The 144179-nt window shown below is 40.7% G+C and overlaps 4 protein-coding genes and 1 long non-coding RNA gene across 9 annotated transcripts in view; 2 read left to right on the forward strand and 3 right to left on the reverse strand.

Moving 5' to 3' along the window:
• The first annotated feature begins 329 nt into the window (after nucleotides 1-329).
• LOC117431834 (intraflagellar transport protein 140 homolog) lies at nucleotides 330-86233 on the forward strand. Its single transcript, XM_034053157.3, has 30 exons — nucleotides 330-473; nucleotides 1579-1749; nucleotides 4519-4740; nucleotides 17643-17764; nucleotides 18437-18579; nucleotides 19048-19223; nucleotides 23873-23964; nucleotides 24771-24877; nucleotides 25280-25419; nucleotides 30802-31005; nucleotides 31294-31366; nucleotides 32246-32337; nucleotides 32912-33039; nucleotides 36873-36990; nucleotides 43278-43396; nucleotides 43864-44008; nucleotides 44448-44579; nucleotides 45952-46151; nucleotides 73868-74045; nucleotides 74729-74919; nucleotides 75411-75506; nucleotides 75619-75751; nucleotides 75882-76025; nucleotides 78665-78793; nucleotides 82523-82705; nucleotides 82804-83010; nucleotides 83576-83788; nucleotides 84086-84252; nucleotides 84535-84676; nucleotides 84997-86233. The coding sequence occupies exons 2-30, from the start codon at nucleotides 1603-1605 to the stop codon at nucleotides 85207-85209; spliced, it is 4356 nt and encodes a 1451-aa protein (XP_033909048.3). The 5' UTR covers nucleotides 330-473; nucleotides 1579-1602; the 3' UTR covers nucleotides 85210-86233.
• On the reverse strand, nucleotides 8645-12352 carry LOC117967145 (uncharacterized). 2 transcript variants are annotated; one of them, XR_009308110.1, is made up of 6 exons: nucleotides 12215-12352; nucleotides 11418-11542; nucleotides 10661-11294; nucleotides 10134-10269; nucleotides 9727-9833; nucleotides 8645-9383 (listed from the first exon to the last, which is right to left on the reverse strand). It is a non-coding gene; the product is annotated as an uncharacterized LOC117967145 (long non-coding RNA). The 2 variants fall into 2 exon arrangements; XR_009308111.1 differs by lacking the exon at nucleotides 12215-12352 and having other exon boundaries at nucleotides 8648-9383; nucleotides 10661-10851; nucleotides 11056-11294; nucleotides 11418-11540.
• On the forward strand, nucleotides 12486-17171 carry LOC131699402 (uncharacterized). Of its 2 annotated transcripts, XM_058995970.1 has the most exons (3): nucleotides 12486-12905; nucleotides 13622-13828; nucleotides 14343-17149. In XM_058995970.1, exons 1-3 carry the CDS (start codon nucleotides 12486-12488, stop codon nucleotides 16263-16265), a joined length of 2550 nt encoding a protein of 849 aa, XP_058851953.1. In that variant the 3' UTR covers nucleotides 16266-17149. The 2 variants fall into 2 exon arrangements, with proteins under 2 accessions (XP_058851953.1, XP_058851954.1); XM_058995971.1 differs by lacking the exon at nucleotides 12486-12905 and having other exon boundaries at nucleotides 13494-13828; nucleotides 14343-17171.
• Nucleotides 55011-72701, reverse strand: tmem204 (transmembrane protein 204). Its single transcript, XM_034053158.3, has 3 exons — nucleotides 71149-72701; nucleotides 65553-65708; nucleotides 55011-56227 (listed from the first exon to the last, which is right to left on the reverse strand). Exons 1-3 carry the CDS (start codon nucleotides 71423-71425, stop codon nucleotides 55983-55985), a joined length of 678 nt encoding a protein of 225 aa, XP_033909049.1. The 5' UTR covers nucleotides 71426-72701; the 3' UTR covers nucleotides 55011-55982.
• A 9572-nt stretch (nucleotides 86234-95805) lies between the features above and the next one.
• LOC117431405 (rab11 family-interacting protein 3-like) overlaps nucleotides 95806-144179 on the reverse strand; it is a 54099-nt gene continuing 5725 nt past the window's right edge. Inside the window, exons 2-15 of one of the 3 annotated variants that reach the window (XM_034052279.3) lie at nucleotides 129008-129101; nucleotides 127883-127974; nucleotides 116444-116613; nucleotides 113605-113805; nucleotides 111680-111814; nucleotides 110761-110796; nucleotides 110480-110573; nucleotides 109792-109895; nucleotides 109453-109593; nucleotides 106220-106301; nucleotides 105593-105730; nucleotides 104511-104666; nucleotides 103984-104124; nucleotides 95806-103498 (exon numbers count right to left, since the gene is read on the reverse strand). In XM_034052279.3, the coding sequence (XP_033908170.2) occupies nucleotides 103385-103498; nucleotides 103984-104124; nucleotides 104511-104666; nucleotides 105593-105730; nucleotides 106220-106301; nucleotides 109453-109593; nucleotides 109792-109895; nucleotides 110480-110573; nucleotides 110761-110796; nucleotides 111680-111814; nucleotides 113605-113805; nucleotides 116444-116613; nucleotides 127883-127974; nucleotides 129008-129101 (1698 nt within the window). In that variant the 3' untranslated portion in view covers nucleotides 95806-103384. Of the gene's footprint in view, nucleotides 103499-103983; nucleotides 104125-104510; nucleotides 104667-105592; nucleotides 105731-106219; nucleotides 106302-109452; nucleotides 109594-109791; nucleotides 109896-110479; nucleotides 110574-110760; nucleotides 110797-111679; nucleotides 111815-113604; nucleotides 113806-116443; nucleotides 116617-127882; nucleotides 127975-129007; nucleotides 129102-144179 lie in introns of all 3 variants that reach the window. The other 2 variants (XM_034052278.3, XM_034052280.3) reach the window with 2 other exon arrangements.

The following is a 144179-nucleotide window of genomic DNA, read 5'->3' on the forward strand; positions in this document are numbered from 1 at the left end:
AGGAGACGAAAAATAGAAATGATAATAACTGAATATATTTGGGAAAGGAAAAGCAGGAATTTTAAAAAATAGACTAATGGCTATAGATGGAATGCGCCCCACCTAATGCATGGAGGCTGAGTTGGGACGGTAATTCCAGTTGTATGCTAAAGTGACAATGCACTTATTACAAGAGTAATGTAGAATTAATTAAGTTAACAAAAAACGAAGTTAATAAACAACGAGAAACTGTTAATATCTCGCTTTATCTTTGACCCAGGCTCAGAATGGCTCTTTGCTCGGCTCTGATTCGTGATTTTTCGTAACACCTCCCCTGACCGCAGCGGAGGCTGCTTTGTTGTCGGGGTAACAAGAAGAGACGCTGTGTTTCTCTCGACTGATACAGAGAGAAATAAATACCCAGGACCAGCTACTTACACTTGACACTGACACAGATACAGTTCCAACCATAGGAAAAACAGATACACTCACAGGTAAATTCAAATTTTAGAAAAAGCTTTTATTGAAATATGTCCCATATTGGAGAGATACCCCGGTTGCACCGTAGAGAAGGCCGCCTGCCCCGGGGATGGAGTGGTTAGCAGTGGTGCTGTGCAGTCAGCCGTTGACTGCATAATTTATTAATATGGGACGAAGCGTCTTTTTTGAGAAACGTTCGCAGTTCCGAGCTCCGAGCTCAATCAAGTTGTAAAATGTTGATTAGCTTAGTGCATCAACTTAACATTGTGCATATTAACCGGTAAACAGAAAAACTGGTGTATTTAAAAAAAAAAAATACACACTATTGTACGTAGAGATTTAATGCAGTTTGTTTTTAGATAAGTAATTACTGTTGTTGTTTTTTTTATTATTATTATTTTTAATAATGCTACTACCAGCGTTTAAAAACTGTCTAGCCCATACCCGTGTTTATAAATCTACTTACGGTTGCTAAATTGGTCAAATGGTTTTAGTTGTTTCTTCGGATTCTGGTTTTAAAGTGCAAATTGCAGAATATACCCCTCCTTAACGTAATGACAAAAAACGTTAGTACTGCTGTACTGCTAGTACATACATGTATACATACATAGGTTTAAAATACAGTTTTCCATTTAGCAATAACCAGCATGTTGATAAACACGCCATCAATCATGCATTATAAAGTACAATTAATAAGAACCTGTAGATTATATGACATACTGATATTTAGTACATGTTTAATTGAATGTTAACAATCATTATAAAATAGAATGTACAAAACAAAAAATAAAAAAGTAATCCATGGCAATGCATCATTTTAAATACAAAACAGCGAACATGGATTTATTTTTTATTTTTCATGTTCCATTATTTTTTGAAAATCCAGGTTATTCAGAATTCTTATATTCACTTGCAAATTTAAATAAATGTGGAAGTCCATTTAACAACAAAGAGGATATTTTTTGAAAATACTAACATTTAGTCAAATGTTATTTAAAATGTATTTGGCAGTGTTAATAAATCATCCACACGCCAGTAAATGATTAGGAATACAATCCATTGTTGTTTTTTGTGCTGGTCTGGATGTAAAAAGGTACATAATGTTTATTCATTTAACAGAGGTGTACCAGCCCCACTGTGATTATGGCGGTGTATTTCGATCACCGTATCGAGTCTCCTGATTCTGCTGGCTCTCCCAGTCAGATTACCTGGCACTCTTCCCAGCCAGTGCTGGCGGTAGCTTCTATCAGTCCATCCACAGGGGGCAGCATTGATCTCTACCTCCAGCAGGTGGGTTTCTGGTTTGCTGGTCATTTAAATACATATTATTTATGATTTGTCTTAACTGAATTATAACAGTAGTTTAGGAATTGATATCCTTGTGGTATATTCTAGATGGAGAAGGAAAAGGCCATATTCATAACACACTAGAAGCTTTTGTATTTCAGTTTCTGTTTTGATAATGGCATCAGATGGTACCTTAACACAGAGGTGTTTTTAAGCTATAGTCAGGGGTTCACATAACTTGTATCATTAGGCTCTCACATGCAGCAGAAATGGTTTGGTACTCACCAAAATTAGGGGTCGTCATCCAAGTTGCTGTCGAGCTCCACCTCCTCCTCCGACAGTTTAAACAATTGGTATTTCAAGTATCAGGGGTTTAAATTTGGAGCTAGATTCTAGCGCCAGGGTACCTCATATAGTGTGAACGACATAAAATTCTGGTGCCAGTAGACATGGACTACTCAAATGACCCACCCACACTCATCCACATACACAGGAGAGAAGGTTTGTGTCGTGTAAGAAGTTGTAAAGGGAGCTTGATTAGGGCAGTATTTAATAATTTAGCACCAGTAGGCTCTCTGGTGCTAAACTGTCAAACAGTTTAGAACCAATTTTTAAAATGATTTGCATCCCTGTCAAGGATGCTGGGTTCAGGATCAAAGGTTTCAGTGGTCATCTTTCAAACATGAATATGCATCAGGGCAGAAAGGCGTGAGGCTGGATTGATACTTGTTTTAAAATGCTGACATGTGAAAACCCACGCTCACAAGCAGCACTGCTTAATGGCAGTGTCAGAGAGAACAACAATAGTTTCTGAATGTTTAAGTAGGAGTCCGGATTGCTGGTTATTACAATGTTTAACAAATCATCTCACATTCTCTGTTTATTTCAATAGCCTACCGTAAAATTCCAGCCCTGGGGATTCAAAAGCAAAAAACAAAACACTTCTTCACTTTATTAGTGTTGTTGAACACATTAGCCTGACAGCACAGCGATATTTATAGAAGGATATAACTGAGGGAATTTTTATTTTATTTTAAGTAAAATGCTTAAGTAAATGCATTTTTTTAAACTCGCGTTTAAGTAATGGCTCTCAAACATCGACACCTCATCTCATCCGCGCTCAGTTTGGGAGGCGAACCATCAGTGAGCTTTCACAATGCCACTCCCCGTAACTACTTCTCTGAATAGACAGCTAAATCGAGATCCCTGCTATCATTGGTTGCTTCAGTGTTCATTAAAATAAAATGATTGATGTTATGAACTGGAGTGATTCCACCTATCGCTCTCCATTTAGTTTTTTTCATAAAACCTTGAAGCGGCCAATGATAGCGCTAGCAGGGATGGACATTTTAGGAATTGGAACCCTCTGGCCTTAAGTGAAATATGGGGACTGGTATTTAGTTGTGGTCAGCGATAATAAGCTAAGTTACCAGGAGATCGTTGACATATCCCAGAGACCTTGAGACTCAATAGAAAACCGGGAGGTTAGGCAGGTATGGGTCACAGCCTCATAATATGCACCCTCGCTGCCTATATGAAAAATGCTTTCCTGTTAAAAATGACCGTAAGCATTTGTGTCGTAAAAATAATGCGGACGTCTGCATTTTCTTTTGTTTTTATTGGTGCGCATGCGTACCAGTTATGTGAACCCCTGGTTATAGTACATTAAAAAAACTCACAATATTAAAAGGTTCAGTAACTATTGAATCCACAAGGTAAATAATACTGTACATAGCCCCCAGGCTGGGATTAATTAATTAATAATGGTAATGATAACAAGAACAATAACCATAAAATAGTTACAAGTATTTCAAATAAAACAGTAAAATAATGCTTAATAGCTAAATATGCCCTCTAGAGACAAGAGAATATCATTTTTGATAACTGGATACGCCAGGCTATAAAAATGTGTTTTTAATCGATATTTAAAAACATCAACTGAGGGAGCTTCCCTAACAGTACTTGGCAGGTCATTCTGTAATTTCAGTGCAATATAGCTGAAACATCTACCACCTGAGTTTTTTTCTGAATAATGGGTATAGAAAGTAACCTGGCATCCTCAGATCAGAGTGACCAATTGGGGATGTATGGTGTTAAAAGATTTTTAAGATAACGAGGAGCAAGGCCATTTAGAGCCTTATAGGTTAATAACAACACCTTAAAATCTATCCTAAATCAGACAGGAAACAAGTGTAGGAATGCCAGCACAGGAGTGATATGATCTCGTCTCTTAGTCCCAGTTAAAACTCTTGCAGCAGCATTTTGTACAAATTGCAGACGAGATATCACGTTGCTACCAATACCAATTAAAATACCATTACAATAATCAATTCTTGACAATATAAAAGCATGGATCAATCTCTCAGCATCCTATTTGGAAAAAATGCCTCTCAATCTGGCAATGTTTCTTAAATGAAAAAATAAATGTTTGTAACATTTTAATGACCGTCAAGTACAAAATCAGACGAGTGTATATTATTGTTTCTGAGGTCCCAACATCATCACTTCTGTTTTGTCTGAATTTAGCATTAGGAAGTTTTTAAACATCCAATTTTTGATGTCAGCAAGACATGTATTCAAAATATCAGCAGCAGATCCACCACCCTGCTTGAGGGACAAGTAAAGCTGAGTATCATCAGCGTAACAGTGAAAATTAACTCTATGTCTACGAATATTATTACCCAAGGGTAGCATATAAAGAGAAAATAGAATTGGGCCAAGAATGGAACCCTGATTAATGATTGTGTCCTTATCATTTCCACTCTGTTGCAGGGAGAACATGTTGGTAATTCCCATCTAGAGCGTCCTTTCAAGCCCACAGTGCTCCACTGGCACCCGAGCAAGCAAGTCCTGGCAGTGGGCTGGGAGACTGGTGAGGTGCTGCTGCTGAGCCAGTCTGATGGAGAGCAGACCTCCCTGCCAGCCACCCACAGTGCAGACATCTCCCTGCTAGAGTGGAGCAGCAATGGCAGTCGTCTTCTCACTGGGGACAGGGCAAGTGTGGGACAGAGCGGACCTGCGTTAATCATGCACATGAATATACCTTTTTCTTTCTACACATGACTGTGTCTAAAAGCTGGGTCAGTCTTGCAACCACCGGGAGACAGTCAGACTGTCGCATGACTAGAGAGACTAGAAAATGCCCTCAGTGACAGTTGCACAATTGTTGTATAAACCAGCCTTAAAGTGATTGTAACTAACAAAATAATTCCATCAATCTTACCTGTTCTGTACTCCATTAGCTACATAGGTCTCAAATATGATATCTGGTACTGCATTAGGTTAAGAAAGTTCTTAGTTTCCATTCCTTGCTCTCAAGAAATCTGTTACACTTGCTCTTCCTAGGTCATGTCACCTCAGCAAAGCATGTTACTGGTTTAAGAAGGTCTTAATATCTATTGAGACCCTGAGAGTAAAAATTACCAGACTTGACAAACAATTTCAAATCACAGTAATCAGGTTTTATGAGGTACAGGATAAGGTGTGCTACTTCGTCTACCTTTTGGGACAAGACCCCCCCCCCCCCAGACCAACATCCAAAGTGTCAGTGTGGAGGATGAATTATTTGTTACAATCTGATGTAATAAGGGTAGGGGCCTGGCAAAGTCTCTGCTTAATAGTATCAAACGTCCCCTGACATGCTCCTGACCATTTAATTAAATTTGTTGTGCACTTTCTAGTGAGGTTTACTAAGGGGTTGACCATTGTGGCATACTCGGGGATAAATCTTCGGTAATAACCGGCCAACCCCAATAGAGACCTCACCTGGGACTTGGTTTTGGGGATTGCTGTGTTCATCAAAGCCTGGACTTTGGTGGCTACGGGTTTCACCCGCTCATTTCCCATAATAAATCCCAAATATTGAGTCTCTACTTTGGCAAATGCACATTTACTCAAGTTGGCTGTCAGCCGGGCTACCATTAGAGACTGTAGGACGGCCGTGATCCTAGCCAGATGCTATCGCCAGGTGGAGCTGTAGATAACCACATTGTAACCACGCTGCTGCATACCCTCTCTATGTGCGTAAGTCCTGGTCCATCAGTCTCTGAAAGGCAGTGAGCGCACCATGTAGACCAAACAGCATGGTTATGAAATGGAACAGACCATCAGAGAATGATTGGATAATTTTAATGATTGAAACATCTCATTTAGAGAAACCCCTTTATCATATTCTACATACAACAAAACCATGGTTACCAACATTCTAATTGAAATAACGTTTGGTCACAGCGAAGCTATACCTTAGATATAGATCCTACACAAATTAAAACAATGTCTCTAATAAACTGTAGAAAACGCATACATTTACAAGTGAAAACAATATACACAGACAGAACAAAACATTAGATAGTTGAACAGAACTAACTTGCACTTATTCCGAGCTGCGCCCCTCACCTTAAGCACAGCTGGACGCACTGGAGGCTGCTTCGTCCTGCCGCAGAGACTTCTGCCGTCGATCAGGGTATTGTGCACAATACTCATTAAGTGTTTTCCTCTTGCGCCCCATTTTCAAATCAAACTAGTAACTGTCACCGTATATACCTATAATAGCAAACGCTTACCTACACCTTAACCAGCTAATTTCAAAGTAGGCGCTTTGAGTGACAGGTTACAGCTAGCAAATGAAAGTGGACAGCCGGTCTAATGATTGACAGTCATTAAACAAATGAGAGCATTCTAGCGCTTTCAGCCAATGATATCTGTCAGGACAGAATGAAATGACTGACGGTGAAAGTACACTAGCCTGTTAAGGAACCACTGATTTGACTGACAGCGACACCTAGCCATTCAGAGCGGAACGGAGACGGGACAGAAAAGTATAAAAACAACACAGATGATTTCTTAAATAATTATTTTTGGTAAGAAAAAAAAGTAGTGAGTGGTTACCGACGTTTATCCAATATAAATTTATTTCAGTCAAACTCATATTTTTTGAGAATTCAACGTTTAACGAGCTTTACCGATTACAATCAAAAAGTAGAAAGCCTATTTATAATGCAAAGTCCCTTGACAACTGTAAATAGTAATCACTGGCAATACACAACTATGTGTACTGCTCAGTAAAACCCACAGGATTCAGTCCCAAAATAATAATCACAGTAAATCACAGTGAGTGCTTTTTAAGTGCGAGTGGTGAAATACAATACTTTGTGAACAGTAGTACAGTGTTGTTTGTGCTGGCCTTTAGTGACAGCTCCTAGTACGTTTTAGCCGTCTAACAAGAACAAACGTTTACGATTACTACGACAAACAAACAAACACTAAACACTCACAGTTATGTCACAGTCCTTCAGCGGTTCTTTCGTAACCATAAAAGGAGCAGTTAGCTCGGCCACATGCTCTTTTGTACCTTCAGCCACGCCCCCTTGGTTAGCGAGTGCAATCGCTTTTCCTCCAATCCGCGATTGCCACATCGCTTCCCATCTGGGGCGATGACTTGGTGTACTGTGGCTCCGCCCCCTTCTTGGATGGCCGACTTCCGACTGACTCTGGAATGAACTGCCAAACCATCCAGCCCGGGGCACACTGTTCTCTTTACATAACGCCCTCACAGGTTGGGAGGGAGATTTATAACCAAGATTCATTCTTTCTCTGTCACAGTAACATACAGGTACAATTATACAGAGAAATTCACTACTACTAGAGTTTATGAATTACCCCATTATACAGAGTAACAGATAATGTAAAATACTTAGCTATTAGCTCTGGACAATGGGCGATGTCATGGCTCTCCTGCTTTTTCCAACTGTGAGTGAGTTTAACATTGTAGCAATACATAAAGCCTCCAAAACCCATCCCAGCCCACACATTCCTTGACAAGCACCCTCTCCTTATCAGCAACCCTTCTGTCACATGTCGCGGTGCCTCTCACAGCTCCTACACTGCCAAAAGTCATTTCTTATCACAAGAGGTTTTTTTCTTCTGTTAAGACAAAATTTCTTCCCTGAAGATCCGTGGGCCAAGAAATTTTTTCTTGGTGAATTTCTCTTGCCTCAAGAAATGTATTCTCATCCCATGGTTATGTCAATTCAAGACAAAATTTACTTGAAACAAGAAGTTATTTCTTGTGTTAAGTAATTGTTCTAATGAAACAAATTACCTGATTTCTTGAAACAAGAGATTGTTTTCTTCTCTCAAGAGAACAATTTCTTGAAACAAGAAGTTATTTCTTGTGTTAAGTAATTGTTCTAATGAAACAAATTACCTGATTTCTTGAAACAAGAGATTGTTTTCTTCTCTCAAGAGAACAATTTCTTGAAACAAGAAGTTATTTCTTGTGTTAAGTAATTGTTCTAATGAAACAAAATACCTGATTTCTTGAAACAAGAGATTGTTTTCTTCTCTCAAGAGAACAATTTCTTGAAACAAGAAGTTATTTCTTGTGTTAAGTAATTGTTCTAATGAAACAAAATACCTGATTTCTTGAAACAAGAGATTGTTTTCTTCTCTCAAGAGAACAATTTCTTGAAACAAGAAGTTATTTCTTGTGTTAAGTAATTGTTCTAATGAAACACATTACCTGATTTCTTGAAACAAGAGATTTGTTTTCTTCTCTCAAGAGAACAATTTCTTGAAAAAAGGGTTTTTTTCTGAAAAAGAATGCCCTCTTAACTCAAGAATGTATTCTTATTTTTAAAAGACTTTCTTAACTAAATGGAAAAGACTAAAATCAAAGTAAGATATTTATTAATATGGATAAAAGCAAAACAAAATAAACCAAAAATAACAACAATGGGGTATTGTATTAAATTTAAGTTTCCATTTATTGATCCATCAAAATAAACATTTTCGATGTTTTTAATAAATATAAACATAACTATTTTTTACTAATTTAAAATACACATTTTGTTTTAATAGCTTTAATAAATACAAACAAATCATGCAATATGCAAAACCTGCATAAATATTTTGTACCTTACATACAATTAAATTAAAACCTCATTTGTAAAAATACTACAATCTACATGCTAATATATTATAATCAAACTGATTTAACATATTTTTCTACTCTTTTAAACCCAATATAAAAATAATACATTTGAACATACAGTAAAAAACATGCAGTGAAACATGCAATTATGTTGGACAGATATGTTTTTGTGATGTCCATTAGCCATTGTCTGAAAATCTCTCTATGCGGGCTCTTACATTTGACAGATGGCCTTGTCTTTCGTTAGCGCCCTCGCCTTTGGATCAGGACGCATAACTCCAGTCGTGGTCACCTATCAAACGTTAAAGACTGCGTCAGAGGGCTGTATCGCTTAAGTATAATTATAAATGATACTGTATAACCCCCCTTACCAGAAACTGCAACATGGACTTGTGAGCTTTTCCTTGAAATCTAAATAACTTTGAATTGACTTCTTGCATGAGGTCATGTCCTTGGTGTTTACCCTCTCATCTCCAAGGAATGCTGACTCCAACCACATCATTGCTGGTCCTACACACTCATGGTAGCAGACTGAAAATGTGTAGCTGGCACTAAGCAAAGTGAAAAATGCCTCTACCATTGAATTTAGTTCACAAAGGGGCTGCCCTTTAATTAAAACAAAACATTTTCTGTGTGATGGCACACCCAACAGCCAGACTTCCCTCTTTTTGCTTTTCTGCATGGCCTCTTCCTTTTTTTCCAGGTCCTAAATAAATAAATAATAATTCACCATATTAAAACAACAACAAAACACAAGTTGGAAAGTGACGTGTTTTAAACTAATTTCAGCCTAAATCTATACTCTGTATAGGATGTGGGTCCTAAAATTTTAGTATTGCTCTAAGAACCTTAGGGACCAGTCTTCCATTCTGTGAAGCACTAACAGGTGCTGATGGTCTCTGGTGATTTCTTCTATATAAGACTCAAAACTTTTCAAATTACTTTTGTAGTTTACTTTTTGGAAGTGGTTTAATTGGATAAACAATTATTCTGCATTATGACACAATACTTTCTTCCACGTGTAATATAAGGAACCTGTATGTACATACGTCCACAAACTGCAGTAGCATCTCACTCTTTTTTAAGCCAGTTGGTGCAGATTTTCCTGCAGCAAAGAGATCTGGCAGGATTTGTAGAGCCTCACTTGTCTTCTTCTCTAAAGTAAAGAACAAAAATATCTTTATTGAAATAACCTAAGTTAATATTTTATATTTGGGGTGTACAGTATAAGATATGTCTTCTCATGCAGTTTGTGTGAGCAGACCGCAAAGTTAAATCATCTTAAGGCTTATTTTATGCAATAAGAGACGCAACATATTATCTATATCCTTAATACTATTGAATCTATAATAGGACTAATAACAATACGTTTTAAATGTGGTATTAATTTTTCTCCAAGAATGTATAGTAATGTATATAGTAATGTATAGTATAGTAAAGTGCTTACTGCACTCACCAAGTGACCATGCAAGGCTAATGTTCAAAAGCTTTTTCTCTTCTCCGTACTTCAAGATAATGTTGACCTCAAGTTCCCATTTTGCTTTTAACCCTTCCAATGATTTTTGCAGATGTCTGCTCATCTCATCCTGCAACTGGAAGAATGCATATTGATGTTATTACATATTCTAACCATTTATTAAGTTAACCAGCTGTTATACATTTCCAAGTAACTCTTAAAAAAGCATTATTGCCTAAATATTGTTATGTCCCTATCTAGGGCACCTTACTGTTACAGTCACAAGATATATATTACAATAAGCATAGTACAATAAAAGCAAGTACAATATACAATACCTTTAGTCCTATAAGAGCAAATTTAACTAAAATCAAGTGCAAAATCCAGCACACGATACACAGTCAGAGTAGGAGTAGATTATATATATATATATATATATATATATATATATATATATATATATATATATATATATATATATACTATGTATCTTTTAAAATGCAATCTTGTTGTGTTTTCATACTTACATGATTAGGCTGATGAAAGCAGCTATACTTTTCCAATATGAGCCTAACATCTCCTTTGACAGTCTTTATAAAGTGTTTCCATTCAGGAAAGTCAAGGTCAAGAAGTTGCTTAACAACCTCATAACGGGGACTTTTCCTTAACAGCTCATCTTTAAGCTTTTTCTGAAGCTGTGCTGCGGTTGTTTGTGTTACTGGTAAGACAAATACAGTTGCAAACAAAATATAATCAATAATATTAACATGCAACAACAGTATATGAAGAGTTAAAACACATCAATATCAGTACAAACTACTCTATATAAATTATGCAATAATTTTAATAATAGTTTGATGGGGTATTCTTCAGATTGATGGCTCTTGCAATGTGAAACATGTTTGCAACTTGTTGCACACACCCATAAACAATGTCTTTTTCTCTTATTAGTTCCCTTTGCTTTTCTTCCAGTGCAGGTAACCATAGAACGGGATAATAAGGTTGAACTGCAGTCTGTGCAAAACACTGTGGCTTCTTAACTTTTTCAGCCACTGTGATTTCAGTCAAGGTGTACGCAGCTGATGATAAGCAGGGCCCATCTTTGGTTATTTCTTGTTTCTTTGATGTTGATCCTAAAGGTGTGTTATTTTGAGTGGGATTCTTAAAAAACAAAAACAAACAAACAAAAAAACACTTATATTCAATAAACATACCTTTAATTTATTATATTTTAAAACATAATATCATGTTGCATAAATTAGCATTTTTACAAATATATCTTACCAAGTAATTCAGTAGTGTACGCAGATATTTTCTGAGGTGGAAGAATCTTGGAGTTTTAACTGGAATTAAATCTGCTATTTCAGGTTCATTTAGTGATACAAAATCTGACCCATCAATCTCAGCAGCTGAAACAAAGGATTTCAATGCATTATAAAATAAACAATCATTATTTTTAAACTTGAGTACAGTACTAAACAAAGCTTAAGATGCATATTAATCCTAAAATGTATGCCTACCACATATATGTCAGTTGTAAAGTATTAAGTTTCAGTAAGTGTTGTAAAGTAATAAGTTTAAGTATTAAGTATTGTAAAGAGTACTGTGTAGACCTTACATGTCGTTATGGAATTCTGAGTTTGAACTGGATGTTCCAATATGTACCCTGTGTAATGACACAGCACCCAAATACACTATTTGTAAGTATATTTAGTTAACTCACAACAATAATAACGCTCGTACTGTTTTCACGAAATAGGTTTATTATAGTGTTAATGTGTCAGTCCAAATGCCCTCAGATAGCTTATGCCTGTCACATACAGGCTTCTTGTCAGTAAGGATCTCCCCGCTTCTCATTATTATTATTATTATTATTATTATTATTTAGTAGTAGTAATAGTATTTATTTTCTTTGCAGATGCCCTTACCCCTTCTCATTAACGCTTAAATAACATAAATAACATAATATCTAAACCCAACTATGCCTAAGGGTGATCTTCAAGTGTATGTGCTAACGTTAATTATCTGTGTGCAGTAAATTTTTCGAAAGCTAATTCAAGCATGCGTTGGAAGTTACTTACCCCCAATAAGGTCTGCAATTACCCTAGGGTCGTCTTCGTTTTTTGGGAGAGAAATATTGACAGCAGTTTGAGTAACCCAGTTTTGAAGAGTATCAGTCGACATTCTCTTAACCGCTGATCGTGGGTCAACCATCTTCGTTGGTTACCTTTGCTTTTGTCAAAAAAAACTAAACGTCTCCTCTTCAGAATTCTTGCTCGTGCTTGGCGCGCTTAGAAGTATGCGCGTGAACCTGTCCCGAGCATCCCTCACGACACTTCTTCAAGAGGCAAAATGGAAAACCATCGACTGACTTGGCGATGTTTAATTTGTCATATTTTCATTGCTTTGACACTGAAAGTGCTATTGGGTCATATAAATAATATACACTCAAATGAACCAAATTTTCATATTACCTGTAATATAAACCAATGCCCCAAAACGTACGATAAGTATGACAGCTTTTACAGGCATGTAACTAAATGTCATGCCCAGTTGTACCGAACAGGGGGACCACCACCGACTACTGATTGCCAAGGCACAAGTACAGAGGGAGATAGGGAAATTACGACCACGGCCGATGAGTACGTTAATATCAATGCTACTATTAGTGGTCCAGTCGTAGTCGATGATCCCACGACAAGAAATGGACGAAGAAAGGAGTCTGCAGCTTTGTATGTGCTCTCGTTAAAGGAACAGAATTTACTAACACAGGTAAGACTTTTCATTGTTATTGTTTTGTTTGTTTTGACTGTTAGCTACTTACACAAACTTATGAATGAAATGCATTTCCTTGCAATGATATATTGCGTCAGCTGTAATATCAGTGAACCCTTTGCCAAAGTTTTTAAAAAAGTTACATACTAGCCGATTACTGATCTGATGTCGGTAAATGTTACACCTACTGATACACTGTCTAATGTAGTGTATCACCCTTATGCTTTGTGATACTTGGAAGATCTGTTTGTAGTTTAACCGTATTATTATTATTATTATTATTATTATTATTATTATTATTATTATTATTATTATTATTATTATTATTTAATGTAGGCCTATGCATTCTTTGTTTGGCAAAACTCATGAATGATATCCATCAGAAGATTATATTTTGAATGCTTTTTTTTCTGGCCAATTTATAAAGCAGAGCTAGTTAAAACTGCATATTATTATTATTATTATTATTATTATTATTATTATTATTATTATTATTATTATTATTATTATTATGCATTGTAGAGGGAATTATATAACAAAAGGTAATTGTTTATTTGTTTGTTTATTTAAAGAGTTTATGTTTATTGTCGAATTCGATATACACCCCAAATTATCTAATTTAGAGTGTGAAGCTGAGCGAAAGTTGTGGAAATGTAATACAGTACCTGGTTAAATAAACTGTAATTATACAATGTAACGCTTGTGTTATTTAGAAAACTGTGGATTCCGTTGTCCATGCAACAGAAGGGCTGATGGAAAACTACCGTAGAAGAATTTTAGAAGGTGTACGCAATCAACTTCAGGAGCAGGACATAGATCCCAGTTTCATTGGTGACGATCTAATGAAGGAAGACGTTTTTGATGGCATTAATACACGATTTAAGCTTGACAGATATGCTAGAAACCACTTCAGTTATGTTGTAAGTAAAGTACAGATCTTTCTTAAAATGCATGCATCATTTTAAAAGTTTAATCAATTGGTAGTGCATTTTAGTACAACAAAAATATTTATTTATCTAAAATATTTATTTTCCACATTTGAAAGTTTATTCTTTAAAAAAAATGTATTTGTGTTCTTTAACACTAATAAAGTATATTTTAAATGCAATGTTAGTCTGTTATTATTTCAAATACAATTAAAACTTGTGTTACTTACATAATGTTGTAACAGCTGGCAAAAAGTATGGTATTTTTATTTACCAGTAACCATTTACAAATAAATATTTAACTAATTGTGAATTCTCTACAAATATGTAACATTTAGTTAAATATTTAAGGTTAAATCTGGAAAAAAGTTAAAATATGAACTTTTTTTTTTTTTTTTTTACACATGGCACCCCATACAAATGCAGTCACACACACACACACACACACATATATACATATACATATAATACAATAGTGATTTGGTTTCTTTGTATTTTGCATTTGAAGGAACCCAAAGAAGTAGTTCTAGGGCACAGAATTGGACATAAGAAGAAAAACCACAAAAGGCAGATGACCATGGTGGATGACACATTCATTTACATTTCACTGTTGGACAGTTTAAAACAACTTTTATCTAGTAAGCCAATCTGCGACATGATTTTGTCCCCTCCACTATATGCTGATCCGTCTGTGCTTAGTAATATGTGTGATGGGCATATATTCAGATCTCATCCCCTTTTTGTGGAACATCAAACAGGTTTACAAATATTGCTATATTATGATGAAGCTGAAGTTGACAATCCAATTGGAAATAAAGCTGGTAAGCACAAGCTCGGAATGTTTTATTACACTCTAGGAAACATTAATGTAAGATACAGATCTAAATTGGAGGCAATACGATTATTGGCTATTATAAAATCACAAGATAAAAAGAAATATGGCATTGACAGAGTTTTAAAAGAAATCCAAGCAAATCTGACAGAACTTTCAAATGGAGTTGAAATGCATGGTAGAGTTGTCCATGGTGCAGCTATTTCCTTTAGTGGAGATACGTTGGCTGCTCATGAAGTGGGTGGATTTAAGGAAGGAGTTGGCTTTGCATTTCAGAAATGCAGGCACTGTGAATGTACTTTTGATAGGATGCAAAACCACTTTATAGATTCTGATTTTGTTACATATTGCCGTGAAATGCATGAAGTTAGAATAGCTGAGATAGAACGTGCAGCAACAGATGATCTGAGAAATGTTTTGCGTACAGTATATGGCATCAATCGAAGAAGTGAATTAACAAATTTCCCTTATTTTAATGTTACATCAATGCTTCCTGAAGATATCATGCATGTTATTCTTGAGGGTGTTGCACAATATGAAGTAAAAGAATGTTTAAAGTTTTGGATACATAATGCTGCAAAATTTAGGTTAGATGAGTTTAATTTAAAAGTTAAACATTTTGATTATGGTTACGCATGCATGAAAAGCAAACCACAAATGCTTCAATCAAATTGCTTAGACAGTGAGGATAACAAGCTTAAACAAAATGCAGATGAAATGTGGACTTTACTGAAACATTTATTACTTATATTAAACGAGCTTTGTATTTCTGATGATCCACACTATACATTCATAAAGGAACTTGTGGAAATAACCCATATTGCTTTCAGTCCATGTGTGTGTGTCACAACATTAGCATGTCTTCGTGTGTTAATTAAAGAGCATCTTAAACATTTTAAACAGCTGTTCCCTCATCTAAGTATTATACCAAAACAACATTATCTTCTTCATATTCCAAAGCTGATATCTGAATTTGGTCCTCTAGTTCATGTTTGGTGTATGCGATTTGAAGGCAAACATTCTTACTTTAAACGTCTTGCAAAACAACAAAATCATATTAATATATGTAAATCTTTGGCAGAACGTAACCAGAAGAAAGAGCTGCGTGAAAGTCTTTCAAAACAGCACCCCTTATTTTCAAATGAAAGAGAAGTTGGTAGTTGCAAAGTGGTAAATGGCGAAGAAAGAAATTTGGCAGAAGAAAGAATGACAGCATTTAACATTGAAAACAGTGACACAATTTATACTGCTAATTGGGTTAAAATTAATGGGGTTAAGTATTGTTGTGAAAAGGCTATTGTAACTAGTGGCACGTCACCAGAATGTAATTTTCTACCTTTGTTTGGAAAGATAAGGTATATTTGGATTACAAATTCACATATATATTTTGCATTACAGTTGTATGACACAGTTTCATTTGATGAAGAAAGGCAATGCTATGTTGTAGAGAATCCTGACCTTCCAAGTGCGTTTGAGGTTGTTTCTGCAAATCAGTTATTGGACCACAGTGTGTACAACATATGCTGTGTTAAAAATGAAATGCTAATTCCCATACATTACGATTTGATAGGCAAAATAACTGAATGGGCGTTAAAGTAAAACTGTGTTCCATTATGTTCCATTAGCATGTGTTGGTACTACAGTATATCAGACATTTTTATGTATTTTTTAATTTACATACGTTTATTTCTTCCATGCAAGACGATGCAAACACTCTGTTTCAAAAAACTATAAAACTATAAAATGTCTTTATATAATCCAATGATAGAGTACGATATACCTTTAAATGTACCGATCGTCAAACAGTTGAAGTGCTTGGGGGTAGCATCTGGCCATCTCTGCGTTCTATTACAATAACATTTACCCATTCCCCTTTGTGTGAGCTGTGTCCCTAGGGTTTCATGGGCACCTTTCTACATGTGTTATGGGAGTGTCCTGAGGCTATATTTTGGAGCAGGTTTCTGCTACTTTTTCTACTATTCTTGATAGAGAAATCCCTTTCTCTCTCAGTGTTATTGTTAGATGATGACTCATCTATACAAAAGAAACGGATTTGTTCGGCAGGTCTCACGGCGGCCAAATGAATGGTGGCGCTCTGTTGGTAGCCTCCATATTCCTTTCCCTGGCCTCATTGGATAGGTGCCTTTCTTATACATGTGGAGCTCTCCAGATCCATGGTGCCAGGGAGGGGGCAAGGACAATGGCCGTAGACTCTGTTAAAACATTGATCTGATTTGTTTTGCTTTAAACATTTGTCTGCTTTAGGGGGATTTCTCACATTTATGTACCTTTAAACTTCTTATTTGTATGTTTTGCTCTGTGCACATGGCTATTTGTTGTGTTTTAAAAGTTAAAAATAAATGGTTTTTGAACCAGTGTTTATCTGTTTTTTTCTGTTTCACTTAACTAACTCACTAACTTAACTAAAATGCATTCCTTTAATTTTTAACGCCTCGACATTTGCACATAAAATTATTCAGTTTGATGTATAACCTGGAAATGAAGGTACTGTTTTCCAGCTTTATTTAATGTTAAGTTAAATGTTTCTTGTTGTAAGAAATGACTGCTGTAATTAAGTTCAGTTTCTTACAACAAGAAAAAAATGTGTTAACTGGCAAAAATAGGTATTTTTTTCTTGTTACAAGAGAATTCTTCTTCTTACAAGAATCTCAAGAAATCACTTTTGGTAGAATTCTTACACCAAGAGAAATCAAGATTTTTTTTATTGTGCAGTTGGTATAACTCAGCATTTTTTCTTGTTACAAGAGAATTCTTCTTCTTATAAGAATCTCAAGAAATCACTTTTAGTAGAATTCTTACACCAAGAGAAATTAAGATTTTTTTTATTGTGCAGCTGGTATAACTCAGCATTTTTTCTTGTTACAAGAGAATTCTTCTTCTTACAAGAATCTCAAGAAATCACTTTTGGTAGTGTACATGTTATACCTTTGTGTACATTTTTGTATATTCATGCAGCTGGGAGCGCTGGCAGTGTGGGAAGTTGATCCTCGAGGCCAGCTGCAGGGAGCTCCACTTCTAAGACATGATTATGGAAAGCACTTGACTCACTGTGTGTTTAGACCTGCACCGCCTGGAGAGTGAGTACCAGAGTCAGATGGAAACAGGGTATATCGGTGACGGTCTGGGTCTATTTTAAATATCTAATGCTATGGAACTAAATACAGCCACCCTTTGACTATTAGTCCCACTAGTGTTACAGGTTAACTTAATGTCTTATTAACATCACTAAATACAACAAAAAAAGTTGAGGAAGGCTGGTTCATTCTTCAGTCTTATGACCACTGAGAAGCAGTCATGCAGTGCGACTAACCAGAGTTGAGAAAAATGAAACCCTGGCTCCCACTCTGCCTTGGATCGGCAGACAGCTGCATGACTAGAGACACTAGGAAAGGGCCTCTGCGACGGGCTCACCATTGAAGTATGAACCAGCTTTTAGGGTGGTGGTATTTATATATGACACGGTTTAGCTCATTAACTCCAAAGGAACTATTTCCAAATCTTTTTTTTATGTTTATTTAAGTGTATTGCTAGGCCATAGAACTGTAGCTGTTATTCTATTCTGTGGAGAAATGTCTCGGCAGAACAGAATAACATGACCCAAATGGTTCCAATCCACTGTAAGGAAATTTCTTGAGCAAAAGGCCCTGCTATTTGAGATGTTCTTCCTTTACAGTGGAGGTAGTTGGCATTTAGTTTATGTTTAGCAGATTGAAACAGACCCCAGTGTTTCTGTGTCCCTCTCTGTGCAGTGACCTGGTGCAGCTGGCTCGCACTGCGGTGAGTGGGGATGAGAATGCTCTGGACATGTTCAACTGGAGGAAGGCTGTGAAGGGAAGGCCGCTCAAGCTGGGACCCCAGGAGGGCACAACCTTCTTCATCAGCACTGCAGATGGTAGGGCAGAGGAGAGGCCCACAGCTCTTTCTTTAGCCTAATGTAGTGACACCTCTATGCTAAAAAGCCATAGTACATTTTTTAAATATAACTACATGTAGATTCTTACAGTACAAATATAGCAAAAATATGCATTTTATAGCGAAAGCTGTGTCTTTTAAACATATTTGTGAATGGAAAGCAAACGTTAAGGGTATATAACTACAGTTTCTAGCCCTTAAGTTAGTTTCCGGATTGTTTGTTCTTACAAAAAATTGTGGAAATTGCATTTAGGTGAATAGACCATAAAGATTGGGCCTATAGTATTCTTTATCTGAAAATTCAAAATGCAGTACTTACTTCTACCAGCTGCAATGCTCTAGCCATTACATTAGGTCTGATTGTGGTTGTTTTGTGCACTGTAAGGTGTTTGTATGTGAACCCTGCTCCTCAGTCACTATCTGTGTCTCTCCTCTCTCCCCTCTTCAGGCAGTGTGCACTATGTGGATGAGAAGGGGAAGAGCTCCCAGGTGCTCCTTGCTGACAGTCCTGTTCAGAAGCTCTTGTACCTGCAGGGGCGGGAGGTGCTGGTGGTGATCACAGAGACCCTGCTGCTGTCCCAGTACAGTGTGGGGCCAGGAGGGGCCACACAAGAACTCGTCAAGGTGGGAACTCCTCAATCCCTATCACCCTTCTCTCTCTATTATTACAGCTACTTAATATTGATTTTAGTTTTGAAATCATGTTGTATAGGACAGATAACCCATACATTATTATTGTTATTGTTGTTCTAGAGATCTTTCAGCTTTTAAGTAAATATAAGTTTAATACAGTAGTACATTTTCTGTAAACAGTCATTTAACCAGTCACGTGTTCTATACAAATTAGTGCTGGGATGAACATGAGTGTTTCATGTTTGAGTCTTTCAGAATTTAAATAAATATTTAAATATTCTTTCATTTTTAATTTGCTGGAAAACCAAAGATCATTTGTAGTGTTGTGCCATATTTTACAGGATCAAATGACCTATTACAGAAGAAGAGAAACACTGTTTAATTCAGTAGAATGTGCGTTATTCATTGTAGATGTCATTAATGCATTGGCTTCCTTTCCATGATATATTTTTCATACCGCGATTTGTAAATTATATTATATGAATGAATACATACATAGACATTTTTGCCACCAACTACATTTCAGTCGTTTTGCACTAGCACTAATACAAGTCCACAGTTTACTTTTTTGTGATCACATATTCATTGTGTTTTTATACAAAGCAAAAACTACATACATTGATGAACATATTTTGCACCCCCCCCCCCCCCCCCTTCCTCATCCCCCCTCCCCCCGACGGCCCCTCTCATCACTCCCCAGACCCCATGAGAGTAATTTGACACAGAAAATAGGTAACAGGTATACAGCGAACCCCAACAATCCCCACATTTCCTAACCATCCCAATGACAATTAGGCAGCCGTCAATAGTTTGGCTATCTCAGCCGCTGCTCCACTCCAAGTCTCTAAAGTGGCAATTTTTGCCATATTTATCCTGGAGGTAGATAGCTCCAACATAACTATGTCATTAAAATATGACAACCACTGCCGCACAGGCAGTCTATGGGGATGGAGCCAGTGCTGTACTATCAGTTTCTTTGCTGCTGTCAATCCAGCAACCCACATGTTCCTCTGGCGCTCAAGCATTTAAAGTTTTGAATCATCATTAAGTAGGAGCAACATTGAATCTAATGGCAAGTCTCTCCCAATTATGGTTGACAGTATAGATGTGATTTGGCCCCAAAAAGAATTGACCTCTGGACATTTCCAGAGCATGTTCATTAAGGTGCCAGGTGTTTTAACAGAACAGAGGTTACAAAGTGAGCCTGATGTGATTCCCACGCGTTATCTCTTAAGAGGCGTCGAATATGTCCTGTGGGACAGTTTGAAATGAATTAGCTGATGATTAGGACTTTTTGGCGCATTAAATATATTATGCCAGATCGTATTCCAATCAATTGGCCCATCCTCTGAGGTTAGATCGTTTTCACATATTTTGATAATAGCCAGCTGCTGATATGAAGCTTTTAGCAGATGTGAGTATATCGCAGAGACTAGCCCCCTAGAGGCAGTTCCTGAGACCCAGTCTATTAAGCCCTGGACACATTGCCTGATGCGATTAATAGCAACGTGATTTTTCAGTCGCATTGCGATGCGATTTTACAGGATCGGCCAATCGATTGCAAAGCTTAAACATGTTTAATATTTTGCGATGCGATTCCCTCGCATTGGGTAGTGTGTTATATCCACTTGCAAGTATCAAAGTCAGCAACCAATGAGTTCTCCGTGTTCAGTGATATGATTGGAGACAGACATCCTTGTTTTCTCTCTCTAATATATATATATACACACACACACACAAGGTATTTCATTGATTTGTATATAGATACTGTCATATCCTTATGTTTTCATCTATTGTCATTAATTTGCCCCATTGCCGCTGTACTTAATGCATCCAGGGCTGGTCAAACATCATAAAAATACCACAAATTGTGCGTCCCTTCCCACGATTTCAATCGGACAGTGTGTGATGCCTGCTCGCGAAGATTTTTTTGCTACGCAACCTCCTCCATTGAAATGCGACGGTCGCATCGAACACTGTGTTCCGGCCTTTATAGGATGCGCTTTAAATTCCGACTCCCAGGGAACCCCATAAGCACTCAAAGCAGAGTGCAGTTAAAGATATAAGAAAAAACATGATCCTGCTAAATTGAAAAGAGAGGTAACAATAAGCCGGTCCTTATCGTATATGTCACTCAGTGTGTTAATGCCTTTTTAGAGGTTTGAAAACAAAGGGTTGATTGCCTGACATGAGCGCTCTATTATACCAGATAGGCGAGTGTTGGTGCCATTTCATTTTTTGCCCCATATGCTTTATTATCACCCTCCAGTTCTCTATTGTATTTGCAACGATAGGACCAAAGTGTAGTGCACATTTTCTGTTCTTGAGACCTTCAAATAAAATATCTTGTAGTCTAATGGGAGAAACTAATGCTTCCTCGATTTCTCTCCAGGGAACTGCAGACAGTGGATTTATCCATATTTTTTGTGAACGTAATTGAAAAGCCCAATAGTACAGCTTAAAGTGTGGGATTGCTAGGCCACCGTCCATTTTGGTGTGCTACAGTGTATTCAGTTTGATTTGTGGGTGCGCTGTACTGTATTCAGTTTGATTTGTGGGTGCTTGCTATTCCACAGAAATCCCAGAATTAAAGAATCAATCTTAGACCAGTAGCCCATGGGGGGGATGCCGTCAAGTCCTGGGGTTTTACCCTTTTTAGCACTCTCCCGTGCTGTTTTTAACTCATCCAGAGAGATGGGTTTGCCTAATTCTGCTGACTCTGCCTCAGATAGGTTTGGAAGGGTCAGAGTCAGGAACATGCCACCTCACCCAACGTGGAGTTAGAGTTATACAAAGCAGAAAACAGAACGGAAAGTTGCACTAACTTTTCGGGTCACAAATTAGTCCCTTTGAGGATGAATGGGTAGTTTCAATGGATGCACGAGATTTACTTTGCTTCAATTTTGGCTGGGTTTACTGCCATAAAAGTAATATTTTTTGTCTAACTCTATGCATAAGAAATTCTACAATAGATCATTAAGCTCTGCCCTGGTGGCTCGCAGTTTTTCTTCATCAGCTCGGGTGTAGTTACTCTTTTGTGCACACTCCAACAATTGACAGTGGTTTTTTTACATGAGAGGCGAAAGAAGAAGCGAAAGAAGAGCTCCTGTTAATTTCTAAAAATTCCACTAGCTTCATTTTTAACTGGGCGACAAACTCTGGGCTTTGTAGTATAGTTACATTGAATTGCTAGCGTGTTGTTTTTTGCGCTGTAGGGTGGAATTGAAATTCACACTGTATGGGGTTGTGATTGGAGAGAATCGCAGGAAGGACTGTTATTGTATTGGCAAACATAACTAAATCAGGTGAAGACAAATATAGTCAATTCTTGAATGCGTTTTATGACTCGGGTCCTGTGTTAATTGATGTACTGCTTGGGACGCTGATTGCTGTGAACCAGAGAAGGCACCGTTTGATCTGTCTTGTTGCAAATCAAAAACAGTGTTCATATCTTCTCCAATTATCAGAGAATACTCAGATAATGACAGTAATTATTTTGTCAGAAGAGGGAAAAAGTTTGGGTCAAAAAACAGTGGGGGCGTATACACTGATAAAAGCTGCTTTTTCCCCCTGTAATGTTGTACAGATATAAGCCAGTCTTCCCAACCTTGTCATTACTAACCTTTTCTATATTCAAATGGAGACTGCATCTGAAGAGAATGATAACACCCTTTGTTTTCGAACCATCACTAGATGTAGCAGCAACTTTATAAAATGTATTTTTTAATTTGAGAAGATCTGATGCACTCAAATGCGATTCTTCTAAAAATGCCAAATCCACATTTGTCCTGCGTAAAAAATCTAGAAAAATCTACTTAGGGGTACTAAAGTGCAGAATAGCCTGCATCTCTTTGTACCAGATAACCTTAAAGATCATGGTCCGTTTTACTTCAAAACCATTCGAGTTGCCATTGTAGATTCTGTGTGCATGTTCGATCGGTATCAGAAAGCCGACAGGGATTATCTCCCTCCCGGTTCGGTGCCAGCCCACAGATTCTGACCTTCTTGCGTCTGGATCTGCCTTTGAGATCAGCTATTTTGAGATTCAATTTGTCTAGCTCAGAAGTGCAGTTCCCAATATCACGCTTCATTGCCCTCGTCTCTGATTGTAGACCGTCCACACTAGTAATTAGCCCTCGAACTACTGTCACATGTGAATCCATGTCTGTTCTGAGAGATTGTACTGCTTCTCTGGTCTACCAAAGCGAAACTTTCACTCCTTCCATCGCACCATTTCCAGCCTGAGAGACCACTGCCTTGAGGGATTCGTGTTGCCTAGTCAACGCTTGGGAAATGGCATCAGCGATACAGGCTTCTGAACGATTTTGTGAAGATGGTCCGAAACGTTTCCCAGCGGGGGTTGAAGCCAGCGAAGCTGTGTCATTTTGCTCCGACATTGTCACCGCGTGGAAAATAGAAGTATAACCTTGAAATTCACCAAAAAGAAGAGGTTGGGGTTGGAGCTCTAGTTCTCTTCGACCATTGAGTGTGTAGGTCACAGGACCACACCCGCGATTTTTGAAGTGCACTGTTGACTTGTATTTTATTTGTTATACAAGTAATTATAATTGTTGACACTTTTTAAGAGACCTGTGAGAATTAAGATGTGATAGTGTTATTTGTGTTTGGTGGGTTTGCAGGTGAAGCTGAGTGGGAAGAGTGGCCAGAGCGCTGACATGGCCTGGGCAGAGAAGGGGCTGTTGATCACTGCAACAGGGGAGAAAGTGGTCAGGTATGAGTTCAGTAACTTCTGTTATCAATAACCATCTGAAAAATATTGTAATTATCACCCGATTTACTTAAATAAGTTCAGTTACAAAAACATTTGTAATTTACTAAGTACAACCTAGAAATATATTTACTTTCACAGCATGCACATTTACTGAAAGTATAACCAGACACAGCATTGCATGGCATTTTTAAATTCAAGGCAGTGGGTTATGGCTTGTATTAACTGAATCATAAATAACCATTTAACATGTATTATAATGAATTATCTGCCAATATGCCAATACATTTTTTTTTTTCATAAGGCGATAAGTAATTGTTACTAAAAATATGTTGATATCAATATAGTGATTTAGTCGCAAGTGCAATCCAGTTGGCGACTGGTCAATTTAGGTTACTCTCAATTGAATGTTTTGTTTGTATTCTCTTTTAAAGTAGTTGTTTTTTGGCGTGCAGGTAAGCTATAATAGAAGTTGACATCTTGGATGAGCCCAGATTGATCTGGGTAAAGCTGTTATTATTATTATTATTATTATTATTATTATTATTATTAGTTTATTTAGCAGATGCCTTTATCCTAGGCGACTTACATAGACTAGGGTGTGTGAACTATGCATCAGCTGCAGAGTCACTTACAACAACGTCTCACCCGAAAGATAGATCACAAGGACGTTAAGTGACTTACTCAGGGTCACACAATGAGTCAGTGGCTGAGCCGGGATTTCAACCAGGAACATCCTGGTTACAAGCCCTTTTCTTTAACCACTGGACCACACAGCCTCCTGATCTGAATGTCCTGGTATGTTTTAGACTTTGGGACCTGGAGAGAGATGATAACTACGTTCTGTCTCTGGATGAACACCTGGGCTTTGAGGCGGGGGAGACTTTAAACTGCGTCTCCTACAGCACTGTTAAAGGTAAGTGCAATACTATTTCACTGCAATCTGGGGGATATATTTTATTATCCCCTGCATTTTTCACATGGTCAAAAAGGCTACAGTTTTGATAAATTAAGTGATGAAACATCATCACTGTATAAACTATACAAAAATATATCTTAATATTTATCTGTCCACTACGTAATTCACGTTGCAACTAATATCTCTGCTATGTGTTAAACCAGTATTGCTCTCTCTCCCTCTAAATACATAACAAAGTTACCATCTATGATTCTCTATGTTAAATTAAACTTGATTGTGGTATACTGCGTCTTTAAAGTAACTGTAAACAACTGGTGTTACAGACGGACAGGGTGAGGGTGACTTCTTGGCTTCAGCAGTATAAATTGAGCAACACTGTTTTCGAATTGGTCTCCCCAGGTATCCTAGCAGCAGGGACTAGCCGAGGGCGAATCGCCTTGTGGCGGAAGGTGGCTGTGTCCAATGAGAAAATGGAAGGAAGGGACCAGTGGAAACTGCAGACTCCTGCAGATCTGGAAGGGAACGTCATTCAGCTTCAGGTACAATCACCATGACTGATGGGGTGCTTTCAGACGATCAGACAGGATTCCCAGACTATACCTGTTGCTGTATACAGGGTTGCTTTAATTTAAACACAGCTGTGCAGAAATGCGACTTTGAACGCAAGCAAGTACAATTGTTGGGTACTGATAAACAGTAGCATCAAAATTATTCTGCTACTCTGTGTTTCAATATAGTTTTATGTTTTTGATTCAATTGTGTACAAAGAAGTCCATAGCAAAGTGCCTAACTTTAATTCCTGTAAAGAAACACCAGTGTTCTTCGGAACATTAATATAACAGTAAAAACTTTTTCCACATGACTGAAACAAACTAAACTATTTTAACTAAAATATATTGTTACAGTTTAAACTGGTGTTCTGTAAAGTAATTAGTGTCAATTGAAAAAGCTGTGCAGCTAGTTGGTTGACAACATCTATTCTGTGCTGTCCTGCCACAAACCCAGTTTACTACTTGACCACCTTGACTTGCCTCCGGTTGCCCCTCCTGCTTTCTCCTCCTCTCTCCTCTCTCCATTACTGATGTCTCCGGATCTCCTGTTGAAATCGACTACTGCCACGTTGTCACGTTTCCACGTACTCTTTTTATTCATATATCTGCTCTGCACACACTCTTAAACTCAGGGGAGACGTCTAGGAGGACAGAGATGTTTAAAACTCTTAGTGGTTTATGTTTGAGCACTGGACGAGCTGCATGTCCATACAACCTTCATTTAATCAAGAAAATCACGCAGACTCACTTATTTTGAAGTTTTTGCGAATCAGAGCGACTTCAGTGCTCCTTCGGTTTATTAAAATGCTTTTAATATTGGATTGGTAGATTGCGCATATCACCAGAATCCCATCAGGTAATAACAACTAGTCTAGAGGTATTACAAGCTTAGCATTAATACTTCAATACAATAATACAGTTATATGTATTATGTGCAGCCCTCAGGCTGGCTGAGCGAACAGCTGACAGCACCCACTGCTATATTTTAGCACATTCAATACATCACCCTCTTAATACTAAAATATAGTTTCCATACCTTATAGCAATGCATTCAATACATGTGAGATATAATAATCGAATATAACCTTACCTTCCAGCACAAGGAAGTGTATTCTGCACAAAAAGAAAAATAACTGTCTTCAAAAGGCAGATAATTCTGAGTTTTGATCAAACAGCAATTAGCTCTATATGGAGGTCTGCAGAGGAAGGGCCACGTCACCTAGCCAGGCTGAGAAGTGGTGGTGTTAGTATGATCTGCCTTGGGTTTTTATATGATTTTCTCCTCATTGGAATATATGAGAAGCCCCAATTAAATCCAATCATCAATCTATGTAGACAACTCTTATCTTTTTGGCAAATAGTAATCTCTAAAAAATCCGGCTAACTTTTCAGACTTAATTTGAGTCATATGCCAACAATTTAAAGGTATAACACCTGTCCAAAACACTGGCCCATGATCTCATCCACTCATTTCTCGACCCCCTCCTTCATCTGAAATGTTAGGTGAAGCAGAGTTCACAAGATCCTTGCTACCTTGTCTCACTACTTTTTATATGTGCTTTACAAAGAAATTTAGTGCTGGCTTCTAAAAATATATTCCCTCATATCATATCATCTTTTCAAATTAGTTTCCTTTTTCCTTTTACAGGTGTGTGTGTGTTTAACAGGTATTATAGGGAGTTCCCGTCCTGTGGTTTGTATAGGGTTACTACCAGTGGAAAGTCTAACTGTTTTCATTTGAGTTAAAGGGCTACAGTATTTCTTTAACAGCCTTGCTTCAATTTGAACTGAACTTGTCCTCTTATTTTTTAGTTGTACACAATCCAGCTGAAACCAGCTTGTTTGAGACATCTCTTCCTTTGCCAATTTCAGTGTTGATAAATGTTTTTAGTAACATTCCCTATCTCTACACCTGTACTTTGCGTGCTTCTTTCTGCCAGGGAACTAATTATTTTTAATATATATTGGAATAGATCCATTTCTATCCTAACCTCCCTTCTTCTAAGACGAGAAGCTATTTCTCCTCGTTAATTCTGGCCTTGACGCCATAAGTTTATTGATATTGGATTTCCGCTTTTCATGCCAAAAATACCTCTTTGTACCAAGCAATGATCTTTCCAAAGACAGATTTATAAAAAGTTCAGGAATACAGGTTACATAGAGTTTACCTTTCTAAAACCTATTTTTTGCTTTCAAAGTTACTTTTCATTGTTAATATAACATCTTATTTTCTGCATTATTTTCAGCTCGGGGCTAGATTAAGTATTCTTTATTCTTTATCAACTAAGACTTCCTAACCATATTCTTTTCATCATTTAAAAGGCAGTGTACTGCCTTTTTATTATCGCAACAGTTTATACTATTTAAAGCAAACATATTAACACACATCTATTTAGTACAGCAACATTCTACATTCAAACTGAAATTTTGAGATTTGGCACTCAATTCTGGGAGCTGTGCCTATCTTGATAAGAGACTGCTTGAGGCCAGCTAGTGTATCAGACAGTACTAGTTTCTACTATATGGTTTTACATGGAAAGTATACATAGTATTTTCACAATATTTCTTACAGACTAAAGATTATTAAGCACAACTTCTAGTTACATTACATATCATTTTATCAATACATGTCCATGTCCAGCAGATCCGCACTTGCCCAGCAGGTTTCAGAGTCTGTGTCAGGTTCAGCTCGAGTGGGTTCGGCAAATACCACCACAGGCCCTTTAATCCAGTGTCTCGCGTCACAGGTGTGGGCTTCCATGGTCCTGACTTCATACCTACAAGACACTTGTACATGCTTAATAGGGACACCTTCCTCACATTCCAATTTGCCCAGATGTGCCCATTTTACTAGGTGACCGCCTTCACAGTCCATGCATTCAACTCTTTTTACATCCCTTGGATTTACATTCAAGTGAGAGAAAGATATCCCTTCAGAATCTTTACACTCAAACAAGATTCGACAGTGTCTGACGAGGTGACTGCAAGCTGGACAAGGTTTGAACCTGGTCATTGGTGATTTACCTCTGCACTTGTCACATGCACACATAACAAAGGGATTACCCTCTTTTTCACAGGTCAGGGTTAGCTCTTTACCATCAACAATAGTTTTAGATCTGTACATATTTCCTTCATACATTCCATATTGTTCACATAAGGTCACTTTATGAGGTATGCCCTCCATCCAGAATACTGGAGTAGGCCAAAACTCACTGTTGTTCATATCAGCAAGCCCCCAGCATCGCCCTTACAGCACATAATAACTTGGTCATAGTCATCCATGACAACATGCCCCTTGGACCCCTGGCAGACTAATCTTGTCCGTCTCTGTGTTTCTGATCTTGCTCCTTCCATTATGCACACTCTCAACCTGTCCCTGGATTCAGGCACGGTTCCTGCTGCCCTCAAGTTTGCCCGAGGTACGCCGGTACTCAAAAAACCCTCCCTTGACCTGGCTGTCTTATCTAATTTCCGTCCTATCTCCAATCTCCCTTTTCTTTCCAAAACTATTGAAAGGACTGTCAGCTGATGAAACATCTCATGGATAACAATCTGCTTGAATCTGCAGTATGGCTTCCAGCCGCATCACAGTACTGAAACTGCTCGGCTCCAGATTGTAAATTATCTTCTTCTTAATGCTGATGCTGCTGCTCCCTCTGTGCTTGTCCTCCTTGACCTAATAGCTGCTTTTGACACTGTAGATCATAGCATTCTTCTTGACCGTCTTCAGAAGTATGCTGGGATCTCTGGAACCTCTTTCCTGGATGTCCTCTTACCTGTCTGGACACATGCAGTCTGTCTTCTATGCTGGATGCAGTGGTGTCGCAAACCCAGTCACTTGCGGTGTCCCTCAAGGGTCTGTTCTTGGGCCCCTTCTCTTCAACATCTACATGCTTCCCTTGGGTCACCTCATCAGCCAACACAGCCTCATGTTTCACTCCTATGCAGATGACACCCAGCTCTACTTAAAACTCGACCCTGGATGTCCCTCTGCTATGGTCCGACTCTCGGCTTGCATTCAAGACATCGAGACATGGATGTCTGCCAATTTTCTTCAGCTCAACACTCGCAAATCTGAACTCCTTTTAGTAGGATCTAAAACCCAACTTAAGAATCTCAATATAGCTGCCCTGAACCTCAGAAATTGTCTGCTGCTGCTTTCCCCCACTGTACGAAGCCTTGGTGTATTTCTGGACAGCAACCTCTCCTTTGATGCCCACATCTCCTCTGTGGTCAAATCTTCCTTCTACCACCTTCGAAACATCTCCAGTCCATCCCTACCTTTCCCTCTGGGATGCGGAGATACTCTGACATGCATTTGTCTCCTCTCGACTCGACTACTGCAACTCTCTCTATTGGGTCTTCTGGCACGCGCCATCAACCGACTGCAGCTAGTTCAGAATGACGCCGCCAGGATCCTTAACAGATGTAAACAACTTGAGCACATTACCCCCCGTCTTGCCCAGCTGCACTTGCTACCTGTAAAGTTCAGGATTACTTTCAGAATTCTCCTGCTCACCTACAATACCCTTAATCACACAGGTCCTGAGTACCTCTTCAACCCGCTATGTCCCTGCCCGCAAGCTGAGGTCCTCCGACTCTAGCCTGCTTGTTATCCCCAAGCAAAAGTGCACCACATTTGAAGAATGCTCGTTTAACTTCATGGCTCCAACTCTTTGGAATTCTCTCCCAGCTTTGGTGCGTGATGCTCCCACCGTCACTCGCTTTAAATCAACCCACTTGTTCTCTCTTGCTTTCCATGCTCTTTAGCCTGATATCTGTTATTAGCTGTTGTGTCTTTGCTACTTCTCATTTTTCACTGTATCTTATTCTCATGATTCTATATGACATACGCATACTGTTGTGTCTCTGCTACTTATGATTCTATATGACATGCGCATCCACAATGTTTTAGAATGTATCTTGTAAAGAATGTATCACTGTATCTTGTAAAGCACTATGTGATGGTGGTCCACTATGAAAGGCGCTATATAAAATAAAGGTTGATTGATTGATAGTTATGTCACTACTAGCAATGCCTGAGAAAAACCCTGGCATTGCTTATACTAGTATACTGCAGCTAAAAGAAAACACGAAAGAAGGCTACAGCTTTTACTCAAACTAAAATAAATCCACTTGTGTCCAGAAATGACCATGTCAAAACAATCACAAAAGGAGAGTGCAGCAATGTGCAGAGCACAGTGCTACAGAAAGTAATGAGACTTTAGCTTCCACTGTTGCTCCAGTATTGAGTTCTATTCAGTTTTTGTCCTAAAGCTTGTCAGATTCACCTGTTGTATTGCATCTTGAGTATAGGTGAGCATGGAGTTTTGTACTATGTGACTCAATCCCAGCTCTCTCTCTCTTCAGTGGGGCTCCAGTATGAACCTGCTGGCTGTGATCACCGTCAGCACAGTGCTGATCCTCTGCGAACACGTCATGTCTTCCCACTTCAGCCAACAGGTGGCAGCAGTGCAGCTCAACCCCAACCAGCTGTGCCTGAGCTACTTCAGCACAGGAACTCAGCTCAGCCTGCGCACTGACATGCACATCAAGGGAGTCTGTGTCACCAAGGTAACCCCCGGATACCGGCTCTGTCTACACTTGAAGAAGTGTGGGTGGATATGATTCCTAATAATATTATTATTGCAATAATAAAAGCAAATCCAAAAGTTGTTCATAAGATTCACAAACTTCACATGTAATTACAATAGTCAATGGAAGGCGAATGGTTTTGTGTGGTGCATGCAGTATTTTGGGAATATTTCAGGGACCACACATTGGAACTTGTGCCTTTGTGAGTAATAATGGTAATAATAACTACAATGAATTGAATGGTGTTTATGGCTCCCCTCTTTGTAGGACACAGTAACCGTGTGGAATGGGAAGCAGGTCACTGTGTTTGAGCTGTCTGGAGCAATACTACGCAACACAGGTGAGCACAGACACATCACAAACCAAATCCAGGGCACAAGCCAAGTCAGCAAATCCAACTTTACTATACACGGATTACTCTTATTACACAGATTATAGTTTAGCCTCTGAATTTTAAATGGTTTATGGATACATTTTTATCAAATATACTGTAGTATCCACTGGGTGGAGGTGCTGCTTTATATTCTGTTTGGATGGTTAGCACAGTTGATCCTGTCTTGTCTTCCACTTTTAGGTGGGCTAGAGGACATTTACTAAGAAGATATATGTAATGGATGTCTTAGATTTAATGCTCATTATAAAAGAATAAAAAAGCAATGGTGAAGCTTGCATGGCTTAGAGCAGGGGTCTCCAACCCTGGTCCTGGAGAGCTACAAGGTCTTCTGGTTTTCGTTTCAACCGAACTCTCAGTTACTTAATTTCACCAATTATTGGCCAGATAATTAGTCCAGATTAACATCTGTTCCAGATTGATGATGCAAAAACACCTATAAAACCTGCAGGATTGGGGCTCTCCAGGACCAGGGTTGGAGACCCCCTGGCTTAGTCATCTAAATCCCACAAAAACATAGGCTTTTTATTCACACAGTTGTAAAAACACACACAACAGGCAACAGACAAAGGTATTGTGCATCAGCCAAAAATTCAAATACAGGTTTGAGTTGATAATCTGGTAGAAAAGATCACATGAAATGAGATATTGATTCTTTTTTTTTTTTTTTTAATGAAGAAAAGGTATAATGGCAGAAAGCTTTAATTTTGATAAATAATGAACTCATTCAGACAAATGTAAATGTTGTTTTCGGAGTGGTATGATCTCTGCACTGGATTGAATGCCCTGTCCTCTGTATCTGAGCTGTGGTTTCTGCTCTGCACACAGGCTCGTTCCCCTGTGAGTCACAAGCTGTTGCTGTGCATGAAGAGAGTATCTACACTGTGGAGCCCAACAGGGTGCAGGTCCGCACCTTGCAGGTAAGTCTCACTCCAGCTAGATCCTTGCCTGTTGGGTTAAAAACACATGTCTGTAGTGGATGTTGCTAAACACTTCATTATCATCCCTGCTGTAGATTAAATCCTCAGCAAGGGGGATATAGTGTGGTGCTGTACAACTGTCACACTTTGAAAAAACACACTGAGGAACTGTGATTCAACCTGTGACACTGCCTAACTTCATGGATACTGTTATGGCAAACAAGTATTTGTTTTGAGATGCTATTTCACATAATATTAGATTCGATTGCAGCTCTCTAGAATTTTTATTAAACTTTGCATGCATCTTCGACATGAGATTATATACCACACCCTAATTTAATTCCACATAGTAGTGACAGTGTAATTTGGTGTTTTCATCCTTTGGCGGGAAAGTATGTCAGATCGGCTCTCTTTGGTTTGAGTTCAGTTCCAGAAGTGCCATGCTGGTGATTTTGTTTCTCTGCTAATGCTCTCTATCTTCGTTCACTCTCCCGGCCCCCTTCACTCTGTATTTCCATGCATGTGTTGTACATTCCAGCCTCTCTGACTGTACCTCCCCACTCTCACTCTCCAGGGCACAGTGAAGCAGCTGCTGGTGTTCCTAGAGGCGGAGGGCACCCCCCAGCTCCTGAGTGTCTGTAATACCTTCCTGGTGGTGGGGACCGACGCTGCACACATCAAGGTGTTCGACCTGTCCCGCAGGTACAGATACACTGGAGACCACTGCGCTGAATTCACATTCTGCACAGCCGTATACATATTGCACTTCAGCAGCCAGGCTGCCTCTCCGTTCCATAGAGATATACATAATGTGACAGTCTGACTTTGGAGATGCAATATCTATACTCCATGTTAGATAAGACCACCAAAGAAATGTGACTGTGCATTTAAACAAAACAAACCGCATTTATTCAGGGGGATTGTTTTGTAATTTTATTAGTGCTTTGTGGCAATGTGCCCCGCCCCTGTGTGCATATTATGTGTTGTATGTTGTGTGCGTGTGTTAATGTTGGTGTATAGATTGGTACACGGGATATAAACGGGTCTGTGTTTCACATGTATTTAAAAAGTGTAGATTTGTATTTAAGCACAGGGTTGCACAGAATTAATTCACGTGCTGGGATTCAAGTGAATAAATAATTAGTAATTGAATCCCAGCACAACAGTATATATAGATGCACATTTCATTCAGTCGGGGTTGTTGGGTGTTCGGTGAGTGGAGAACGGGAGAGAGAGAAGGAGAAAATAAAACAAAGTAATAATAGGAAGTGTTTTCACTCACCGTGTTTGTTCATCTGTCTGTTTAAGTGTAGTACGTTTTGTTTGTCTTTTTGTTTTGGCTCGAGTGCCGTGTCCTGTGTTTTTGTTTCAAACCTTTTATTTTCTGTGCTGTTAATTATTAAATGCTGAGCGCGATCACGCGCTCAGCTTAACCAAAACTCCAAGTCTCTGTGTGTTACTTCCTGGCTCTGGTCTGACGCCACCCACTCCGGCCGTCTTTGTGACACGTGGTGTCCTGCGTGGGATCTACAGCGCCTCCAGGACTCAGGCCAGAGCAGGAACAGCATTTTTGGATTAAAAAAAAAAAGAGGGAAAAAAAAAAAAAAAATGGCAGAAGACGCCATCAAAGTGCGGGACTGGATCCTGGAGAATGCTGGGCTGGAGGCCCAGTCAATACCAGTAGCCGTCCGGTTCCTGCGGTTTATGGACAGAGAGCGATGGGAGGCGTATGAGAGGGAACAGACCGTAAGCACCTGGGAGGAAGGTGTGGGGTTGGTCCTCAGCTACCTGGAGGCAGTTATAAGTGGAACAGCAGCCCAGGTAGCAGGTCCACCAGCAGAGGAAGAATGCCTGCTGTCCCCGTCTCCACCAGCAGAGGAAGAATGCCTGCTGGTTTTGCCTCCACAGCCCAAGCGGGAGGAGCCTGAGCGTCCACAGCCCAAGCGGGAGGAGCCTGAGCATCCACAGCCCAAGCGGGAGGAGCCTGAGCGTCCACAGCCCAAGCGGGAGGAGCCCGAACGTCCGACGCCTGAGCGGGGGGAGCCCGAACGTCCTACGCCTGAGCGGGGGGAGCCCGAACGTCCACAGCCCAAGAGGGGGGAGTCGGTGCGTCCACAGCCCAAAAGGGAGGAGTCGGTGCGTCCACAGCCCGAAGAGAGGGAAGTAGGGGCTTCCACAGCCCTAGGACCCAAGCTGCCAGCAGATGGAGAATTCCTGCTGGTTCCACCTCCACCAGCAGAAGAACAATGCTTGCTGTCCCCATCTACACCAGCAGAGGAAGCATGCTGTTGGTGCACCTGCTGCTGCCATCCCGAGAGCTAAAGGGGGAGGAGCCATCGCTGCCGTCCCAAGAGCCAGAAGGGGAGGAATTGCAGGCTCAACCCCCTGAATTTTTCTGGGGGGGAGAAGGGCAGGATGCTGGTGTCCCCCAGCAGCCTCTATTTATGCTGCTGAAGGGAGCACGGCGCACACCAGCCCAGCCGCCACAGCAGAGGGAGCCAGCACCGCCACAGCCTCCCTCTGAGTGGCCAGCATCAGCCCCATGGCCTCTGCCTCCACCGCAAGGAGCAGAGCAGCAGGAGCTGCCTCTGCCTCCGCCACCTCCACCGCTTCCTCCACTAGGAGCAGAGGAGCAGGAGCTGCCTCTGCCTCCACCACCGCCAGGAGCAGAGGAGCAGGAGCTGCCTCTGCCTCCACCACCGCCAGGAGCAGAGGAGCAGGAGCTGCCTCTGCCTCCGCCACCACCACCGCCAGGAGCAGAGGAGCAGGAGCTGCCTCTGCCACTTCCAGGAGCAGAGGAGCAGGAGCTGCCTCTGCCTCCACCACCGCCAGAAGCAGAACAGCAGGAGCTGTCTCTGCTTCCCGTACCTCCACCACAGAGAGTACGGTGGCCGGAGCCCCAGAAAGGGGAGCTGTCGGCCACGAAGAAGGGGGAGGAGGTCTGGAGACCACCAACCCCAGCAGCAGTTTCGCTGCCAGAGATCGTGGGGGAGGTCCGGAGACCTGCTCCCACTGCAGCAGTTTCGCTGCCGGAGATCGTGGGGGAGGTCAGGAGACCTGCTCCCACTGCAGCTTCTTTGCTGCTGGAAGTACTGTGGTCGGAGCCCCACCAAAGGGAGCTACCGGCTACAAAGACAGGGGGAGAGGTCAGGAGACCACTTTCTCCAGCAGCAGTTTCGCTGCAGGAATGGACCAGCATGCTGGCAGCCGTGCCACTACCGGCAGGGGTGCTGACAGCATGGCCAGCCATGGGCCCACTGAAGCCTCCCTTCCCAGCCCGAGACTTTGTCCTGGACTGCTGGATTTTTAAGGGGGGAGGTGGCCGTTGAGGCCATGTGTGCTTTGCACAGGGGGGGGTATATGTGGCAATGTGCCCCGCCCCTGTGTGCATATTATGTGTTGTATGTTGCGTGCGTGTGTTAATGTTGGTGTATAGATTGGTACACGGGATATAAACGGGTCTGTGTTTCACGTGTATTTAAAAAGTGTAGATTTGTATTTAGGCACGAGGAGGGCACAAATCACTTCACGTGCTGGTTAAATGTAATATGTGAGCACGGGGTTGCACAGAATTAATTCACGTGCTGGGATTCAAGTGAATAATTAATTAGTAATTGAATCCCAGCACAACAGTATATATAGATGCACATTTCATTCAGTCGGGGTTGTTGGGTGTTCGGTGAGTGGAGAATGGGAGAGAGAGAAGGAGAAAATAAAACAAAGTAATAATAGGAAGTGTTTTCACTCACCGTGTTTGTTCGTCTGTATGTTTAAGTGTAGTACGTTTTGTTTGTCTTTTTGTTTTGGCTCGAGTGCCGTGTCCTGTGTTTTTGTTTCAAACCTTTTATTTTCTGTGCTGTTAATTATTAAATGCTGAGCGCGATCACTCGCTCAGCTTAACCAAAACTCCAAGTCTCTGTGTGTTACTTCCTGGCTCTGGTCTGACGCCACCCACTCCGGCCGTCTTTGTGACAGCTTGGAGAAATATTCAAATATTCAAACAAACACTGCTATTCAATGGCAAAACTGTTCGTATTTGTTGAAATAAAATAATTCATATGAAATATATCATTCTACTGTACAGAAGGTAATTTTATGGTTCACCGGGTTTATTTTACTTGAGATTTTGTTATTGTAATAATATGGTATGAATTACAGTTTTGTTTTCCAGCGAATTAAAAATGAAAGAATATTCAAATATTCGTGTACATTTTGAAAGAATATTCAAACATGAAAACCTCATGTTCATCCTGCACTCAATTTTACCCAAATCAGGTGAATTTCTGTCATACTCTCCTATTAAGCAAGTGACAAAATATATGACAAAATCTAAATAAGATGCCAAGACTAGGTAAGAAATCATTTCCATAATGAGTTTGAATAATTTCACAATGCGAGTGACTATGTGACAATGTTCTTCATTTCAAAGCTGCACAATACTTTCACAGTGCCTCACTGCACAAGAGAGTAAACATTTCTAAGGGGTTGCCTTATGATCCTGTGTGTCCAGACTATGCCATGCTGTGTCTCTACAGGGAAGCAAAACCCCACTGTAATGCCAAGAGCCTGGCAGAGCTCATTCCCAACCTGGGGGCCATCACCTCTGTGAAGAGCAACGCCAACGGCAGCCAAGTCAGCATGCTTGTCGCACGGGTGAGTGGGGGCCCTCGGGGGGGTGTTGGGTTCCTGCAAGGGGTCTAGTTTCTACACTACACTATGTTTTAATATGGAATTGATATCATATGTGCCTACCGGGACTCAGAATTAAATGCACTTTCCCTTTGATCCCAGAATAAGTTTCAATTCTGGCTGATTTTCTATTTATATATATATATATATACAGTGCCTTGCGAAAGTATTCGGCCCCCTTGAACTTTGCGACCTTTTGCCACATTTCAGGCTTCAAACATAAAGATATGAAACTGTAATTTTTTGTGAAGAATCAACAACAAGTGGGACACAATCATGAAGTGGAACGAAATTTATTGGATATTTCAAACTTTTTTAACAAATAAAAAACTGAAAAATTGGGCGTGCAAAATTATTCAGCCCCTTTACTTTCAGTGCAGCAAACTCTCTCCAGAAGTTCAGTGAGGATCTCTGAATGATCCAATGTTGACCTAAATGACTAATGATGATAAATAGAATCCACCTGTGTGTAATCAAGTCTCCGTATAAATGCACCTGCACTGTGATAGTCTCAGAGGTCCGTTTAAAGCACAGAGAGCATCATGAAGAACAAGGAACACACCAGGCAGGTCCGAGATACTGTTGTGGAGAAGTTTAAAGCCGGATTTGGATACAAAAAGATTTCCCAAGCTTTAAACATCCCAAGGAGCACTGTGCAAGCGATAATATTGAAATGGAAGGAGCATCAGACCACTGCAAATCTACCAAGACCTGGCCGTCCCTCTAAACTTTCAGCTCATACAAGGAGAAGACTGATCAGAGATGCAGCCAAGAGGCCCATGATCACTCTGGATGAACTGCAGAGATCTACAGCTGAGGTGGGAGACTCTGTCCATAGGACAACAATCAGTCGTATACTGCACAAATCTGGCCTTTATGGAAGAGTGGCAAGAAGAAAGCCATTTCTTAAAGATATCCATAAAAAGTGTCGTTTACAGTTTGCCACAAGCCACCTGGGAGACACACCAAACATGTTGAAGAAGGTGCTCTGGTCAGATGAAACCAAAATCGAACTTTTTGGCAACAATGCAAAACGTTATGTTTGGCGTAAAAGCAACACAGCTCATCACCCTGAACACACCATCCCCACTGTCAAACATGGTGGTGGCAGCATCATGGTTTGGGCCTGCTTTTCTTCAGCAGGGACAGGGAAGATGGTTAAAATTGATGGGAAGATGGATGGAGCCAAATACAGGACCATTCTGGAAGAAAACCTGATGGAGTCTGCAAAAGACCTGAGACTGGGACGGAGATTTGTCTTCCAACAAGACAATGATCCAAAACATAAAGCAAAATCTACAATGGAATGGTTCACAAATAAACATATCCAGGTGTTAGAATGGCCAAGTCAAAGTCCAGACCTGAATCCAATCGAGAATCTGTGGAAAGAACTGAAAACTGCTGTTCACAAATGCTCTCCATCCAACCTCACTGAGCTCGAGCTGTTTTGCAAGGAGGAATGGGCAAAAATTTCAGTCTCTCGATGTGCAAAACTGATAGAGACATACCCCAAGCGACTTACAGCTGTAATCGCAGCAAAAGGTGGCGCTACAAAGTATTAACTTAAGGGGGCTGAATAATTTAGCACGCCCAATTTTTCTGTTTTTTATTTGTTAAAAAAGTTTGAAATATCCAATAAATTTCGTTCCACTTCATGATTGTGTCCCACTTGTTGTTGATTCTTCACAAAAAATTACAGTTTCATATCTTTATGTTTGAAGCCTGAAATGTGGCAAAAGGTCGCAAAGTTCAAGGGGGCCGAATACTTTCGCAAGGCACTGTATATATATATATATATATATATATATATATATATATATATATATAGTGCCTTGCATAAGTATTCACCCCCCTTCAACTTTTCCACATTTTGTAGTGTTACAACCTGGAATTAAAATGGATTTTTTGTCACTGATCTACACAAAATAGTCCATAATGTCGAAGTGGGGAAAAAAATCTACATATTTTTCAAAATTATTTACAAATAAAAAACTGAAATGTCTTGATTGCATAAGTATTCACCCCCTTTGCTGTGACACCCCTAAATAAGCTCTGGTGCAACCAATTGTCTTCAGAAGTCACATAATTAGTTGAATGGAGTCCACCTGTGTGCAATTAAAGTGTCACATGATCTCAGATTAAATACACCTGTTTCTGGAAGGCCCCAGAGTTTGTTAGAGAGCATATCTAAACAAACAGCATCATGAAGACCAAGGAGCTATCAAAACAAGTCCGGGATAAAGTTCTGGAGAAGCACCAGTCAGGGTTGGGTTATAAAAAAATATCCCAAACTTTGAACATCCCCCGGAGCACCGTTAAATCCATTATTAAAAAATGGAAAGAATATGGCACAACTGCGACTGCGTAGAGAAGGCCGTCCACCAAAACTCAGTGATCAGGTAAAGAGGGCATTAGTCAGAGAAGCAACCAAGAGGGAGACGAGATGGGAGAAACCGTCCATGGGACAACTATAACCCGGACGCTCCACAAAGCTGGGCTTTATGGAAGAGTGGCGAGAAGAAAGCCATTGCTGAAAAAAAACCATATCAAATCCCGTTTGGATTTTGCCAAAAGGCATGTGGGAGACACAGCAAACATGTGGAAAAAGGTTCTCTGGTCTGATGAGACCAAAATTGAACTTTTTGGCCTTAGCGCAAAACGCTATGTGTGGCGCAAAGCCAACACTGCTCATCACCCTGAGAACACCATCCCCGCGGTGAAGCATGGTGGTGGCAGCATCATGTTATGGGGATGCTTTTCATCGGCAGGGACTGGGAAACTGGTCAGGATTGAGGGCAAGATGGATGGAGCCAAATACAGGGAAATTCTAGAGGAAAACCTGTTTCAGTCTGCAAGAGACCTGGGACTGGGGCGGAGGTTCATCTTCCAGCAGGACAATGACCCTAAACACACAGCCAAGCTACACTGGAGTGGTTTAAAAACAAGAACCTGAATGTCTTAGAATGGCCCAGTCAAAGCCCAGACCTCAATCCGATTGAGAATCTGTGGCAAGACTTGAAAATTGCTGTTCACCAACGGTCCCCATCCAACTTGACAGAGCTTGAGCAACTTTGCCAAGAAGAATGGGCAAAAATTGCAGGATCCAGATGTGCAAAGCTGGTAGAGACTTACCTAAAAAGACTCACAGCTGTAATTGCTGCCAAAGGTGCTTCTACCAAGTATTGACTCGGGGGTGAATACTTATGCAACCAACAAACCCCCTCTCCCTGCTCCTCCTACCCCCACTGTCACCTCTCGCCGTAACCTCCGCACTCTCTCCCCCTCTGTCCTTGCCTCCACTGCTCTCTCTCACCTCCCTCCTATCGACTCCTTTTCACAACTCTCCGTAGACTCTGCTACCTCCACCCTCTTCTCCTCACTCACCTCCTCCCTCGACTCCCTCTGTCCCCTCACCTCCCGACCTGCTCGCCCCTCCCCTCCCCATCCCTGGCTCTCCTCTGTGCTCCGCTGGCAAGAATCACACTGCGATCTGCTGAAAAGAAATGGAAGAGAACCAAACTCCCTGCTGCCCTAGACCTTTACCGCACTCTCCTCTCCTCCTTCTCCTCTACTCTCTCCTCTGCTAAATGTGCTTATTTCCAATCTGTAATCCAAGCCTCCACTAACAACCCACGTAAACTATTCTCTACCTTCTCCTCCCTCCTAAACCCTCCCCCCTCCTCCCTCCTCTATCTCCCCTGACGACTTTGCCTCCTTCTTCTCTTCTAAAATCTCAGATATCCGCAAACTCTTTAACACCTCTCCCTCCCCCGCACCCCCTCCTGCTCCAACCCCTACACCCACTACATCCCCTACTAACTCGCCCTCCCTCTCCACCTTCTTGCCCCTCTCAGACTCTGACCTCTCCTCCCTGCTCCAGGGTCACAAACCCACCACATGTGCCTTGGACCCCCTCCCCACTCACCTCTTTCAAGCTGCTGCTCCTGCCCTACTCCCCTTCATCTCCTCCCTCCTCAACACCTCTCTACTTTCTGGCATCTTTCCCTCTGCCTTCAAAAAAGCCTCTATCACTCCCCTCCTCAAAAAACCTACCCTCGACCCCACATCCCTCCAGAGCTACCGTCCTGTCTCCCTCCTACCCTTCCTCTCCAAAACCCTCGAGCGGACTGTACACCGCCAGCTCTCTGCTTTCCTGTCCAACCACTCTCTGCTTGACCCTCTCCAATCTGGCTTCCGCTCTGCTCACTCCACTGAAACCGCCCTCCTGTCTGTCACCAACTCACTTAAGTGTGCCCGAGCTGCCTCTCTCTCCTCTGTCCTAATTCTCCTCGACCTCTCTGCTGCCTTTGACACTGTTGATCACTCTATTCTACTATCATCTCTTGCTGACCTGGGGATCTCTGGCACTGCTCTGGCCTGGTTCTCCTCCTACCTCTCCAACCGCACTTACCAGGTAACCTGGCGTGGAGCAACCTCCACACCTCACCCTCTCTTAACTGGAGTCCCCCAAGGGTCAGTCTTGGGTCCTCTCCTGTTCTCTCTCTACACCCGCTCCCTGGGCCCCCTCATCGCATCCTATGGTTTCTCATACCATTTCTATGCTGATAATGCTCAGATTTTCCTCTCCTTCCCCACCTCTGACTCCACCATCTCCTCCCTTATCTCTACCTGTCTGTCTGCTATTTCCTCCTGGATGCACTCGCATCACCTCAAACTCAACCTCTCTAAATCTGACCTCCTTTTCTTTCCCTCCTCCTCCCCCTCCTCTGATCTCTCTATCTCTGTTCCTCTGGAATCTACCACACTCTCTCCCTCTTCCTCCGCTAAGAACCTTGGAGTCACCCTGGACCCCTGCCTCTCTTATTCCCAGCACATCTCCACTCTGGCACGCACTTGCCGATTCTTCCTGAGCAACATCCGAAGAATCCGACCCTTCCTCACCAACTATGCTACCCAGCTCCTGGTCCAGGCCCTGGTACTCTCCCGCCTAGACTACTGCAACTCCCTCCTGGCTGGCCTCCCTGCGTCCGCCACCCGTCCGCTCCAGCTCATCCAGAACTCTGCTGCCCGCCTGGTGTTCTCTCTGCCTCGCTTCGCCCACGCTACTCCACTACTCCGCTCACTCCACTGGCTCCCGATCACCGCTCGCATCCAGTTCAAGACTCTTGTACTAGCCTACAGATGCCTTGACCAGACTGCACCCAGCTACCTCCAGACCCTCATCTCTCCCTACACCCCCACTCGACCTCTCCGCTCCGCCTGCACTAGAAGACTGGCTCTACCTCCGCTACGCTCCCCTGCCTCCCGAGCCCGCTCCTTCTCCACCCTTGCTCCGCAGTGGTGGAACGACCTTCCTACAGATGTCAGGACTGCCCAGTCCCTGACCACATTCCGGCGCCTCCTTAAGACTCACCTCTTCAAACAGCACCTGTAGAACTCCTCTGTTGTATCCTGGGACACTATCACCCTTCATTTAAATATGCTTTATTTTGCTCTTATCTGCCCCCTATTTTACTACATTTAATCCTGTACTTCAGAATATTGTAATCTGCCAAGTGTTTAACCTGTAGTATTTTGTACTTAATCATATCCTGATGTAACTATCACTATTTAATCATATCCTGATGTAACTTTCACTATTATCTGCTGTATTATTGAATTGTGGTTTGTCACACTTGAAAAAAATTATTGTATTTCTTGCTCTAATTGTATGACTTGTATTGTAACACTTGAATGTATTTACTTGCGATTGTAAGTTGCCCTGGATAAGGGCGTCTGCTAAGAAATAAATAATAATAATAATAATAATAATAAAATGTCTTTTTTTTTGTTTAATTAACTTTTGTGTGACAATAAAAAATATTTTGCACCTTCAAAGTGTTAAGTATGTTGTGTAAATCAAATGGTAAAAATCCCAATTAAATCCATTTTAATTCCAGGTTGTAACACTACAAAATGTGGAAAAGTCCAAGGGGGGTGAATACTTATGCAAGGCACTGTGTATGTGTATATATATATATATATATATATATATATATATATATATATATATATAATATATATATATATATATATATATATATATATCTAAGGATTTTATAACCAGGTTGCATTCAAATGTTGACATTACTTATTAAAAAAAAATCTCCATAACTTTCAACAGTCATCATAATATGTAGAACATAATATATAGAACAATAAATGTAGAACAATCAATAGTGCTAAAATTAGAAATACTAAAAGAAACATTTGGACTAGAAGTCTTTTTCAATGTCTTCCTTTCCTCCCAGACTGATGGGAGCATTGACTCCAAGGTTTACTTCTATGACGTGGAGATGGACACTCTCACCCACTTTGACTTCTTTACTGGCCGATCCAGTGAGGGCTTCCAAGGAGAGGAGCCAGAGAGGTGAGCAACTGGGAGGGGGGGCAGAGGTGTGATTATGTTCCTTCCATACAGCACAGGAATTTAAACCATGAGCTACCATCCACAACCATTTGATGTTAGTTTTCTCTATGGAAGACCCTCATTCAATCTAATCTTCTTAGGGTTAAACGATTATCTCTATAATTGTACATATTTTAAAAGTCTCCTTTTGGCCAGTATCTGTACCACTCCATATGAAGACTCTGATATTTCCAAGTTATCTAAGAAAATACTTAGTTCTGTCTGTAGGCTAGTTGGTGGATTATGCAAATACTTAGCAGGTAGAACATTTTATTTTAAATTCAGGATGGCAAAACAGCTTTATGTATAAGGTCAATAATGATATATGCATGAATTTTATTTTGAGTGGGATGGTTATCAGCTAAAGCCTTGTCACACAAAAATAGTCCATCTGTAGATGAAGATGTGTCACTGTATTTGTCCTGCAGGGGGCACTTGGAGACAAGCGAGCTGTGTGGCCGCTGCCCGGTCAGTCAGTTCTGGGATGAGAGTGAGCCGCGGCTGTTTGTGTGTGAGACAGTGCTGACCATACCAGCCTCACCCCACACACATACTACTGACAGCACAGAGCAGGTAGGGAACACGCCTGGCTGTGTTGGAACCACACCACACTGCTGTGCTTCACTGTACTGCACTTATACAGCTGTCTTTTCGTACTTTATTATTATTATTATTATTATTATTATTATTATTATTATTATTATTATTATTATTATTTATTTCTTAGCAGACGCCCTTATCCAGGGCGACTTACAGTCGTAAACAAATACATTTCAAGAATCACAGTACAAGTAATAATACAATTAAGAGCAAGATAAATACAATGACTTTGGTTCAAGCAAGTACAAGTGAGGGTATTTCCTTCAGAGGGTATTTCCACTGTTCCACTGATGGAAACAGTTACTGGTCTCAAAAGCTGAGAACTGCAACATTAGGCAGTGGAAAGGTAGCTATAGTTTCCTGTCATTCCCCACCAATGCCCCCTGTTTCTCCATCTGTCTCCCTCCTGCAGGGAGATGTGCTTGTAGTTTCCTTCTTCAGCACTCAGGAACACAGACTGCTTCTCCAGGACTCGTACCCACGGCCAGCCGGCATGCAGGCCCTGCTTGCCCTCCGCGTTCCCTACTACTATTTCAACCGCAAGGTTATTTCCCTGCTCTTCTTGACTCCTGAGAGCTATGTTTGTGTGTGTCCTAAATGTAAATGTATGACTGCCTCCTTAAAGGTTTACCATAGTAAAAACATAGCAAAGTGTAGTCAGCACAGTGCAATCATGATAACAGCTAGGAAAACGGTAAGTCAGACGTGCATTGTGAAATACATGGTATAGGCATTGAGAAATACTAAAAGAAACTAAATGGATTCAATGCCAAACTAGAAGTCTTCTAGACAAAACATTTGTCATAGTTTATTTTAGTATTTTTAAACTTGCTGGTGTAAGTATGGCAAAAGCATAGTAAACTTCAAAAGTACTATGGCAAACTTTTAGAAGGACTTTGCTATAATTTTTGGTTGAAGTTTGATTGTATAACATGATAGAACAGGGAAACACAGTTCTTTAAGTTTGTCTGTGTTAACTGAACCTACCGCCGTACCCATGCATTTGTTTCACTTCATTTTCATGACTTTCTCTGTATTATTTTTTCTTCCTTTCCTTGGCTCACTGTTTGTTTTTATGTTTTCATCAGCTGATGTTTTGTCTCTTTCAGCCTGTGGTGAGTATCTGTCTTCTTCACATCCCAGTCTACTTCACAGTGCTCCAACAGTGTCTGTCACCTGTGCTGCTCAGCCTGATCCTCAACTGCATACTCAGTCTTTTCTATTTCTATTTTCTATTTTATCTTACATGCCTTTTCCAATGTTTGCTCAATCTCTCACTCTTCAAATTGCTTTGTGCTTTCCATTCTCAGCTAATGCTAAATTTTCCTTGCATAAATAAATATATATTTCATCTGGTGTTTTTAGGATAATGCTGTGGAAATTATGGTAGTACTCAGACAAAAAACCTTCAACTTTGTTCTTAATCATCGAAAACTTTCAGCTTCAACTGATCAGAGAATATCTCCATTAATCCGGCAGCAAACTGTGATAATTTCATTGTCTGCGGTTGATTTTATCTGCAAAGATAGGCTTTAACAATCATTTGATTTGGAACATCTGGAGCCAGTTTGCGTATCACCAGTTATGGTATTTGTTGTAACCTGATTGGAGATGGATGGATAAAGGAATAAACACTGGGGTCTATTTTAATGATCTAAATACCACTGCCCTAAAACCTTGGTCTGTGTACTAAAAACGAATATCTAGTTTTAAATGAACAGTGAACTTTATCATTATCATCTGTAATAAAAAGACCTGACCGAATTGATTGTAAAAACCATTACAAATGTACGGTTTGGGGCCTGACTCAGGAACTGGGCAAGCAAGCTTCAGGAAACCGCTTTAGAAGCTTTCACTTGCAGTTGTTAGTGTTCCTGTAGGGGTGTGTCTGTACTGACTGTCACCTCTGTGCACAGCCTGGAGAAGGGCAGGTGGAAAACGAAGGGACCCCAGGACCCTCCTCCATCCCCCAGATGGTGTCTCGTCGGGCACTGAGGGACTTTGTGGGGCTGGAGGATTGCGACAAGCCCACCCGCGACGCCATGCTCAACTTCAGCTTCTACCTGACCATCGGAGACATGGACGAGGCCTTCAAATCCATCAAACTCATAAAGAGGTAGGGACTCCTCCAAAAATACAGACAATGTGATTGATATAATGTCATTATTATTCTCCTGAAAATAATGCAATAAATATTGGTTGCTTTTAAAGCTAGGATGGAAAAATCCAGTTCTGAATCCAATCAAGCATTGCTGGATGTTAAACAGCTGAAACTGATTTCTTAACAGTAGTCAAAGGTATCCCCATTGCAAATAACTTGTACATACCAAGACAGAAGTTATTTAGTAGTTGTGATGAAGTCAAAAGGGGTCATACCAAAGTGGAAACACTGAATGGGTATCTGCTCTTCCTAGCCAGTAGACCAAGAAAGCTAAGGACAGAGGCAACTTGAATGAACAACCACGAATGTTCAGTCTTTTTGGTGACCTTGTAATTCAGGTTTCATTGTGTTTCTATGTTTACCTTTTACAAAATCTGTTACTGAATATGGCTCATTGGCCCTCTGGGGTGCAGTCATAATTTTGTTGTAAAACAGTAATGCTACAAAACAAATAAGAAATAACAACTTATATGGACTTCTAAAATAATAATAGCAAGCAACCCAGAAAGTTAAGATAAAAGTGTGCCTAAATGGTTTACTAGTTTTGTACTTTCCTTTGAAAAACAAAAAGTGCAAATTACGTTTTCAAGTAAAGACCTTGATCAGTCATGCCCATTGTGTTTCAAGTCTTGAGGAAATTGGACACATACCACATCTCAAAGGGTTTTTTACAATGGGAAACCACAGCAATACAGTTTTAGATGGGACGTGTTCAATAGAGCGTGCCTAATTTAGCAGAGGCTGGCACAATGCCACAAAGTCTGCCCACTTTTTGTCTGTCTCTGAGATCTCACCCTCTTGAGCGTGTAGTTTATTTTCTGCATCAGTGATAGCAAATCAGGTTGTTTTTAAGACAATTTAAGGAAATAGTAGTCTTTTCATTGCTGTATTCTGTTCAAAGCAGGAGGAAATGTAATTCATTCTCACTGTAGCCCATGTCACGTTGTGCATCTCTTTGGATTTCCAGTCTGTGTAGATCTCATTGTATTTGTGGTCACCGAGACAGTGCTTTTGTCCTGTTTGAGGTCTGTGTAGATTATCAAATCAACCCAAAACATCATAACCACGCCCAGAAATGTATATTTTTTTATCTCTAATTTCTGTAATATTTTAAACATTATCATCATTAACATTTAAACTATTCTATGATCTGTATGTCACACAATAACGTAACATCGTTAGAAAGCCTGAATTCTGCATATCACGTTAGCTTGTCAAAAGTAGTCTCTTCACTTTTGAGATATGTTGCCATTTGTAAGTGATGATTCTTAGCAAAGGGTGTACATTAGCTTGGAATCCAAGGTGGTAAACCATTTTTAATATTTATATATATATATATATATATATATATATATATATGTTCTTCAATCATGAACTGTAACACTGATTACAAATGACAGATCTTCAGCACTTTACAGTATAAGGCATCACTGCCAAACCATAGTCACAATCTTCATTGACATATAATAAGCCATCTGTAGCAATTTGATGGCTTAGGACCAGCTTTACGTTATTGCAAGTGGACATTTGTTCCAGTAAGTTATGCCACATGGTTACCTACTTTTCCTCCACACATACAGCTGCTATTGAAGTTGTATCTTGGGAACCCCTTGACGGAACTTTGTATTGTATTTGTAGTTGGAAACTATTCCACATACTGTTAATATTACAATATGACCTATGTTTCTTTTTTTACTGTAGTTTAATAACGGTTCTGGGACCTATTTGACTGACCTATTTTAGGGGTGTGCAATTCATATCGCCTGACACCCAGGATAACAAGATTTGTGCATAGCGACAACAAGTTTTATCGTTATACATTGCCCGTTGGACAAGTACTTCATACAAATGAACATTTAAAAAGAAATGGGTAACTAAACCTCAAAGCAAAAATACAGTGCCTTGCGAAAGTATTCGGCCCCCTTGAACTTTGCGACCTTTTGCCACATTTCAGGCTTCAAACATAAAGATATGAAACTGTAATTTTTTGTGAAGAATCAACAACAAGTGGGACACAATCATGAAGTGGAACGAAATTTATTGGATATTTCAAACTTTTTTAACAAATAAAAAACTGAAAAATTGGGCGTGCAAAATTATTCAGCCCCTTTACTTTCAGTGCAGCAAACTCTCTCCAGAAGTTCAGTGAGGATCTCTGAATGATCCAATGTTGACCTAAATGACTAATGATGATAAATAGAATCCACCTGTGTGTAATCAAGTCTCCGTATAAATGCACCTGCACTGTGATAGTCTCAGAGGTCCGTTTAAAGCGCAGAGAGCATCATGAAGAACAAGGAACACACCAGGCAGGTCCGAGATACTGTTGTGGAGAAGTTTAAAGCCGGATTTGGATACAAAAAGATTTCCCAAGCTTTAAACATCCCAAGGAGCACTGTGCAAGCGATAATATTGAAATGGAAGGAGTATCAGACCACTGCAAATCTACCAAGACCTGGCCGTCCCTCTAAACTTTCAGCTCATACAAGGAGAAGACTGATCAGAGATGCAGCCAAGAGGCCCATGATCACTCTGGATGAACTGCAGAGATCTACAGCTGAGGTGGGAGACTCTGTCCATAGGACAACAATCAGTCGTATACTGCACAAATCTGGCCTTTATGGAAGAGTGGCAAGAAGAAAGCCATTTCTTAAAGATATCCATAAAAAGTGTCGTTTACAGTTTGCCACAAGCCACCTGGGAGACACACCAAACATGTGGAAGAAGGTGCTCTGGTCAGATGAAACCAAAATCGAACTTTTTGGCAACAATGCAAAACGTTATGTTTGGCGTAAAAGCAACACAGCTCATCACCCTGAACACACCATCCCCACTGTCAAACATGGTGGTGGCAGCATCATGGTTTGGGCCTGCTTTTCTTCAGCAGGGACAGGGAAGATGGTTAAAATTGATGGGAAGATGGATGGAGCCAAATACAGGACCATTCTGGAAGAAAACCTGATGGAGTCTGCAAAAGACCTGAGACTGGGACGGAGATTTGTCTTCAACAAGACAATGATCCAAAACATAAAGCAAAATCTACAATGGAATGGTTCACAAATAAACATATCCAGGTGTTAGAATGGCCAAGTCAAAGTCCAGACCTGAATCCAATCGAGAATCTGTGGAAAGAACTGAAAACTGCTGTTCACAAATGCTCTCCATCCAAACTCACTGAGCTCGAGCTGTTTTGCAAGGAGGAATGGGCAAAAATTTCAGTCTCTCGATGTGCAAAACTGATAGAGACATACCCCAAGCGACTTACAGCTGTAATCGCAGCAAAAGGTGGCGCTACGAAGTATTAACTTAAGGGGGCTGAATAATTTTGCACGCCCAATTTTTCAGTTTTTTATTTGTTAAAAAAGTTTGAAATATCCAATAAATTTCGTTCCACTTCATGATTGTGTCCCACTTGTTGTTGATTCTTCACAAAAAATTACAGTTTCATATCTTTATGTTTTAAGCCTGAAATGTGGCAAAAGGTCGCAAAGTTCAAGGGGGCCGAATACTTTCGCAAGGCACTGTATATACAGAGAATACAAATCAACATATCCTTTTAATTCACAAACCCTCAGTCACAAACAGTAAAAAACAGATGAACCCGTTTTATATCACCTCGCTTAATATCATACCCAGTTTATTACCACTTGCCATGCACCATAGGTTCTTTTGAGAAATGACCTCTGTTAATATCATCTCACAAACCCGCTTATTGTCACATTTTGTGCAGCCTGTCAAATGTTGCGTGGCTTGGCTTTACTAATTAATCACAGGATATAATTAATTTCCAGCGCAGCTAACAACCAATAATCATCTTGACTGATAAACTGACATTTTGTGCAGCCTGTCAAAGGCTGCGTGGGCGGTCTTAACAGGATAGAGTTCAGTTATAAAACACCAACGTCGACAATTCATGCCTTTTTTTAGATAATGACACAAACTGTTTAATTCCAGTTAATGATACAAAACGTATTTGTACTATAATAAACTATATGCATTTGTTTAAATGTAAAGAACGACTAAATGTACAGTATTAAAACACTTGCTCTTTAATTCACTGTTAGTTTTCTTCCTTTTTGTCTTGCACTCGTAATGTGTCGTTATAGGTAAAAATGAAACCGGGTTAATATCATGCCCCACTTTATATCCTGAATTATGTCTGCACGGCAATCGTGATATAAATCGGGTTCATCTCTATTTAAATTAATGCAACAATGCTATTAAATTGCCTTTGTCTGCAGTAGGAGCCCAGTAAAGTTTGACCATCAGCTCTAGGAAGATATTTTATTTATTTATTTGCATTTTTAAAACACATTTTATACAGTAGTATCTCAAAGCAATGTACAGTACATATTAGAAAATCAAACCACAATACATTTGTATAACATAATACACATCTAATACAATCATACCATTTAAATAGCAAGAGAATCAGTCATTGGAAATCCTGGCCTGTGATTTGGTTAAAACCTCATCATAGGAGGAAAAATAGATTTAACTCTTGCCTTCACATCCTTACACCAGCTGTCAATATTCTCCATCTGTCATCATGTGATTGGTTCACATCACTCAGTCCCGCCCCTTTTCAAAGGAACGCCTTTCTCCCCTGCACTCTTCACAAGAGAAAATGGCTGAACACCGATTTACACTGAACACTCAATTGTAAAACATACTACAAAAGAAAGATGCTCCAAACACTAAAATGATTAAAACGTCGCTGTCACTGTTTTCTGACTTTCTGAAATTCAACTCGACGAAAACAGATATGACGGGCGGGATATAAACTGGATTATGCAGCAGTCTGCAAACCTGACGGAGAAAAACTTTGCTAACTATACGATATGAACTTCAAAAACATGTTCTGATATTTATTTCTGTTATTATTTACTTATGATGTATCAGCTATATTTAAACAAAATATATAAGTCAATATGTATTTACGTATGCTGTATCAGCTATATTTAAACAAAATATATAAAGTTATATTTAAACAAAATATATAAAGTTATATTTACTATCCAACCTTGCTATGTGAAGACCTTAGGCAGAACATTTATTTATTGTCATAAAGCTGGAGAAGGATACAAGAAGATTTCAAAGCATTTGAGTATCCCAATTTCAACTATTCTTTCTATTATCAAGAAGTACAAGACTCATGGTACTGTCACAGAAGAAAGAAGGTTCTTTCACCAAGAACAAGGTGGACTGGAGTTTTCATTTCAACCATAGGTTGAGTATTGCATAGTGAAGGTCTCAATGGTCACAGGCCAAGGAAAAAGCCACTCTTAGGAAAATGTCACAAGGACAATCGCTTAAAGTTTGTAAAACTGCATCTGAATGATGGATATGAGTTCTGGTCAAAGGTTTTGTGCAGTGATGAAACAAAAATCGAGCTTTTTGGTCTTGACTGATTCATATATTAAATATGTGCTGCAGACTCAGCCATATATATATATACAGTATATATATACACACACACACACACATATAATTACATTCATACATAATAATAGTAATAAAAATGCAGCAATATGAATGTTACATTAAAGCCCACTAAGACAAGAAAACATTTTTATAAAAGAAAGTTTTCAGTCTTGAGTTTAAAACTGTAACGGTCCCAGCTTCCCTGACAGATGCAGGCAGAGCATTCCACAATTAAGGAGCTTTACAAGAAAAAGCCCTACCTCCCATGGTGATTTTATTGACCCTAGGAATAACCAGTAGCCCCGCATCATGTGATCTTAGAGTGCGATTTGGAAGATACAGGTTCAGTAACTCCTGCAAATGACTGGGTGCTAATCCATTCAGGGCAACACAATCTTAAAATCAATTCTATACTCCACAGTGAGCCAGTGCAAAGAGGCGAAAACTGGGGTAATGTTACATATTTAACATAAGCGGTTGTTACATATTTAACATAATAAAAATTACAAAAACCTTTATATGTCATGGTTTAGCTTTTTTTTTTTTTTTTTTTTTAAAGCTACCTAAATCGGGTGGTTGGCAGTAGGTTTGTAAAGCTATAGATTGACTTAATTATTTAATATGAAATAACTCCATAGCATTGCACTCTTACTAAACTGCTACCTTCTCCGGATTCTGCTTGACTCTCCGCTGAGTACCCTCGGTCTCCCACTGAAACGCCTGCAAAACCAAATTATTTCTCTTTATGGCCATATAGGAAACCTAAATGTATTAAACAAGCATCATTGCCGTTCTTCGGGGTAATGTAGTTTAGAAACCAATCCTTTAACCCTTCCTCTCTGGTGAACATTCTGCCTGTTTGAGGTCTGACTGACATAACGTGACTTTCGGCTTGTGTATCAGGATAGATATCCACCGAAAGTATACGGTATTATACCTTTCTAAACAGCTGAGAATCTGAAGATTATTAAGATAATAACGCTTTTCCCTCTATGATGATTTCCATTACACGAGAGTAGATGTTAAAACTTCATGCTGATTTGAACTCGGCTCTCGCCAAGATAAGCACCAACTAAGACGTAGCTTTACAGTAAACTAATGTGATCCATATGTGTCTCCATCCATTTACGTTTCCTTCCATATGATGATGTAGATATCCTTCTGTGTGTGTTAATGGCTGAAGTGTAATGCTGGCTCCAGGGATCAGCTCATTTGCCTCCCTGGTGCATCAGCACACACAACGGCTGTGAAATATGAAATGAAATATACCCTAGGATTACCTAGTTTGAATGTAAAAGTTGAAAATGTACTTAAATGTAATTTAGTGATCTTCTACCTAAAAGTCTGACGTAGTTTGAATATTTTTAGTTTAATTCATATTTTTGTTTGTGTCATGCACACAAATGAGACAGGCTCAGTTTGGTTTGGACTGAAATACATTTTATCTTATTTGATTTCCTAACAAAAATCATTATTAATCACTAATTGATTGTGTCTATTCTTTAATAAAAGTAAAATCCTAAAAGTGATATTCTATATGTGTGTGTGTGTGTGTGTTTTGTAGGATGGATATAAGGACTAGTAGATTTTTCTAGCATTTTGTGCCATGGTCAAGAATTTTTTTTAAATTGCACACTCCTGCCTATTTATTGAAGCCCATAGGAACCACTTCTCAAAAAACAAAGAATTTTAGGAAAAATCTTTTGTAGCAAAAGTTTTGCTTTTGTGGATGAGGAAAAAAAGTTACAAGAAATAGATGTCTACAATTATTTATTTCAGCAATCTTTTTTGCAAAACTCCAAAAATGCTAAGTCAAAAGTATTCATACCCTTTGATGCTTTGATAGTATTGTCTACAAGGGGCTAGAAATGTCAATATGATAATGCAGAACCTAATTCTAGAAAGGTCTAGAAAATGCTGGATTGTAGGTGAACATTCTTGGAGAGTATAAAAGGGTTGATTGCTGTCATTACCAATAAGTCAATATGGGGAAAAGTAAAGAGCTATGTGAAGACCTTAGGCAGAACATTTATTTATTGTCATAAAGCTATGATCAAGAAGTACAAGACTCATGGTACTGTCACAACGCTCCCTTGGTCTGGAAGAAAGAAGGTTCTTTCACCAAGAACAAGTAGAAGAATTGTGAGGAAGGTTAATAACAATCCGAGATTGACTGACAAAGATATTCAAAGTGAATTGGCTGCAAGTGGGACTGGAGTTTTCATTTCAACCATAGGTTGAGTATTGCATAGTGAAGGTCTCAATGGTCACAGGCCAAGGAAAAAGCCACTCTTAGGAAAATGTCACAAGGACAATCGCTTAAAGTTTGTGAAACTGCATCTGAATGATGGATATGAGTTCTGGTCAAAGGTTTTGTGCAGTGATGAAACAAAAATCGAGCTTTTTGGTCACACTGATAGTCGTTACGTTTGGAGAAAGTCTGGTGAGGCGTACAAAGAAAAGAACACCATACCTACTGTCAAGCATGGAGGTGGTAATATCCTTCTATGGGGCTTTTTCCTCTAATGGCATAGGAAATTTAGTTCCAATACATGGTCAAATTGATTCCATAGCATACCAAAAGTTATTGGCCAATCATCTGAAACCCTCCGCTACAAAACTTGGTTTAAAGCTCAATTGGACGTTCCAACATGACAATGATCCAAAGCACACATCAAAATCTACTTCAGAATGGTTAAAGAAGAATAAAATCAAGGTTTTGGATTGGCTAGTCCCCCGATCTAAATCCGATTGAGAATCTTTGGTATGAGTTGAAGGCGTAGTTCACTTTTCCATGCTGAAAGCACTTGTTTTGTATTAACACCTGTCGCGGGGGATACACGTTAGTAACTTATTTGTTGCCCCTGTCTTTCTCACATACACACACATATATGCTCTCTATCTGAGTCTAGCAGAGCCCATCTCTGTACAGTGTACTCCCTGCTGAGAGTATTTATCCTGCTTCCCTTGTACGTGTGCAAATGTTATTGTTGAAGAAACTGGAACATCCGATTTACAGGAAATCTCAGAATGTTAATAGCTTGATGACAGCTTTATAGAAGTTCTTCATTGACAGCTATTTTTACAGTATTTTGTGAACTGGTCCGGAGGCATTGTATTGGATTCCCGCAAGCCCCTGCCTGCTGGCTGACGCTCTTCCTGCACAGGGAATTTGCCGGCCATGCTGCAGTTTCTCTGTGTGGTTTGGTTACTGGGGAAGCAAGGCACAAACAGTAAACAAATGGAGAAAAGTGCTAAAGCTCTGTCCGAGGCATGGCCAGTGTCTCAATGGAGAGTAGTTGGTGTACCTTGGACAATAGCATTAAAATCTCCACATAATTCTGCACACCACACTGTTCAGTACTTTAAGATCACAAAGAAAGAAAAAAATATTCAAAACAGGTGTCATGGAAATGCACATTATTTAATAATTATAAATAATTATAAATCCAGTAACAAAGCATTTTACTTAAGCATTTAACAGCTCTCAATATTAAAGTACATTATTATATGGATTTTGCAATATTAGCGCTCATTACATAATGTATTAAATATTTTGAAAAGCAGCATTGTATTCATTTAACAAAGGGGTAGCACATTATTCAACCCCCTGGTATGCATATGGAATTTGCCAACATTTCATGTGGAAAAGTCAATTTTGATCAACTCAGGCTAAACTGACACTTTTGGAACACATACAAATATAAAGTATGCCACTTTAAATAAACAAATGATTCTGACATGCTGTTGTCAGACCAGTCTGTTACACTTAGAAACTACTTGATCTTGAAGCTTATAGAAAGAATGTTCTGAGCTAAAAAAAAAAAAAAAAAAAAAGTCAAGAGCCAGCTTGATCCCTGCTCGTGAAAAAAGGGTTGTATGTTGCAATGTCCGGGTCAGCTGAGCTGATCCGGAGAGAAACAGCAAAAAGCACATTGGGTTGGGTCAATGCATGAACAGCCTGGTGGCCTAAAACAAGCATCCTAGGTAGGAAGGGATCATTGTGGGTGTCAGAAGAAATCGGCAGTACATCCTGTACAGTTTGTAAATCCTGCCTGACTCCAGGGGTGAGGAGGTCAGGCCATGACTGCATTTGGGTTCCCCAGCAGTCTCAAGGCCTTTTTCTTGTGTCTTTTTAAAATTCCTAAATCCATAGGACTGGAAACCCAGTCTGGTTAGTAAGTGTCTCTGTTTGTAAGCATTTTAAAATGATTTCAGGAAGCGATGTCCATCTCCAACCCCAACACCCCCCCCCAGGCAATAACAGAAACTGTTAGTCTGACATAGGGCTGGCTGGGTTAATTAAAGCCACCTCTACTAGAGTTTCTCCAATCCTCCCAATGAAATGCAGTTTGTATGGACTCAGAAGGGTGATTCAACATAGTCGTTGTCAAGGCGTTGGCGGAAAGGCGCGGCCAGCGAGCGGCTGATGACGATGACCCGTGGTGTGAGGCAGTCCTCACGCCGGTGCAGGATGTTCCAGATCAGCATGGCGGCTGCCAGCGTGGCCAGGAGGCAGGCAGCGATATCCACGTAGCAGGACCATGAGAGGTGTGTGTAGGGACCGATGCGATAGAATGTGACCAGCCCGATCACCAGAACAAAGCCTGCAGGTAGACAAGACCACAGCGGATATTTTATTAGAAGGCAGAGGGAACAGCAAATACATATTTACTTAGGGCTTTGTAATTTTATCAGATTAAAAAAAAAAAGAAAAGGTTCTGGGTAAAACATCAGGTGGACGTACAAAATAATATTTGCATTTATTTTAATAATTATACCACAACATACCAGTGTTTTTGGGATATAATAAAATAGTATATAAATATATTATTTAGGTCTAATTTTATATTTACCTAATATTACTTTTCTAAAGTGGTTCCATTTCAAGTGCGAAATGTAACTAATACCGAATGGGTATTTACCTCCTAGCCTGTGACGCAGTCATGCCTGCCCCCGAGGGTATAAATGACTGCGCACACAGATCTCTGTGCTATTTTTCCTTTCAAGCACTGACCTGACAGATGAGCCTATTCAGATAAGTACTTGTTACTTTTTCTGCTATAGATTTTTGCACTTGTTGTGTTTTTACACAAATTATATGTGATATTAAAAACAATCACAATATGTGATATTAAAAACAATTAGTTTTACTAATTACGCATATTTGTGCACTACGGCCTGTTGTTTATGTCACGCTGCAGCCTTGTGCACCACGTGAAGCCAGCGGCTTGAGTCGCTCCTTCCCAGGGATCAAGCAACGTAAGTCAGCTGACTTTGAGCTCTCCTCCCAGGCTGCAATAGCTCCGGCTGGTTATTTTATTCTCGTTTTGTCTTCTGCCAGGGAACCAGGGTTATGATAATAACCTAACATTCCCTTTTAAGTACAAAATGCAACCATTACCGAATGGGTCAGTATACCCAAGCCGTTGCAAGTAAGCAAGCCGCTTTTGGAGCAATAAACATTTTAATGATTTAAGTTGGTAAAAACATCATTATAACTTCATTTAAATATTTCAGTAGAACTCAGTAGAAACAGAACATTACATTTACTGTATGAAACGTATACAAACTCCATTAGCTCACAATGTGCCTGCAATGTTACCGGTAAAGGCACTCCACGTGGAGTGCAGGATGCGCCCTATAGCCTGGACGTCCAGGCTATTCCACTGCCGACCGTGGATGGGAGTTCCCAGGGGGCGCTGCTCGGCCCGGGGGAGGGGGTTTAGGTCGGCCAGGGTGTCCTCGGTTCACTGCGCACCAGCGACCCCTGTAGTCTGGCCTGGCACCTGCGGGCTTGCCTGTAAGCTGCTCGGAGCTGCGTTGTCCTCCGACACTGTAGCTCCGAGGTGGCTGCACGGCGAGTCTGCACTGTGAAAAGAAGCAGTCAGCTGATGGCACACTCTTCACGCAGGGGTGGTAGCAGTGAGCCGAGCTTAAATAATAAATGGATATTCTAAATTGGGAGAAAATAATAAAAAATAATTGGCGACCTACTAAAATGTATTAAAAAATAATAATAAAAAAGTAATTGCACTAAACTTTTTTTTACAAAAAGGGGTTTCAATTGAATTTTGGAGTAAAGACCTTGACACATCTGGACTGTTGTATATTCTGCAAGTTTGTTCAACAATGTGAATTAACAGAGAACAGAATTTACATTTACAGTAAATGGAACTGCATGAAGTGTCTCAAGGAAATTCAATCTGACTAAGTGACGAGGAAATGTGTTTTACAATTGACAAGGGGAAAAGCGCCTACATAAATATTAATGGTAGCAAGCCTTCATAAGTGATTTTTCTTTTTTTAAACTCATGAAATTCCATTTATTGTATGTAAATCCAGACAGAGATAATTCCATAGCTATGGAAAGAGAAAAGCAATTCATTTAAACAGTCAACATCCACTTAAGGATTTGTTGTATGAAGAATTTTCTTCATGCAAGTTTGTTGTTAGAAATAAACTAAATAAAAGTGAATGCAGTAAAGAGCAGCTACATTTTGTGTTGCACTGATTGAAGAAGACCCTCTTTAAAATTAGATTGAATTTAAAATTAGATTGAACTGGATACAAGTCTAGGAAAGACCACATAACTACTGACCAGTGTAGAAAAGAGAAGAAGGCTTGTATCTTTATTGCGTATGTCCCCAAATATTTATGTCATTATATATTTTTTTTCAGTATAAGATGCCGAAATTAGGTAACAAGTCATCCTTGGGTGAACTATCTGTACTTTCCTTAGCGCTGAAAGAGTTAAATACAAAACCATATCAATTTGAAAGCGCCTGGCTGATACAGACTGGTGTCTGAATTGCATTTTAACCCATGTGTGACAGGGACAGGCTTTATCACTGGCTTCTCAGCGCATGCGAGGCTCTTCAGGAGCAGCTCGGATGGTCCAGGAGAGCCGGACTGTCAGTCAATTGCTTGAACAGGGTGCTCGGCCAGTGTGACTGTGAATCCCTGCATTATTACTTTACGCTGAGGAGAGCAGGCCAAAAGATGTAAGAGAAAAATACCGTCGGTGTGTGTGAAACTGGCACTCGGCCGTGCCATAGAGAGATGGGTTAGTTTAGGGGGATCAAGATCGATCCCCATGCAGTATAGACCCCTTATAGCAGAGGTAGCGCTTGGCCCCTGTATTGGCCACCTTTTATTTTATAGCATTGTTTTGAAAAGTGTTTTTGTTTTTGCAATTTTGTATTGCCCTTTTTCCCCACTCTTGTTTACACTCCTGTTTGTGTATGTGCCCGGAGCCCTACCATTGCTGGTACGGTCACATGGTTTACCCTGCTTTATTTCACTCTGCCCTAGGCACTACCTTTGTTGGTACCTTTGTTGGTACCCTAGTGGCGGCACCGTGCAATAGCACCTGCATAATTGTGAAATGAATAAATCACCGAGGCTGAGCGGCGTTTCTAAGAAAATATTCTGTGTCCTCATCACTGCAGTGAACACCCACACCTGTCGCAACCCCCTGTCCACTCATTTCTACTGAATGTATTACCTTGAAAAGTCACATTCTGGAAGGCAGCTTATTCTAAAACACTGTTGCCATTTGCAGATAATTTCTAAATGCAAAATAGAAAACAAACACAAAAAACATCTTCACTTCTGTGTAAAGGCGTTAGTTGGCCGGGTAAAAACTAAATAGAACTTTGCCTGCGTTGTGTCTTTACTTTCAGAAACGGACAAATCCTGAATTCTTACAAATAACAAATAATATTGCAATGAAGATTATTTCTAAAATGTGTATTAAATGTTTATAAGGGGTTTTACTGTCAAATGGGACCCCACGTGACCCTGAAACTTAGCAGTGCTTTTTTATTTTTTTATTTGTAGCTTAGATGGCTAGGATTTTAATTTTTTTTTGGTCTCTATCTATGCTATGTTAAACGCTCTTGTCATTGTTACATTGGAAGCCAGTATAAAAAGACAAGGTTAAGTTTGGGAAAGCAATCTTGAATGAATCTCCCTGTGAGTAAGCAAGTGCTTGGAGGAGCTGTCCTGAAAAAGTCTTGCCTATTCGGAGACTGCTACCATCACTCACCGTCCAACAGAAGGAAACAGGAACGCAACTTCCTCCCGCTGCCCAAAATAAACTGATTTATTTCAGCAAAGTAATTTCCCTTCACAGGCCCTCTGCCTGAACCTTTGTGGGGAGAGACAGCCAGTGGCACGGAATCCTTCAGCACGCAGAGATTCTCCAATTGAGTTTATTTATTATTAGAATGCTTCCACCGACAAAACTTGCAGGAGCCTCATTTGTATCACAACTAGCCAGGGATTATCCAGTTAATATTACCTGACAATTATTATCCACAGGGATATAGTGAAGGTATATGTACAATAGCAACACAATGCATTCAGACATTTAGACAGTTTCAGTGTGTGGTATAGTTAGTTAAATTGTGTATAAAAAAGTACTCAGTAACGTTAATACCTGTGGATTACGTTTTGTCGTTTATAGTCATTTATTTTACCTTTAACACCAGTTAAGTTTCTCAGAATCAAGCTTGTTTCATACACTGTTTTATTGTTTTGCATTATTGAACTGTTCTCTGTTATACTATGGGCTAAGTTCCAGTGAAACTCATTGCACATTTTCTCTTTCAACAAGTTGGAGACATAGTAGGTCCCCTAATAGTTTGTGTGAACGGTCTCGCTCTTTAGTTTGTTGCTTTGATTGCTTTTAACTGGTTTCATTTACAGAGCCTGTTTAATCAAGGGCAGGTTGTGCAGTTAGCAAGTTGTGCAAAAGGCCCTGATTGGCAGCAAGGGAATCCAATCCTTCCTTCCTTCCTTCCTTCCTTCCTTCCTTCCTTCCTTCCCTACTTCCCACTAGAGGTGGATTGTGTGGTTGAATCCCTGTCAGTTGACCACACAGCTGGACAGCACCACACCCAAGACTTCCTGGCCCATCAACAGGTGGGCACAGGTGCACACCAACATCACAACCCCATTGGGTACTACCGTAAGTAATTACCCACATATCAGGAAGAGACTGGTCCTGTTCTATTTCACATTGGTTTCAAAATGTAACTAGCAGAACAGGTCTATAATCCATTTGCACATTCCATCTGTCTGTAACTCAGTAATCCTGTTCTGTCATCTATTGGTTCCATTCTATAACTGGGGTTACTGATTTTCCACTATCTTTTTCTCTTTGCAACTTCATTTTTCTGGGTTTTTTTTGCATTACACCCAGCTAAGTCGATTTAATTCATCATGTGACTACACTCCTGTGTCTCTGCTGAAACTTAAAATGGTGGCTGCACCAACAAAGAAAAAGAAATGCAGTGCTTCAGCAAAAGACAAATGAAATGCAGTGCTTCAGCAAAAGACAAATGAAATGCAGTGCTTAAACAGTTTCTGATCATCTATATGATGATGGTGGGATACTATTCTGCAAATTTTGCTGTCATTCGATATACAAGTCAGTACTCTTAAAGATCATATTGCCAGTTGTAAACACGTAGATAACAAGAAAGAAAAAAAGGCAACAAAAAATGTCAAAGCGCTGCATTCTTCTATGCTGAAAAACTCAGACCTAAGGTACTGCGCTCAAGGCGAGGCTTTCCCGAGGTAAGTAAGCTAAATGAATTGCGCATTTAATTATTGTTTAGTTTATTTTTTTCCGCTTTACCTGCATTTAATAAAGCTATAATTATCAATGTTAAACCATGACTATTTCCTAATTTAATTAAATTATCTAACGATGAAGAAACTATTTGAAAGCTATTTTTCTAGCTATACATTCCTTAAAAGAAAGTGTTCGCTTTACTGTGTAAAAGATGTAGTCACTACACTACACACCGTTTGTTTCATAAAGACATTCTGTCTGGAGACACACCTCTTGTTAAATTTTGCAAACAACAAGGCAGAATTAGCAAAGAAACAATTGGGAGGATTCATAATGTTTACATTAAAAGGGGCGCTATTTAAATCACAATGGGGTAATACACAGCCGAGAACCTGTGTAACAAGAAGTCGGTCAACGCGCCTTTTTATCAAAATGTTTCATTTTTTATCCTGATTATTGTAATGTCAGTAAAATGCTAAACTTCATTTGTGGAGTACTGTACATAGGATTACTCTCATATGACTGTTACTAAACTGTTTCATATTTTTTATTGTTATTGTAATGCCAGCAAAAAGCTAAACAGGTCTTTTCAAAACATCTTTATTTGTAGACTGAACGTCTACAAATAGAAATGTAACTATTACCGAATGGGTATTTACCTCCTATAGACCTGAATCCTGAAAATGGTATACCAAAACTGCTCTTTGAGCCTCCGACACAGTCGTGGCCCCGCCCCCGAGGGCACACAAAGACTGTGCTCACAAATCTCGATGTAATGTTTTCCTTCAAGCCTGCTGCAATCATGGACGCAGTGACCTTAAAGGTTTATGTTTACATTTCTATTTCAGGGAACCAAGGTTATGATAATAACCTAACATTCCCTTTCAAGTACGAAATGTAACCATTACCAAATGGGTGAGTGTACCAAAGCCGCCACGAGGGCAACATTGCAGAGAACTAGAATGCTACAAGGCTAAACCGAACTCCAGTAACAAGTAGCTGGGGTGAACAAATTTAGGGAGAGTTTCACCTCTATGCCTGTGTTGTAAGGGTTGACTGGGAAGCCGTCCTTAACACTCTAGTTCCAAAACCAGGGTTTTGAGGATCCACGACATTAGGTCTGTAGAACCTAGTGAAGGTATGGGGAGTAGCCCACACTGCTGCATTGCAAATGTATTTGACAGATGCACCCTGGAATAAAGCCCACGAAGTTGACATGCCCCTGGTGGAATGGGCAGTGAGCTTTTCTGGAGGGGGCAAGTTGGCCAGCTCATAGTCAGTTTTGACCATGTCTGCTATCCACTTGGACAGCCGCGGCTTAGACAGGGCTTGACCACGGGACTTCACCCCATAGCAGACAAAAAATTGATCGGACTGCCTCCAACTTTTTGTCTTATCAACGTAGTACGCCAGGCCATGAACTGAGCGTATGGAGCTGATGCGAGATAGTCTTCGGCAAAAGGAAGTATTGGTATGGAGTGTGACCTTTGTCCTGGCCTTTGTAAAAATTAAGCAGGATTTTGCAATGGAGAATGCCTGCATCTCACTCACCTGCTTTGCGGAGGTGATAGCAAGCAAGAAAGCCGCTTTGAAAAATAAATATTTCAGCTCAGCTGAATGCAGGGGCTCAAATGGAGGATTCATGAGTGCATTAAGCACCACGTTTAGGTTTAAGTGAGGAACAATGTCCTTCATAGGCGGCCGAAGCTGCCGAGCCCCTTTCAAAAATTGCCCAATCCGGAAGTGAGCTCCTGGGGAGACTGAGTCAATCTTAACATGACAAGCTGAAATAGCTGCCGGATTTCCCCTCGTCAAATAGGTCCTGCAAAAATGGCAGTATTACTGCTATTGGAAAAGTCAAGGAGGGTCCCAGCGCCTCAAAGTAGAGGTGAACCCTGAGGTGGTAGCCTCATTGGGAGAGGTTTGGGAGAGCAGAGGTGTTTTCTTTGCCTGCCAGGAATCAACACACTGTCCCCTCTGACTCTCCATGATAGTAAGGGGGAGAGACCCGCTGGCAGTAGATGCCATGGCACATCAGTGGCCAAGGCAACTTGCCTTCCCACCGCTCACGATGCTCCCGCTGTGTCTGGAGAAAATCAGACGGGACTGGGCCAGGGTGCTATTAGTAGCCCTGTATTGGCCCAGGAGACCCTTGTTTTCAGCCCTGATACAGCTCCTGAGCGGCCAACCGTGGAGACTGCCCAAGTGCTGCAACCTACTCAGTCAGGCGCGGGAGACCTTATGGCATAGACCCATTCAGCCTACAGCTCTGGGTTTGGCCCCTGAATGACTGCATTTAAGCCGCCTGGGTCTACACCCTGGACGGGACACGAGTCCATCGCAGGGCAACTAAGGGGCAATTTAGGGAGGCCAATCCATCTAGCCAGCATGACTTTGGACTGTGGGAGGAAACCCACACAAACACAGGGAGAACATGCAAACTCCACACAGACAGACCCCTGAGGCCGGAATCGAACCCAGGACCCTGGAGCTGTGAGACAGCAGCGCTAACCACCGCGTCCCTTTTAAAGTAAGATAGCTTTCATTTCTCTTCAGACAGGATCATCTTCAGTTTCATACAATATTAATACATAAATAAATAAATCGGATGGTTTGATAATTGTATTTAAAAGCGTGAAATATACTTATTTCCGCATTCACTTTTTTTTATTCTTCATGGTGTCAGACTATTTGAAAACAACAAAAGCAACATTAATGCGGTAGCCTAATAAGTACATTACCAACCTATGTGTTTAAATAAAATGATCAAACCATCAAATTTATTTATTTATTTATTTATTTATTTATTTATTTATTTATTTACATTTCAAAAGTACAAAAACAGATCTACTTCTTCAGATTGGCTTTGGGTAAAGTGCATTTTCTGCATCTTGATGGGGTTGTATTTCGACTTGGGGTCCTAGATAGATAGATAGATAGATAGATAAAGAAAAAAAAAACACCCTTGTCACTACCTCAGCTTTATTGGGGCATTCTCTTCTTCTCTGATCAGAGAGAGAGGACACACCTCTGATCTCAAACCCCATCCACTAAGCAGACATATTGAAAATACCTTTGAGAGAGAGTTTAAATTTATAAGTGTAAAAACTTGTAACGGTGTTAACAACGAAAAGAAAAATTACAGGTATGTTGTTTAAATAGTTGTAGCAACACATGGGGATGTATAACGATATATTTTTTGGAGCTCCGCTAATTACTCTTTAACCACGCAGTCACACAGCCTCCCTTGCAGTCCCTCAACTCTAACCACGAGGCCACATTGCTCACCTCCCAAGAACAACAGCAGCAGTTTTTTAGGAGCTATATGCTCATACTCGTTGCCAGTGCGGAGACGGGGTTTCTTTGAAAGTCAGGATGCACATTTAAAGAACTGCTGTGTATAAAACTAATAAAAACACCAATGGGAAAAGAGAATCCCACAATCTAAGGTCCGCAACTCTCTTGCCCAGCCTTCTAAAATGTGCTGAGGAAATGCGGTGTGTGTCTGTTTAGCTTGTTGTTTGCATTGCTCCATCGCTATTATGCCACCAGGAGCTGTTTGCTAATTTTAGCCACGCTGCCTGTATGTATGTGCAGGCCGGCGGCCCAGAGCTGCTCCAAACACAGAGCGACTGTTGGACGCCAGGATATCCCGGCTCAGGACGAGGAAATGCCTGTTACTACCTGTTATGCAAACCCGAGAGGGGGGGGCGGTGGGAGAAGTTAGACAAATCTCAGCAAACAGATCATTGTTTGGGGAAGAACTGGTGTCCAGATAAGCAGGGCAGTCGTTCATAGTTTTTATGAGAAATTGAAACCACACCGTCGTTGCTTCATTGGGGCGTATCTCTTCAGGAATACGGGTAGGACATTTTCTTCGCCTGGCAGTGATCAGAGAGAGGACACACCTCTCAAACCCCGTCCACTAAGCAGACATATTGAAAATACCTTTGAGAGAGAGTTTAAATTTATAAGTGTAAAAACTTGTCACGGTGTTAACAACGAAAAGAAAAATTACAGGTATGTTGTTTAAATAGTTGTAGCAACACATGGGGATGTATAACGCTGTATTTTTTGGAGCCCCACTACTTACTCTTTAAAGTTGTGGGAATAGTTCATAAGCATTGCAGCCTCATTCCAACTGAGGGACTGTGAGTTTGTCATTGTGGGTAACTGAACTTGTTAAATCTAGTAATTAAATGGTAAGTTATGTAGGAGGTACTGTTTAGCTTGGAATAATTGATTGCCTTTCTCTCTCCTACACAGTATTGCAAGATGTCTAGAGTCTGCTGTCCTGCTCTTGTGATTAGTAAAGTTATGTGTATATTGATAAAGAGGTCTGTACTCACTGGCTAGCTGGAAGAGGGCGGCTATGACCTCTTCCCACCACTGGGAGTCTTGGGTGATGAGGGGCAGCTCCACCAGTCCCAGCAGGTAGATGAGCTGTCCAGCCGTCAGGGCCACGGTGGCTATCATGTTACAGGCGCGCATCATGTCGAACTGCACTGGGGGATGAACAGCAGGGCATTAGAGCAGCAGGCTAGCCACAGGGGCACCACAGGCAGACAACAGCATCTAGAGGTGTTAGCTATTAATGTACCAGCTATACCTAGTATTACATTTATTGCGACTTATAGCAACAAATTACTAAAAAACAAAACAAACAACTGTGATAGATAACGTTGGGTTATTTTATGCAGTGTTGACATTAAATAATGTCTTTATCATAGTTTTTTTTTGTGATTTTGAACTTTTTAAAACCCGCTATAAGGACAACAGCTCCATCGTGGCGTTAGGTGTATGGTACTTGGTTATACTTAAGAATTGTTGTAGTTTTGTAACTTTGCAAGTTTTGACAACAATGGTGAGTTGCTCACTGGCTGATATTTCTAGTGCGTTATCAGCAAGTACAATATTTATCAGTTCTATCACATTACTCGGGCCATATTTATTAAGGTCTTTATTCCAACGTGCAATATCCACCTGCTATAGGAAAACTTTCAAGAAATACTTCTAGTCAAAATGTTTGGCAAATCATTTTATAAGTTTCTTTTAACATTACTAAACCTAATAAACTCTTGAGTTGAGTCCTTGAATTAAATGTGCTTGTTAATGTAGTTCTCTGTTTTTAAAGCAATATTTTATGCTGCAGAACAGGTTATAAGGTTGTGTGGTCATGGCTCCCATTAGCCCCATTAGGCTGCTCGGGCCTAAATTCAAAACCCGACCTGACTCACTTAAAATTAAAAACGCCATAATCCACTCACTGATAAACACACTTCCCTGACCTGAGCCAGAACTATATGCCTCTTTTCTACTGTACAAACGATCCACGCCGGGGCTGTACTGAGCCATCTAATACCTCGTTTCCACGATTACTATTTCCATACCATGTCAGCACTGTACTTAAACAGCGCAGTAATGGAAGCATGCCAGGTTGTTCCCACCAAATATATAAATCTGTGTAGATAACAGAAATGACGCAATACGTACAATGGTAACCATGGTAAGACATGGTATCGAAGATGCATCAAGATGGATATGTTAAATCGTTTTTTTGTAGTTGTTGTTTTTGTTGTTTTTTTAACGATGGTTTAGAAGCTATAGAAGATTTACATTATCACTCAGAGCAATATATAAAGTTATTGTGTAAGTTCACATTGGTTTAGACACTCTTTGACAATAACGTTTTGTGTACATTTAATTCAATTATTGATCTTACAGAAAATTTATGAATTACTGAACTATTGAACTTCATGAACAAAAAAATGAAAATGACTGAAAGCAGAATAAAAATATCAATAAACTATTTACATAGACGGCAGCAGTCTAACGGACAGTACAGCCTGACAGCAAACCTTTCTGCTATTATTAAAACAAGCAAATCTACAAATAATCGCTGGTTTTCAGGTGCTGCAAATCTGTAACTTTCCCTCTATCTCATTTCCATGTCAATATAAGCCTTGTGAATGGCCAACATGTTTTTATTTTTTCTTGTTCACAACACGGGGAAACATTTAATTCTGTTCCGGTAGGCTAGTGAGATAAAGTGACACTTGTATGTTCCTAACGGCAGTATTCAGTTGCTTTTGGATGTTATATGCTCAACATGTTTTTATCAACATTTTAATTTTAAAATCCTCCCACGGAGTTCTTTGTTTGTTTACCAACATTTTTTCCCTTTTCATTACACGTTCTCGCATACACCCACCTGCCTCTGGGCAGCTACCATGCCAGTATCAGGTATGAAAGGATGCTGGCACAGTATGGGTTTTTACAAAAATTGTGGAAACAATATGGCACGCTTTCATAACAGTGACAGCACCATGGCAGCATGGTGCTACAGCGTCGTGGAAACGAGGTAACAGTGTGGTTAAGGAGTGCCAGGGTTGTTTTTCCACTGCAGAGCCGAGCCGTGCTACTGACGTCACATGCAACGAAGGACAGTTGTTATTAATTATTGTTATTAATTAACTCAGTTTGCCAAAAGATGCGCAAACAAAAGGTGTTCAAAAATTAATAGACCAACAGTACAGCTGTATCTTGTATCACTATATTTTGTAAATATATTTAGGAATTTATTTATAATTAAAGCTACCTTTAATAATTTTGTTCGCGCCACGGAGCTTCTAAACAACAGCCACTGCCTGCGAGCTGACTGACACTGTCAGTCAGGAAACAGAAGAATGCAGGGCGTCATGGTGACAAGCGCTAATTAAGCAAAAGGTGCATTTTATTTTCCGCATTTTTTTCTTTATATTAGTATAATAAAGATCAAGGATGAGAAATGTGGTTGAATTTTGTGTTTTTGAATTAAATGTACCGTACCTGCGATTTTATGTCAATTTGCTTCAAATTGTCAGAAATTCAGGCATAAACGTTCTAATTTCTGACGCACGACTCCAGATTTTCCTGAACACTTCAGCGTCCCGAGGCTGTACTTTTATTGCTCGCTGCCCACCATGTTGTTTGTTGTTTGTCTTTCTGGAGTGTACTGACTGATGCAACATAATGATGAAAATCCTTAACCCTGGCCCGGCTTGGCTGCGAGCCAGATTCAGAAGTCTAGTGAAGCCAGAGTTTCACAGTTTGGTTCTCGCTTGGCTCGACAAATAGTCAGTGGAGAACCACCCGTACCCGTAACATACCGAGCCCTCACGGGTCGGATGTGCCAGTGGAGAAGGGGTATAATATACAAACTACACCCGACCCGACCCAAGTCCGACACTTTAGCAAGGCTCAAAATGTCATTACACTAGCACTAATATTCTTATTATAACTAGGCGGAACACAGATACCACAGTGTTATAACAGTGGCTCCTGACTACAGCGTCATAAAGTCAAAGCACTGTAGTAGGGGTGTGCCGATTCACGCTGTGAACGCAGATATTTTTCTTGACGATACAATTATATTTATATTATTATATTTAATTATATATTTAATTTAAGTAAAATGTAATCTATTGACATAAACATGCACTAATTGGTGTCTACAATGATAATTAGAGAATATTATTTAGCATGCACTCTAGCAGTCTCAGCTACCAATCGCTGTGTTCAGGGTGTTTCTGTCAAACCCGCTTGCAGCTGAGTGAAAATGAATCTGAGCGGAGGCAGGTTATGAATGTTGATAATCTCATCAGGGGGATGGCGAAATTCAATCTGCTCTGGACAGTTTAAAATCCAGTGGATTTTTGTGAACCAGAACGTAGATCACTTAGTGTTCCACAAGAAAAAACTCAAAATATAAAATGCATTTAGAACTGTTTTTTTCTTTTTTGTCAGACCCCGAACTTTTGAAAAACTTTTGTTTCCAAGAACTGTGCACATTATTATTATTATTATTATTATTATTATTATTATTATTATTATTATTATTATTTACAGGGCTCCAGACTGCAAATTAAGCAAAATAAATAAATTATAAACAGTTTTTTCAGGGTTAGACACATTGGTGCCTGTAACTCAGAAAGGCTGCCTCTCCCTTGAAAAGCATGTGTCAATATTTATGAATGTACTGTGACAATGGTCTGTTAGGGGGAAAAACGCATATCACATGTTTTAATAAACTGAAGCGCGAGAAGGATGGTAAAATAATAATAATAATAATAATAATAATAATAATAATAATAATAATAATAATAATAATAATAATAATAATGACAATTTCATCGAATACAAATGCTTTAAGCACAGATAGGTGCTGTATTAACACCAAAGGAATACGGTAACCGCAGTTTCATGCAACAGTTGTGATGGTGACCAAACGTAAGTGAGTGTTGTGTAAAACTTTAATATTTAATATCTTGTTTTTACTGAAAAATAAACAGTGACATGTAATCATAAGAGCTGTCAGTGTTACATGCTGTCAGACTTCACACTGAGCATGGGAGCTGCAGCATGCTATTTCACGTTACACTGTACACAGTCAGAGGTGCAGTCACCAATTCCAGACACAACACTTTTAAATATTTAAACTATAAACATGCTGCATTAATTGCAGTCATCAGCTGCATAGATTATTATGCATGTATCACTTTAGTGTCTTGGCAAGTTGTTGTATTTTAAGCGGTTGAATATGATAGCAACCATCTTGCTCCTGAAGTGGCACCCATCCAGCAATTGGATTTGGCGACCTTTTTTTTTTATTTGGCCTATGAGCCATTGGCTCCCAAGGCAAAAACTTTGCCTGGAGCCCTGATTTTGTAATTTTGTTTTAAATAAATGTATTTTAAAGAATAAACAGGTTGTGAAGCTTATTTGACCAAAAGTGCTTTACCGGTGTTATTGCAAACACTTGCACAAGCAAATGAGACAATTGTGTGATTTTTATGTTTCATGCTTCATTTACCGTATCGTATTGTGACCCTCGTATTGCGATATGTATCATATCACTAAGACACTGCAGATACCCAGCCCTGCACTGTAGTCTTGAAACCTGCTTTCCTTTCACAAATAGCACTTTGGAGTGAAGACCTTGATATATCTGGATAATGTGATTTGGAAGGGTACCCCTGTTTTAAAAGAGCTGACGCAGTACTGCATCTATGCGTTTTAATAGGGCATATCAGAATTTACAGATTTTAAATGGTCATTTCAGTTTCTAACAGTGCATTTGCTTTATTCGGAACAGCCAATTTAATTCCTATACAATCCACAAAAAAAACTGCTGCTGTATGCCCAACCAAACTAGTGTATAGCTTCTGAGGATACAAGATGGAAGTATAGTATCACTTTCATGTGATATACAATTAACCCCATTACCCAAGAAGAGTGGATCCTTATGTTTGACTGTACAGTATGCGGCTCTATTACAGTAGGTAGGTCAGGATTTTATTTGACAGTTCAATTCATTTTCCACAGTTGCAGGGTTACGACTATTTAACTTTTCTCCTGATTTGATTCTTTTTTTTCTTTTTTGATTTAAAACATTTCTGTAGCCCCCTAAGAGCAGTATGTTCTTGCACAGGTACAGTAGGTAAGTTTTATCTTGCAGCAATTGTCTTATCTTTGTTTATAGTAACACATTTATAAACACATTTTGTCAAATCGTTGTAGGACTGGTTGCCATGGTGTTGTAAATGTATTTAGGAAAGGCTAGATGATACACCTTTGATCACAGTCTAATCTTTGTACAGTACAATAAAATGATCTGCTTTGATTCTAGGCTTGTTTATGCATACATTTGCTTTTGCTATTTCAAAATACTTTTTTTATCCCATTTTTATCTCTCAACCTCCATTCTACATGTCTGTCTGTTACACTGAGAAGTACTCCATATCAGAACAATGGCAAGTCCGTGATTTTTGTGGGTCTATCCTAATACACATAAATAGTCTTGGGCTTAATGACTTGTCCAATAGAACAAACGCTACAGTTTCACGTTTTGGCTTAAGGTTATGAGTGTTTTTTTTTCTTTTCCCCCTCCCAGCCCCTCTCACTCACACTTGACTGTGCTGCGGGACTCCTGAAAGCCAGCGTACTCTGCCCCCCAGCCCAGAGTCTGGCACTGCCGCTCTCCTGCCTGGCCCTGGCGTGCTGCTCCCCCTGCCTCCCGGCCCCGCTCCGCCATAAAGCACATCTTCCACAGCCCCACGCTGCGCTTGCGCCCGTCCTCCAGCGCCTGGAACACCCAGCTGGGCGTGAAAGCTGCCACGTTGTTGAGGATCAGGGACAGCAGGGCCACAGCCACCGCTGCGGCCACCAGCTTCTGAACAGCCATCCACTGACCGAGAGTCTCCTCTACCACTTTCTCCTGCTCCTCTCGAGTGAGCTGCTTATCAGCTGCGGTGCATCCGAAACAACAAAATCACCTGTGCAAATGAAACCCCTTTAATCACAGCTAGAGGACATCTCCGTTCATTCTCAGCTCAACTGTCTCTCATGTATCCCTTTGGGTGGTAGAAATCCCTTTTTATCCTTCCTCTTCAGATTTTGGTACTGACGGTAGTTCTGCGATTAACCGACAGACAGGCAGGTCCATTCCACAAACTGGTACTGCCTGGCTCCTGCTTTGAGTCCCCTCTCTTCTTTTTACTATTTTTCTTTCTCTTCTTTCTCTCTGAGCCCAGGAGGGAGGCTGGTTTTCAAGCAAACAGCAGAAAGGCGTCTCTTTTTCAAACTCTCCTCGGACTTGGAGGGGGGAGGGTGGGGGGGGGTGGGGGATAACAAAAATAACAGGAGAAAGGAAAACCAGATGCCTGAATTCTTGAGGTTGTAGCACACAGCTTTGCAACTGTAAATTATTTTCTCAGCATCTCATTTTCAGAGGTGGTAGAAAGCTCCAGCTTGGATTTCCCTCCTTCTTCTGTCAGTACTCTCCACGCTACAAGTCTGAAAAGCGATTCACAGGCAGTGGGGAGGCTCACACAGACGTGTCTCTTGAGTGCTGCTGTTGTCCAAGAGGAAGGGGTTTCACTGTGCTGTTTTGGTGAGCTTCAGGGCGTACTCAGTCTCTCTCTCACTGCGACAAACACTCAGCACTGCCACTTCACAGCTAAACAGCAACAGGATGTGTTTCCTGAGAGGAAAAGGAATGGGATGAAAATCCCCCCCTCCCTCCTTCTCTGTCTCCTCTGCCTCCTCTGCCTCTCTAATGCCCACTAACACGTTCTATTAATCTCCCCCTCGGTCTCAACCCCTCTCTCTTTTACCCACCTCTTTCATCTCTCTACTGCTTCAGTCATTAGAACTAACATTGATATTGGGTTAGAAGAGCAGGATCTCGCTTGGCTTGCTGGTTGGATTCATAGTCAAATGGAGCTGCTGCTGCCCCGGCAGTCTGAACTCCTGCAGCAGTGTGTTTTTGTGCAGTACGAGGGTCCCCATAGAATCCTAGAATTTCCTGTTTAATAAACAGCACACATCTGTATCTCATTGAAAGGGGAAGGGGGCTGGAACTGGAATAGAGAACAGATGCAAGAGGAATCCACAGGGCAGCTACACAGGAGCCAGCTAGGCGGCCGGGCGCAATACTTTCAAATCACTCGCGCTATCTTATCCGTGCTAAACAAAATTCAATTATCTTCAGACATCTGTTACCAGTCATGCCTGACAACACGTAGGCCTATCATCAGGTGTCTTCTGGCAAATTTGCTATTCACTAGAGGCAGTGGATCTACAGCCTGGGATTCAGATTGCTGGCACTCGTTCCTCTTTCCTTTTTAGGATTCAATCTGTGTGCCATCTTAAGTAATACAGAACCACAATCATGATACACTATGCAGTTTGAATGTCCAGTTCACATGGTTTTCATAGATTTGTATAGACTGAAAAATTGTAATCATTGTTTTTTTGTGTGTTTTTTATATCTTAAAAGGATAGCATTTATTATTTTTGATACCAAGCAACCAAGTAAACTCATTGTGGCAGCAGAGATTACTTCAGCGAGTCCCCTTATGACCTTGATAACCAATAGCAATAATAAATTAAGTAAAACCATGAAGTCAGTGAATTCAGTAATGGTAAATGATAGCAATTTGGCCAAGGGGAATGACAACTGGGTTGGATATTAAGTAAGCAATTGGTTTGTGTGAGGAAGTCTACAAATGCCCCACTCCGGAGCCCAGGATGTTCTTTCTATTATTATTTCTTTCTTTCTTTCTTTCTTTCTTTCTTTCTTTCTTAGCAGACACCCTTATCCACGGTGACTTACAATCGTTACAAAATATCACAGTACAAAGTATTGCATTATAAAATATCACATTACAAGTTATCAAATTATAAAATATCACATTACAGAATATCATAATACAGATAAGATCAGTTATGAAAGTACAATAAGATCACATTTAAGTAAGAGCAAAATAAAGAATACAGGAAGGTATAAGTAAGAGCAGGTTTGACTAAGAGCAGATATAACTTATAGTAAATATTTGCTTATATGAGTAAAGTCCAGTAAGAACATGTAGTAAGTATGATAAATGGATGAGAATGATTTCCCAATAAGAGCAAATACAAAAAACATGAGTACGGTTACCTATAAGAGTAAAATCAACTACCAGATACAGTTATAGTTGAAGCAAGAACTGGTACAATTGGGTGCCATATAGTCCTGTACAGTTAAGAGTTGAGGTTTTCTATCAGTGACTGTACCTTTACTCAGCAAGTTGGCTGGAATTCGATACGTATAGTTGTGGATATAAGTCTCTCTCTCTCACAACAGTGAGGCGGTGTGGGAGAACATGGCACGCATGTGTGTAAAGACAAGGCGGCTGGACGTGGCGCGGGTCTGCCTGGGGAACATGGGACATGCACGGGGAGCCCGGGCACTGAGGGAGGCTGAGGCAGAGCCAGAACTGGATGCCAGGGTCGCTGTCCTCGCTACGCAGCTTGGGATGCTGGTAAAAACTTTCATTCTGCAGGCTTGTATTGACTCACAGTAAAAGTAGATGTCTGATGTCTGATGATTCTAATCAATGGCATAACTAGGGGTTTTCTGTAAATGTTTCTGTGCTTGCAACGATGCTTAGAACGCTGTTAGGGATGCACAGATACCAAAGCACATGCCCATTCAAAGGCAAAAGCCACTCAGCTATTTGCATCACCTAGAATTTTAGGATTGAGAATAATAATAATAATAATAATAATAATAATAATAATAATAATAATAATAATAATAATTTTCATATATGGAAAGCTACAAAGCTGCCTGTAATTCAATATGGTAACGTAACATTATTCAGCTGGTTTTGACTTTATGAAGCAAAATGAGTTAATTCTATAGGGTGATGCAAAACTTTTGGCCATAGCCTTAGTTATAATACATCCAGCCAAACCCTGCACACATTGGAAAGTAAAGAATTGTATTTGATCTGTAATTGGATCCAGGATAAGTATCAAAAGCCACTCATAGCAGGTTTGTAGTGTGCCTAGCTTGGATTGTTACATCAGTGTGGTAGCTTGAGAGCCAGAAAAAAAAATAGAAATATGCAGGTTTGATTTATTCTATGCCGGAACACAAATAAGTAGACTTGCTTAATAGATAATTCCTTATTTTTATCTTCTGTCTCTCTTGTCTCCACAGGAGGATGCAGAGCGGCTCTACAAGAGCTGCCATCGCTATGATCTCCTCAACAAATTCTATCAGGCCTCGGGACAGTGGCAGAAAGCCGTGGAGACAGCCGACAGTCAGGACCGCATCCACCTGCGCACCACCTACTACAGCTATGCCAAGCACATGGAGGCCATGGGAGACCGCAAGATGGCACTGGTGCAGTACGTACCACTGCACTCCTCTCTCCATCCCACTGTACCTCACTACTCAGTGCACCCAGTTATCTACTATTCACACTATTCCACTCCACTGAACATCACCCATTTCTAAAGTGGTCTCCAAGGTATCATCATGGGATATTTAGGAATATTCCCATCCACCGCTATTGGATGAAACACACACTGTACATATTTATAATACACTACTGTATGTATTGTTAAGAGAAAATTAAACTGCAACAGTTTTAGGAGTGATTCATTCTAGCTTGATAAGTATTTATAAACTGATAAATAAATATTATTTGCTGTGTTCTGTGAAGTGTTGTAAATTTAGTGTTTGAGTGAATTGTATATGTACTTATCTAACTGAGGATTTGCATATGCAAATTAAGAATTTAGTCAAGGACCAGCTTGGGAACCTCTGCTGTGTTGGGATGTAGTGCATGTCTGCTGTATCCATCTCTGTTCTGAAATGTTCTTCCTTCCATCTACAGCTACGAGAAATCGGACACCAACAGGTTTGAGGTTCCCAGGATGCTCCTGGATGATCTACATGCTCTGGAGATTTATGTCAACAAGATGAAGGACAAGTGAGTGAGGAGTGTGTGTGTGATGAGCAACGCCTTTCTTTCAGTATATACAACGTGTGTGTGTCTTTCTGTGTGATGTAGAATTTCCTGATTTATTTGTGTGTATGTGCAGGAGCCTGTATAAGTGGTGGGCTCAGTACCTGGAGAGCCAGTCCGATATGGAGTCAGCACTGAGGTATTACAAGTGTGCACAGGATTACCTGTCTCTGGTCCGAGTTCACTGCTACCTCGACAATATTCAGAAGGTGAGGCAAGGGTGTGCTCTTGCTTTGATGATGAATTTCCTGTACTTCCTTGTTGGATGTTAGAATGGCATTATGTGGTTTATAGCTGAAGAATTGTTTTCATCAGTGTATGATGGCTTGTTGCTTGCAGGCAGCAGAGATTGCTAATGAAACTGGTAACCGTGCGGCGTCCTATCACCTGGCGCGGCAGTACGAGAGTCAGGACGAGATCAAGCAATCTGTGCACTTCTACACACAAGCACAGGCCTACAACAACGCCATCCGCCTGTGCAAGGTAAAGAGGGCCCCCCTGCTCACCTGCATTCAGATGTGTGTGATTTGGTATAAGAAGAGCACCCTGGATGCTCTTTACTTTTATGGAATGTTATGTATCATCAGCCTTGAACAGAACCCTCAACAACCATTTTATATGAACCAAAGGATAGCCGGATGAGAAAGTGAATTTCCAAGGTTCACGTAGTGTGTCTTGCAATAAATCCACTTAATGACTGTTTCTGTTGTGTAAATGGTTTGGATTTACAGAGCAATGCACCGCTCTGAACTCTAATTTACCACTTCACTTTGGACGGACAATTCCCCTTTCTGACCCTGCTTATGTTTAAACTAAATCACTATTCCAGAACATGGGTATAAAGGACTAAAATCTAAACCATTTAATTTAGCAAACATTACATTAAATGCAGTGCTGTTTGCTATACCAGTTCAAGGTTAGGAAAGAATCACACTTGGGGCTATTGAATGCACAAGCAAGAGGTCATGAGTAAGCCCCATATCATAAGATGGAATGTATTGATCATATTTTAAAAGTGGTCAATTTGGTAGTATGTAAAATAAATGTACATATTTAAACCATAAAATATCAATATGGACCATACAACATAACATTAGGTTATTATCAATACCCTGGTTCCCTGAAATAGAAATGTAACTATTACCTAATGGGTATTTATCTCCTAAAGACCCTGAAACCTGAATAGATATATCAAAGCTGCTCGTCAGAGCCTGTGACGCAGTTATGCCCGGCCCCGATGGCATATATGGACTGCACACACATCATTTCTCCTTCAACACTGCTGCAATCATGGACACAGCGACTTTGAAGGTTAATGGTTACATTTCTATTTCAGGGAACCAGGGTTATGATAATCAAGTATTCCCTATCAAGTATGAAATGTAGCCATTACCTCATGGGTATGAATACCAAAGCTGTCTCAAGGCAATATTGCAGACCAGCTGGAATGCCACAAGGCTAAGCCAAAAGCTACCTTGCGCGTTACCTTTAGAAACCCCAGTAACAAGTAGCTAGGGCTAACAACTAAGGGAGAAACTCACCTCTCTGTCTATTTGTACGGGTTGACCTGAAAGCCGCCCTTAATACTCTAGTATCAAAGCCAGGGTTTTGTGGATCCACAACCTAAGTCTGTAGAATCTAGTAAAGGTGCTGCCCTCAAGCCCAGAGGTTCTGGAACATGAGCACCTTGTTGAGCTGAATAGCTCTAAACAGGCGGCTATTTACTGCATTCTGCCGCTGACAGAGTGGACAGGATGGACCCAGAGTCCAAGCACACTCCTAGATTGAAGGCTGTCCGAGAAAGCGTGAGCTGGCTCTTCACATGATTCACCGTAAGCCCCAACCGTTGAAGGTGGCTGATGAACAGTTACGTGTGAGAGTATGCCTGAGCTGGAGACTGTGCACAATGAGCCAGTTGCGCAAATAATAGAGTACTCTGATACCTTTGAGTCTCAATGGAGCCAGTATAGCTTCCCTGCGCTTCAAAAAGGCATGGGGAGCTAGAGAGGCTAAACAGCAAGACCCTGAACTCGTACACTGTTCCCTGAAAGGCGAACCGCAGGTACTTAAGTGCACTGGTTTTTATGGGGATATGGAAATAGGCATCTTTTGAGGTCCACCGTGGTGAACCAGTCGCCTGGCCTGAATTACTGCAACAGCTGTTGCGTCGTCAACATTTTGAACCTCCTCCAGCTCAGATACAGGTTATACAGGTACTGCAGAAGCAGTATATAGAGATGCCCACCTATATAGCTTCTGGCAAACCAACACAGTCTGAAGACTGAGGGAAGCCTGCTGTTAGAGCCCTGACATCCTTCACAATGGTGCTGCAAGCAGGCAACATGATGGCAACGAGACACTGTGGTAGGGACTGCAAGCAGTTTGACCCGACAGAGCTACTGAGCCCAGCAGCTGCGTAGTGTATCAGTGTGGTAACCTCGTTCACTGTTCAGTACGTATACTAGGCGGGAACGGGATAGGCCTGTGACCCACAGTTACCACAGAAGCAATATATAGGGATGCCCACCTATATCGCTTCTGGCAAACCCAAACAGTCCAAACGTATACAAGATTGATACCGCCATGGTTTGGTACCAGTTCAGCAGGCACCAAGACGGCAACTGTGGGAGAAATTGCAAGCATCATAACCCAGAGCATGCATCTCAGTCAACAGTGAGAGGGCACAAGTCAGCCGACCTTAGGTTGCTTGATCCTTGGGAAGGGGAGACTGGAGCAACCGGCTTCACATGGGGTACAATGCTGCTGTGGGACGTAACAAGCAACAGGCTGAGTGCACATATTACGTGTAAATAGTAAACACTAATACCACGCTAATAATAATATTGCATCAAAGTATAATTACACAAAAGCGAAATAAGCAGATAGAAGTAACGTAGCTCTCCCATCAGGTTCAGATGAAAGGACAAATGATGACCAGAGCTGTGTGTACCGTCCGGGCATGACTGCGTCACAGTCTCTGACGAGTAGCTTTTATATATCTATTCAGGTTTCAGGGTCTTTAGGAGATAAACACCCATTAGGTAAGGGTTACATTTCATACTTGATAGGGAACTATAATGTTTGCCTTGTGATACATTTTAAATACACAATTGTTCCTGCAGGAAAATGGACTGGATGACCAGCTAATGAACCTGGCCCTACTGAGCAATCCAGTGGACATGATGGAGGCAGCCTGTAATTACGAGGAGAAGGGAGTCCACATGGACAGGGCAGTGATGCTGTATCACAAGGTACTGGTCACATGAACTCATACTCTATGAGATTATATATATACAGTGCCTTGCGAAAGTATTCGGCCCCCTTGAACTTTGCGACCTTTTGCCACATTTCAGGCTTCAAACATAAAGATATGAAACTGTAATTTTTTGTGAAGAATCAACAACAAGTGGGACACAATCATGAAGTGGAACGAAATTTATTGGATATTTCAAACTTTTTTAACAAATAAAAAACTGAAAAATTGGGCGTGCAAAATTATTCAGCCCCTTTACTTTCAGTGCAGCAAACTCTCTCCAGAAGTTCAGTGAGGATCTCTGAATGATCCAATGTTGACCTAAATGACTAATGATGATAAATAGAATCCACCTGTGTGTAATCAAGTCTCCGTATAAATGCACCTGCACTGTGATAGTCTCAGAGGTCCGTTTAAAGCGCAGAGAGCATCATGAAGAACAAGGAACACACCAGGCAGGTCCGAGATACTGTTGTGGAGAAGTTTAAAGGCGGATTTGGATACAAAAAGATTTCCCAAGCTTTAAACATCCCAAGGAGCACTGTGCAAGCGATAATATTGAAATGGAAGGAGTATCAGACCACTGCAAATCTACCAAGACCTGGCCGTCCCTCTAAACTTTCAGCTCATACAAGGAGAAGACTGATCAGAGATGCAGCCAAGAGGCCCATAATCACTCTGGATGAACTGCAGAGATCTACAGCTGAGGTGGGAGACTCTGTCCATAGGACAACAATCAGTCGTATACTGCACAAATCTGGCCTTTATGGGAGAGTGGCAAGAAGAAAGCCATTTCTTAAAGATATCCATAAAAAGTGTCGTTTACAGTTTGCCACAAGCCACCTGGGAGACACACCAAACATGTGGAAGAAGGTGCTCTGGTCAGATGAAACCAAAATCGAACTTTTTGGCAACAATGCAAAACGTTATGTTTGGCGTAAAAGCAACACAGCTCATCACCCTGAACACACCATCCCCAATGTCAAACATGGTGGTGGCAGCATCATGGTTTGGGCCTGCTTTTCTTCAGCAGGGACAGGGAAGATGGTTAAAATTGATGGGAAGATGGATGGAGCCAAATACAGGACCATTCTGGAAGAAAACCTGATGGAGTCTGCAAAAGACCTGAGACTGGGACGGAGATTTGTCTTCAACAAGACAATGATCCAAAACATAAAGCAAAATCTACAATGGAATGGTTCACAAATAAACATATCCAGGTGTTAGAATGGCCAAGTCAAAGTCCAGACCTGAATCCAATCGAGAATCTGTGGAAAGAACTGAAAACTGCTGTTCACAAATGCTCTCCATCCAAACTCACTGAGCTCGAGCTGTTTTGCAAGGAGGAATGGGCAAAAATTTCAGTCTCTCGATGTGCAAAACTGATAGAGACATACCCCAAGCGACTTACAGCTGTAATCGCAGCAAAAGGTGGCGCTACAAAGTATTAACTTAAGGGGGCTGAATAATTTTGCACGCCCAATTTTTCAGTTTTTTATTTGTTAAAAAAGTTTGAAATATCCAATAAATTTCGTTCCACCTCATGATTGTGTCCCACTTGTTGTTGATTCTTCACAAAAAATTACAGTTTCATATCTTTATGTTTGAAGCCTGAAATGTGGCAAAAGGTCGCAAAGTTCAAGGGGGCCGAATACTTTCGCAAGGCACTGTATATATATATATATATATATATATATATATATATATATATATATATATATACACACACAGTATATATATATATATATATATATATATATATATATATATATATACAGTACTGTGCAAAAGTTTTAGGCAGGTGTGAAAAAATGCTGTAAAGTAAGAATGCTTTCAAAAATAGACATGTTAATAGATTATATTTATCAATTAACTAAATGCAAAGTGAGTGAACAGAAGTAAAATCTAAATCAAATCCATATTTGGTGTGACCACCCTTTGCCTTCAAAACAGCATCAATTCTTCTAGGTACACTTGCACAAAGTCAGGGATTTTGTAGGCATATAGTCAGGTGTATGATTAAACAATTACACCAAACAGGTGCTAATGATCATCAATTCAATATGTAGGTTGAAACACAATCATTAACTGAAACAGAAACAGCTGTGTAGGAGGAATAAAACTGGGTGAGGAACAGCCAAACTCAGCTAACAAGGTGAGGTTGCTGAAGACAGTTTACTGTCAAAAGTCATACACCATGGCAAGACTGAGCACAGCAACAAGACACAAGGTATTTATACTGCATCAGCAAGGTCTCTCCCAGGCAGAAATTTCAAGGCAGACAGGGGTTTCCAGATGTGCTGTCCAAGCTCTTTTGAAGAAGCACAAAGAAAGGGGCAACGTTGAGGACCGTAGACGCAGTGGTCGGCCAAGGAAACTTACTGCAGCAGATGAAAGACACATCATGCTTAGTTCCCTTCGCAATCGGAAGATGTCCAGCAGTGCCATCAGCTCAGAATTGGCAGAAAACAGTGGGACCCTGGTACACCCATCTACTGTCCGGAGAAGTCTGGTCAGAAGTGGCTTTCATGGAAGACTTGCGGCCAAAAAGCCATACCTCCGACGTGGAAACAAGGCCAAGCGACTCAACTATGCACGAAAACACAGGAACTGGGGTGCAGAAAAATGGCAGCAGGTGCTCTGGACTGATGGGTCAAAATTTGAAATATTTGGCTGTAGCAGAAGGCAGTTTGTTCGCCGAAGGGCTGGAGAGCGGTACACGAATGAGTGTCTGCAGGCAACAGTGAAGCATGGTGGAGGTTCCTTGCAAGTTTGGGGCTGCATTTCTGCAAATGGAGTTGGGGATTTGGTCAGAATTAATGGTCTCCTCAATGCTGAGAAGTACAGGCAGATACTTATCCATCATGCAATACCATCAGGGAGGCATCTGATTGGCCCCAAATTTATTCTGCAGCATGACAACGACCCCAAACATACAGCGAAAGTCATTAAGAACCATCTTCAGCGTAAAGAAGAACAAGGAGTCCTGGAAGTGATGGTATGGCCCCCACAGAGCCCTGATCTCAACATCATTGAGTCTGTCTGGGATTACATGAAGAGAGAGAAGCAACTGAACAGAAGAACTGTGGTTAGTTCTCCAAGATGTTTGGGCCAACCTACCTGCCGAGTTCCTTCAAAAACTGTGTGCAAGTGTACCTAGAAGAATTGATGCTGTTTTGAAGGCAAAGAGTGGTCACACCAAATATTGATTTGATGTAGATTTTTCTTCTGTTCACTCACTTTGCATTTTGTTAATTGATAAATATAAACTATTAACATGTCTATTTTTGAAAGCATTCTTACTTTACAGCATTTTTTCACACCTGCCTAAAACTTTTGCACAGTACTGTATATATATATATACATACATACAAGACCTGTGCACTCATTTAAACTGTTTTTAAGAACCAAAGAACCAAGCCGTCTGCATGGAGACACTAGTTGTGAATAATAATGAATTCTAGAGGACCTTTGTAAATGCTTCAAATGTGTTGTGCAGTGAGCTTCCATGTGCATCATGATCATTTCCGATTCAGAAATAGGCAGGGGTAACCCACAGATCGCCATGAAAAAAAAAATGTTTTGCACATTAACTCTGCAGATATCAGTGAGATTTCAGTTCATTTTCAGTAGGAGTGTGCACAATATATATTCAGAAACAGAGACAGGTGATGAACAGAATAAGCGGATGTAATAAAGTGGTAAATGACTGGTTTTGTTTTGGCAGGCTGGACATTTCTCCAAGGCTCTGGAGCTGGCCTTCGCGACTCAGCAGTTTGGAGCCCTGCAGCTGATTGCAGAGGAGCTGGATGAGGACTCAGAACCAGCACTGCTCGCCCGCTGCTCAGACTTCTTCATCGAGCACAGTCAGTATGAGAAGGCAGTAGAGCTCCTGGTGGCAGCCAAGAAGGTAACGCATTGACAAAATAATGCAGTGATAAAAAACAATGATTTGGCTCCCTGTGTACCTGACAAATGGAGATGAGCGGTCTGCTGGATCTCCCCCAGTACCAGGAGGCCCTGCAGCTGTGTCTGGATCAGAGCCTGACGATCACAGAGGAGCTAGCTGAGAGGATGACAGTGTCTCGGGGCTCGAAGGACCTGCCAGAGGAAGCACGCAGGGAGCTGCTGGAGAGCATAGCAGACTGCTGCATGAGGCAGGGCAACTACCACCTGGCCACCAAGAAATACACACAGGCCGGAAACAAGCTCAAGGTGAGAGACACACCCAGACATGTTATTCCTAAATTATTCCGCAAGCTCTCAAACACAGTGTTTCTTAAACTAGGGGTCGAGATACCTGTATGTTTCACAAACTGCTGAGCAGTTTTCTGATTTCAAAATCACTAATACATGGCTTTTTACAAATTACAATATGCTTTTTTTGTTGGATCTTGGTTTATTCTTCAGTGTCTCAGTGATTGTGAGTCCCTGGTAATTTTCTGGCTCATCAGGTCGTAAGTTGGGAAAGTTTGGGAACCCCCTTTTTTTTTTAGCCATTTAAAATGCATTTTAAAAGTGCCATCCAGTTCCGCTGACCTTTCTGATGCCCATTGAGCTGTTTGATAAGCAGAATGTAGCGATTCTGCATATACATTTGTCAATGTTGCACTTGAAATTCTACAGTATCTGCAGTAGACCATCATCAGAGATGGTGACAAACTGCACTTTCCTTGCTGTTTAATTTTGTATGCTGCACAGGCACTGCATAAATGTAAATATTTAAATAAGTTGGGTGATCCCTGTCTCTCAGTTCTGTTGCTGTGTGAAACTCTTACAGGCAATGAGGGCGCTCCTCAAGTCAGGAAACACAGACAAGATTGTTTTCTTTGCCGGAGTTTCTCGGCAGAAGGAGATTTACATCATGGCAGCCAATTACCTGCAGTCTCTGGACTGGCGCAAGAACCCCTTGATCATGAAGAACATCATCAGTTTCTACACCAAGGGGCAGGCTCTCGACCTCCTAGCAGGCTTCTACAATGCCTGTGCACAGGTCAGGACAGGGACCCACTATATGTAAAGAAAAACCTATCTGACCACTGACTATTGTTTCAGGCAATAATGAGTGTACCACAGAAGCCTGTATAACGTATCTGATAATAGAAATGTTTGTGATGCAACTCCCAAACATAGAAATCTGTCAACATTGCATTGGACATTGGTAGAAAAAAATGTATATGGTTCCTCCCAAAGCAGCAGTCTGGCTCTGGGGTGCAATATCAATCAACCTGAAAGAAATACTGGTCTGTTAAACCCTTCCTAATGTTTAATAAGCCTTGTTTGCTCCCAGGTGGAGATAGACGAGTACCAGAACTATGAGAAGGCTCTGGGGGCACTGACAGAGGCTTACCAGTGCCTGAGCAAGGCGAAGGCTCATAGCGCAGAGGAACAGGAGTGCAGGCTGGCTGAGCTGCAGCACAAACTCACCCTGGTCAAGAAATTTGTCCAGGCACGCAGGTAAACACCTGCTTTCAGTCCCCAATGCAGGAGGAGGGATACCTTATTCATGTCTTTAGCAAAATTCCACATCTGGTATATTGGAAAGCTTTAAAAAATTATAATTCTACTAGTTATTTAGTATTCTGTGGGTAGCCCTTGCCAGGAAAGTGTATTGTAGTATTTACTTTGTTGTATTTCTGTTTCTGTGGTGTTTCTGCTCACCCACAGTGGGTTTTCTTTAGACTTGCTTTGGTACAGATGTTCTTGTGCAGCTCTTCCTCAGATATCTGTCCCGTGCAGGCTGTATGAGGAGGACCCTGGTGAAGCGGTGCGGCTGTGTGAAGTTCTGCAGCAGGAACCCAACCTTGACCCCGCCGTCCGCATCGGAGACGTATACGGCTTCCTGGTGGAGCATCACTGCCAGCAAGGCAGCTTCCAGGTGGTGAGTGTGCCATTTATCCACCTTACCACTAGGGGGAGTACTAGGGTTTGTCATGACCACACTTGACCACTAGGGGTGCTGTTGTGATAAATGCACCTGAACAATTGGGGGATTAGTGAGGAGGGAGGGTGCTGTAATGAACACGGTTGGGGTCAGTTCCTATTTTTCAATTCAATTCAATTACCAATTCCTTTTTAAAATAAATTCCCAATTCCTATTTCCTTTTAATTAATTCCAATTCCTTCCTTTCGTTGTAATTGTCGTACTGTCGAAAAATTGTTTCATCCCTAGTCTGAGATACTCTGTGCTCTTCTCTCCAGGCCTATCGCACTCTGGAGGAGATGAGGAAGCGGCTGCCCTCCCTCAATGTGAACTACTACGTGAGCCAGCGCAGCCTGGAGGCCATGCAGCACGCTGTGGGGGTGCCCCTGAGCAGAGGAGGGGGCGTGGGACGAGGGCACAAAGACAGAGAGGGGGAGGGGGAGGTGGTGGAGGAGGAGGAGGAAGCCGTGGAGACACACCTGGGGGATTAAACTGTACTGGCACTGTGTCTCAGCAGCACAGACGTGTAGAGTGCACCATAAACCACAACAGCTTTAAATACAAAGGGCTTCGGACAGTTTCTGATTCATGAAGTGCCTGAGTCTGTTTGTTAGAACAGATAAACAGGTGTACAGTAGAATTCAGTCCAAAGCAGATAGTCTGGGTTACTTCCAAAGAGTTGTGAAGTACCAGGCACTGGCAAATCGCACTGAAACAAAGGTGCAGGATAACAACATTCAAGAACCGGGCCTGAAACAGAAACCATAAATACACATCAGGGGTCCACAAAAAACTAAATATAAAGTATGATTTCTGTCTGGGGGATAACCAAGTGCAGTACTTTTAGATTTTACCATGTCGTCCTTTTTTTTCTTTTTTTTTTTTAATTTAGTAATCGCCAATTATTTTATTATTTTCTCACAATTTGGCATATCCAGTTATTTTTGACCAGGTCTTTTAACAAAAGCTAACATTTTATATAATGAAGACATCAGGAATTACACAAACCACCGCAGAAAGACTTATATCAATGGCTGTACACATGTTTTCTATTCAGGACCATAATAAAATAAAAACTGCTCAGGTCCAAAAGTCCACCAAAAGGTTCTTGCCCTGAACTTGTGCAATTAAAACACAAAGGAACTCAATGCATGCACCTATCATTAGGTAACAGATAACCTGAGGTAACAGATCTCAGGAAAAACAGCTTCCTACCACAGCTTCAGTAGCAACAGTACCAAATCACTGCTGTAAATAAACTGATTCAAAGACTTATTTATATCCCCTTTACAAAAGACATTGTGTTTACATTGTTAAAGGTTGAAACCGTGTTTATATTCTTTTTAAAGAATTCGATGTTGTTATATATTGATATCTTATTTATTGATGTACTTTTTATATGTTCCCTAATTTTATGTTTATTCATCTGTTTTCGTAAGACTTTATATTACCATTTTTCATAAAACTTCCAGAAAAAAATTGGTTACTTTTATAAATTAAATCCTGTAGAAATGTTGACTATTTTGACAAAAAATAAATATTGTTGAATTGTTAGTCTGTAGTTCTTTTTTCAACAGAACCCTTCTATCTTTCAAGATATATCCTTAATTAGCTTAACCAATCAGGAGCCCAAACTATGTTGTTCAGGACCTTGTTCTGATAACTAGTATACAAAACCTTCACGTTTGACATACAAATGGGTGGTAACCACAGCTGAATCCTCTGCCTGTGTTGATGTGAAAGCATCCACTTAAGAGTTATGGGAAAAAATATATACATTAATGTAGCCTTACATTATTATACAACTTCCCCAAATACACCTGCAACAACCTAAGTACAAAGCTGGAAGGGCAGGAAAACAATTGGATCTAAAACAAAGAAACAAAACGGGTTTAAAAAAGAACCCCCTTCCCTGTGAAATTCCAAAGGCTTTTTTGGAAACTCCTTGCATTCGCCAAGTCTATAAATATTTCATCCATTTAGCGTGTGTAGCAAGGATGGCAGCCCACCTTCTTCCCCTGCTTGCACAAGGTGTTCCGGATGTGACATCCTGCCAGTGCAACCTGGCAGCTCTTCACAGGACTCTGTCTCTCTCACTTCCTCACTTGATCCTTCTCGTGCGGCCAGTTCACTGGCTGGGTCCCCTGGCTTGGCACGGCTCCTCAAAACTGCAGGGCCTGGACTTTGGGTCCAAAACAAGAAGGGCTCTCTACGCTCTTCTTCAGGATCTTCTCCAGCAGCACCCCGGCAGTCTGCAGCAGGATCTGCCTCTGCTACATCTGACAGAGGGAAACATTTAAACAACAAATCATGCATTTTTATGAAGGGACTGACGTCCCCATCAGTAGTAGCCCATACAGAAAGGCCTAGGTTCTTATAGAAGACGACTCTCATACTAGAGATGGAAGAGGTAGCCCCGAGCGGGTACAGGTGTCCACAAAAGCTCTTTATAACCCTTGATTATTTTTTAGCAAGTGATTATGTTTCAAATCTACTAAAAATAAAAATCCACATTGGGGTGTAGCCAGACATAGGTTTCTCTTACACATCCTTCTCCCAAGTTCTGTGTTGTATTTAAACAAATTCTTCAGGAGAGTTTCTGTTGCATATTCCAGGCAGTCACAGCCTTGACCCTGGATTTCCTGGCAGGAGTATGTCAGCTCCTGGGAGCAAATCGACCAGGCACAGGACTGACTCATCATTTGAGTTCCCTTCCACCGCCAACCATGTGTGACACTTAATTATTCCAGGTAGAAAAACATGGTGTAAACTTTGCACTGGAGTAAATGCTTACTAAATCAACACTACTTAAGAAATGAGGACCATCATAGATCTAACTGAACTACCATCTTGTAAACTAATGTAAGTGGTTATGACGATATTGCTTTCATTAGCCTAAATAACCAGAGGCCTGCCTCCTGCTATTATAAGTAAGTAATCACCACCTAGTCCTTCTGCTGCTTTGGTGTAATTTATTCAAACAAACAAACCATAAACGTCACCTACAATTCTATTTGTCAGAATACAGAGTCTTAAAATTAGATGGAAATGACATAACTGTATTAGACCCTAGAAAATTTAAATAGCATTCTCTACCTGCTTACAATCACTATAGGTTTTGAACATACTGAGGCTTCTCAACCTCCTAGTTAGTGTCACTGAGTCAGCATGGAGGAGGATATCCTGATACTGGCTATCCGCTCACATCCTCGATCAGTTTCACAAAGCTTCCTCTCAATTCACACTCCCCACAAGTGTCCTGTCATTGCAGCTGCAGCACCCCCCTTTCCAGACTGAAAACCCCCTCACTGTCACGTACATAATGGACAGTGATTGGAAAAAAAATATTCTGGGGTAAAATAGGAACAAAACGTCCCTCCCCAAGGTAGCACAGACCATGTCAGCTGGAATTGGAAACATAACCCTTTTTCTAAACACGCTCACAATTCAGTGCACAATAAACTACATTTCCACACAAGAGCTCTTAAAATAGCACTCACTCCATTCATTTTAAAAGAACACCAGTGTGTTTGTCTTTACTTGCTGTCTTCCTTCCTATGTTTGAACTATTTTGATAATTAACCTAAATGTGCTTGTTATTATAATAGTAATAGTGTGATTTCCCAAACAAACCAAAGTCTATGCCAAACATATTCAATTATACAGTGCCTTGCGAAAGTATTCGGCCCCCTTGAACTTTGCGACCTTTTGCCACATTTCAGGCTTCAAACATAAAGATATGAAACTGTAATTTTTTGTGAAGAATCAACAACAAGTGGGACACAATCATGAAGTGGAACGAAATTTATTGGATATTTCAAACTTTTTTAACAAATAAAAAACTGAAAAATTGGGCGTGCAAAATTATTCAGCCCCTTTACTTTCAGTGCAGCAAACTCTCTCCAGAAGTTCAGTGAGGATCTCTGAATGATCCAATGTTGACCTAAATGACTAATGATGATAAATAGAATCCACCTGTGTGTAATCAAGTCTCCGTATAAATGCACCTGCACTGTGATAGTCTCAGAGGTCCGTTTAAAGCGCAGAGAGCATCATGAAGAACAAGGAACACACCAGGCAGGTCCGAGATACTGTTGTGGAGAAGTTTAAAGCCGGATTTGGATACAAAAAGATTTCCCAAGCTTTAAACATCCCAAGGAGCACTGTGCAAGCGATAATATTGAAATGGAAGGAGTATCAGACCACTGCAAATCTACCAAGACCTGGCCGTCCCTCTAAACTTTCAGCTCATGCAAGGAGAAGACTGATCAGAGATGCAGCTAAGAGGCCCATGATCACTCTGGATGAACTGCAGAGATCTACAGCTGAGGTTGGAGACTCTGTCCATAGGACAACAATCAGTCGTATACTGCACAAATCTGGCCTTTATGGAAGAGCGGCAAGAAGAAAGCCATTTCTTAAAGATATCCATAAAAAGTGTCGTTTACAGTTTGCCACAAGCCACCTGGGAGACACACCAAACATGTGGAAGAAGGTGCTCTGGTCAGATGAAACCAAAATCGAACTTTTTGGCAACAATGCAAAACGTTATGTTTGGCGTAAAAGCAACACAGCTCATCACCCTGAACACACCATCCCCACTGTCAAACATGGTGGTGGCAGCATCATGGTTTGGGCCTGCTTTTCTTCAGCAGGGACAGGGAATATGGTTAAAATTGATGGGAAGATGGATGGAGCCAAATACAGGACCATTCTGGAAGAAAACCTGATGGAGTCTGCAAAAGACCTGAGACTGGGACGGAGATTTGTCTTCCAACAAGACAATGATCCAAAACATAAAGCAAAATCTACAATGGAATGGTTCACAAATAAACATATCCAGGTGTTAGAATGGCCAAGTCAAAGTCCAGACCTGAATCCAATCGAGAATCTGTGGAAAGAACTGAAAACTGCTGTTCACAAATGCTCTCCATCCAACCTCGCTGAGCTCGAGCTGTTTTGCAAGGAGGAATGGGCAAAAATTTCAGTCTCTCGATGTGCAAAACTGATAGAGACATACCCCAAGCGACTTACAGCTGTAATCGCAGCAAAAGGTGGCGCTACAAAGTATTAACTTAAGGGGGCTGAATAATTTTGCACGCCCAATTTTTCAGTTTTTTATTTGTTAAAAAAGTTTGAAATATCCAATAAATTTCGTTCCACTTCATGATTGTGTCCCACTTGTTGTTGATTCTTCACAAAAAATTACAGTTTCATATCTTTATGTTTGAAGCCTGAAATGTGGCAAAAGGTCGCAAAGTTCAAGGGGGCCGAATACTTTCGCAAGGCACTGTATTTCTAATACAATTACTGTCAGTGCCAAACAAGAGGTTTCGTTTATTTTTGTTGTTTAGACTAGTACTACCAAACCGTACGTACATTGGAGCCACACTGGAAAGGACAGCTTCCTCGGGAACTACATAATCAGACAGGAATAAACAAACAAGTTATTTTTTGTGTTCTTGCGGGAAAACGACAGCATGAGAAACGATTACTGGAAATGTCCTCTTCAGGGGGCTGGCGACAGAGACGGAGCAGGAAGTGAGGATCTCAAAGAAGCTGTGCCTTCCTCTGCCTAACTGCTGGAACAAAGACATGGGATCAAATCCTGCTTAGCTCCCAGCTCTAACCACTAGACCACACTGCCTCCCTCCCAGTCCTTCAGCTCGAACTAATATACCACACTGCCTTCCTCCCAGTCTCTCAGATCTAACCACTAGACCTCAATGCCTCTCTGCCACTCTCTCAGCTCTAACTACTATACTACACTGCCTCCCTCCCAGTCCTTCAGCTCAAACTAATATACCACACTGCCTTCCTCCCATTCTCTCAGCTCTAACTACTAGACCTCACTGCCTCTCTGCCTGTCCCTCAGCTCTAACCGTTAGACCTCACTGCCTCTCTGCCTGTCTCTCAGCTCTAACCGCTAAACCACACTGCCTCCTTCACAGTCCTTCACCTCTAACCACTAGACCACACTACTTCCCTTAATCCCTCAGATCTGACTACTTGGTCGCATAAATGATTAGGAAGTCATAGCCTACCAGGTGAAGTGGAAGCATACAAAAATAAATACATAAATAAACAATTCAATTCAGTGCTATTACAGTAGTACAGGCAAAAAGTGTGCAAGCCTAACAAGCCTTGATGGGCTGGACAGCCTCTTCTTGTTCCCAAACTTATCTTATGTTATACATCCAAATGTATTATACACTTATTTTCATACAATATATATTTTTTATGTATTTACCAAAAATGGATTGTGCATCTCAGGTGAAACTGCACACACTCCAGCATTCCATCACTCACCTCCTAGCCACGCCCTGGCCTCCAGCATTCCATCACTCACTTCCTAGCCACGCCCTGGCCTCCAGCATTTCATCACTCACCTCCTAGCCACGCCCTGGCCTCCAGCATTTCATCACTCACCTCCTAGCCACACCCTGGTCTCCAGCATTTCATCACTCACCTCCTAGCCACGCCCTGGCCTCCAGCATTTCATCACTCACCTCCTAGCCACACCCTGGTCTCCAGCATTCCATCACTCACCTCCTAGCCACGCCCTGGTCTCCAGCATTCCATCACTCACCTCCTAGCCACACCCTGGTCTCCAGCATTCCATCACTCACCTCCTAGCCACACCCTGGTCTCCAGCATTCCATCACTCACCTCCTAGCCACGCCCTGGTCTCCAGCATTCCATCACTCACCTCCTAGCCACACCCTGGTCTCCAGCATTCCATCACTCACCTCCTAGCCACGCCCTGGTCTCCAGCATTCCATCACTCACCTCCTAGCCACGCCCTGGTCTCCAGCATTCCATCACTCACCTCCTAGCCACACCCTGGTCTCCAGCATTCCATCACTCACCTCCTAGCCACGCCCTGGCCTCCAGCATTCCATCACTCACCTCCTAGCCACGCCCTGGTCTCCAGCATTCCATCACTCACCTCCTAGCCACGCCCTGGCCTCCAGCATTCCATCACTCACCTCCTAGCCACACCCTGGTCTCCAGCATTCCATCACTCACCTCCTAGCCACGCCCTGGTCTCCAGCATTCCATCACTCACCTCCTAGCCACGCCCTGGTCTCCAGCATTCCATCACTCACCTCCTAGCCACGCCCTGGTCTCCAGCATTCCATCACTCACCTCCTAGCCACACCCTGGTCTCCAGCATTCCATCACTCACCTCCTAGCCACACCCTGGTCTCCAGCATTCCATCACTCACCTCCTAGCCACGCCCTGGTCTCCAGCATTCCATCACTCACCTCCTAGCCACGCCCTGGTCTCCAGCATTCCATCACTCACCTCCTAGCCACGCCCTGGTCTCCAGCATTCCATCACTCAGCTCCAAAAACATTTGCTCATTGAGCACTCTCTCAGCAGCACAGCAGAGACAGCGAAAAGGACCCCTTGCCAAACCACCCTGAGAGACAGTCAGTCTGACATTGTTTAAATCCCAGTTACCCCACATGCATTAATGCTTAAAAATAACCATATACATGTAAAATTTTGTAAATATGTCTTGTTCGCTCAGTAGGGTAATAACTCGTCGAAGACGTCTCCTACTTGCCGAAATCCTTTCCACAGTTCTTTGGAACAAAAGTAGTGCCAATACTACAGGCATTCTAACAAACTACAATCTGACAACAAAAGATTGCATAGCTTCTTGCTCAGTCAAAGGTAAAGGCGCTGAATGATGATGCTGAAGTGCGTCCCATTTAACGTGTTTAGCTCCACCCTATACCATACTCCCTCGCTCACCCAAGTGCACGCTCTGTGACGTCAGTAAAACGTCACACGAAGTGTACACTTGTCAAAGGGTGTAGGGCGCAAGGGAATGGTTTGGGACGCAGCCTCAGTTTGTTTTTCAGCATATTTTGCAACGAAATTACATATAAACAATACAAACATTGTAGTCACATTAAAAGTTGCGGCAACTATAAAAAGTTGTGGTCTGTGTTAAAAGTTGCAGTTTGCGCAACAAATTTAAGGCCCGCGATTTTCTTACAGCCTTACAAATGACATCACACAGGATTCATCAATCAGGTCCACAATGTTTTGGTTATATTCAATTGCTTGCCTTATGTGCTGCGTTTACTATATTACCGTTACATTTCATATTTTTATTTTGTAACATGCAACATTTTATTGTGTATAATAAACACACACACATATAGCGATCTCAGTTAACGCAGGTAGGCGCATCACACAGGACGAAGCAACCCACACACTGGGAGAGGGCGAGGGCGAACCCGGGACCTCTCGCTCTAAAGCATAGCGCCGATACCACTATACAAAAAAGGCGGCTTCTTTGCAAGGAGTGTATATCGGGCTATGTCTTTGTGTGTGATTACGTCACCTACCAACCCTGCTGCTGCCTTCCCCCGTGCACGCTACTCTCTCTCTCTCTCTCTCTCTCTCTCTCTCTCTCTCTCTCTCTCTCTCTCTCTCTCTCTCTCTCTCTCTCTCTCTCTCTCTCTCTCTCTCTCTCTATATATATATATATAAATAAATAAAGCAGCTTTTTTTGTTGTTTAGCCTCTAGCTGTGGCGCAGACGGTTTTTGAGATCCGCGCAGCCTCACCGGGCACGCCCGCCAGCGGTTCAGGACCTTCCAATAATGTCAGTGATCACTTACTGGGAATTCCTCGTTCAAGGGAATTAATTGCAACACCCAATCCCGATCACACATGGGGTGGAGTCTCATCTATTATTGTAATTAATTAAAATGTATAGCTCAAAAATATTAAAAGGGAGTTTATTGCTGTTTTCGATTATTCTAGTAGTTTTACTGTACGTAGAGTTAATTTGGGGATGTTTTACTGTATAGCTTTGGAAATAAACACCTTTAAAACAGCCATGTCACATTTGTCAAATGTGAAAATCCAATATGGAGAGAGAGAAAAGGAACAACCATGTGTATACCAGGGTTCCAGTGGGAATTTAAATCCCACAAAAAATATATTTAGTTTGTGTGCAATCAGGGGGCTGAACAGAGCTCATCAATTCCAATAAAATGCTATGTTGTGGTGACATCCAGTGATCTGATGTCATTACTGGAGATCATCACAAGTCAGGTTTGTGATGTCACTAGCAGGCTGTGTTCTACTGCCACTCTGGAACGTCTCCAGGTAAATGTTCCAATCTCTCAAGTTTTTCACTCTGCACTGCTCATTTATCTTTGATCCCTGTCAGTCAGAGAGTCGCGTCGCAGCTTCACTCCACCAGAATGTCTTATTTTGTATTGGCAGGGCAGAGATCGACCCCCCCAGGAATGGTTGTTTCTGATCAAGGTAAGAGACCAGGGAGGAGAGTGAAACTGGCCCCGGGAATTTATCAATATTCTAGTTAATGACTTCTCTTATTAGACAGAACTCCTAAAATAGGTTCAAACAATAGTTATAAGTAAAGAATGATCTGGGGAGTAGACGATGGAAAAACAGAATTACTGCAGCCTCAAATTTTTGAGGTAAAACTTGTAGGTGAAGTACTATATCTTATTCACTGTCTTCATGAAGTTTGTGGACTTGAACCGTTCCTATAGACTGAGAGTGAGTTGTCAGTGTTTGTCTTCTGTTTAGGAGACCAGCAGCCTCAAGTGCAGCTGGGGTTAAATCCTGCTGTTTATCTGTACCCCCCTGAGTCCCCCACTCCTCTCTCTGTTGGAGGCAGCAGCAGCACTAGGCGAGGACAGAGAGATAGAGGCAGGCACTCGACTCTAATCCACACCGGGGCTCCGGCCCACCTCTACCAGGGCAGCATGGGACAGCTTCCCTCTGATTGGTCAGTATCTACATACCGGCCACACCCCAACCAGACTGAGCCATTCCTGTACCATGGCAACCAGGTCCCCGGAGGAGCCAGCACACCCTGGAGCCAATACAGCGCCGGCTACTCCCTGTACCCTGAGCATCTGTACCCGCAGTGCCCCTACAGCGCCTCCCAGTGGGTCTGCTGCCCGGGGGACACAGGCAGTGCGGAGAGCAGTCAGAGGCAGTGGCTGGGCAGGGACACTCCTCAAGACCCTCCCGTATGCAGGGCCCAGCCCAGGGGCTCAGGCCCTTCTGTAGTGGCCACTGGGTGCCAGCAGGGGGCAGTCTGCCTGGTAGCCCTGGCCATGGCAGTAGCAGGCATCCCCACAGTGCCCGTGCCTGGGGTGTCCAGAGCCAGCGTGATGGCGGCCACACACCAGTTCCTGTCGCAGAACCCCGATCTTGACGCACTGTGGGAGGAGCAATTCGGGGGAGGTCAGAGGTCAGACTGCAGGGGCGAGAAGAGTAGAGAATGGGACGACTGGGGTTTGCTGGCAGGATGGGAGACCCTCACTGCGAACCCAACCAGCCTCTGATACGACAGCTGCTGGAGCCACACTTGTGTGGATGGACAAGGAACAGTCTGGTTTGTATCCTTGAACATCTTCATAAACTTGACTTTATGATGTTTACCCTTATATCTCTGAACCCCAGAAGCAATGCCTCCTGGGATTGGTTGCACAGCAGCTGGTCAGTGGCTGCTTCTAGTTGGGTGATTGCCTGGGGAGGGGGAATCTCAAAAGCATTTATTTTTAAATAAAATATATATATTGAAGAAATATTGTTTGTCAAATTTAGTCAAATATCTTAATAACCACTGCACAGGATAAATATTCAGAGACTGGTGGCCCTTTCATACAGCTGGTCTTTAGTGCCTCTTTTCCAGAGCAGACATCACAACAATGGTCTATTTTAAATATACTACTCTATATGTATCATTCAGTTTGAAGTGCAGTTCAGATCAGACCTGGATCAATGCAATGCTCCTAGCAACACCAGTAAAGGTAGATCTCATCATCTTCCAGTGTGAACGGCAGTTACTGGTTCCATGTTCTGACAGCAATACAATGCCCAGACTTTGAATATTTTGTATCTTCTCCAAGCACTGTGTAAATTCTAATCAGGCTTTTACTTTATTTATCTTTTATATTGGCCACGTTTCTTCCCCCCTTTTTCTTGTTTGTTATTAAAATGTACTTGGTTGGTTCAATTCTCCCCTCATCCCACATTACATGAATTCCATCCCCCCCGAAAAAAGACACGGACAGCACTGTAGATCTCAATATTATCTTATTCGGGGCATTTTACAGTAAACTGGAAAGTCTATAATTTTCTTCATACAATAATATAATTACATCTTCCGGAATTTCTTCAAATGGAACAATAACATACATTAGTAATGAAAACAGAGATGTTGTTCAGCTTGTTGGTTTGCTTTTCAATACAATATCCTTCACACAATTATAATTCATTTACAATACAGTCCTCAGGTACCGTGAGTAGGATACTCTAGTGACACTGGAATGAGATCCATGTGCTTCAAGCCAGCTCTTTGGAAGCTAAAAATTGTGAAAAAAAAATCTGTTAAAAACTAGTAATACTTATTTACATACATTTTTTTGTGTTTTAAAACAAACGTTTGTATCAAGACTGTATGCAGGCCAACAACCTTGCTTGTTTACATCAGCAGACAGGTACATGTTGAGAAAATCAGATCTATTTAATAACACTCAATGCCTCCAGACTATTCATATTGCTACAATGAAACATGTATTAATCCAGAGCAAGGGGTGGGGAAGGGGCTGGTAAAAAGGATTTGCTATGATAATCCAATCATAACTATGCTATTCTAAATTAAGAAACATCTAAACACAGTAACAGAACTGCGTATAAGAGATAAGATTAATTTTCTCTTTGACAACAAAGCAGAAGAGCTGTTTACATGGGGGCTATTCGGATAACTGAAGCTTGGATGATTTACTTCAAAATGCTCACATTTCAAAACACGAGGGGTTTTGTGTGAAACGACATTGTAATGAAATTGGTCATTGGGCTGGGACCTGGGAGAAGTCTGTCCCACTACCAAGTTGCTGAGACCTGCAGCACCCCCTGGTAACAAAATGAAAGAATTGCACGGGACTCCACCCAGCGCTCGCTCCCTCACAGTAATCAAGTTACCTGCAGGCCTTCCAGTAACACCACGCAGAGTTCAGACACCATCAGATTTCTATTAAAGAGATTTCTTTTTAACAGGATGACATTAAAAGGATGTGTTCATAGTGAACATCATAGGGAAAAGATGACCTGAAATCCCTTCTGGCCCGCATAAAGTTCAATATAAGGATGCAAAAGTATTTTTTAACATACATTTGAATCTATTAGTGACTGATCAATTGATTTCACAGTGGACATGAGAGCTTACCAGCAATCACAGTAGACAGAGCGAGAGGGAGAGAGGAACAAGGCTACCACTACCAAAAGTTAAAGCCAAGTCTATTTTCATTTAAATTACTAAGTATATTTATTTAATTACCCAATGACTGGCCTGTCATCTACTACATCCATTGAAAGTTCAACAACTACCACCTACCGAGCAAATGTAAACACCACAACACAGTAATCCCAACAGTAGCCCTAAACTAACACAAGGTATTAAAACAAGTTATAAGTTAATACTATATGGTAATATTAAAACTACTGTCACATTTTAACTGGTAAAAGTAAGATACATTCCAACAGTAAAGATCTCCCTTGGAAACAAACCCAGATATTATATAAAGGCTGACATGCAGTACCAGGTTTGCAGAATGTGGAAAACACCTGTGAACGATGCCAGCTGGTCTCTGACCTTCAGGCTTGGTTGGCAGGCCTTGAGGCAAGGCTGGCTGGACTGCACAGCATGATAGAAGCAGAAGATTTTATAGAACCATCTTTTAGAGGTGTGCACTCAAATAGAGGAGAGGAGGGAGTAAACAGTACCAGGTAGGGACTGGGTTACAGTGGGATGGAACAGAAGAAAAAGAAGTGCACCTAAACAGCCACTGCAGAGCTGATCTTAACAGGTTTGCTCCCTTCGGAGAGACACAGCAAGCACAGTGGAGGGTGCAGTGCGAAGCCAGGGCACCATGGTGCCACAGCCCCCCAGGGGAAATTAAAAAAGGGGAGCAATAGTCATAGGGGAATCAATCATTAGGAACATAGATAGTCAGGTGTGCAGCCGTGATCCTGAGTGGTGAACGGTGTGTTGCCTACCTGGTGCCCCGTGCATGATATCACGACACGGCTGGACAGGTTCTTGGCCTGGGTGGATCCAGTTATTGTTCACGTAGGAACAAACGACATAGGTAAACACAATCAGAAGCCTCTGCAAAATAAATTTATAGAGCTAGGACAAAGGATTAAAAGCACAGCCTCCGGTAGTTTCTCGGAAATACTGCCGGTGCCAAGCGCAGGGCCAAGACAACAAGTGAGGATTAGAAGTTTTCAGACGTGGCTAAAAACCTGGTGTAGGCAAGAGGGGCACAGGTTTATGGGGCACTGGGGAACCTTCTCGACGGGGCGTGGCCTGTACCGGTGGGACAGGCTACACCTAAACAGGAGGGGATCCAGTGCTCTGGGGGAGAAGGTTAACAGAGTAATCAGGCAGAGTGGATAGAGCCAGGGGGAGCTACACTACAAACAACAAAGTACAAACAAATTGTTGCCGATGTACATAAACTGAAATGCCTAAGCATTAGAAATACATTTTTAGAAATACATTCTAGAAGCCATAGTCAAGGTGGATAACCATGACGTTATAGGAATAACGGAATTCTGGTTAACTAATACTGGAAAGTAATGGCAACAACAATGAATCAATTTGGATTAAATTAAAACAAACCTAAAGGTTTAATAGTGGGAGTCTATTATAGGCCCCCCAAGTCCGATGAATCATTAAAGAAAGATGTATATGCCAGCATCAAAAAAATAAGTAAGGAAGGGGGCACCCTAATTATGTGAGTACTGAACATGTGTGGTACAGTTTGCGTTTTGTAAACTGCGTGTTTTAGCTTGTGGGGAAACGGCTTAGCCATCCCACTTTTTAGTCAGGGCTGGTCCTGAGAGTTTAGTTAGTAATCCGAAGGAGTTAGGTTTTTGTTTTGTTTATTTTCTCATTAAAAGTGTGCTTAAAAGCACTTATCCATTCTGTGTGTCGGGTCTACAGTCTTAAAAGGGGCAAATGAATGTGAGCGAGTGAAGTTACATTAAATTATACAATGCACTGGTACGACCACACCTAGAATACCGTGTACAGTTCTGGTCCCTATATCATAAGAAAGACGTTGAGGCAATGGAGAGAGTAGAGGACAGCAACATGATTAATTCCAGGATTGATGGGTATGTCATATGAAGATGAACTGAAACAACTGAATCTGTATAGCCAAGAAAGGAGAGTCAGAGGCGACATAAGAGGTATTTAAAACTGTCAAGGGGTTTAACAAAGTAACTGCTGAGAATTACTTTTTTCACAGGTCACAGAGAACAGAAGCAGAGGCCATGGGTGGAAGCTGAAGGGCATATTCAGAATCAAGGGGAGAAGGAGCTTTTTCACAGAACGGGTGGTGAACCATTGGAACAGGCTGTCGGACAGAGTGGTTGAAGCAGAGACTATCGGATCCTTCAAGAATAAACTAAGTGCTAATGGACCACGCTGACACTAGTGAGTGAGCATAGGTGGGCCGAATGGCCTTTCCTTGTTCTAGAGTTTCTTATGTTCTTATCCTTTTTTTTTGTTCAACTTCTAACATCCTCATGTATATTGTGAAATCAATTGCTTTTTTGATCAGGCACTAATTAGATTAAAAGTTAAAGAAAAATACTTTTGCATGAAACAGTTACCATGTAAAGTTACAATAATGAACAATGCTGAAAAATTAAATAAATCAAAAAAATCAGGGGATATTAATTGGAGTGTTATTAGTTAATACTGGTTTCAGACCTGGATAAGAATCAATTGGGGAAGATAGTTCAAGAATATGGCTAATTAATGTATGAATTCCAGTTGTACACGGTAACTACGCAAGTAAACATATAAATCAAAAGTGTAATAAATTCCCAATCACCATTGCGCCAAATGAAGTAAACGAATTATGCCATCTCCCCACAGCAGTATTAACCAGCCCTTCAGGATTCAAAACCATTTGCAGACATCTTTCAGCTTATACACACGAGTGAGAGGGGGAGATAGGTACATCTGGATCTAAATAAAAAGGAGGTGTTTCAGGGGTACAGATTAATTCTGACTGGGTCACCCATTGCAAACAAGAAGAAAACAAAAATAATCATTCTCCTTCATTCTATACAAAATAACTGCAGCTACCAGATAGAAAGGTTTCTAAATATACATTAGATTTACATCCAAGGCCACTGCGAAATGTTAAGAAGCGAGCGCGAGTTGAAGAGGTTTGCAAGACAGTTCTAGAGGGGCTTCTTTATCTTGTAGGGATTCCACTGTGGGGCTGTGTAGCTTTTCCAGGGTGCTACCTCTGAATGACTGGGTTTTTACATTTCTGCTGTTCTTTGCAGAGCTTGATTTAAGGAATGTTTTTGGCAAGAAGGACACAGGTGAAACAAACAGAAATGTTCTGCAACTCAATGTCCTGCACATTCTAACTAGGCTAAGGGGCTGACAACACCTACACGATAAGCCACAGCTGGATTTTTCCCATTTTTATTTATGGAAGTTTACAGAACCAGGGAATCCAACTGGCTTGCATCAACCACTTTTTATTTGGGGCGATTCTCCAGTACTGTAGAATGCACTATAAGATCCAGCTGTGGCTTATCAAGCTATTGGTTATTATTATTATTATTATTTATTTCTTAGCAGACGCCCTTATCCAGGGCGACTTACAATTGTTAGAAAATATCACATTATTTTTACATACAATTACCCATTAATACAGTTAGGTTTTTACTGGAGCAATCTAGGTAAAGTACAACAGCAGTGTCCCCGACCGGGGATTGAACCCTCGACCCTCCGGTCAAGAGTCCAGAGCCCTAACCACTACTCCACACTGCATCAATTGAATCAACCCCTAAATTACAATTATGAATTAACAGAGAGAAAAAAAAGCTTGCATTTCACCAGGAAAGATGTTGGTTCTCAAAACACATTCTTCAACTTTTTTCTTCCCCCTTTTTTTGTTTGTTTCAACCAGCATGATAAATAGAGATAAATGGCTAATCAGAGTATTGAAATATACCCCAATATCTGATTGCCAGTTTTAATTTCTGCCAGTTCAGGAAATATTGCCCTAGTACTAAAGTATTATCCAAAAACAGTTTCCTGTAATATTTATAATGAACTTCATAGTTTCCAAAGTTTTAAAAAAATCATGTCAGGAATCGAATATGGTAGATCTGACAGTATTCACCCCTTTCCTTGCTTTTATAACTTCGATACTGTGAAAAGGAGTTCAGCAGTATAAAAATATATTATTCCACCACTTCTCTCCATTGCCATGCATTGGACTTTATTCATAGTGCAGTTCTCCCTCTTATCTTGCTACAGTGAAATATTTAAGTGATTTACATAATACAGTACAATTGCCTGCCAACATGCCTGACTGAACAAACCACACTGTATATAAAGAGCAGTGAAATTATATTCTTTCACATAATGCATTTAAACTAAATCTTTATAAACTATGAGAAATGTCAACATGAATTTTTATTTTATAATAATTCTGTTTGTAATGCAGTCGTTAATTACATGTCATTTCCCCAGGAGAGATTACAGTATCTCAACAGTATCTCAATATTTCCACTGCGACCTACCTCAATGTCAGAACAGAATGTGCAGAACTCCTTCTGACTGAGGCAGGAAGTCAGCACACGTATACAGGTATATTATTCTGACTGAGGCAGGAAGTCAGCACACATATACAGGTCTATTAAAACTGAGAACAGTCTGATTCTATAGCAAAACAAAGCTGAACATCATTCAGAAAATATCTTCATCTTTTTCATACCGTGACTTTAGAGTCTCTCATGTCTTTGCGTAATCCCAAAACAGTGACACTTCAAGGTATAAGTGCAATAAACATTTTTTTTTTTTTTAAACTTTCACCGGTGTAAGAATTAAGGTAATTAGGTGATTGACAATAATCCACTACTCCCCGAAATGTGATTGCCTGTGTACTTAAGTTAAGTATATGTAAGTGTAGCAGACAGTACTTAAAAGAATATGCAGTACTACAGTGCAATTGAATTTAAGCTTTTAGTCTATGCCTTTTTAAACTCCTGAGAAACTCTCAACTTCTCTTCATTGGCTTTGGCCAGACTCTCACTAGAGAGTAGGTCACTCCTACCAGCTTTACAACTACTGTGTGCTTTCCTCTTGCTAAGCCAGCAGAAAAATGAAAGCAAGCAACCGATTGGATTTTATTGTACGACAGGCCCTGTGGATTCTTTAAGACATGTTAGTTTTAAATTCACAACTGAAAGTTTACACTTCATTTACATTATTTCCAACACTGCCATTTTGTAAAATAGGCTCAGCCTATAGCCATCGGCATACTGTATTGCTTGCATTGTATAAATATCGGAGAGCCAGGGTTTACGTGAGAGTTGGTGAGATCGCCCCCTGCTGGCAGAGTGAAGCGTCACTGGCACACTGCTGCTGAGGACCAGTAATTTGGCCCTTGCTCTGCAGCACAGCCACAGGGAGTGGCCCTCCAGGCCATAGTTTGCGCTCCCTTATGTACAGAGCCAAAGCAGAGAGGGGTGAAATCACTAGCTAACACACACACACACACACACACACACACACACACTGAAACAGATACACTGAAACAGATACACTGGGGTTAACATGTGCACTGCTACCTAGTCAGGGACAGACTGAATAAATACATGCAATATCAGTGAAATGAATTTTCAAAAGAAACTTATTTTCCTCTACTACTGGAGACTAAACCACCACAAGAACTAGACAGGGACCAAACTACAATCTCCAACTAAAACGTGCTATTTCATCGTGAATTGTATTTTAGTAGTGTATTGAATAAAATGTTTGTACAAATGAATTGTAATCTGGTAATGCAATGGCAAACTCTATCTACATGAAGTAACAAATGAAATGGTAGGCTTGTTCGAGGAAAAGGTTGCTATATAGGCAGTTAATGCCAGTCCTAGAATCGAGCTGACCAGATTGTTTGGTACCTCCCATTAGGAGAACATCCTGAAGTCTCTTGCAGTATTTTGCTGATTTTAGTTTAAGTTTTCACTTGGACTTCAGTGAAGCCCCATTTAGCCTGCCACAGCACCAAGAACAGTCCCCAGTGGTGTCCCAATACCCATTACACAGTTAGTACTCGTCTTCCACTAAACTGACAGGGATATGGCAGGATAAATGGGCTTCACCTGGAATCAAAGTGCAAAATGATATGTTATCCTAATGTGAGCGAAGAAAATCAGTTTTAACCTTATTATTTCACCTATAAAAGGGGAAGGCAGAGTGCGGACATGTGAACCCGATGGGAGAAGCGCGCTGTCTCTCTCTCTCTCACACACACACACACACACAGTTATTTGGGAAAGCCAGGCCCCTCCTTCCCTGGTGTAAGGACTCCAACCACTGGAAGTCACAGGAGCCACTCAGTACAGAAAGACAGAAGTCCCTTCCATTGCACTCCCCACTGGCATGCCAGCCCCTGGATACAAACAAACTATTTACAGACAAGACCAGCCCGATACCAGGGATCCAAACTCATCACCTGAGCCCCCTCTTCTACTCCCTCACAGTGATGGCTCAGCGATGATGCAAGGGAGTAGGGGGCTCAGGGCCTGTCTCCAGGGAGGGAGGTGCTACTTCACCTCCAGGATAGAGGGGTTGGACTCCATGATAGCTACGATGATCCGGTCGATGTACTCCTGCAGTCGGAGGTTGATATCCTCTTGCTTGTGGATCGCTTCCATCAGCTGTAGGGGAAATTAGACAAAATAAAGCTCAGCTTCAGATTTCAACACAACTGCACCATTCATACCAGCCAACAAGTGCTGACACCAGGTTAGGGTTCATTATTAAGGGACACTTTATACCACCTGCATTTCCAGGAATATTACTTTAAGTGTGTTTTGTATAGTTCACTATTGCAGATTATTATTGACCTAACCAATATCTTTTCTCAACCACGGGGGCTTTGTCAGTCATTTCTATTAGGTGTTTTTTTTTTTTAAAGACGACTTGTGCGACTTTAATCCTACTGTCTCCAACTGTGGCAATGGAGTTCGTTGAAAAAGGGGAGAGAAATTACAATTGCACATCCACTTATGGTCTTTCTTCAAAGTGCAATAGTTATTAAATCGCAGTACACACTGATCTAAGCAAAAAACAGAGAAATGAAATGTGGACGAAATGTGGTAAGGTGCAGAGCAGTGACGGTGATGGAGAGCTGAGTGGATACCTCGTCACGTGACACCGAGTTGATCTCTGCTGCTAGTGATTCCGAGAAGGAGGCCGAGAAGAGGTTTTTGGCTCCCTGGATGCTGAGGTTGATAATCTGCCCGTTGAGCTCATCGTTCTGCTCCTTCAGGCTGCAGTTATCCTGCGTGGAAAGACAACAAAAAAAATCAGGATATTCCCCTTAAACTGGCACATTTCCAAAAAAAGAATTCAGCTAAATATACATACCTGCACAAACCATTTCTTGGTAAAATGAACAAACCCATTGATATATAATGTAAAACATATGGGGTACCACTGCACTTGTGGGACAGCTTGCTGGCTAGCTTCCTCATTATTGGAAGATGGGACAATTATCCATTCCGAGAATATTGTTAGATATACTGTACTTGTCTGTCTAAAAACCTGTCCCAGTGAAGATATGACTGTTTATATGAAATACAAGGGTTTATTATGATGCCATGGGGGAATAAAATGCATCAGCAAGGCAACAGGTTAGCAGGGAGGGGTAGGAGGGCGAGGATGTACCTGTTTGAGTCTCCGCACCTCCTGCTCCAGCTCTGCCTCTCGTGTGCGGCTGTTGTACTCCTGCAGCCCCGCGCTGGCCGATCGCCCGCGCCTCGCCTCCGCCTCCAGCTTGTACAACTGCAGGAGCTCCAGCTGCTTCCTCAGGTCTTCTATCAGCTGCAGGGACAGCAAGGAGACACTCACTTACTGTCCTCACTCAGCAAACGCAAGGGTAACATTAAGTGTGACTATAGCAAGTCACTTAAACTCTTTGTGCTCAGTCCTTCGGATGGGAGGTAAAACAGAGATCCTATTGTAAATTAATAAATAATAATAATAATAATAATAATAATAATAATAATAATAATAATATCCACGATAGACATACATTTTGATAGGCATTGCAGCAATTGAGAAGGGCACCCACAGTACTTGCTGCATGGCCCCCTTTAATTTCGAGCCCTGCTATATAGATGCATTTTGCTAGACAATACTTCTTGTTTTTGTAAAGGAAGAATAAAATCTGCACTGCTCACACATTATACGGCTTGCTGCTTTCTTTAAAATAAACTAAATGATTAGAATACTATGAAAATAAAAAATAGAAGGTCCAAAGCATAAGGCAATTGTGTTTTACACATAAGCCACCGCACACACAGCATGGGCCTCCCTTAGTATCTTAATCGTTCCTTTAATGTGTCTCATTTATATTCATGACCAACCAAGATAAAAATTCAATTCAGCAATACCTTCTATCTTATAGTGACAATTTGCTTTTGTTTTTTTTTCTGTTTAAGGATGAGTTAATTACTAAATCTACTGTTTTACTGTGTGTTTATCATGTGTCTTTATTAAAAAGAAACACATTCTTACCCTTTAAAAAATGAAATTGGGCCCTTTACAGCAATGTTTTAATAGTATAGCAAGAAAGCCTCCAGCACTCGCAAGACACAGCTTAGTTGCAGATACAGTAGAACCTCAATCTCAGAAGTCCCACACTTATGAACAGATCAATCAATCAAACAGACCACTTGAAAATACCAGTGAAAATTAGCATTTCTCTCTCTCTCAGTACAGAGGCGCCCATGCTTTTGCACACTCACCTCCTGCGTGGACTCATTCTCCTTCTGGTTCTTGTGTCTCTCATGAGCCAACTTGTCTGCCATCTTGCACCGGCTCTCCAGCTCCTCGTTGAGTCGCAGAGTCACATCCTCCACCTGGTCCTGGAGCTTCCGCCTCTCCTGCAGGGCGAGATAGGGTGCAGGTCAGTCACTGAGGCAGTGTGGCCTGGAGCTCCGAGCTGAGGGACTGGGAGGGCGGCAGTGTGGTTAGAGCGGAGGGACTGGAAGGGTGGCAGTGAGGAGGTTACAGCAAAAGGACTGGGAGGGTGGCGTGTGGCGTAGTGTTTAGAGATGAGGGACTGGGATGTAAGCTGTGTGGTGTGGTGTTTAGAGACGAGTGACTGGGATATAAAACTATGAGGTGTGGTGTACTATGGTAAACTATGGGACATAGTGTTGAGAGATGCAGGACTTGTTTTGTGTTTGAGCAAAGGTACAACCAGGTTTTATCATAACTGGAAAAGCAATTCTTAAGTTAGATAAAGAGTATGTAAAACTGCAAGGTGTGGTATATATTTTAAAGCAGGTATACAGTCTGCCTGCACACCCACTCCTCACACACTGCAGGAACTCTGTTGTTCCCTTGACTGGGGTAGGGTAGTCCCTTACCTCCTCCAACCTCTCGATGTTGGCGCGCAGGCAGGGAAGGCACGACTGCAGCTCACTGTTCTCCTCGTCCAGCTGCTGCAACCTTAAAAAACACAAACACAGGGCAGCTGCAGCCTGATCAACACAACACACATTCTTAATTTACAAGTTAGTGTTTGTAATTAAAAGCCACCAGGTGGCAGCATGGTGCTTTGCTGAGCGGTTAAAGAGAGTGGAAACAACATCGTTCTCACTAGCCTATCCAAGCACTGCAAGCCTTTTATGAAAATAAGACTCACAACACAGTACGAAACCACACAGGCCCTGCAAGTGTTTATATCCCCGAATTTAAATTCCAGAGCGCAATCTGATAGGAGATTCTTTGACACAGATTGATTAACCCTTTCTGTCCTGAACAAACCTACAGCTAGGGTCGGCCTTAAGGCAAGGTGAGCAAGGTGGCCGCTTAGGGCCCCCACCTTTTAGGGGGCCCCGTGTTCAAACGGACTGCCGTGAGATTTAATGTGTTCGCTATGTGTGCAAGCCTCTTCATTTACCACGAAAGTTAAGCTTTGCTAGTTCATGAAACACATTTTGTTGGTTAAAAAATGCTGATGCCTTGGTTAGATGCATATAATCATGGATTTATGTTAAAACCAAAAATCGGTTGTTGCAGCTAATGTAAATGTAATCCATTAATACAATTCAATGTAGCTGAATTCACTAGCTATTGTTTCATTAATATGTAGAACGTTTGGGCTACTCTGATCTGCCGTCTTAGGTTTCTTAATATAGCAATTATATATATATATATATATATATATATATATATATATATATATATATATAGAGCATCAAAAAAAAAAACTTAGCACTATTATAGCACATTTATTTAAAAAAAAAAAAAAAAAATAAGGTATATAAATGACAGACATTGACAAAATGTCATTCATCCTTGACCATGACACGCTTGAGTGACTATGACTGAAGCAGATGCACTTAATCACCCAGACTATCTGGGGGCTGATGTAAGCCACCACTCTGGTGTTGTCCGTGTGGATCAACATGTGTCTTCCCTTGTATCGTCGGGGAAAAGTGCTGCAGGATCAGATGAACTTCCCGCAGCTTCTAAACAAGCCCTGTACCCCCAGGACATTCTGACAGCGCCCCAACCTAAGTTGGAAGCGTCTGTGGTCACCACCTCTCTCCTCATGATACTGCCCAGATCTGCACCTAAGCACAGATGAGCTGGTTATTTCCACCACGAGAGACTTCCATACAGTGATGAGACACTGTGAGCAGGCGGTGCCGGTCAATGACAGGGTAAAGGACCCTATGGTTGAACCAGGTTTGGAGAAGGTGCATTTGTAAGAGTCCTAAGTGAAGGATCTGAGATGCTGTGCTATCAGACCCAGACGTCTCTGGAATGTCAGCACCCTCACCGTTGCGTTGGGATGAAAATGCTATGCGGAATCGAGGCTTACACCAAGATAGAAAACCCTTTGAGAGGGTGTCAGCCGGCTTTTGAAATGGTTCACTGTGAGGACCAGCCGTTGGACGTGGCTGGTGACCAGTCCCGTGTGCAACACCGCCTGTGCTGGTGACTCAGCACATACAGTGCCTTGCGAAAGTATTCGGCCCCCTTGAACTTTGCGACCTTTTGCCACATTTCAGGCTTCAAACATAAAGATATGAAACTAATTTTGCACGCCCAATTTTTCAGTTTTTTATTTGTTAAAAAAGTTTGAAATATCCAATAAATTTCGTTCCACTTCATGATTGTGTCCCACTTGTTGTTGATTCTTCACAAAAAATTACAGTTTCATATCTTTATGTTTGAAGCCTGAAATGTGGCAAAAGGTCGCAAAGTTCAAGGGGGCCGAATACTTTCGCAAGGCACTGTATCAGCCAGTTTTCCAGGTAATTGAGCACCCTGATGCCCCAGAAGAGCCAGTATTGCGTCCATGCACTTCGAAAAACTGCGTGAAGCTGCGGTCCCTTGAGAGGCAAACCTTAAGTATTTCCTGTGGTCTTACAGGGAACCTTACGGGAGCCTTTGTTCAGATTGGGATGTCTGAGGGCGAGGATCGGTCTGAGACCACCATCCTGTTTCTGCACCAGGAAATACCTGGAGTAAAACCCTTTTCTTTCGTTGAGAGGGTGATCAATTGAAATGGCCTGTTTCTGCAGCACGGCCGATACCCCGGGGGGCCTCGTGCAAAAAATCGGAGAGAACCGGTGGGGCCGAGATAGAAGATAGAGAGTTTGGGCTCATCTTCCATGGGCCAAGGCACATGCAACGTCGTGGTAGCTCGTTTGACCAGGGCAGTGAGCTCCTCTGACAGGGAAGGGCTTACCACGGGAGCCAAAATGATTCCACGTCCTCAGACAGGAAAATGAATTCTTGGGCATCCAGGTCCTCGGATGCAGCAAGGGAACAGGTCTTTAACTGCTCCCTCTGCATGCTCCCTTCCTAGGCAGTAGATGCACCTGTCGTGCTTATCTTCTGCCGGAATGTTCCTCTTTCAACAGCAGGAGGGTGAAACCCAGCCATGGTGCAAGGTTGTAATAAACAGTTCAGCAATACATGCACACAAAAAAAAGACAGTAACTCTGACTGGAGATGAAAAGGCGCTAACAATAAATAATATTGACTCTCGAAGAGCCAAGCAGCAAGGGAGAGAGCGTGAACTTAGCCATAGAAAACAACTGAATCCTTGGGAAGGGGCGGGAAAGCCGTCTGCTTTGCACAGCGCACAAGGCCGTGGTGGGACTTAATCAGAACCTAGGCTAAGATAGAACTATACACTTAACATTAAAGTGAAATCATTTCAGAATTGAAATGAGAGAGAAAGTTAAATATCAACTTATCTCCATAGTTTTGACTGAAAAGTCTGAGCTCACTCCTTTCTCAGGCAGGCTGAAAGAAATATGGTGCTTATCCGTGTGACAGTCGTTGATATATCCTCAAGGCAAAGATGACCCCTCACACAGAGGGGGCTCTTAAAGGAGCAGCTCTGAAACACGTGCTCAGGTAATTAGGGCTATAAGAGATATACAGTATCCCACTTGGTAATGGTTACATTTCATACTTGAAAGGGAACCAAGAAACAGCACAAAAAGGGGGACCAGTGATAATGTTGCTAGTGCCTATAAGAGTTTGCAGGGTTTCCTCACAAAGGATGTCATGTGAGCGTTTGTTGTTTTCTCTTGGAGTGAAGACGGCTCTCTGATTAGCTTTGTGTGCCACTGACCTGGCTTGCAGGTTCTCGATCTCAATGCTGCGCTCTCTCTCCACCTTGCACAGCACCTCCTTCTGCCGGCGGATCTCAGTGAGCAGGGCCTCCTCAGAGCGGGACTCCTGTTCCTTCAGCTGCTCCTCCAGAGCGTTCGCCCTGTGCAGGGAAAGCAGAGAAAGCAAGTCAGTAACACAGATCCACACAAACACCCCACCACTACAGTCCATATAAGGAAAAACATACCATGACAAGCACATCCAGTTAATAGAAATATGGCATACAGTAAGTAGCACATAGATTCAGATACCTTCACTAAAAAGTCCTTTAAATGTATTTATAGCCTCAGCGCCTTACCTGTGTACGAGCTGCAGGTTCTCATGTCTCAGACGGGTATGCTGCTCCCCATTCGCTGCTGAATCCTTCTCCAACTCCGACACACGTTTCTCCAAGAACATGACCTGCATAGGACAAACACTGCCTCCGTCACCCCACAGACCACAAAAACATGCACAGGACAAACACTGCTTCAGGTCACCTCACAGACCACAAGAACAAGACCTGCACAGGACAAACACTGTCTCAGTCACCTCATACACTACAAGAAACTTACCACTCAGTGCACACACACTCGTTCAATCAGGTCTGACCGCTGAAACAGAGGTGCCAGGATTCACCAATAAGCCAAGTGCTTATCAACGTGCTGGGATTGAAATCTGGTTTGAATCCTAGCTATTCAAAAGGCCAAAGAGATATGGTCTCATAATAGAAATATATGCTCAAGAAAAGTAAGCAGCAACCATGACTTCCATAGTGCTGTCTTTGAAATGTCTACATACTCAAAACTGAAACAAAAAAACACAGGACAGCAGCTATAATGCTGCATATATTAAATGAGTTGGCTAGCACCGTTTTAAACAGCTTATCACCACTTCTTGTGAAGTTACTGTCCAGGTGCTTTGGAAACTTGTATTAAGGATGCTCTACAATGTAAGCTATATTGTATTGCTATGATGTGCTGTGCTCATCTGCCCCCACCATGCACCTTGTCAGTCATATCAGTCTCTGCGAACTCCATGATGTCTCTTGACAGGTCCTCTATGCTGTCCAGTGTTAGTGTGCTGGTCTGGTGAAGGTGCCTGTCAGGGAGAGAAGAGGAGTCAACCACCCTTTATCTATGGACGTGCAATGCAATGCTACTATCCACTTCTACACCAGACTGTCAGGCTCATTGCTCTGCCAATGTCTCTGATGATATAGGAATGCGATTCTATCTACTCTTCCACCCTCAGATCCCAGCTGCCACGCCCTGCTCGGCTCACGTACCTCGCCATCTTCCTGCTGGAAAGACTCTTGCTGGAGCTGCAGGGTGAAAAACAGGAAACAAAGTCAGGAACAGGAATCCAGGGCTGGGGGAGCAGGAAACAGAACCCTGCCCCTGTACCCCCCTCCTTCCCAGAGCACTGGGGGCTGACTGCCAGAGGGGTGAAGGGGGGGTCACAGTCTCACACTGCTGCTCATAACACACACACATACAGCACGCTAGCAGCCACACCACAAAGGGCCGCTGTGGGATACCGAACCATTCACTGTCCACCTGAGAGACCACGTGATACTGTTCTCACTTTCACCACACAACGAAGGACTTGTAGGCCTAGACTAAAGTTAAATGGTCTCCGCAAATTGCCAGTATTTTACATAAGAATATCAATAAACATACATTTTCCACAACTGTTGTAAAAACATAATTAGTGTCATATTATGAAAAATATAAGTGTGACGCACTGTTTAAGGATATCGTTTAACATACAGACATACTATATCCCTGTCGCATGCAGAGGATGAATTCAAGAATATTAATGTAATAGAGACCATGTAACCTACATTAAAGGTATCAGTACCAGGTAATTTATATTGGATTTGAAATATTTGCATATCTTGAATTAACACATCAAAACAATGAGAAACAAAAGGTTTTCTGAACAATAAAAGGGGTAAGTGATTGTGTTCAGCTAATAAGGAAAAGCATTTGTTTCCTTCCATCAGCCATGCTTACCTGTGCAAATGCATGTAAATAAATGTCTCAGACTTGCTGAGAATAAAAGCAGCTTATTAATGACTCCCCATTAGATTAGGACAGCAATGTTCGGATCACACCAAGCGAGCAGGGATTGATAAAGGTGACAGTTTTCATGAACACACACACTCGCACAGTGACAGGAGATGAGCAGGTGGCATGCGTTACCTATTCATTTCAAGGTAATTCAGGCGGGCAGAGAGGTCCTCAAGGCGATTAATTTGTTTGTGACACTGGCTACAAAAAAAGTCCAGCACCTCCTCCCTAAGAAAGCTCTGTAAGCTTGCAGGGAAAGAACCAGCGCTGGAGAGTGAGAAAGAAAAAAAGAAAAAGGAAAAGAAAGACAGTGATCACAGGGATGTGTGTTCCTGAGCAACCCCATTTCCCTGCCATCATTATCAGAGGCAAAGGCTTCCAGTTTCTGCATTACACAATAACATGCACCTTGGAGGGGGCCTTAATATACACATAGCAGGATCCACCATTCCATGACTAATTGTCATTTGCTTTATAACCATAAGCCAACATACTTTGTATTGCTTCGTTATTGATGACAGCTACCATAGTTACATTCTCCAAGTAGAAATGCAATATGACATAGTATATGTAAAAGGTACTTTGACAACAAAAATTCTGAGCAAAAATGGTGCTTAACCAGCACAGCCAACAGCCTGATTATTAATCACTAATTAAGACGAATCCCTTATGTCACTTGACAGCCTGTTGCAAAGCCCGGGACAGCAAACACTGCCTCAGTTTGCATGCTGACTGATACTGTGCTGCTTGACTGGGGCAGTGCCTGAGGAGCTGGCACTGCAGGGCTTCAGTAGCTCACAAATCAAGACCAAAGTTTGATATTTGTTTATCTTTGAAATCTACCACTAAACTAGAACCACAGACCTGGCTACTTGTTAACAGAGACAAAGCCACTGTATAAAGAGTAAACTGCAATATACAAGTGTGACAGGATAGCGTCGCTGGCAAAGCTGTTACTACCAGGAAGGGAAACTCAGACACACAGCTGCAAGTTTACTTACTAGTGCGCTCTTTTAATAATAACTAATAAAACAATAAACAAAACACTCGAAACGAAATACCAGAGTCACGGTGGCCAAAACAAACATTTAAACAAAACAATACAAACACTTTAAATCCCCTGTGGTTTCAGGCCAAGCCATCACTTCCAATGAAACGCTGCACTGAACTCCCCTAAACACCAACAGCACAGCACAGCAAAACACGATCCTCCACCAACACCGACATTAACTCTAACATTAACATCCGTGATTACTCTTTTCATACATGTTTCTGCAGGGATGAATTAAACTTCCTCCCTACCAACCCAATATCCCCCACAAGATCTCCAGAATTTCCTTGCTAATGCAGGCCTCAATGCTAATGCAAGTCCTCAAAGTTCGTCTGGTCTTCACAGCACTGTATTATTCAGGTATTGCCTTTTGAATGTACAGAAATTTTTTGTCCTGATGAAGTTACAAGATGGCAGGGATACTGCAATAGCCCAAGGAACAAAGTGGTCACGTCGCAATACAGAGCACAAAAGGTAGTGGCTCAGAGAACATGCAGTAAAAACACAGCTTAATAAAATTAATAAAATTAGCACGGCTCTAAAAGGAATAATAGGAATTAAACATTAATTCCGACTCCCAGATTACAAATCCTGGATAAACTCCTTTGTGCAGAAAGAGAAAAAAATAACAGACTGCAGATAAGGGTTATGCAGTTAGGTGCTGGAGAAAGACAAAGTGAGGGATATCAAGATGCAGTGTGCTAGAAAAGCCCATTACAAAGGGTGACTCGAATAATCTTGAAGGCAGTGCTCTTCATACTCTACCTGTACAATTCCTGATGCAGTTTTTAGCAATTTTATTAAATATGTTACCAACCATTGGGGTCTAGTCAAAACATTTGCAGACATTAATACCATGGCCTAAACGTGTTGACCCTCTTTTTCCACTATTTCTAATCTACAGTATTCACTGGGATAGCCCTCCAGGACTGGAATTGGGCACCCCCGCTTTAGAGTAATGAAGAATTCCATGTAGATGGTCAGTCATGTCAGAAGCTCTTTCTACCTGGGTGAGAGCAGCATGGAGCTCTCAAGCTGGCTGGTCAAGCTGGTGTCCGCATCCTGCCCCGTGGTGGAGGTGTCAGCTAGCAGCTTCGAGTCACGGCCCTCCCCGACGTCCTCAAAGTGCTCCTCTTCCCCACTGATCACTGTCACCAGAGAGTGGTTGTTGAGCTCCGAGCCCAGCGAGAGATGGTGCTGGTGGGGCCTGGGGTGAAGGCACAAGTGTTAAAACATCTTGCTACTACACAACCCGGCTTCAGGCCCAGTCCCGACACTGTGACATGTTCACAAAACATTAAACCCCAGTGCTAACACCAGAAAGCACAACAATGTTTTAAGACTTACTCAGATTTAAGATTTATGCTCAAAGAATGCTTTTGATAAACTAGTAATGAAACAGTCAAAAAGTAGGCTAAAAACTCAAATGTGGCCTATTTAATTTTACTTTGTGTTTTTTCCTCTCCCTTGTGTAGCATTTTTGGATGACTGTCTTGAAAGCAAAAGGATAACAGCATATAGTTATTACCAAAATGTGAATGTCTCAAAGCATGTAGTCTCAGAAACCAAGAACTCTGAAATATGACTGACAGAAAATTGGATAATAACTTTATCGACATCTAAGGCTGAAAATATATAGAAGAATGGAGTAACTGCCACAATGGAAACACAATTTCTGGAAATTGCAGGATTTGTAAACCAGCTGGATTTAATGCTTCTATGGGCAATCAAGCCCATCCTTAAAGAAAGCTGCACCTTTGTGTTCTGTCCTGACTGGAATTCAATGTGAACCAGTCACCCACAGGGGACAGCGTTATGGACTCCAAGCCCGACTAAGAAGCAGGATATGCAGACACAATAAAGGAACTGGAGGAAATCATTAGAGGAACAAGAGCAGATGTTCTACAAAGTCAAATGGAGAGCATGCTGCACTGTAGCAACACAATGTGAATTTAAACCGGGCTTGGGTCACAAGCACAGCAAAGCCTGGAGGGCTGAACTGAAGGGAGGGTGGTGGTGTTACTGTGAGCTCATTTGCAGACATCTGCCTAGGAATGGAGAGGGACTGATAGACCTGGTTTTGATCAACGTTGTATTTAAGACAACTGACATCTTCACTATCGGAGGCAGGTGGCAGTTCTGTGTAGCAATATTTCTAATCAGTCTTATAGAGATCATTGAGTCTGTGACAATGGACTGCAAATTAGTTCACAAGGCAAACTTTTTTGGGGTCCATTATCACCCAGTAATAATGGTCGGCTATTTGGTCAATGTTCACAGGTATTCAATTGAAGTTGCTCATACTGCGTGGAATGAGACCCTACACACAGTGTATTAACTTATAAAGCATTTTCCGATTCTTTGTATGTTTTTCAGTGCTTTCACTGTTTAGATACTCACTACAATCAAATTAAGTGGTCACAAGGATATGCTACAAAAATAGATTTGAGTAAAAGTTGTTTTAAATACTTTTTTCATCTTCAGAACTGTGCTGTATGATCCATGATGTTAAGAGAACCTGTGTTTCTTTACCCTACAAGGGGCCAGCCTTTTTAATCTCATTTGTAATCCTAAAACACAAACCTAACTGACTGCAACAACACACTGCTCCTTTTCTGTGAAGGGATGGGTTTCCATTGCAAAAAACAAACCAAGACTAGCACTGGCCATGCCTCCCTGTGGTTTGATGAAAGCCGTTGAAGAAATATTAAGCTCCCTCTTCTGTACTTGTTTGTTCATTGCTTAGCTGCTGCAGGAGATTCCTAATGGGGCTGCTTCTGCAAGAATGCCTGGTCCAAGACAATGAGAGCAAACTTCACATATAACAGAAAACTATCCTTTTTAAACCTGGATCTGCTATACGGGAACCTATACTCTCAGCTCCACCTGCCTCTGTCCCTCCAACACAGAACAAGTTACTGTAATGATCTGGAAAAGCACTAGTATACTATAACCATGCTCAATTTGAATCTTTCTTGTTAACCTTTTACTTTCTGTCCATTTTATGACATGAAAGAGCTTTCTTTATAACTATTATGTTTTGTTAATGGTATATTCATTTCACTTTACATTCCTAACAGGTAGATTTAACTGTAGGAAGACAAGCTTCTTTCTGTGTAATACTCGTTTGTTGCAAGGTCACTTTGTGAATCAAAACCAGTAGGAGGGGCATGCAGATCTTTCCAATCAGAAGATACAGAGCAGTGTTGTTAATAAACACATGCTTTTGTGTAAAATCAATAGTTTTTAGATTTTTCTGTATATGGACATGATGAATGTATACTCCTATATCATTCTTGTATTTCTTAACCTCATACAGGACACTATTTATTGTCTTTGTGCAAACTTACTTAGTGCTGACAGTTTTTTTTTTTCGTTCTACTGAACAGGAGCCATGTTATAGCCCATGTTATAGCCCAGCAAATACAAAGATGACCTTTTTCCTTAAATGCTGCTTTTGATATACATGTACCCTTTCACAGGACACACAACTCTGATATTTCAAATTTCTAAATCCTGTATGAGAAACCATTCACTGTTAAAGACGTGTCAGAATTTGAGTACATCTTATCTTGTGTATAGTTGTCATCCCGTGCATAAGGCATACACCATAGATCTACATTTTAAAAACTAGAACATCTTCATTTTTTGTGATTTTAAAGTCAATATGTCGTGTGTAGGGTGTCAAATAAATTTGCACAGTTGAGCAACCAAACTGGATGAGATGACATCTCTTAGCAGCAACTGACTCTACACACGACGTATTGACGTAATATAATGTAGGTTGAAGGAGAGTGCTGGACTCTTCCCTACAATAATATAATGAAGGAGAGTGCTGGACTCACCCGTTGGCCCCCTCCTCAGTGTAGGACAGCGCTGCGTCGATAGCGCTGTCCGTCTCCACCTCCTCGTGCATCTCCTGGTGCACCAGCGTGCCGGTGTCCTCGTCCGTGAAAGTCTCACACTCGCTGTAGGTGCTCTCTGAGCCCAGGTACGCGCTGTCCGTCACCTCGTTCTGCTGTGGGGAGAGGCAGGGATGCCAGGAATGAATAAGATTTAATGAAAACTTCAATTAGAGGTTGAGGCACTTGGCTAAATTATAAAAGCTGTTTGTTTTAAACTTTAAAGTTCAAAAGAACAAACACTAAAATACACTGTTACTTAGGCAGAGTCAAAAGTTTTCACACAAAATCATACATACATTAGTGTGCACATGTATTAAAACACCCCACTGTTTCTGTAGTTTTGATTTGTTATGCATATGAAATTAAATCACTGTAGAAAATGGTCAAAATAGGCAAATTAGTCATTGTGTAATTTAATTGATGACTAATAGGCCGCCCATGCAATTCATTTAAAATAGTAAGAGAAAAGGAACATAAAGCCACAAATGGTCAAACATTTTGTCATTTTAATATCAACCCTAACTGATGCATAAACAAAGTTTTTTTGCAAATAATTTTTTTGAGAATATATTTATAACTAGAAGCCTATATATATATATATATATATATATATATATATATATATATATATATATATATATATATATATATATATATATATTCTATTATAGAGCACAAAAAGTAAAACTAGCTATATTTGTGAAGTTGATTAAACACGTCACAGGTGTATATATAAATACACATGATTAGCTTTTCTTCACCTATTAAAAAAAAAAGCACAGCGCTGCTACAGCACAACCTAAAGAAAACCTTCTGAATATAAATACATCAGCAGCAAAATCTGAAATCAAAAACATTATTTTTCAACAAAACATATTCTAGCATTATTTTAAAATGACTGTGAACAAGACAGTAAATCAATCAAGTAACAGTACATCCCAACATTAATAAATCAATTGTGTAACAAGATGAATCATTTTGATTAACAACTCGATTTAGTTAATATTAAAACATAATAGCTTCAAATTAGTCACAAAACATATTAATCATAGGCAATCATTGGATTTTTAAATTAACGTTATCAGATGTTAAGTTTGTACAAAAACATTTCTATAAAAAACAAAACAAAAAAAACCATGTGCATCTCGAAACCTGGCCCACAGTACACGTGCATTTATTACAAGTGAAAACATCACATCATTCCACGTCAACTCAACCACAAAAGGGGCATTTTCTTGCCCCGCCGTCTCAGATTTTGCTAGAAAAATTAACCTGGGGGTTTTTGTGCCCGCTGAGTTCAGAAATGCGAAACAGCGAACGAACCTTCGAACACAGCGCTAATTATAAGTGTACGTTTTTGCCTTTTAGTTATCGATAATAACAACAACAACAACAATAATAAAACATGTTAAACGACAATCACATTTGCATGGTGGCAGATGTTAGCACATTAGTGGTGTATCAGTGTGATGTATCTTTACTACAGGCTTTCCTACTTTCCCCACTGGAAATTTGTCAAATCGCACCCTGTATGTTAGTGACGTGGTCTTAATCTAAAAACTAATCTAATCTGCGTTTAACAGCCACATTGGGGTAAAATGTTACAATGATAAGTAAAGTGTTGTCAGTCGGAATACAATAATAAGATTCTACTGCTTAAGGGAACCCCAAGCCCTCTGCCTGTTCTGCTTCCCCATGACCACCAGCCACCACTGACATGCATCTATAATATGAACATTCAAAATACAAGCACAAACCAACAACAGAATTAAACTGGGTTCCAGCGAAAGCTAATAAGAGGTGAGTAGTTTTATAACTTTGGTTAGCACATTTAATAATGAGCACTACTTAAACAAGTCTCTGCACTTTGAAGTGAGAACAAGGAATCTTACATAGAGAACAACCAACCAGCTTTCTGATAGACTTCCGACAGCAAAAGGTAGGCAGGGTTTTATACAAGTTTAAAAGACACCATACACATGCAAAAAAAAAACAAAAAACATTCACATCAAAATACAATGCAGGTACCTTACAGAAACAGGCGTAGTGTTACAAACAAAACCGACTACCAAACTGTCTAGAAACCTACCAGCCTCACAAAAAACGCTGACTCAGGAACCAGAAATCCGAACAGGAGAGACACTGTGTCCCTAACAACATTGCGCTCCAGTCAAGGAAGGAAGTGTGGTCATGGGATTCCTTATTAAGGGGAGTTTAGGGTTGCCTTCTCTCCTCTCTGTTTCACAAAAACAGGGCGGTACAGCACAGAGCAAGGTCTTTCCTGCAGTCTTCTCCAAGGCAGCTCGCCCAGGTGAAAGTCCACAGTACGCAGACACTGCAGCTGAAGGAGCCATGCAGTGCAGTCACATCCAGGGGGCCAATAGAGGAGAAGCTCTGTCAAATATTTACAGGGCTGGACATCCGTGGAGACCCAGTGCCTTTCAGCTGGAGTCTCTTCAACTTTTAAAATTAGACAAGTACTGTCCGGCAGCTTTGCTACAAACTCAATTACCATATAGTCCTGCAAATACACTTTAATATGGTATTTTATCAATGTTATTGTCACAGCTTACCATGCTAGTGTATAGTAATGCAGACTTATAAAACCCCAACGCCCTGAATTAGTCATCTTCAGCTGCAGGGCACGTACACACAGAGCTAGGCGCATGGGCTATCATGTATGAAACCAAAAGGAGCAGAAAACATTGTATACCAAAGTACAAATCCATGTGTCTATTTACATGATTTTACGTTATAAGGCTCAGAGAAAACCCTGGAACTCAATATACTCAGCACTGAAGTTTTTTAGTAATGTGTGTCTCTGCTCTGCCAAAATGTATAGCCATCAGTATCACGATAAAGATCACCCTGACCAACCTCATCCTGTTACATATAGATGGACAGACAGGCCTTTTTGATCTTATCCCTAACTTAATTTTCTTACCTCTTACACTACATTTATGAACCTGCCAGTCAGTTTGGTTTTCTTCTGGTAAATTATTGAAATATTCTACGATTTAGCATTTACTGGTTTTCTGGTAAACATTTAAATATTTAGGAGCATTTGTTGTACAATACCTCTAGGAGAGAATTATACATAATGAATGTGACAACGCTATTTTTTCTGATTTATTAAATAGGTTTCATTCTGAAATATCTTGCAATTTTTAGACCATGAAATAAGACTTTTTTTTTTTTTTTTTTACTGTGAAGAAAATAAAGCCCAATCTATTGTTATTTATGACTGGGGTATTGGTTGATTTAATATTCTCCATATTCCAAACTGAATGGGAATGTTCATTTCAGGAACGTGGCGACAGGCTTGGTAGTTAGTTAGCTTTCAGCCCAAGTACTAGCAGGCAGTTCCAGCCAACCAATCCTCTGCAGTTTTTTTTTTTTAACAAAACAAGGCAAAACTGAGCTTTGTTAAAGCTTTGAAAAAGAGAAGCAACTGAGCCAGTTCATGCTTGGCCAGGAACTAAAGCAGCTTAATAAAGCAGCTGTAGTCAAACACACTCCTTAATCTTTTACAAGGATGAAAGGGAACAAAAACCTCTCAACAGCAGCTCAGAATGCAGGTTCCACTTTCACAACCCGATTTCAAATCAAATACATGCCTTGTTTTTTTTTTTTGTTTTATTAAATATTAATTCTACAGTGCAGCTGAAACATTATATCTCTCTAATGAACATTTACGCAGAGATGACAAGGGAAGAGTGAGATCTGGAAAAACACCATTTTAAAAAGCATCGTCATTTCATTTCTTTTATGAGAACTGCTAAAATTGTCGCCCAAAACGTTTCAATATTTAGGGCATGGAATATTTTTTTTTTCATTTAAATCACAACGTGTTACTCCATATTGTGTGCATTTGCATAACATTGTAACTTGAATAAAACTAATTAGAAATGAAGAGCTCCCTTTAAATGTCATCTTGCCAAGGCCAAGCTACATACACAGTACAGACGAGGGCCCCAGTTTCTCATTATAGCTGTAAATCTGTGTTAATTAGATCTAACCTTTTTTGTGTAAACAGTTGTTACTGTTTAAAACTGTCAGATTTTTAATATAAATATATACTTGATTAGATATTTACAGACATGTTTATAATGTTCTTCAGCAATTCAAATTTCACGTTGGCTTTCACACACAGTATTCAATTACTGTAGTTTAGTGTATCAACTTTCTTTTTAAAATATATATGAATTTAGGTACAAATGGACACATGATTCCTTATCCCACAGATTGGCATGCTCAAAACCTGTGCTACAAAATGTCCTGACCAAGCAAGATGTACATAAATACGGATACAACGGTTAAAACGTGCCTACATTTGTGACCAGTGACGAAGGCATTAGGTAAAACATTTTGCATAACTGACTTGCACAGATGGCTGTACCTGAACAGAAACTCCAGCACAGCCCAGACTCCTGTCATTGCCCATCCCAGTTAGTCACTACACTGTCCACCACCTCCCAAAACTCCACTCTCTCTCACTGTCCCCCAGCCCCACAAACCTCCACTCTCTCACTACCTTCACAGCCCCCCAAAACTCCACTCTCTCACTGTCTTCACAGCCCCCCAAACCTCCACTCTCTCACTGCCTTCACAGCCCCCCAAACCTCCACTCTCTCACTGCCTTCACAGCTCCCCAAACCTCCACTCTCTCACTGCCTTCACAGCCCCCCAAACCTCCACTCTCTCACTGCCTTCACAGCCCCCCCAAACCTCCACTCTCTCACTGGCTTCACAGCACCCCAAACCTCCACTCTCTCACTGCCTTCACAGCCCCCCAAACCTCCACTCTCTCACTGCTTTCACAGCCCCCCAAACCTCCACTCTCTCACTGCCTTCACAGCCCCCCAAACCTCCACTCTCTCACTGCCTTCACAGCCCCCCCAAACCTCCACTCTCTCACTGGCTTCACAGCACCCCAAACCTCCACTCTCTCACTGGCTTCACAGCACCCCAAACCTCCACTCTCTCACTGCCTTCACAGCCCCCCAAACCTCCACTCTCTCACTGCCTCTCCCATATCAAACTGCTTAGGAAACTACCTCCTCCCTGCCCATTCTGATGCAGACCATCCCCCTCCACTATCGACGGGGGGAGACACAGTAACTGTAGCTATTCAACAGCTACAAACAAAACTAAACCCTCAATCTAAAACCGACTCACATCAAACCTTTGACACTAATGTCAAGAAGTCAAATAGGGGTGTGCCGACACCCGTACTCATAATTGCCTTTAACCAAAAAGTAAATGAATAGATTCACTTTTACCTGCCGATAAATACTTCTTAAAAGCAACAGTATCAGTACAAGCCTGTGTCAGTCAGCAGAATTCTCTCACTCCACTCATTGCTAACAAAGGGTAAAATGTCAAACAATCAACCACCTGAGCTGCTTGTCAAAGAGATAACAGTTGTTATCTCAGCCAAAACCAACACAGCATTAACACAAATTAATGAACAACCAGAGTCTGTGTCCAAGTTAAAACTGGGGCAAGGCTTACAGGGCTCGTATCCTAGCTGCACTGCATGTAAATGCCAGCAGAGGGCGTGGTAGCTAACAGAAACCTGGTGGAGTCAAATACTGTACTTGCCACAAAGAAACAATACACATTGGTTGATGTCTTTGTGTTTTATATTTTTCACAGTGGAGGTCATTTTCATAATGTTTTTGTATGGAAATGTTGCACAAGTTTGCTTCATTAGCACTTCTGAAATCAGAAAAAATCTTTAAAAATATATATATACACACTATAAGCTACTTCAAGACAGTTAGTGGACACAATGCATTATTGGCACAATATCAATGTCTTCACTTAATGTGAAAATTATTAAAAAACAAAAAACAAAGTACAGGTCATTGTTGAATAGTTTGTCATAGTGCTTGGATGAGAATGGATGGCTCGTGTTCAAATTTGCTTTCATTTTGGAAAACAAAACTAATTTGTTCTACATTAATGTAGAACAGAAATAGTAGTAAAATAAAAACTGGTACCCCATCAAAAGCACCCAATAAACAACAAACAAACAGTCAAATACATTTCAAGTAACAGATGTTCTAACATTCAAATATTTGTCCTAGTGCTTTTTGTGTTATTATTATTATTATTATTATTATTATTATTATTATTATTATTGGATTATGAACGTACTCTTTTGGCAACAGTTTCAAATTATTTCACATGTATAACCCATCTTGTTATGCAACCAGGAGAGGGTGAAAAATGCACTCTGTGTCCCTTTAACCCTTTAGATTAACAAGCAATGTGTCTGTGAAGGGGGTGGCTCTCTGTATCTTCGCTCCAGTGATCTTGGAGAAAAGGAGTGCTTATCTGTACACAATGAGGCCTTGTGTTCTGTTAAATCTGGGCTAGAGTGTGGAGAAACGCCCCCAACTTGCACACGCACCATCTACAACAATATGGCTAGTCAGGCTGTGCCACATTTTACTAATCTTTTATATTGAATCTGAATGTTGCAAAGGCAAATCTACTTATTTTTAATTGGTATATATCCAGGCAACTTGTAAATAAAATTTAAAACGCTTTCTACTATGAATTATTATTATTATTATTATTATTATTATTATTATTATTATTATTATTATTATTATTATTATTAAGACAGTCAGTTTATTCAGACAGTCTCAAAATAATTAAATCAGGCACAGGTATAATCCAGAATGAATTTCTTAGAAATACTCTTCCCACGTGATCACTGAAATGATGCAAATAAAGCACACAGGTTAGTAGAAGTGTCACTGTTTTCAGAATAATTTGACATTTTGCCTCAAAATGGTGAAAACAGCAGATTACTCAGATGCTGTCCATGTGCCGGTACTAATATATTTAAAAGCTCTATATAGTTGCATTATATATATTTTCCATGTAAAAGTGTCATTGCATAATCACATAATAACAATGTATTTAATTTAGTGAGGATACCACCACCCATTAAAACTCAAATGTACCCAATTTCACCCTTTTTGATTGTTAAGTTTTATTTTTATCATTAAATTGTATTATGTGCTGAAATCCAAAAAAGGCAGAGGCTACAAAAAGGTGACCAAGCGATTAGTATTCAGCAGGCGAATTAAAGATATGAAGTGAGATCTAATGTTTCATTAAGCCCATGCGGTTCCATTGACTTAAGTGTATATATCCAAAATGACTCTTCTATTTAATTGTTTAATTATATTACCTCCTCTCTTAAAAACAAACTTTCTCGAGTCTTGATGCAGAACCATGATTAACAGCTTTATAGTGTCTTGCATAGTCCATGTTGTTATTCTGTATAGCTGCCTTATGCTCCTCTATACGGATTTTCAAGTTCCTTTTAGTTTGGCCTACATAGATCAGGCCACAAGGAAACATAAGCACCTATACCACATGAGTTGTGTTACAATTGATAAAACTTTGCACGGTGTATTTACGACCAGAATGCGGGTGTGTAAAATATTTAACGTTATAGGTATTTGAACAATGAATACATCTTCCACATCAAAAATGACCATGGATCTCAATTGTTCTATTACACCAACTGCTATCTGTAGTTAGAGATTTATACAGTGAGGACACTAAAGAATCTTATGTTCCTACTCCTATAGAAATTTAAGAGGCATTATAGCAAAAGGACGTAACTGTGGATCACATTCTAATATTTTCCAATGTTCTGAAATAATCCTTTTACCATTCAGATCTGTGTTGTCCTCGTTAATACGTTATATAGAACAGTAAGTCATGTTTTTATAATTTAAATAAAAAAAAAACATGTTTATTTTCACGTATTTGATGCTGCTTTTAATATATACAGTAAGCTTGCACTGCAGCAGCACCAACTGCAGCTTTATTTAAATCACTATTCCAGGCAGGTTTTCAGTCACAGTCACATTTTACTACTACTAAAAATAATAATACTAATAATATTAAACTTACACTTGTCAAATGACTCCGGAGACTGGTTGTGCCTCCATGATACATAACAGTCGCTTGCACAGTTTGCATTCAACTTTTTTCTTGGTCATCTGGACGTTTAACAAAAACCAACAAAAAAAATTCCCAAACAGCAGAGGGGTTTTGAGACATTTCTTTCAATACAGCTTATTCTATACAACGCTTTGCTGTCGAGATGGCAAATGAAGAAATTAAAGGTTTCCCTCTGGATAACACAAGCTTAATTATTAGTGTTAGCATATATTTTGTAAGTTTCAAACATATTCTACCATAGCACTTCTCTTGTCTTGTAAACTAGGTAGTCAGTACATATTCTACTGAAGCACTACAACTGCTTTAGGTACCCCCCCTCCCCCATGCTTTGGCATACTATACCCTGCTCCGTACACGGCAGCTGCGCCATATAGAGTTGCTACGTGTACGATTTGGTAGTGTATTTATACAACAACACTTTTTTACATAATATGCATTATACAAATCAAAAGATTTAATTTTGCATGTGTGTGACATTTAAATGTGTGATTTATAGTATTCATAAGTTGTCAAACGGTTTCTGTTAACAGAGAGCAAATAAAAACACACCTTTTTTCACAAACCTTTGAAGGTTTAAAACTACCTTCGAATTCACAGCCCTAACTTTAATTAGGCAGCTTACAACTTTTGTTTTTATATATAGTTAGTCGTCGCCAATTTTTTACCCCGGTTTTTCTCCCCAATTTTGTATGCCCAATTATTATCTGTATCCTCGGATCACCGCTCGCAACCCCCCCGCCGACTTGGGAAACGGCGACTGAAACACGCGTCCTCCAAAACGAGTTACTGCCAATCTGTCATTTTTCGCACTGCGGATCCACAGCGAGGCCACCAGACCTATAGTGCTGGAGGACAACACAGATCTGATAACTCCACTGCAGAACTGCGGGGCTCTATCGGCCACAGGGGTCGCTGGTGCTCAGTGAACCGTGGATTCCCCTGCCGACCTAAGCACCCCCTACCCGGGCGGCACTCGGCCAATTATGCGCCGGCCCTATTTGAAATCAATGCAGCAATGACCCAAAGCAATATTGTGGAGTAGTGGTTAGGGCTCTGGACTCTTGACCGGAGGGTCGTGGGTTCAATCCCAGGTGGGGAACACTGCTGCTGTACCCTTGAGCAAGGTACTTTACCTAGATTGCTCCAGTAAAAACCCAACTGTATAAATGGGTAATTGTATGTAAAAATAATGTGATATCTTGTAACCACTGTAAGTCGCCCTGGATAAGGGCATCTGCTAAAAAAAAAAACTTGCCAGATATCAATCCAGTAGAAATGCTTTGGACTGACCTGAATTAAGCTGTAGCCAAGCCTTGTTTATCCAATCTGTCTGAGCTGAAGTAAATATGCAAGACAGAATGGGCCCAGATTTCACCAACAAGAAGAATTATAACGCCTGAAAGCCATAATAAAAACAAAAGGATGACTGTGACAGAGAGATCCTGTCGCTGGTTCTTGAGTGCATGTGTGCCTTTATGGAAGCAGCTGGGACACACAACAGGAGACATGAGCAGGTAGGCTCGCCCGGTGCTGAGCTGATCGGGAGGTCTTGATTGGCTGGGGGCGTGCCCGGGGAGGCTGTGCGGACCTCAAAGGGAGTCTGTGCCACATCTTGAGGTGACTCCACCGCCATGCTACACAGACGGGTGTTGTGTTTACATCAAGGAGGCGAGCATCCGCTCCATGGAGAGCAGAACTACACGAAAGCCTTCCACTCCAAGACGGTGCTCATGAAGGCATTGCCCAGCCAAGGCCGTTTGAAGAGGCCAGAGTCGCCGTGAGAATGTCAGGGGCCCAGAAGTAGGTCAGTTTAGGGGATGTTGATCCCAAACAGTGTCGAGAGGGTTTGCATAGAGTAGAAGGTTCCTGGAGCGGGACATTCCTTTTAGTGTGACTAGCGTTTGCCTTGTGTGGCAAACTTTTATAGCTTTGGCACCTGTGTTTATTAAATATGCACACCTGTGTGATGTAGGTCAAAAGTGGCCTGGTAATTTTTTCACTCAACAATAATGTTTAGGTGTCTACATGTCAGTTTGCAGACAGGCTTCAGGGTGAGGAGAAGTAGGGCTATGTCAAGGTTCTGAAACATTCCATACCATGTTGAAGAGCCTCATGAATGCAACCAGTTAGACCCAACAGAAAAAAAAAGATTATTACAGACTAGATACTAGTATGGTAATTAGTTCACTATTATTGAGTAGGTCTGGGTGTTGGCAGGTCCTGATTGGCCTACAACAATATATATGCTAATAAGGGTTTGTCATGTGATATGTATAAACATGCACTGGTTTGGGAAAGCCCTTTGTAATTCTCTGTACCGTGGAGGTTATCCACCACGTTATACTCAAACGTGCTGCTGTAATACTAAGAAGATTTCTGCTTAATAAAAACTACTCTGCTGAAACACAACTGAAAGGACTTTGTGAAGTTTCTTCTAAGACAGGAGTTTAATCCCTACATGTGGCATGTTAACACCCAATGGTTTGTGTCTGCCTCAGTATTATTCAGTGACGACCCACGTGCGTAACATCACCTTGTTACATGGACACGCTAAATACTAAAGCAGGGGTGCCAATACTTTCATCATGAACGAATACTTTAAAATTAAATAAATAAAAACAAACTTGTTAAATTACTCGAAAATGTGTATTTTTATTTTAGTTTTATTAAAAAGTGGTTAAAGTTTACCAAATGCTTGTCCTTAATCTGTTACCTTGAATTCTGATACAAATGCAGTATTCCAATACTTTTGTCTGCGACTATGTCAGAAATAGTTAGAGGTTAATTAGGTCAAGAAACATTATCTTGGGGGATCCACAAATGAGTATTTCCCCCAGTGATGTCACAGCTGGGATTCCTCACGCACACTGCCTCCCTCGAGCCCCTCATCTCTCATCACTATCCCGGAAAGCAGAACCTGTGTTACTGTGGGCAGTTAACTAGCCTGGTGCCAAAACGGTTTTCAATCATCCGTTTCATTACTGTCGAGAATCACAATTCACTCACATTTTTAACTCCCATTAACTGTGTCATCTGTAGTCGGTAGCACTTTCACTGTCACCCCCCGCCCTGCCCACTTTTTGATTGTTGGATTTTTAAGATAAAGCAATACTACTGTCATTAAGTCATTTTTAAAGTTCAATTACATGGCACTTGACTCTTCTACCATCCTTACATGGTCAAATCAGCTGAGTGCAGAAAGGGAGAGGAGCAGATCATCTCAGCAGCAGGAATCATTCTAAACATATGAATGGATATTAAAATCACCATAATAAAATCAACTACAGCTCCAACCCTAGTGCCAACACATGCTAACCCACGATGTGTGAATGCCACCTTGCTGTGGAACTGGCACACATCCCTATAAAATCAATCTCCACTCACCTCATAGGCAGCATAATCATCATACTCCTCAGGGCAGCCTACTGTCTCTGCCCCAGGACTGAACCCCATTTCATACAGCGGACTGTCCGAGCCTAGGCAGGGGCAGGAGGGGGAGAGAAAACAAGTATTGTCAGTAAAGCAGTACCGCACCAATTCCTATGAAGTACTGTAAATATAAAATAAGTACATTAGTAACATACACCCCCCTTCACATCTGCAAATACAACACAGAGATCAGGGTCAGTAAAATGCACATCCCCATGACCTACATCTGACCCAATGTCATGTTACATACTGTAAGTGTACCAAGAGTGCTCAGAGAGGTTGGTATGAAAGTTTCTTATAGGTGTTCCTAGGCATGGAATTTAAGGCCTGCTACTTTAATACAGGTTTTTAAAAGATAAATTGATTTGACTAAATGTGTTTACAGTGACGATGTAATGGATAGTGTGCCATTTATACCTACAGCTACTGATAGAGACAAGTGTGCATTTTATGAAGAGGGGTGCACATTACAAAGCTACAAAACAAACTTCACACAGTCATGGCACTTTCTGGTGGTGCAGACCATTGATTTTGATGGTGTACTCAGGTTCACAGGCCCATGCTAGTGCAGTGTGGCCTCTGAATTATTCAGGAAAATCGGAGATGTAGCTCTTTGAAACATATACTTGTTTTCAGGACTCAAAACGCATTACTAATTGAAGGCCTGAGAAACGAAAGCTACACAAGCCAGAAAGACAGGCACGTCATTGTGTTGCTCTGTCATGGGCCTGCCTTTTTTTATTTTTTTTTATAATGTATTGTAACATTTCTGCACACCTAGTATACTGTATATGTTAGTGCGGTAGCCTAATAAATACATTGCAGACCTATGCTTTTAAAGAATTATCAAACTATCCGATTTATTTATTTATTTACATTTCAGAAAGTACAAAAGTGGATCTTCTTCAGATCGGCTTCAGGTAAAGTGAATTTCCTGCATCGTGATGAGGTCATTCGCTACATAACACCAAGTCAGGTTCCGTATTATGTACCCTTGTCTGTAGCACCAGTTTAAATCACAGAGTGGAGATGGGTGGCCCTGGCAGCTGAACTGGAGGGGGTAACATTGAGCACACTGACCTCCATTGCTGATCGCTGTGATCCCACGGTAGAAATCTTCAAAGCTGATCACACCCAGGCCGCCAGGGTCCAGGAAACGGGTTAAATCTTTCACCTGCAGGAACCAGAGAGAAACATGAGTCAGTAAACAGGCTGATAGGCTGAAAACTCTGAGATCAAGGCTATTTAAAAACAAGGAAAAACATTTGACGCCATGCTGTTTGTTAAACCCTCTTGCACTCTTAAAGAACGTCCATCACAGAAGATAGGCATGTGCACCTCAATCCTGACCTGAACTACCTCTACCTGCCCTTCAGTCCCAGGCTTCTCTCACACAGAGACTGCCAGTTGTGCAGCACTGTGGGCTGGATTACTCTACTGTCCACTGTATGGGTATCTTCAAAGCTGGGAATAAACCCAGGCCTTCAGAGGCAATGACCGGCCAATTAATTAAATTGTTGCTACCTTTGTTTTCTAATGACAGTGTATTTCTTGAAAGCCAGACATGACTGCCCTCACCAAGCACCCTGGCCCTGGGAGAAGAGAGATTTTTTTCTGTCAGGTTCCTCTTAAACACCAAATACAGTATCATATGTTCAGCACATATTCTAGACACAAGCTCAAATAGGCAGATTCTGTTTTTATTTCCCTATGCAAATGTACAGTACCAATCCATGCATTATTAACGCAGTATTGAATTGAAACTCATCAACCCAAAACTGAATGTCAAGAACGTGTTCAGCCGGAGATGCATGTGGTTTGCTCACCCTGCCTTCATCTCCTGCAAACTCCAGTGGATGAGATGCTGTACAAGCTGTCCAAAGATCTTTGGGTTTTTTTCTTGCAATTTCCATTCATTATAGTCTAACTAAATGCGTGCAACAGGGCTACTAGAGCCTATACAAAGCTGAAAACGCACCTTTACTGAAAGCATTGCAGATTAAAAACAAAATAAATAAAAAATACACATTTGGTGCAAAGAGGTCCACACTGGATGCAATTACCCCCTCACAACAGAGGTTTCCAATCTGACCAGCAGGGGTCGCTGAACCACACTGGCAGGACTCCCACTGCGCTCTCCATGCAGCAATGCCACCAGGGATCCACTATTAAACAGTGTCTTATTGTTGCAATAAGTGGCCACGCTCAGAAACACAAATAGCAGTTCTTTCTGAATGTGTTTTAAATCATAGCAGGCTGTATTTTAGTCCTTTACCTGATCAGAACAGCCCAAAGCGGTTATGTTATTACACAACACTGACCACCTCGCCACTTTGCAAACTGGACAGCGAAAACAAAGCACCCTGTGTCTAGTTTATATAGATAACATTCCAAAGAACTTTAATAATAAAGTTTTGAATAAATATTTTAGTAACACTCCTGTAGTATGTTAAACTTGCTTTAGGCTTGTTGCGAATGTTGGTGTTTGTTTTTTCCTCTCCTGAAGCTACCAAGGCATAATTAACCCTTGCATTCAATTGTTGAGCACAAGCTTTTACTTAACAGCAATGGTATTCAAATAATAACGTTGCAGGGAGAGGAATGGAGTGATGTGGGCGGTACAATCATCGATATTTACTCCAACGATTTTATTTTGTGTGTCCAATGAATCGATTGCTTAACTAACAGCCCTAAACCCCAAAAAGAAATTCTCAGCACGATTTTTCTTTTTTCAAAAAATATTTAAACATTAGGAGATACGTTTCACCCAACTGCAGCTGAATCACAATTCCCCTTGGCTTAGAGGAGATGCAGTGGCTTGCTTTTATGTGTATCTTAAAGAGCTTCAAACCAGTATACCCTTGATATTACAATAAGAAAACTAAATGTGTACACTGCGCAGAGTGAGACAGCCGGACAGGATCAGTACATGAAGACCCTAGACCATTTTCACAGATGATTGATTGATGATTGAGTTACCAGTTTTCATATGTAGGGGCCAAACTTGTGTTGAAATGTTGTTATATTTATGAAATATGTGCTCTTCTATCTGTAGTACATTGAGGTACAGTACCTGCTCTCACTGAAGACAGACAAAGATTGAGTCGAGTCAAGTCAATAACAAATGAGGGGCTTACTTGGGTGCTGTGGTTGTGGCACTAATATTGAAATTGCAGCAGTTCACTCACGATAGAAAGATTTTTGTTCAGGGAGAACCTCTAACTATTCCACCGGTTCAGAATTCTGACTGTTCATAGTTTTTTCTTTTTTGTAAAACATTTTGAAATTGCATTTTTAAAACTTTACCACCACGTGAGCCTTTTCTGAGTAATAAAGCACAGACCAGGACTACAGGTCGATAGCTTCCGTACCCCAAGAATGCCAAGCGATTACTGAACAGTCGGACCAAAGACCTGTCGGAAAAAAGAAACGTAACAATGGACGGGAACTCTTTTACAGAAGGTACTTTAAATGCCATGTACTGCGTATCCAGGGTCTAATTTGGACAGAAGTGGATAAAACTAAATCTGCGGTTTCTGTTTACAAATCCCAGAGGTTCCATTTCATCCCAGTTTAGAATCTCTGCCAGCGGGAGATTTTCTCTTGCATTCTTCTTGAGATTTCAAACGATTGTAACAGCCATGAGACTTCATACCAAAAATAAGCAAAACCTTCAGCAAAACCAGACAAGCAGCTTTAAAGAGCTGTCACCTTTACTGACAATTACAGAAACCAACAGGGATTAAAAAAAAATAATAAAAAAAACAGATGTAATTGTATGATTGTTTATGACAGTTTAAAAAGTTCACTGAGAACTTCAAAGAGAATCAAAGAGCCATTTTAGATAAGATTGTTACATGCTTTAAAACCACACCAATTCTGTGTTTTTAGACAGAAAAAAGTGTGAGAGAACCAATTTATGAATGTGGACAACGTCACAAAAAACGGGAGTTAAAATATGATCATTGTGATAATTTAGCGGATAATCGATATCTGGAAAAATCATTATCGTCTATCCCTAAGGAGATGCAACATCTTTTACATGGCGTTTCTAAAGTGGCACTGTAGGAATCTCCCTTCTTCCTGGTGCCTGATCCCTTCTTGGGGTACAAGGTCTTTCCCTGACAAATACTTGCAGCATTACAGTCAAGCATGTCCTAAACTAACTAATGGTTTGTCAAGCTTGAAACAAACCTGGATGACTGGCATGTTCTGGGAGAACTGCAACACTAACACACTCTCCTCTGCACTCGAAACAAAACGCTGTCCCCTCTCTATCAGCCGGCAGTCACATGACACCCACCGAGGTAATCAGTATCATAGCAACCAGCCCTGGAGTAACCTAGCAACAGGTGAACAGGTATCCATGGATGACTGCCACTAGGAGATTTAAGAGTCTTGAGTGCTAAATAAGTGTCCTTTACTTGTGTGGAGATAGCCAAGATCCACTAAACTAAAAATAATGTTATTGGGTTTTGTACAAAGACACAGTAAATAAATTGCAAAGCATATATCTGAAAATGTAACAGGACTGATGCTTGGCATGACCCGGCGACCTCGTGCACCGCAACCGAGCATCTTAACCACAATGAAAGAGAGACAGGATTGTCTGCTTTCATGGTTTTAGAGCTTTTAACACCTCACAGACAGGATTTGTAAGGGCAGTGTATCACACAACACTACCCATTACACAAGCATCACCACATAAGGCATACGCCATGGCCCATGTAAAAATGTAGCATTTCTTTTACAAGTTAGTCATGATGGCTCCTGTATGATCTCCTGTTGAACGAAGGTATTTTTCCTAGACCTCATAGAAATTTGCATTATTGAGATTTCAATTAAAGAAATAAATGGTTGCAAGGCTAACATTAAATCCTCCCAGTGTGCTATAGAAGGTGATCAGGTCATTATACTGCAGCTCAAGTGGACCAAACTTCTGGGAGGGGGCTAGGCAGGGCAGCAGGCTAATTCACAAGCTTTTATTCCTGGGGCCGGTTTTTCAAAACTTATTCTGGATCAAAGTGATCCGGATTTTGTAATCCTATATTTTGTGATCAAGATTACTTTTATCTGGATCATTTTGATCCGATTTTTCAGAAAATGTCACTGCTGGACTACATTTATCCAGATAACAAATAATCACGATTACAAAATCCATTTTTTGAATAGGCGAGTTTTAAATTCTTATTTATGATATAACCTAAATTTAACAAAATAAATAAGATTGTGGTAATAATGATTAATATACAACTTCATTTATTTTGTTTTATATATATTTTTTTTAAACAAAATCTAAATCACTTTTAATGTTAGTGCACATAACGCATGCAAATAATGGTGATTTTATTTATGCCTACTTAGCAGAAATTAAATAACTAAATCTAAATTGAATAAAAATAAAACTTTAGAAAAAAGGATGTGTTTTTAGACATTTCCATCGTCTTCCTCATCGGTCGGGAGTCCAGCATCTCAGACGAGCTTTAAGGAGGCATATGCTTTTTTTTTTAAAGCTATACCACTAAAAACATGTTTTCCTTTGTGCTTGCATGGATACAAAACTTAAATAAATATGTAAATACTATAACACTCTATTCGGACATTAGTGTGTGTTTGCTATGACAATTCAAACAAAACATCGATGACAATTTAAAAGCTAAATCCACCTCCGCAGTAGGATCACAATAATCCTGGTATTTTGGATCAAAGTGATCCTGAGCTTTAAATTCTGAAAAACTCAATTTCAACATTTAAATCATGATCGGATTACCAAAACGAAATCCGGATCACAGTGATCCCGATCGCATTTCGATGTTTTGAAACACCCAATTGCACAATATAATCCAGATCAAATGGGGAAATATGATTACCAAAGTTTTGAAAAACCGGCCCCCGGAGGTCAAAGTTTAAATCCGGCTCAGGTGACAAGTGACACGAGTTTGGTAATCTCTGTTTTGTCACCAGTGCACATTATTCCACATCATAAAAACTCCATCTAAAAGCCAGTATGTTTTTTTTTAGTTTGTTTTTTTGGTAACGCTTTATATTGTGTGGCATAAATTAATATTAAATAGATATGCAATTGCATATTAAATTCATGTTAAATTAATATTAAATAGATATGCAATTGCATATTAAATTCATGTTAAATTAATATTTAATAGATATGCAATTGCATATTAAATTTATGTTCCATTATTCCTTGTTACTTTCCATTAACATTTAAGTCAGATTAACTGTATTTTCAATGAAAAACATGTGAACAATGGGAAATTACATATTTTCAAGGTTAAAACGTAATATAAATGGACGTGATATGCAATTACATTAAAACCAGCTATTGCATATTTATTAAATATTAATGTAACATTAATATGCAATTGCTTATCTATTTAATATTAATTTATGCCACGCAATATAAAGCGTTACTGTTTTTTTAAATACCTATCTGTGGTAAAAATCATTTTTCCATAATCCAAAACAGGAGTAATGCTATCAGCCAGCAGCATCAGAGCCATTGCCTGACTGTAGTCAGCACTGTTGCTTTTCACCTTTTAGAAGAACAGAATTTGCAAGAACTAACATTGAAATGAGAAAACTACTATTCAGTCATGCCTCTTAGTACAGAGAGGCTTTTGTTCACATCCTGGCAAGTTCCTATTACAACCAAGGTCACTCTGAAATGGGAAGTCAGTCTGTTTGGTTAACACACAATCGTGTTACTGTGCAAGACAAAAAGAAACGTGACGCTGCCGTTAGGAGTTCTGTAACAAGGTGACAAGGTTTCTGTGCTGTTATTGTTCATATGCCTACAAACCCCAAGGTCACACTTCAACTAGCTATTCATTTCATTTTCCTTGTCAGGGCATGAATACTTTTTAATTAGCATTTTTGAGAATTGAAACACATACATACACTGCTAACTAATGTCACCGTTTTAAAAAAAACAAACTTTTTTTTTTTTTTTTATAAACCTTGTTTGTTGATATCCCTTATTCTGTACTTAGTTAATTTCTTCAAAATTGTACAGCATTTAAAAATTGAGTGAAAACGCAGGGTGGGAGCATACATATTTATGAACAAACCAGTTATTATAACACGTTGCATGAATCTTTTAAATGTAGCGGTACCGTGGTGGAATTAGCTTTCATTTTCACAACAGCTCAGTTGTGGTTGTAACCTTATAATTTATAATGTCATACAATGCAGGATTCAATGATAATGTGGCACACGTTACTTGTTTTTTTTTTTTGTTTTTTTTTTTAATTGCTGTCTTTATAGGCGTATGATTTGTTAGTTACTGAAATCTCAGTCAACAACTGAAGACTTAATTTCGTAGCACTTAATTTGCACCGATGAAACATGACCTGGTTAACCGTACTGATGGCATATCAAAGATGACAGCTGTGGTTGCATTCTTGTAGAACTTAAGGATAAAACAAAATATATTTCGACAAGGAATTGCATGAGTTCCATTACTTAGTTGAGCACAAGGTAGTTTCAATAAATACTTTCTGATTTTTTTATTATTTTTATATATAATTATTAGTGGAATAAACCGCTACCGAATAAGACAATTTTTTTGCTACCTACTTTCCAGGCAGGTAGCAAATCCTCACTTCGGCCTTAAAGTTAACTTATAGCCCTGATATTATGTATTTTTTTGTTGTGATTTTCTGTTATGTGGAATGTAATAATAAAACGAGAAGCAAAATGGTGAGTTGTTTTCACCTTCATTTTACAACGACATTTCCACGTTTGTTTTATCTGAAGTGTTAAGTTTAAATTTCAGTTTCTGTTTGCTTGTTCAGTTACAAAAAGGTACAAGTAAACCTGTTATTAGTTTATGAAAACGTGTCTATGGCCACTGTTTACTGTGAAGAAACGGCAGCAAGGAATGAAAAAAATAATAATAAAATGAAACAAAGGAAAAAAAAAAATTACCCCCAAAAAAAGATTTTATAACAGATACATATATATGATAGCTGAATCCAGGCTATTAAGTGCAAATACCCGAGACATGCAAAGCCAAAAGCCTGGAATCAGCTATTCTGCATAATTCAAGATTTTATTTCAAGTTCATTTCTGATTACTTGTAAAACTAACAACCGTCAAGTATCCTTGTTAATAAAGTTTATTTTAATTTTAACCTTGACCAGAAAGAGAACTACTGAGACTTCTTTTTTAAAAAGTTATGAAAAACAAAAACAAAGATTCTATGTGCCAGTGCGAGCGAGTAGTGATTAGATAAGAGTCCATGTGCCAGTGCGAGTGAGTAGTGATTAGATAAGATTCCATGTGCCAGTGCGAGCGAGTAGTGATTAGATAAGATTCCATGTGCCAGTGCGAGCGAGTAGTGATTAGATAAGAGTCCATGTGCCAGTGCGAGTGAGTAGTGATTAGATAAGATTCCATGAGCCAGTGCGAGCGAGTAGTGATTAGATAAGATTCCATGAGCCAGTGCGAGCGAGTAGTGATTAGATAAGATTCCATGAGCCAGTGCGAGCGAGTAGTGATTAGATAAGATTCCATGAGCCAGTGCGAGCGAGTAGTGATTAGATAAGAGTCCATGTGCCAGTGTGAGCGAGTAGTGATTAGATAAGATTCCATGTGCCAGTGTGAGCGAGTAGTGATTAGATAAGATTCCATGTGCCAGTGTGAGCGAGTAGTGATTAGATAAGAGTCCATGAGCCAGTGCGAGCGAGTAGTGATTAGATAAGAGTCCATGTGCCAGTGCGAGTGAGTAGTGATTAGATAAGATTCCATGTGCCAGTGCGAGCGAGTAGTGATTAGATAAGAGTCCATGAGCCAGTGCGAGCGAGTAGTGATTAGATAAGAGTCCATGTGCCAGTGCGAGTGAGTAGTGTTTACATTATTTTTAATTGTAACCTTTACTTTACCAGATAGATAACGAAGGAATGTCTCTAAAGAAGTGTCAGGAAGCGCGAGGAAGATGCCCCAGGATGAGCGGGCATTGCACCATGTTTTAGGACGTGGTTATGCCTCTCTTTTACTAGATACAATTTTTATCTACAGTGAAACTAGTTAAGAAATGCGAGAGCTACACATTGAAAGCTATGACTCACGGGATCTGTTATGTTAAACATGAAGCAGCAAGGGTTCCCAACACATACTAAGCCAGCATGACCGACACAATCAAGACAGTCCACCAACAGAGTTTAACAACTGCAGTTCAGCAGGCTACACACTATTGTATGTCAAGCCAGAGAAACAAGCAGATCTGTAGTGTAGTTTGACTGATTGACAAAAGGGGCATTTTCTTTGGAATTACTTCCACACAATTCCACTTCAAAAAGAGAGGCATGAGAATGCGCTGATTTTGTGGAATACAGCACTCTGAACAGGGGGGAGGCAGCAACCCACAAGTCTTGTAGAAAGAATACTGGAATTTCAGGATTCTTTAACCTTTTCAGGACCAAGCATTTTTCATTGGGATGCCCCACAGGACCAGACATTTTTTGGCTGCATTTGACTCTCTTGCTATAGAAATTCACCTTTTTTTCAGAACACTCTGGAAATATCTAAACTATGATGTTGTGTTGACTGTGGTGTATTTAATATCGTAAATAATAGAACTAGTTGTTTTACTTTTTTTTTTTTACTGAAACAATAAAGATTACATGTACAGTAAAAAATGTAAGAGCTGGCTGTGTTACAGACCATGTTAATGGAGACCTGCTCTCAGACCAGGACTCCATTAACATGGCATGTCATTTTTCACATTACAACTGTACACAATTAGAGGTGTCGTCACCAAATGAGGCAACAAACAAGTACTAACATAAGTTACTGTTTGTGTCGCTTTAGTGTCTTTTAAGCAGTTGAATATGGTAGCAAACAACTTGCTCCTAAAATGGCACCCAACAATTGCATTTTATTTGGCCTAGGAGCCATTGGCTCCTAAGGCAACACATTAGTCTGGTTCCCTGTCTAGGCTGCTGTGTTTTTCTCCTTCTGTGGCCAATTAGTTTTATACAATGAATCCTAAGCAAAATGACACAACATTGCCTTGACTAAAATTTAGTGGGCTTGGTGCCCTCTACAAATTTATTGACTGAAGTCCATTTTGGCTTTGTCCTTTTTGTTGCCAATTTAGAGCCCTGTGACCCAAGCAGTCCCATCTAAGCCCAGGGTCCAGGAGGTGAAGACAGGAGGCCTGCTGCACCACCCAATTCTGCCAGCAACCACTCCAGCCCCACCGCTTTCTACAGGTGGTGCTGAGAGCTGCGAGGAGATCTACTGGAGCACAGAAAAAGCCTTTTAAACTTAAAGGTTTCCCCCCCACATTTCTCATGGCATTATTTGTGTTACACAATGGTCTTACAACAAGACAACTCACACTGCTGTCAGCAACTGTGTGTCAGTAACCATAACACATTCCCAAACGCAGACGTGTCAGACTGAGCTCATGGGTAACCACACCCACACAGTGCTGTACACAAAACCCATTTTCCATCTCCGAGTCCCGCCCTGTCATGTTTGGAAAACGCGCCTATTAAAAGCAACCGCAGGCTCATTTGCATGTTTGTCAGCAGTGTAAAATCACACAGACCGCCTCTTTTGTCTTGTGGTTTCAGCCTGTCAGCCTGTGTTCGCAAAAACTAAGTCAGATAAACATGACAAATACCATTAATTTCAACTCACTATCAGATCTACAATTCTTAATTGAGCAATTCAGTACTCTATTCTCAGATCTCATTACCCTAGTCCCCAATAAGCACTTCTTTACCCTGCATCTTAATAAGCAATAGTCTACCACCCCATTCTTAGCTCTCCAGCACTGCCTCTCCGCATCTTCATAAAGAGCACCAGTCCACAACACTCCGTTCTTAACGCTCCAGGTTAAACAAGACACTTTAAACATTAAGCACTAAATTGTCCTCTATCCAGCGCTGTCAAACTGCCCCTTCCCGGTATGAAGCCCTCTGCAGTAGGAGTTGGGAGAAGCCAGGCACTTACAGCTTAGCTGCCCTGCCAAATCCCTGTCAGCTTACAATTATGAGCTTGTTTAAAAAACTGCCTCATTGGATCCGCTTGTGAGCTTGTTGTGCACACATATTCCAGAGCTGCTGAAAAAGGAGCGAGCCGGAGACTACAGGCAGTGTGGGGGCCAAACATGGAGGAAAATACATTTATTCTGCACCAAAACAGGCTACTGTGTAACACAGGGATTTCTACTGTATTTCTAGAGAACACTATCAGTGAAGCAAGCTGTAAGGGCGTTACAGAAATGCTGAAGAAAAAACAGGAGACCTGCTAGTTTAGTGGAGCCACATTACAGCAGCGCCTTCTGTGGGAATCTGCCATTACCTCTGAAACTGAAACAGCAGGAGCACTACCAACAGACTTAATTGTTTCCATCTCACCAGAAGAAAAGGAAAATAAACTAGTGGAGCACATCCAGGGGCTCAAAATCACAGAAAAGAAACCAGTGCAGCAAATACACAGCAAAGTACATAAAGTGTACAAATATTTGTAAAAAAAAAAAAAAAACACACACACACAATAGTCTATATAAGCTGGGAATGTATAATAAAAGAGTGGCGATTGTGAAATCAAGGCAGTTATGTTCATCAAGTAGTGTGTGACAGACAGATGGACGTACAGACATAATTAGCACATACGGGGTCCCCATTTGAAGAGATCATAAAAAGAGAAAACCTGCACTTGCCAATTGCCTTCTACATGGCAAATAGAGTGTAAAAGTATCAGGGTTTACTTTTGATTTTATTCCAGCACTAACTGAGCTCCAGTCCGCTTTCAAACTACTGTACACGGCTCCAATTAAGGGATATTCACGGCCGAGTTTATTAAGCATTAAAAATCCACAATTCCTGTACTGAAACAATGCCCAATAATCCTCGAGTCAGGTGAGGTGATCTGAGATGGCAGTACGCAAGCCATCCATCAGTGGGGAAGGGGCCCCCCTCCATATGTTCATACAGTGTGTGATCACCACCTACTCACAGGCTTTTGATTATGCATACTGGAAAGGAGCATCTTGGAGCACCTATAAAAAAATGCTTACATACATTTCTCTTAATAGCCCTGAATTGTTTGGAGCAGTGTACAGTGAACGAACCCTTAAGAGGCCAACTGGTGCTTCAAATCTGTGTTATGAAATACAGGATTAACACATTAGTCACAATTCCTATTGGGAAAACTGCCCATTTTTATAGTAGATTCTTTAAATTCAAAATTCTGTATTCCTTTACTTAGAAGGAATCATAAAGGAGGAATAGAAATGTGTGTCCCGTCCATTAACCATGCAGTAGCTTCCGAGATGGGACAAGGTTATTTAAAAAACACTGGCAGCTCCACAAAGCAGCCCTTTGTTCCGTTTCCATAGGAAGATGACAAGTCCTAGCTGTGTTATACAAACTAGGAGTTAAATGCATCTTAAAAAGGAATGGTTCAATTTACCACCATTGTTAGGACGTACTGCCAGTTTCTCTCTTCACCAAGGCCAGAACGCTTCATAGAGCAGTGGTAATTTACCTGTAGCTCGTTCAACACACCCTAGGACCTTCTTCCAACCAGGTCCTAGTTATTACATTTAACATTCCAGTCTTTTGTACCAAACAGGTCTTTAATCGTATCCAATAATATGCAGTACCTTAGTGTCATTGTATTCTGAAAATCAATTGCACAACCCCCACCCTGATCTTTCTCCTGGGGATATCACCTCCAAACACCAATACATGGCTAGAGCACCAAACTTAGAGCAAGTAGTCATTTTAATTGCGTCTTCACATTCCCCATACTATTGTATGGTGTTTGTTACTGTTCTGAGTAGTTCTAGGTTTAGTTGCTCCAATATTTTGGTGTTCTCATTTTTCTCCAAATCTGCACTCACTTTGACGCCTTTGAGCTTGCCTGGAGAATTTTAAGTGCCTGGACTGAACAGACTTCCTAATTTCTTTCCAATCAAGAGGCAATACAGTACAGTATGCCCTTTTGACAAATTAGAAGAAAAAAAAAATGTAAAAAAGCAATAAACAATTAAATTTGAAGCTACTTGTTATTTGAGCTAATAAAAGTACCGTATATGCAAACAGGCAGTACATTCTATATGTGTGCCAGAGAAAAAAAATAATTTGGATGCAGTAGGACTTCATAGAATGCTGACTCAAACAAAAGGTGTGGCGGTTGCAGCCAGTCTGCCCGAGTCAGGGGAATGCATTATGGTGCTAATCCTGCCACTAATCTGCCCACTGTAGACAGGGGCCCCCTTACCACTCAGAGCAGAGCTCAGGAAGAAAGGGGATTACCAAGGGTACCCGACTGAAGAGTAAACTAAACTATCAGGAATCCCACTGGGTCAATCCCTCCTGGGCAGGCATCTATTGCAGCTGTTCGTCTGTCCACAGCCCCTGCATATCCCTGCTGTGCTGTTGTATTTGAAGACACTGGAAATCACAGGAAAAGGACTGTGCATGTACATACAGAGTGGGATATTAAAACAACAATAACACACCACGATAACACTGTGGATTACAGTCCACAAGCATGGGACACAGTTAGGTCAGGTTTATTGACCCAAAAGAAAGCGGACAGTGGTTGATGTGTTATTCCTTTAAGAACTCCCGAGAAGCAGGAGTGAGCGCTGGTTATCCCAGCACCTACAGAGACACCAGGCCCTCTGCTATGCAATGCAGTAATATCACTGCAACAAGTCAGACACCGTTACACAATGCAGCGGTATGAGGTACTCGTAATGTTGTCCATGGATTCTACGAACAACATGGTCTATTCAACTGATCTAATCAGCGATGGATCTAAATACCACTGTCTTTTAAATCATTAAAACATCGACCTTCTGGAGTTTCATATTTTTAGAGGCACAAAAACTAAAAAACTGTATTTAGATCCATTGCTATTTCGATAAACTGAACCGAGCCCCATGTCCTAGTTATTAAACGGTTCACTACTCGTTTAATGTAGATTTGTACACCCATACCGTACAATACTAAAAGGAACCTTTGCCCCCGACACACTATATTTTACTGTCCTTTAGCTGTGGGTTTTACAATGCAGCCAGGACAGAACCATGAACAGAGGTCAACAACACCAGAGTTTAACCTTGTTTTTCAGGTTTATAGTGCTCAATAAAAAATAGAGCCACTTTTGTTGAAACCTTTGACTTCTTTGACACAGTTTGTCCAGAAACAAGCAATCATAAAATATCAAGCCATCGACAGGGCTCGAAATTAGCGCCGGCCATGCAGCAGTTGCTGTGGGTTCCCTTATCAATTGCCGCAATGCTCCTCAAAAGGTATGTCTATTCAAGGCCATTATGGCTGCAGTGCCCTTTCAGTAGATAAAATGTTAATCCTCTACATCAAGTTTTGAGCTCTGAACAGCCACAAGACTGTGTTTGCTGGCATTATCCAGTTAATTGCATGCAATGCTCTGCATATTACAGATGCTATCAAACAAATAGAACACAGGCTTAATTTTTATTTATTTATATATATATATATATATATATATATATATATATATATATATATATATATATATATATATATATATATATATATATATATATATTTAATTGTTACTCCTACCCATTCCATTACAAAACTGCTACCGTCATGTTCTACTCGAGAAAGACATTTTAAAAAGCAGTAAAAGTAGTTGATTAATTCTACTGCAAAACTTAAATAAAAAAAAAAAATGCTGCAATCAGATCTGTGGTTTGTTCACCAAGTCCAAAAATCCATCAAGAATTGGCAGTAAACATATCCCAAAATAGCTGCCATAAACCAGAGGTTAACAGCAGCAGACCAAAGGCAGAATTCATTTAATTACTACCCTCACATTCAAGACAAAAGGAATGCCAGGCTGAGCAACACTTTACAGAAGGCCTGGTTGATCTCCATGGGCCTTCATACATCTGCAAGGAGAAGGGTACAAAACAGCACAGCAAAGGAGCAGCCTGGTATTCTGTAACTAACCTGGAGGCCAAATGTCAAAGGCTTCCCACTGTGTACCAGTGTGACCTCCATAGTTTGGGAGACAAAGTTAATTTTAGTATGCTGCACTTCCCAAGGTTGCAAATGAAAAATGTGCCGTGGTGCCAGAGTTTTATACCAATGGAGAATGACATTTGTCTGACTAATCTTTTTAAAGATCCTCCATTGTACTCAAAAGGTAAAAACCTAAGAGACAGATTGGTGAGAGCAGACACTAATTCACATGCCTGTTAGGACAGGCACGCCGAGTGGGAGTGCTGGGAATTTTCCTTGTCAACATTGCGCAGCTTGCGCTCATAGTCTTAATTAAAGAATTTATACATCCCCTAAACTCCAAGAAACGTATGCTTAGAGAACGGATCACCTGTCAATCTTACTATGTAGTATACATTAGCATGCGTCCATCTCTATATGTTGGTAAAACAAAACTCTCTTTGCGTATACAAATTAGTGAACAGAAAAGCTGTATCCGAAGACAAGATATAAGTCTATAAAGTCTTTTGTTTTTCGGCATTTTAAAGAGGCACAACATTCTCTTTCTTGATTTAAAGTTTTTTGGTTTAGAAAGAATTTTACCCCATCGTAGAGGTGGAGATCGGGACACTAAAATATTACAGAGAGAAGCCTTTTGGATATTTACATTAGATACATTATTTCCTAAGGGGATGAATGTAATTTGAGGCTTATTTGTGTTTTTGCCTTCTTAAAAAATAAAATAAAACACCTTTCTGAAGTTTCATCATGGCCATTTTTATATCATTGCATTGCGCGCCGTCATGTGAACTACATTTTAATGTGTGTAAGAGTGAAAATCCCCTTTCATACTTAACTAGGTACTGCATCAGCACAGCCTTGTCTATTACACTCAGAATGACACATCCTTTATCAGACTTTCAGTGTCAAGTTTTCAATGTTTCAATTATTGACTTAATTATTAAATTGAATAAATACTGTTTGTTAAAGTATACTTTAGTCAATTAAATCTCAGTGGAGAGGTGCCGATTTAAAAAAATGTGTTAAGATGAGATTCCCTGCTTTTACATTCATCTTCAATCTATGTGTTATTTAAGTACCAATCACTGATAATGGGAAAAGCATCTTCCGATAATCTGAAATATTTTAACTTCTCCTTCCATTTTAAGAACACTAATTGCTGGCCAGGGCTGCAATTAGTTTGCTGTATATGAAACAAGCTATGCGATTAATTTAATCTCCATTATTATGTAATGCGGTATGTATGTTTATATGTGAAA

The sequence above is a fragment of the Acipenser ruthenus genome, chromosome 22, assembly GCF_902713425.1.
Source record: "Acipenser ruthenus chromosome 22, fAciRut3.2 maternal haplotype, whole genome shotgun sequence".
Taxonomy (NCBI): domain Eukaryota; kingdom Metazoa; phylum Chordata; class Actinopteri; order Acipenseriformes; family Acipenseridae; genus Acipenser; species Acipenser ruthenus.

What these genes read in the sequence shown, in the direction of transcription:
- LOC117431834 (XM_034053157.3), top strand. Translation starts at nt 1,603, where the DNA reads ATGGCGGTGTATTTCGATCACCGTATCGAGTCTCCTGATTCTGCTGGC. An exon ending in AGGGAGTCTGTGTCACCAAG is followed by an intron (nt 31,006 to 31,293) that starts GTAACCCCCGGA and finishes CCCTCTTTGTAG; the next exon opens with GACACAGTAACCGTGTGGAA. An exon ending in CGCAAGATGGCACTGGTGCA is followed by an intron (nt 74,920 to 75,410) that starts GTACGTACCACT and finishes TTCCATCTACAG; the next exon opens with CTACGAGAAATCGGACACCA.
- LOC131699402 (XM_058995970.1), top strand. Translation starts at nt 12,486, where the DNA reads ATGGAAAACCATCGACTGACTTGGCGATGTTTAATTTGTCATATTTTC. An exon ending in AACAGAATTTACTAACACAG is followed by an intron (nt 12,906 to 13,621) that starts GTAAGACTTTTC and finishes TGTGTTATTTAG; the next exon opens with AAAACTGTGGATTCCGTTGT. An exon ending in GAAACCACTTCAGTTATGTT is followed by an intron (nt 13,829 to 14,342) that starts GTAAGTAAAGTA and finishes TTGCATTTGAAG; the next exon opens with GAACCCAAAGAAGTAGTTCT.
- tmem204 (XM_034053158.3), bottom strand. Translation starts at nt 71,425, where the DNA reads ATGGCTGTTCAGAAGCTGGTGGCCGCAGCGGTGGCTGTGGCCCTGCTG. An exon ending in GTCCCGCAGCACAGTCAAGT is followed by an intron (nt 65,709 to 71,148) that starts GTGAGTGAGAGG and finishes TTCATCCCCCAG; the next exon opens with TGCAGTTCGACATGATGCGC. An exon ending in CGCCCTCTTCCAGCTAGCCA is followed by an intron (nt 56,228 to 65,552) that starts GTGAGTACAGAC and finishes GTCTACCTGCAG; the next exon opens with GCTTTGTTCTGGTGATCGGG.